This window comes from Lissotriton vulgaris, chromosome 3_1, assembly GCF_964263255.1.
Source record: "Lissotriton vulgaris chromosome 3_1, aLisVul1.2, whole genome shotgun sequence".
Taxonomy (NCBI): domain Eukaryota; kingdom Metazoa; phylum Chordata; class Amphibia; order Caudata; family Salamandridae; genus Lissotriton; species Lissotriton vulgaris.
Genome location: NC_141689.1, coordinates 884569325 through 884713503, shown reverse-complemented (window position 1 = coordinate 884713503; position 144179 = coordinate 884569325).

Genomic DNA, 144179 nt, shown 5'->3' with positions numbered 1-144179 from the left:
GGCATACTGGTGAGAAGATCTTCCCCCCTTTTGGTGTCCAGTCACGTGGCAGACGACCAGGGTCGCTATGCCGCAATCCACGGCCAATGGGAGGGCAGGGCCCTAAACGTGGTTTCAGTGTATATTCCCCCAGCCCTACACTCGGTGGCCTTACCAGCACTAGGCAAATTCCTTCTTGGTCTCCCTGATGGCGACATGATTGTTGGGGGGGACTTCAACGCGGTCATGGATCCTCTCAGGGACACTTACCCCACCAGGACAAGACCACGAGGTGCTGCACCACTATCAGACTTTGCAGAAGCCCTGGGCCTTGTGGACCTCGGGCGGGAACTACACACAGATGCCACCCACTACACTTACTACTCGGCGGTACATAACAGCTTGTCTCGTATAGACTACTTCATGACACTGGGTTTAGGAATGGATATGGTGGAGAGGGTGGACACACTGCCCAGAGGGGTCTCAGATCACTCACCGATCGTCTTATCGCTGACCACCGGAGGGAAACGGAATGCACGACTATACCCAATCTACCCCAATTTTCTGAAAATCCCCAAGATTCGAAAGAAACTCAAACTGGCAACCTCACTATACTTCACTGAGAACACGGGCACAGTGGAATCGCCCTCCATCCTTTGGGAGGCGTACAAAACTGTCCTCAGGGGGGCGGCCATTGCGGCGATCACGGGACACAAAAGGGACTCACGGAAAGAACTCACAGACCTGGAACTTGCACTAGATACGGCCAATAATGCTCATATGTCTGACCCCTCCCCAACCGCGACACACACACTCGTGCTCCGGCAACAAAAATACCTAGCCCACCTCAGGACAACAGAGAAGGGATACATCGCGAACACTCGACATAGGGTCTATGAAGTGGGCGACAAAGCGGGGCGTATGCTAGCGTGGCTGGACAAGAGAGGGAATGGAACGAAGGGTATCCATAGGCTCAACACGAGGGACGGGCGGACACTGGTACACCCGGAGGCCATAGTAGGCGAACTAGCTAGGCACTATCAGGAAATCTATACGCCGGAAAGGAGGGTCACAAGGCAAATGGCAATGGCGACACTCGCAGACATTACCATCCCCAGCATTACACAAGAAGATAGTAACGCCCTAGAACTAGACCCGACGGGGGAGGAAATCCAGCTAGCGATCATGGCGCTGCAGTCAGGTAAAGCACTGGGCCCTAATGGGATACCGGTGGAGTGGTATAAGACCGTGGCCACAGACCTTAGTGCCCCGTTGCTGGACATGTATTTGGAGAGCAGAGACAGACTAGAGCTGCCGCTAGATCAACGCACAGCAACGATTGTTGCAATACCCAAGCCCGGAAAACCACCGACAGAATGCACCTCATACCGCCCGATTTCTCTATTGAACATCGAGGCCAAAATACTAGCTAAGCTTCTGGCCACCCGCCTGCTGCCCCATCTCAGTACTCTGATCCACCCTGATCAGTCGGGCTTCATGCCCCACCGGAGCACGGCGCTAAATCTTAGACGAGTCCACGGAGTGTTGGCCCGTGCACACCTCCTCACAGAGCAGACGGTGATCCTCTCCCTCGACGCCAAAATGGCGTTCGACTTAGTAGAATGGGAATACCTGTTCTCGGTGCTGGAGCGCATGGGTTTTGGGCCAAAATACATACGGTGGATACGGCTACTGTACACAAACCCCGTAGCACAAGTGGTGGCCAACGGTCACTCGTCGCCGAGATTCCCACTGGGCAGGGGTACCAGACAAGGCTGCCCCCTGTCCCCCCTACTCTTCGCGCTAGTTCTTGAACCCTTGGCCATCCAGATTAGAGCGACACCTCTATTCGCGGGCATCAAGTGGGAGGAGGGGTGGGAGGACAAAGTCTCGCTATACGCGGACGATATGCTCATATATATGACCTCGCCCGAAACCGGCATCCCAGCCCTACTCGATCTTTGTGACACACATGGGCGCACATCAGGTTACACACTTAACTGGTCGAAATCCACAGTATACACTCTGAAAGGCCCAGAGCCACGACTACAGGGAAACTGTCCAATGCTTACGACGTCAACCTCTTTCAAGTACCTAGGCATTGTTATTGCGAGCGAAGATACAGAGTTCTTCGTGAACAACCTGAAACCACCCATAGATCGCCTACGAGCGGACGTCAGACACTGGGCAGCCCTCCCCCTGACCCTATTGGGCAGGGCGGCGTTATACAAGATGATGGCCCTCCCAAGACTTCTTTACGTACTAGAGAACACTCCTCACATGGTACCACAGCGCTACTTCCAACAGATTGTGGCGCTGGTCACAACCCTGCTATGGGGCACAGGCCCGGCGCGCATAGCATATGACAAGCTGGTGAAGAGCTGGTACGAAGGTGGCATAGCACTCCCCAACATCCAGTTATATTACTGGGCGGCCCAACTCAAGATTATAAACTACTGGATCCATGCCCCGAGGAACGACCCGGCCTACCGGGCAGACTGGTCACAACTTGGGACGGACTGTATGCTGTCCGTGCTGTACAACAAGTCACAACTAAAGGAATTGATCGGTCCGACCAAGCACACGGCAGCGCTGTGGCACTTGGCGCAGGCCCGTCTGGGATGGGCAGGCCGACTCACTAAAATGACGCCCCTATGGGACACAAAAGCGTTGGGGAACCTGAGAGACTGTAAGGGGTTCGAGCGGTGGGACGCAATAGGCATCTCCACGATAGGAGACCTATGGGACAATGACTCGGTATTACCATTTCCACACCTGCAACAGCAGTACAACCTCGGACCCACAGAAACGTTTAGGTACGTTCAGATTAGGCATGCATTACTACAGGCAATCCCTGCCGGCACCACACTACCAGACTCCTCTCCCTTGGAAGATAGACTGCTGACCGAATTCATGCTCCAAAGTGCCACCTCCCTTACATACAAAAAGCTGATCAACAATCTCAAAGACCCGACACTAAAACTCAAAGGGAAGTGGGAGGAGGAACTAGGTGAGGCAGACGAATTTGAATGGAATGAGGCCCTGGCCTCTCCGAAGGAGGTGGGAATCTCTAGTAAGCTCAGACTGGTGCAGCTTAAAATCTTACACCGTGTCTATTACACCAGAACACTGCTACACAAAATACAAAGAGCACCACACCCCTTCTGTTTGCGAGGCTGCGGGGAGGAAGGGACACTGTTCCACACGCTATGGGAATGCCCACACATACGCGAGTTCTGGAGACAAGTGCTCCGATCCATGTCCCAGGCCCTCAAACTCTCCATTCTACCCGAACCACGTAAATGCCTTCTAAACATCTGGGACCCAAATGATCTGGGTAGGTATGAACTGATCTGGGCGTCGCTGGCGTTAACGGTAGCCAAACGGGATATAGCACAGAAATGGGGAGCGCCCGAACTGCCCACCTCCAGTCGGTGGGCTAAAAACATGGACATCCTAATGGTGACAGAGAGAGCGGTTTATGTGCTTCGAGCGGCGCCCCGGAAATGGAACAAGGTATGGGCGGCATGGAACATGTACAGAGGGGAACTTTGTGAGCCCTTGCCAGAGGGTGAGGACTCTGACTCTGAAGGAGAGGAGGAGTGAATGAACAGTTGCGGGGTGAGGGCCTCGGACATGTGGCACGACGGAGTGGGCGGCAAGGCACTGGCCATTAATGCAATATGGTTAACAGCACAGGGTATTACGTACTGTGGAGAACGCTCAGGGGATACGATGACACATGGTTGGGGGGGAATGTTGGGTAGTTAGTGTATATAAGTTATTTGAAAAAGAGATGTACTCATCACTGAAGTTGGGGGAGGGGTTAACAAGGGAACGCACTTTACGACCGAATGTCATATGTTGAATGCTTAAGAGAAACCCATGATACAGCGGACATCATGTCTTATTTGCGAGAATGTAACCCGTCAGTTATTAAGCAGATAAATTGTACAAAATGCAAGGTTACCAACCGAATGTATGCAATTGTTTAACCACTATTCCTTCATAACAATAAAGTTAAAAAAAAAATAAAAAAAAAGTCTGCCTTGAGTTACAACCCTTACTCACACTGTGTCACGGCACGTGTGCACGTGCATCAATCTGATTGAGTGTGCATCAGCTGCCATCTTGGAAGGAGTTTCTTGAATAAAAAATTCACTTTCAGATTCACAGCCATGCGTGTGCATGTGCCTTGATAAATGTATTTGCATGCCATTGACAAAAAGCCTTGGCAAAGTCAATAGCTCAGACTCGTAGCGCTAAGACTCATCACCTTTGCCTCTCCTTGTTACCCTCTGTCATTAGTAGAATGATCATGAACAGGTTTCCCTTATCTGTTCAGTCAGATAAGAGCCAAGTATACTCAAGGTATGTACGCAAGTTCAAAAAGTTTACAAATTTCCTGTGCATCAATTCACATGATGATGCTGCGTAATGCGAGTTTGTACATTTCAATATTTTTTTGCACTCATAAAAGAGATAAAGGAGTAGTTGCTGGATCCTGTTCCGTTTTCTTTTCACCATCAGTGTGACACTGTTTTCTTTACCTCTCACTTTCCTTTTGAGCTTTTTTGCCTTTGTTTTCACCAGCCTGCAGCTGGCTCTTTCATAATTTTATCCTTTACATTTTTAGTCATTTTATTGTGGATATTGTCTTTTTTTCTGGATTGTAATTTGTCTAAGTTCTATTTTCTTTTTACTTTTTGTAAGCAGCATGGCAGAGCATCAAGGACAGAGAGAGGTCAACCTCCACTTAACCAGGCTGCGGTATTTTTTTCTTACAAGGGAAGTAGCAGCATTATTAGTTCTATTGTATCAAAACCGCTTCTGTATGTTAGCAGCAGGCAACAGACCCTCTGTTAATCCCAGTGAGATGTGTCTGCTGCGGGCATGTGTGTGGGTTCATCCACCAATTGACGGGCATTTACCTTCTATGTACTATGTGCAGCACCACTGAGTAGACACCAATACATAGGAGAAGGACCTACCACAGTACTTTGAAGTGTAGATAGATAGACCTTCAGGCTGGCAAGTCACGTTTAATATTTCTTAATAGCTTTAATTAATGATTTACAGCCTGATTCATCAATCATATTTGCGCTCGCAAAGGGCCAGATTCTGAGAATCTGGCCCTTTGCGAGTGCAATTTTTGCATTTGGGATTCATCATCCCAAATGCAAAATTCGCTATTTAGAAACTCGCAAATTTGCGAGGAATAGCATTTAAGGAATCTCTATTAGAGATTCCTTAAATGCTATTCTTGAAACATTTTAAAATTGCGAATTCGCAATTTTCGGCCGCTATTTACCGCGAGGTCAAACCTCGTGGTAAATAGCGAAAACTTAGAAAAATGCTTTTAAAAGCATTTTTCTAAGTTGCATGTTACACACACATGTCCTTTGGACATGTGTGTGCGCAACACCTGTTGAAATGTGCATTTAAGGGGTGCTACAGGGTGTCCTTTGGACACCCCTGGCACCCTTCAAATCGCTATCTTATTTGCGATTAGCAAATTGCTAATCGCAAATAAGGAATACTCCCCATTCATTCCTATGGGCCTTTTGGCCCATAGGAATGAATGGGGAGTTATGTATTATTTGCGATTAGCAATTTGCTAATCGCAAATAAGGAATCTGTAGGAATCGCATTTAATTTTGCGATTCCTACATGAATCCCGTTTTGCGAGTCTGTAATAGTGATTCCTTATGAATCGCTATTTTAGACTCGCAAAACGGGTCTTTCATGAATCTGGCCGATAATTATGTAACCCGTGTCTGTAACCTACCAACGTTTTTCTAGAGTATGCCTCTGCCATTTAGTGGCAGTGCAACGTTGCTAAGAAAGGTGCTTCACCAATTTATGTTTTATGGATCATTCACTAGGTTTGTACACATGCTGGGTTAGAAAAGTTTTAAAATATGTGTTACACGCGTTAAGAGCCAAGGAAGGAATTGTGGTGTAAATGACAGAAATAGTCAAAAAGAATAGGACATTTTCAGAGGAGAGTAACCTTTCTATAGGTGTGAGATATATATGTGTTAATGTGGTGGTGAGAGTGAGACTTTGCACATATGTTGGACTTTGAGGATGTTATGGTTCTGAGCAATATACAGCAGATTTACACGGGGCATATGAAATAAAAAATAGGAACATTTAGGATGGGCAAGTAAGAGTTGTTTGGTTTCTTAAATGTTTTGACCCAGTGGTGTCTGTAGCAAAAAGGACGAAGAAAAAATGGTGGGATGTGTGCATTTAAAAGCTTTTGAACGCACAGTTTACCTGCTTTTTGACAATTTAACACAGTGAGATGAAGAGGATAGCGGATTATCAGAGAAGAAAGTGTAATAGGACAAGAAGAGAAGCATAATAATGGTATTTCATGTAGGAATGTGTCATAATGAAATGAAGGTCAGGTTTCCGGGGTAGCTTATGTAGTATTTATTAAGTTGGTAAGAACAAGAGTAGAAGTACAGAGAGCCCCACCAGGAGCAGCGTACCTGCTGCTCAGCCCATACACCAACTGCCACCCTCACTCACCCAACATTCCACAGCATCACCACACACCAACATTCCAAACCGCACTCACACTGGCTGAGGAGCAAGTTTAACACATCTCCATTCTTTACAGTGAACCAGAACACAATGCACCGGTCCATGGAAAAGTACGCATTCGTAACAGGCACATGCCTAGAAATAAAATAAGGACCAATTGTATAGGCATGAAGATGACTAAAGGGCATACAAGATAAGAACAAAAGTAAAGAAAGCACATGGCAAGGGGGCATACAAGTTAACACCAAAAATGCAAAGAAAGTACAGATGGATGAACAATTTACTTGAATGTTAACATAAGATATGAGATCTTACATGCCAATGCTCACCCATGTACTAGACATTAAATAAAGGCAACGAACTGGGGAAGGTAAAAACATTCTTTAAGAAAGCACAAAGAGTCCACTGGCCCACATCTTCCCCCTTTCAAATAGAAAACAAACATGCACTCTACTACACCACGCACAACCAACCGACATCTTGGTGTATGGGCTAATAAATCCAATATTAGTAAAGTACCGCTCCCTGCTGAAAGACAATTCCTGGCAAACGACCTCTGCCCCACACAAGAAGAAATCCAGATTATTCCTGTGATGAGGGTATACAGGACAATGAAGCACAGGATCAGATACAAGAAAACACAGCTGCCACACAAACCAATCCGCTGGGCAAGTCCAAACATTAGAACCCCCTGAATAAATACGGTGAAGCACAATGCAGGTGGTACGAGATAACAAAGCTGCCACACAATCAAGTCCAAACATTAGAGCCCCTGAAAGTTACTTTCACGGAAGACCAATCTGTAAGGATAACCTTCTCCTTTCTACCTGTCCTTAGTCCTCGTAGAAAACGGAAGTCCCACGAAAAGTAATTGTGAAGAGTTGTACCCGGAGAGAACAAGAAGCGCCGAAAACACAGATGGAAAGCCAAGATGGTGTCACTCTGGCAGCACATACGTCAGAAGCGTCCAGGGTGGCTCCAGGCACGCACATGCAGTATGGCGTAAGGGCCCCTCACCTCACCACAGATTCTAGATGTTGTTGCTCGCGCTGGAGACACGGCATTCCACGACATTCCTCAGCATCACCATGCACCAACATTCCATACTCACAGTGGCTAAGCAGCACGAATAACACCATGCTAGCGATATTTGGGATGGTCAACCATTTTAAAGATCCTAAAATCTACTGATGCCATTTTGTTTACATGTTATGGCATCATAAAGTTGGATAACTTAGTATAAGGTGCTACTTTGCATTTTATTTAGACGTGGTATTGTAATACAGTGAGTAGCTTCCATGATCACGGATCTTAATTTGAACTCATCAGTCACCGCTAATCATTTTTGTTTGCTAATGTACTACCTCACAAGTTTATGGAGTCAATAACCATAATCCAAGGCAGCAATTGAGTAGCAATCAGTACTCTGTGCTGCTGCAACTATTTTGTATGTAATCCATACTCACAGAATCCAGCTCTTCACCTCAGTCCAGGGATATTTTAGCATCCTCAACCTTCTCATAGCGTAGGGTCTGCACATAAAGGGAGGCATTGTATGTGGCAAAATAATACTTCATTTATTTATTTTCTGATAAAGACAATTAGTTCAAAGGTTTTGTCTAAAGAGCAAAGTGTTCCACCTGCTTCAAAATACAAAGATGGAAAGTTCTATGAAGAGCCCCCACTGAAGTTAAATAAGGTATTGACCTTTGTTACTTAGCAGAATATACACGTGAATTTGGATATCAGTTCCCTTATATGTCTCTAGGTGCCTCCATGGGCACATTTTTACCTTATTTCAGTAAGGGAAATAGCTTTCTGGAGAGACTATTTACATCTTGAGTATTCCTAGACTTCAATGCTAGAAAACAAGGCCGGCTCCCTTATTAGCAAAGGTACTCAATACAAATATGGAAGCTAAAATTTCTAGCTTCAACAAACATTTTGTCCAGATTAGTTAGATCTTGCTTTTATTCAGACTTCAAGGCCAAATAATGGGTAATAATTTATGAGACCTGGCATGTTATTCAATTACAGGTTTAGCACAGAAGCATGCAGAGAAAATGTTTTAGCTTTATAAATATGTTGTCTGTTCATTATTCATTGTATCTTAGAACCCCTGCTAATCTTTTACACAGCTTTAAGGCCCACTCAACCTATTAGAACGTCTGTAACAGAACTAAGAAGCTTGATATATATATAATACAGTTCATCACTTCAGAGAGCATGCCTAAACATGACTATTATCACTTCGGTCACATGACACTTTTTAGAATCACATGATTATCATGTGACCAGTCATAAAGTATATAATGTGTAGAATGGCACCAACACATTTGATACTCTTTTCCGTAGGCATTACCGGCAGCAATCCTCAGCCTGGTCCCACCTGAAGCCTTCTTTTATCAGGTACATACTAGTTTGTGGTTATAGGGACCTTGTTTTACTTTAAAGCTGTAGTTATATACGCTCATAGATATATTTTGTTACATTCCTTTTTAGATAAGTCCTTTACTGTGTAAGCCTATTGAATTTGAATTTAAAATACTTATAAAGCGCTACGTTCACTGTGCGGTTTCTTGGCGCTGTGGAGACAATTTTAGCAGAGAGAGGCCATAAATAACTGGTGCAGTGAAATGGGTTGGTCATAATTTACAGAGAGAAGGCCTGTTTGAACAAAAAAGTTTTAAGGTCTTTACGGAAGGAGGAGTAATGTTGAGCAGACCGTAAGTGGTCGGGGAGGGAATTCCAAAAAGTGGGAGCCAAAGTTGAAAAATTGGCTCCTCCCCACTTTTTGCGTTTGTAACGTGGAATTTGCAGAAGTGATTGGGACGATGAGCGAAGCTCTCTGGCAGGGACATACTCCCTAATCAAGGAGGAAATGAAGGCGGGAGCAGAACCCTGGCGGGCCTGAAAAACCATACAGCCAGTTTTGAAAAGGGATCGTTCCCTGACAGGAAGCCAGTGGAGCGCCTTTAATAAAGGTGTTGAATGGTGGGAGCGGGAGAGGCCATACACCAATCGGGCCGCCTGGTTCTGAACCATCTGGAGCTTCCGTAGGCTGTACGCCGGGATGCCGTTGTACAGGGCATTGGCGTAATCCAGCCGGGAAATCACCAAAGCGGACATAATCAGTTTAAGTGCCAGGGGAGAAAAGAAACGGGAAACAGTGCGAATAGTACGAAGAGTGAGAAAACAAGAAGAGACAACAGAACTAATTTGTGAATGTAGAGTGAGATGATTGTTCATTTTGATACCTAGGGTCTTGACTGTGGAGGAAGGAGTGGGAGGGGGACCAAGGGAAGAGGGCCAGAATAAAGAGTTCCAGGGACTGGAAGAACCACCCGTGAGAACCAGCTCGGTTTTGTTCGGGTTCAGCTTCAGATGGTTGTGGTTCATCCAGTCCCTGATAAAAATCATAATAGTCTGAAAGTTAGAAACAGAGTGAGAAGAGGAAGAGAGATTGAAAATGAGCTGGAGGTCATCCGCATAGTTATATACGGTGACCTCCAGCTGCTGGAGTGCAAAAATTAAAGGATAGATATATAGATTAAACAGTAGAGGAGAAAGAGAAGAACCCTGGGGAACACCACAAGTGACCTGAAGTGGGGTGGTCGTGAGATCCCCCAGCCGGACCACCTGGGTGCGGTCCCTCAGGAAGGATGATAGTCAAACCAGGGCTGAGCCCTCGATTCCCGCCGCTCTGACACGTGAAAGCAAGATGGAATGGTCCACCGTGTCAAAAGCGGCGGAGAGATCGAGGAGCACCAGGGCCTGGTGTTTGTTTTGGTCCATGCCCTCCCTGAGGTTGTCCAGGACCGACACCACGACAGATTCAGTAGAGTGCCTAGGACGGAAGCCGGCCTGACGAGACGCCAGGCCACATTTTACTTTACATGGGTGCTGAGTACCGATGTAACATGGCGCTCAAGCACCTTGCCCAGGTAGGGCAGTAGAGAAATGGGGCGATAGTTAGCTGGGACGGAAGGATCAGCACCGGATTTCTTCAAAATAGGCACTATTGTGGCTGATTTAAGTGCAGGGATCACAACCCCCTGGGCAAGGGAACTGTTAAGGAAAGTGATCGGGGGCTGAGTGCAAACAGAATAAATCTGTTGGAGAATACGTGCCGGGCAGATGTCTGCCGGGGTGCCTGATTTTACCTTTGGGAGTATCTCTAAGAATACTTCTTCGGTAAGGGGAGGAATTGAGGAGAGACAGCACTGGACAGTAGGGGGAGAGGGTTCAACAAAAGTAAGAGAGGGGGGAGAGATATTGGCCTTGATAATAGCAATTTTTTCCAAAAAGTACGAATTTAGCGAATCACACAAGGACTGGGTGGGAGGGGGTTTAGGTGTAGCCCTGTCAGAGTAAGCTAGATCGTTAATTATTGTGAAAATCTCCCTAGATTTATTCTCTGCCACCAGAATTTTTGTTGAAAAGTAGGCAGTTTTAGCAACTAGTATAGCTTTTTTATAATCACTTAATAGTATGGAGTAGTGGATTTTTAATGAAGGACAATAGTCCCTTCTCCATTGCCTCTCAGCCTGTCGTAGGGCCAGCTTTTGTTCCTTCAGGTCTTCACTGAACCACCTATTTGATTCCTTAAGTCGTCGTTGAGCTACATATTTGGAACACTGTCGCATATCTAGCGCTTGTTCCAGTTTCTTTGTTGAATCTCTTCTATCGCAAGGTAACTATGGGGTTCACTGTTACTCTGATTATTAATGTATACGTCCTTTTTTCTCTTATAACGTCTCCGTTTTGACAATAGATTGTGTATTGTTTTTTCAGAGGCTTTCCAGAATATCAAATAACTGATTTTAACATTTAGTGGGACCTGGTAACTTTTCAAATATACCTACACGAGGCTTGTTTTATAACCAGGTATTGGTCTTAAAAATTCTCTTTAGATCATAAGATTATGGAAACTCACAGGTATATCTATGTTAGGGATATGTTTATTTCTTTTTAATCAATTTACTATCAAAAATAGTCGTTTTTTATTCTTTTTTGTAGACATCCGACCTTTTCGTGAAACCGTTGATTTTATAATTAATAAGACATCGTTGCACATTTGGTGCACCGCATTTTTATCAGGTAATTTCTTTTCATCATTGTGGTTTATCCTTTTTCAATAAACATGTATAATACCACTGAATCAACACCAATTGGTATAGATTAATGTTAGATACTTTGATTTTTATAACCAGTCTCAGTTTTTCGGTCCGCTAATATCAGTCCAAATTTTGGAGCATGATGATTGCTCACACTGTTACCGAACAGAGTACAGCCCTTATCTCTTTATGATCTTATTGAATTATTCTCAAGTGGTGGAGAGTTGCACAGCTCAAGTATATTCAAAGTTTCATACTGAATAGTTTATGGATGTTGTCAAAGTATGAGGTTGCTGCCTAGGTGGCGTCTCTTGTTATGGACGTCAAATATAACATCAAGAACTGTGATTCCAACGGATGTTGGAAGCATCCCCCGGCGCTCCACTCTTATGTGGTTGGAATACTCCAAATCAATTAGTATAAATAAAAGTTCATGAGCATATTTTATACAGGAATGATCTTATTTATGTTCATAAGTTCATATTTCTTTCATGTAGTTCATTTATCTAATTCGTTACGTTCAATCAGAATAATCACTTAATCAGTCCAATGCATTTTGGGCTGAGTAGCCCTTCATCTGGGACAAAAACTAGAAGCAAGACAAAAAAATATGCTGTTCAAATGTCTGAAAATAATGTGTCATACAAAATCATGTTTATACATTACACAATCAAGTAAAACGAGTGAAAATTCTCTCCTGATTCAATAAGTGACCAATACCACTTTGATATTTCTTTTCTTAATGCTGTGGTTCTTGTCATTTCGTTTTCAAGTGTGTTGTTTCCCGTATTTTTCTCCTGTATCGATTGGGCCCAATTTGACAGCTGGTAATATTTGAATTTTGATATCTTACCGTCTGTAAGTTCATATAGCAAGTTCCATGTGGTTATCTCATTTCCTTTTAGTAATTGTCCCCATAATACTATTCCTGCTACTTTAAGTGGCACTGCTAAAGAGTCTTTTAAACACTCTGGTAACCCTGGGGAATCCCATATTGGTGCTTTTGTACTATAATACAGAATATTTACGGCGCTTCTTATTTGGAACCAGAGTCTAGCAGCGTTATATAAAATCTTCAATTTTATTTTTTTGAAGAATTTTGGGTGTCCGAATTTAAACAGGAAATGGTCTGTTTTTTCAGTCATATTTTGCAGGAAACTTGGATATTCTTGATATTTCCTCAGTAGTGATCTAAAATTCTTGAATTGGAAGGATCTGTAATATTCAAATAAATCAGGACTGGCTATTCCTCCTTGATCTTTCTTTCTCCTGAGTTTACTCCAGGCTATTCTCGTTCCTTTGGAGGCCCAGATAAAACTTGCAATATCGCCCTGAATCTTCTTCATGAATTCTTTTTTAAATTCCAATGGTATGGTATTGAAAAGGTATGTGAATTTTGGGATAATAGACATTTTTAATATGTTGAATCTTCCTAGGAAAGTTAATGGTAGACCTGACCATATTTTAAGTAGTCTTCTCATTTCTTTAGCAATTATCGTTAAGTTTAGTTGCGGGACTTTCTCCATTTCTTTTACCAAGGTGATTCCTAGATATTTTAGTTTGTCCCTACTATACGGTGAAAGTGGGTTACAGTTCCAGCTCATTGCTTCAGTTTTTTCTTTGTTTGTTAAATAGCCCGAGACTTTACCAAAGACACTCATCATTTCATCCAATGCTTGATAGGCACCTTCATAGTTTGTTGTGAACACCATTAAGTCATCAGCATATAATGCTACTTTCTTTACCCAGTTTTGGTATTTAAAAGCAGAGATCTCTGGGTGATCTCTAATCAAAGTGGCCAGTGGTTCGATATAGAGATTAAAAAGTAACGGCGACAATGGGCAACCTTGTCTTGTGCCACGTTCTATATTTATGTTGTTAGTTAGGTTGCCGTTAACTAGTATTTTGGCTCTTGGATTTTTATATATTTGTTTTATCGCATGGGCGATACTTTCCCCCAGATCATATTTCTCTATAGCTTCATTTAGAAAAGCCCAATTTACCCTATCGAACGCTTTTGCGGCGTCATGGGTAATTATAGTGAGGGGGAGTTTTTTAAAGGTGGCAATGTCAATTGCTGCAAACAACTCATGAGTAATTTCATGAATTTGCCGCCCTTTTATAAACCCTTTCTGGTCTAAATTAATCAGTCCGGGCATAACCTTTGTGAGTTGTTTTGCTATAACTTGTGTGAAAATTTTATAATCGCAGTTTAGTAGCGATATTGGTCTGTATGACTCGCATGTTTTTGGATTCTTCCCGGGTTTTAAAATGATACTAATTGTCGCATCGTTCCAGGTATCTGGGATTTTTTCATGATCTGTATATATGCTATTCATTAGGTCTGTTAGTTTATTGACTAGGTGTTCTTTTAATGTTATATAAAATTCATTTGGAAGAGCATCTGGGCCGGCCGCTTTTCCTCTTTTTAGATTGCTTATCACCTCTCTGACTTCCTCAGGTTAGATCCTTTGATTTAACTCTGTTTTTTCTTCATTTGTTAATTTTTGAAGGGGAATAGCTTCCAAATATTTACCAATTTGTTCTTTGGTTGGATTTATATCTTCTTTATACATGCCAGAGTAAAATTTTGAGAACTCCTGTCTTATTATATTATCTTCAGAGGTTTCTAGTGGTTGTTCTGATGTCTGGATGCATGGTATGTTATTTCTAGATTGTTCACTTTTTGTTTTCCATGCCAATAATTTTCCGCACCCTTCCCCATATTCATAATTTGCTAATTTACTGTTTTCCCATTTTTCTCTCACAATATTTTCTAAATAATTTGCTAGGTTTTCTTTTAATCGTCGATGTTTTTTTTCTAAATCTTCCTTTTTTCCTGGGGAAGTTACGTTCTCTAGTTGTAATTCCGCATTTTTAATGTCTAATTCCATCTTATTGATTTCTAGTTTCTTAGCTTTTACTTTATGTGCTCCTAAGCTAAGTAATTTACCCCTTATCACAGCTTTGTAAGTGTCCCAGGTTGTTTGCTTTGAGGTGCCTGTTGCATTATCTTCGAAGTAGTATAATGAAACAGTTTCTAGCTGTCTGATATATTGTTGGTTGTTTAGTAAAGATCGATCTACTGTCCATCTAGAAGGAGTTGTGTCTTTGGGTAGGAGTAAAGTTAATTTTACTGATGAATGGTCGGATAAGTGTGCAGGAAGGTGTTCAATACTGCTAACTATATTTTGTAAGGATCTATTTAAAAGAAAAAAGTCTATCCTTGATTTGTGTCCTAACTTTTTATTTCGGAAAGTGAAAGGATATACTTTATCTCCTTTTTGTGACCACCTGTCTTCCAAGTCTAAGTCTTTTTTATATATGCTTAGCCATTCCCTCATCTTGGGTAGGTTCAGGTGTTTGTTTGGGGGTGATCTATCTTTTTTTGGATCCAGTATTATATTATAGTCTCCTCCTATGATTATGGGGTCAGATGTAGATAGAAGTTCCGAGTATAGGTTTTGGAGAGGTGTAGGGTCATCTATATTTGGGCCATAGTATCCTACTATGTTAAGTATGTTTCCTTCTATTCTTATTTTCGCTATGGCCCATTTTCCTTTATTATCTACTGTCTTACTTATGATTTTTGCCTTTAAAGATTTTTTTAAGATTATTGCTACCCCCTTCACATTACAGTCTTGGGTAGTATATACACAATTCTCTACCCAGTTCAATCTTTTTATTATCTGTTCCCACTCAGTACTAACAAGGTGAGTCTCTTGAATTATAATAATCTCACTCTCTATCTCCTTTATATATTCCATTATTTTCCTCCTTCTATTGGGAGTTCTTAGTCCATTAACATTCCATGAGAGAACACTTACTATTTTTCCTTTCGTCATTTCTTCTTAAAGAGTTTTGTATCGAGAGCTGTGTTGAGGCATTCTTGTGTGTGTTTTGTTTGCCATCTTAACTCCAGTTTTTGATTTATGAGGATATTTTTTCAAATTTTTTTCCCTAATTTGCTCCCCACCCGTGTATTTCTATTAACATTGTAGTGTTTCTGCAAGGTTCGTTTCACCCCCCCCCCCCCCGAGGAAGCCTCCCTTCTTCTTCTGGATGGAATTTTCCACCCAATTCGAGCTCCGGTTCACCAGTTTTTCTTACTTCGATTTGTATTAAGATTTTCCTTCCCTCTTTAGTCTCGGTTTTTCTGGAGGTATATGTTTCATATTTAACTTAATTTGTTTTTTCCCTTTGGATCTGATCTTTTATCTGGATTATGATGTTTCCTACTTCTTGAGGTTCTCTAATATTATGATTTTATTTCGCCACATAATTCTTAATGCTGCTGGGAATTTCATCTGCACAGTTGCCCCATATGTTTTCAGCTCCTGCATAAATTGTCCCAACTCCCATTGTCTATCTTGTGTGGCTTTACATATATCTGAGCGTATTCTGAAGGACCAATTATCTTTGTTTAATGTTCCATTTTTTAACCCCTCACTCAGAATCTTTTCTTTTAGGGTGTAGGTCATAAAATTGACCAAAATTTTCCTTGGATTTTTCTTTTCTTTACTTTTCCTGAAAGGATCCCTATGGACCCTCTGAACATCCTCCATCAAGTTGCAGCTTTTAGTCCACGGGAAAAATTCTTCCAGGAGAGAGACAATATAAGATTTAATATCTGATCCTTCCATATTTTCCGGTACATTTAAGATCCTAAGGTTGTTTTTTCTCCCTTGATTTTCCAGTGATTCCAGCTTTTCTTTGACTGTTCTCTCACCGTCTTTTAATCTCCGAATTTCTTTTTGATTCGTGCTAACCTTTTTACTTAGGGATTCCACTGCAGATTCTACTGCAGTGATTCTCTCTCCCAACACATTTAATTTTGGTCCAATCCTTCACATACTTCACGTATCTTGTTTTGATTCTCCTCAGAGACTGAGAATTTTTCTGTCATTGCTGCCATTATTTTTTTGGCGAATACCTCCATACCTTTTTGGGTTATTATTACTTCTTGCTCCGTTGTTGTTGCTGTTGTTTCTTGATCTGTAGGTCTCTCTGTGGATTTAGTTTGTGATATTGTTGTCTCCATTAAGTGTGCGTTAATCGGAGTTGTGTTAACTTGGGTAGTTGGCCTTTCTCTTTCGATAATCTTTGAAGTCGCCTCACTACTCACATAACTTAAGACTTTATTATGTGTGGGCAAACTTTTTAGGAGTAATCCGGTGCTTACTAATGGTTCAATGGTTTCGCTCTGTATAGAGAAATGGCCATCTCTTACTTGTACAGATTGTTGAACCTTAAAATACGACCGCAAGGAAGGAGTAAGTTTAACTTTTTGATTTGTGGAGAGCTTTGGTCTTGTAGATCTTATTTTAACATTTTCCGACAGTTCTGCTAATTTTGGAAACACTCTCTGTTTTCGTTTAGTTGCTCTTGGAGATACACCCTTTTTTAGCGGTTCAATCTGTGGTACAAGCTTGCGATTCCTTAAGCAATAAGAGGACTTCACTCCTCCTTACAGATCTTGATCTTTTCCTACTGCTGTTATTGCACTGGCTTCAGGGTCTTTCTGGATTTCTTTCTATTATCCTGGCTCTTGTATTATACACCCTCGGTTTGGGTTTTGCTTGGGTGAGGCTTTCCTCTTTGTTTTTTCCAGTGTTCTCTTGATTACAACAGCTTGTGATTAAATCTGGCGTTGCTCTCTCCAATCTATCTGCCCCACCACTGGGTACGTTTTTTAAGTTTTCTGAGCTGGTAGTGTGCTCAGATTTTATTACTTCTGAGGCTCCCTGATCTCCGTTAAGCTGTTGATCAGAGAGCAATGCCCTCCTCTCAGTTATCTGCAGCAAGGTATCCTTTTTCGAGTTCATTAGCCGTGGGTCTTTTAAAGTTACAATCTGCAAATTGATGTTTATAGTGCGCTCTGTAGTCTCCCCTTTCAGTTTCCTTATCGCTTGATTTTGACCCCAGGTATTATTCTGTTCACTCAGCTCGCTCGGCTTGCAGCCTTGTGTGGCTTTCTGTTTACCCGATTCCCCAATTCTCCCCCGCTGACCCTGCCGCTCGAGCCCCGGAACTGGAAGGGGACTCTCTGGAACGCCCTCCGACAGTTCCACGTCGCCTTTCACGCACTCACCCAGGCTCCGGTGTTCGGGGAAGACTGCTGCTGCTGCTGCGGGAGTCCCAGTTTTAACGGTAAGCTCCGATAATGCTCCAAAAATGCTGGTCCTGTATAAAATCAGCACCATTAAGAAGGAACCATCTGTTTCCAGTTCACCGTGCTTATTGGACCCCAAAGAAACTGTCTAAATTCAAGGGATCCAATGTTAAGCTATGCCCCAAGTGCGGAGAAGCAAGAGCGGACGACATCCATATGTTTGAAAAATGTGCCGCAATAACAAACTGCTGGGAGGAGATTGGTAAGACAGTGAATATGATACTACGAACCAACATAACTGTAAGTACTTCTCTCATATTTTTTGGGATACATAGCAACATAGGTGCTGATAGAAATAAATTAAATAAAAAACAGGAAAGTTTACTTTTTGTATTAATACTATTAGCCCGGAGAGAAATCTGCATTAATTGGGTTAAATCGGTCGCCCCAAGTTATACAAATTGGTTAAATTATGCCATTAAAATCAACAACCTCGATAGAAACATGGGATACACGAAGAGAACAATTTTTTGGGAAATTTGGGAGCAGCACTTTCAAAGTAACTAAAATCTTCTAATAGGTCATGAACAATAAATCCAATGATTAACGCGATAATCTATAATACCAGGCAGAAATGATTTTGCCGAGTAGCCAAACTGGCTAGCTCACACCCCACTAACCAATGGTATTATTGGAAACGACAAAGGGTAAGTGGAGAAAAATTGATGAATCAAAACAGTGAAAGGGATACTCCCCAAAAAGACAATTCCGGAAAGCGATGGGGCTGTGAAGGCAAAGTTTCTAAAAAGATCATCAGTTTCTCCAGAAACCTTCTTATCTATACAATCGCAAAATGAGGATAAAAAAAAAAAAAACGAGTGAAAATTTGTGACAAAACCGTAGTGCGACCCCGAGTGTGCTTCGTGACAGAAAATAAACAACCAACATAACTCACGTGTTATTCTACCAAATTCACTTTGTCGTCACGGAGAATGTATTAGTTCCCAAGTTTATCAAGTTGTACTACGGGGAAACGTTAGTCTAAAAGCTTTTGGAACTTACTTAATGGACGTGCAGCGTCTCCTCAAGATTTAAGCCGACCATGAATGCATACTCGTCTAGCGCGAAGCAGCCAGAGTTGGCGGTCAATCGCGGTAGATATTGGAAACGTACGCGGTGGATTTCTCTGTGTTAGATAACGTGATTGGTTGGAGTTCCGATCACGTGATCAGAAGTCCACCAATCGCGAGCTGTTCTGCGCTAAGAAACACACTGTTGTTAAATGTGAATACGACTGGATAAATAAAGTTATCGCTTATGCGGGCAAAAACATGAACAAATGTGAAAGCCATGGGTAACAAACAAATCGAGAATGCAGGTCAAAAAAAGCATTTCAACAGTCTTAAACTTCAATGGCAAAATGAAAAGAAAAGATTCCATGAAATAAAATAAAATAAAGTGTTCAGATCGGCCACCAGTATATCCAAACTGGAAGCAAGGCCATCAGGGCCCGATGACAAGGGGGCCTATTCAGTCCGGTCATTCAGACCATTTGGTTTACTGGAATTCAATAAGTAAATCCAATGATTCTCTCTTTGTAATAGAAAACGGTTATTGTCTCTACCTTCCTGTTTTTCCACTGTCTCAAGTATCACAAATTGCAATTGGGAAACATTATGGTGAGCTTCAACAAAGTGTGCTGCAACGGATGATTTTACATTATCAGTTCCAATGTTCGACTTGTGTTCATTCAGCCTAGTTTTGATCTTTCGTTCCGTTTTTCCGACATATACCTTACCGCACAGACATTTTAGCATGTAAATTAAGTTAGTCGTGTCGCAGGTTGCATTTACTTTCAGTTTGATTTTATGACCCTTCATTGGATGGGTGATATAGTCACCCCTGATTAGGTTATTACAATTGCCACATTGTAGACAAGGACGGGTTCCGCTGTATCTTTTGGTGACTTCCGTCGCATGTTTAAGCAATTCACCAAGGTTTTTGTTTCTTGAGAAGGCAAAAGTAGGAGGATTATCAAAGGAATGTTTGAAGTCTGGTTCTGCCTTTAGAATGTTCCAATGTTTTTCTTGAAGTTCATACTCGCGGTGGAGTATTTAGATACCACTGTCATTCTGTCTTCTTGTTTTTTCTGTTTTATTGTTAACAAGTCAGATCTTTGAATATTATGTACTTTGTTTTCCGCTGCTTTGATCAAGTCATCTGGATAGCCTCTTTCACAAAATCTTTCTTCCATTTCTTTGATTTTTATCTTGGCATTTTGTGCATCCGATGTAATCCTTTTAACTCGCATCATTTGTGATAGCGGCAAGTGTCGTTTCAAAGGTTCTTGATGGAAACTAAGATAATGAAGGGTATTGTTCCTGTCTGTTTTCTTTCTGTACATTTCGGTTTCAATTTTGCCATGCTGTAGGCTTATCCGTACGTCTAAAAAAGTGATGGACTCTGTAGAAATCTCCCAGGTAAACTGGATTCGATCGTCTTTTGTGTTTAGATTCATTAATGCTTGTTCTAGTGATTCCCTTGAGTTTCTCCATAAGATGAATATGTCATCTATGTATCGTACGAACAACTTGAGGTTGTCTGTCCACCTTGGGTCTGTCAGTATATTTTGCGTTTCATTAGATTTCATGAATAAATTAGCGTACACTGGGGCTGCGCAATTGCCCATGCTAGTCCCGATGAGTTGCTGGTACCAGGTGTCATTGTACTTAAAGTAGCTGTGGTACAGGGTAAAAATGATAAGCTCCATCAGAAAGGTCTGCAGCTGTGGATCAAAGTCAGTCGTGAGAATAGCTTCTTCCATGGCTTCAATGCCCATCCCATGAGGGATGGAAGTATAGAGTGACTTTACATCTGCTGTGCAGAGTATAAGTTGTTCATCATTGTCAAGTTCCAAGGAATTCAATTTAGACAAAAAGTCGGTGGTGTCTCGGATATACGTAACCATCTGTTGAACTGTGGGTTGCATTAGTCGGTCAATGAATTGACCTATAGGCTCATGTAGACTATTTTTTGTTGAGACAATCGGACGTAGTGGTGGGTCAAGAACATTTTTATGCACTTTTGGCATCATGTAAAATGATGGACTCTTTGGATGTGATGTGATCAAAAATGTGCTTGTCCTATCGTTAATTACACCATAATTTTAGCTTTGGTGATGAGTTCCCTGAGTTTCGCAATGAATTCATTGGTTGGGTTGTGTTGTAACGGTGCATACGTATTATTGTCGTTGATATGTTCTTGAACTTTTCGGTTATACATGGTAGCATTCATGATGACAAGGCCTCCGCCTTTGTCGGCTTTAGTACAGACAATGTTTTTGTTCCTGGATAGTTTTTTGGATAGTTTTTTTTGGATAGTTTTTTCAAAAAACTATCCAGGAACAAAAACATTGTCTGTTCTTTTTTTAAATGGATACATAATTTCAGCCATTTATTAGAATCAAGAACATCCACCAACTATGGAGTTGCAGATCTTAATCACTAGAAACTAATCACATTGAAACAGGATCTGTGAGTGATTGGCTACTTATTTTCTATCTAATTGTTTCTTGACTATATAATGTTACAGGCCTTCACTATCTAATAGATCTCTTTCATTAAGGTTCATTTTTGAGCACTCAGATATAGCATCGTAGATGAATATAAAATTGTAATGTGTGATACATAGGAAGACCGCCAGATTATGTACATAGATTTTTGCTACTGATACACATTGTGATTTTTAGGATATATGTAAAAAGAGATACAAATTGTTTAAATAGATGTTTTTCTTGAGAAAACATGTCAAGATACGGATAACAATTGGTGAATTCTGAGTATGTTCTCTTTTTTCTTCTTTATTTTTAAATAATTGTGTGGCTTTCCTGAAGAAGGCGTTGTATATGCCGAAACGTGCGTCGAGTTAATAAAGATATTGCCACTTTTTAACCTTTTATTTATACATATTGATTAAATGTGATGTGTTACATATTGTGTTTTATTTTTTAAATGTTTTGGATAAATATAATTTGTTAAGATAATATGAGAAGAAATTATTAAAACGGTAACAACATTGAATATATTTTTTCCATCTTCCTTGGTCTTCTTAATGTCATAGATACTGTATATATTGGTTGCTTTATTGACATTGCCTAGGAGTTTTTGTCACTACCAGGATCTTTTAATGCAGCCCAGATCCTACCAATATCAGACCCACTATAGCGCTTGCCAGTGAGATGAAGTAATGTCATTGTTGGACTTGGCCCTTTTGGCAGGTTCACCCCTAAATTTTTGCCTTTTCTGTGACCTGATATTAGTGGTTTTTGGCCTCTGCGCACTTTAGCACTGTGGCTCATTGTAAAGTGCGTGCACGCTCTGAGTGTGTGTGGTGAGATTGGCCTGCCCTTCCATAGGAATGCATGGGGGATATGTGTGTCCCTGGTAATTCCTGGTATGAGAGGAGCGCAGGGGCGAGTTTGGTATGTGCAAACTCGTGAGAATAAATGCTGCGCAATGATGTGTGCAGATGTATGGTGACTGGTGGAGAAATGCCACTTTTAGAAGTTGGCATTTCTGTGTGTGGTTTGTCTGCCTGCCTGTTGTGAATTGCATGTCTGGCTTGTGATTGACAGGTGCTGGATGGTGTGGTTGGCTCCAGGAGCCAGGATGAGTCTGCCCAGTGGTGAATAGGGAGATCTGCATTTAGATGGGAGGGAGGAGTTGCACCTGGGACCTGAATAGGGCTCTGCCTTCCCTCCCCAATGCTGGCTCCGCCCTCTGTGGTGCATCAGAGCACCTAGCCCCCACCTGACAAAGGAGAGAGAAGCAGAGCACAACAAAGTGCTCCTTAGCTCCCCCAAACCAGTTGCATCTGATTTTTCCCCCAGCCCTGTGGTTTGTCACAAAGGATAAGTGCATAAAGGAAGGGGCTGTGAAGCAATGAAAATGGTCTGTTGTGTTTTTGCTGAATTTAAGGGGGCTCACTGCCAGAAGGAACTGCCGCGGGACCCAGCTGCTGCTTCCTGAGGGTCCCTGCATGCTGGTCTGCCTGGCTGCGCTTTGCTGGGGTCTCCCCAGTACAAAGGACTCTTTCTTTTTGCCTTATTATGAATTTAGCGTATTCTAGCTCCTGTTAGCGCTTCTTTTAAAGAAATTTCCAAGAGGAGTGCACGTGGGCTCTGCAGTACGGAGCTGCCACATATCTCGAAGGAACCCCTGACATGAGGATTCTCCCCTCCTCAGCGTCTTAACGGGAGCCCACCGCGCATTGAGGTGATGAGCGGGAGCTTACCCCGCTTTATGGGAATTTAGAAAGATAGCGGGTGCCCACCTTGCTCCCTGCATACTTAAAGAAAGCGGGTACCCACCCGCACTGGGAATTTAATTATTGGCGAGTGCCCACCCCGCTACAAGCAGAGATCACCGCCGCCGACCCAATTTGCGGGATGGAAAGTGCTGGGCCACTGCAGTCGCGACTCGGAAGCCAGGCAGCCCTGCCTGGTTGTGGGCGGGGCCTCATGATGCAAGACAGAACTGTGAGGGGCATTGAGAAACCCAGGCTGAAGCCTACCCCACGCTGGGAAGTGCTGGCGAGGACGGGAGCCTAACCTGCCTCCATGTGCCCCATTGAGAAGTCCCGGGTCCCAGGAGGGGTCCTAGGTTAAGGGGAAAGGCAGCCGGAGCAGTGAGGCCGCGACACACACAGTCGGGGCCCCTGTAGTGAAAAGGGAGTCCAGCAGGCAGCCACAGCATGACCGTGAGTGGCAGCAGACGCGCCATGTCCGCCCCAGCCCCGCGCCACGAGAGAAGTGCTGCTGGCAGAGGAGAGCTGAGACATTGCAGCAAAGAGCCCAGTGAGTGGGGCTCAGTCTTCGGTGGTTGGGGGGTGCTTAGGCACAGTGCCAGTGCTCGCCCCTTTTGCGAGAGATTATTTGTCCTTCCCAGCTGCCCCATCTGACAGCGGGCAGCTGCATGTGAAGTGTTTCCAGCCCTCACAGTTGCGTCGCCGATGCAGGAAACTGCATTTTGGGGGCATTTGGGTCGCATTCCCTGCATTCCTGGAGGAGTCCCAGCAGGCCGTGGGTGGACTAGGCACATGGACTGCCAGTAGTGGTTTGGTGTCCTCAGCTGCGCCGCCGTAGCGGGCTGCTGCAACTTGGTGGAAACGTTGTTGTCTAGGGCCCCAGGGTGGCCCCCCTGGCACAGTGGTGCTAGCGCTATTGGGGGCAAGTTCAAATTGAAGTTGCACTGCGGGCGAGCCCAGGACAGGGCCCCTGCTGGGGGAACACTGACGTTGGGACAGTAACCCTGTGGGAATTTTGCCATTCGTTTCTGCCGTTCATGGTGCTTGGGCATATTGTGATGTGCTAAGTGTAATGCCCTATTACTGGTTGTTCTCAGCAGCTGTGAGGGTTATGCATAAGAGGACCCTATTGTGATTTAGGTGATGTTTTATACCTAATGTGATGCCTACTATGATTTATGCATAATATGGTTATGCTTGCTAGGCCTATTTCCCCACGATTCTTACATAATGTGCTGTTACGAATGAGGTTTGGGCCTTATGTAGTTTTATGCCTAAATTGATTTATGCATACAATGTTTTTATGCTAATGTGATGCAGACATAAGATGTTTATGTTACAGGTGCTATTACTGAGTACAGTGTCTGACAGTAATTACTGGTTGTGTTCTACGTCTAAGATAAATCTTACCTTTACAATTTCTACTAAGTGATGATTCTGACGGTGGTCCATGTGGCCCTGTCTTGTCTATATAATCCCCTGTAAAGACTGCCCAGTGCCAGTTGGCACAGTAAATATTGTGTGATTACCATCTAATGTGTTTTATGATAATACAAAGGCTATTTCTGAGATAACCTTGTGTGGAGTTCCTTTTGTGGTGTGCCTAGTGTCTCCGGGATAGGCCTGACTACTCGTGCCAAGCTACCAAGGGGGTTAGCAGGGATTATCTTTGCGTCTAACTCCCTTTCCCTGACTAGAGTGGTAGTCTCTGCATGGCTTTGGCGCAAGCCTTAGCCAACCAGAGATCCCATTTCTAACGGTCATCATTAAGACAGATAGGCTTTTTCATTATACAAGCCTGGTGTATCACTGATTTGATCCCTCTGCCCACCACTCTGCAATGCTTCCATTGCAATCCAGGTTGTCAATCATGGAAAACGAAGTTCCGTTATCTTGCAGTTGGCTCTTGACCTCCTTTTCCAAGATTGTGCTTAGATATGGGAGGGTTGAGATTAAATAGTAGGTGAATTTCACATGTGGGTCTCCTGTAGGCTCGTTGATGAGGAGAGGTGACGATCGCATGTTTCAGTTATTGATGAGTGAATCATGATTTAAGCAGAAATTAAGCCTGTCATGTTAGTAGTGAAGATTGGGATCAACTGCATCATGAAAACAGCTAGTCTGGGTACCACTGGGAGTTAATATGCTTTTTGTTTTATGGGCAAATCTTTCTACACTGACCAAAACTGAAAGAAGAAGAATGATCATTGGAGGAGAGAGACAGAGGCTGCAGTGGCGGCTCCTCCACTAAGGCGGAGGAGGGTCACCCACTGCCTTCAAGCAGGAAAAGAAAGGAAAAAATAAAATGATAATAACTTAATGTTATTATCATTTTATTTTGTTTTCCTACTGTGGCAGCGTGTATGAGGGGGTGGGGCTGAAGAGCAGGGGAGGGAGGTAAACACTCCTAAGTGTGCAATGACTATTTGGTCGGCCCTCTCTGGCTGCCCAAAACAGTTGTGCACACTTTCAGTGTTCTCTATGCAGGCTGCATTACAGCCAGAGTGGAGAACATGCCCACCTCTCAAGCCCCTGGCTGAGCGGCTTGTCATGGCACTCAGACCAATCACAATGCTGCATTGCAGCATTGTGATTGGGCTGGGTAGCCTGTGGGCCGGGTGCTTCCTCTTCCTGGAAGACGAGAGCAGTAGCAGAGACGCAGGACCCGGTGGGAAGGTAAGTGTTTTTTTACGTTTCTAAAAAAAATTGGGACCCGCGCGCCACTCGTCCACGCGCCCGCCTCTGCACCCGCAAACCGCGCCGGCCACCACTGAGAGGCTGGTTGATTAAGGAGATTCGGCAGAGTTGCTGATTATTAATTTGCACGTATTGAACATTTCAGCCTGGAAGAAGTCTGCCTGATCTTTGCAATGTTGCTTTGGGGTGAGGTTCTGAATACTTCAGGTTGGACATATCTTGAAAAATCTTAACTACCATCTTTGTTTAGTTTGGGGACACTTTTATATAATTGGAGAGGTAGGCCTGTTTTTCTTGGTTTACTGCCTTGTATCATGTAGATGGAGGCGGTGAACCATTCATGTTCCAGGCTCCAATATTTTCTTTTCCATCAGATCACAACTATACCATTTACTGATGATTTTGATCTGGAGGTGACTGATATTTCTGTTTATTGGGGAGAAAGATAATTAAGGAATAGTCTTACTATGATTGTGCCTTCACAGATAACAAATTCCTTTCAGTAGTGTGAGTGAAAGAAAGGTCCACAGTAAGATCTAAGCGTGAGCGCAAAATCCATTCCGCTTGTGGATTTCGCGGATTTTTGGTAAATCTTCAATCCGCGAACTCCCGCGAATTTACTGTAAATCCGCGAATCCGCGAGTGGCGGTTTCGGGGGGCAAAAGTGCAAGCCTTCAAGCTTGAAGTTGTAACTATTTTAGGATGGCGCCGGCAAGCTGCCAGCGCCATCCTAAAATAGTTACTAAGTTAGCTTCAACAGGAAGCACTAATAGATAAAATAAAGCAGGTGCTCGAGCACCTGCTTTATTTTATCTATTAGTGCTTCCTGATGAAGCTAATTTAGTAACTATTTTAGGATGGCGCTGGCAGCTTGCCGGCGCCATCCTAAAATAGTTACAGGATGATGGATGGACAGCTCACTCAAGGGACCCCTGCGCACATCGGTGTGCATAGTAACACACACATGGCCGCTGGAACTAGTTGAAGCTCAAATTCAGTGACTCATTCATCAGCCCAAAAACAATCGTGAGCGTCGTCGAGGCTGGGCAGGTGTGCCTTCTTCCCATATCTACAGTCGAAAACCAGCTGTGATGCTGGATAGAGGCCTTTGTATCCTTGACTTTCACGAGCGCAATCCTCGTGCTGTTCCTGTGACCAGGATCTTCTTTCTCTTGATCTGCTGCTCTGATCGGTCTCTGACCATTTATACACACAAGAGGCACTTGAACTCGCACAAAAGACCCCCCATTTAAAAAGCCCGCAAAATCCGCAAATCCGCAAATCCACAAAAGATTTTGCGGATCCGCGAATATGCATATCCGCAAATTCGCGGATCGTGGATCCGCGAAATCCGCCCATGCTTAGTAAGATCCACAACACATCAGTTGAGATACTGACCACTTATGTAAAGCTCAAGGGCTCAGATTTACCACATTTTAATGCTATGCAACACAGTAACTAAAGTTGCTGAACTGTGTTGTATAGCGCCATATCTACTAAGACATAGCACTCCGGCTGTTATCTCCAGCGCTGGTGCACAAACATCCTGCCTAGCGTCACACACTATAGTGAAAAGGTGTTTTATCCCAGCAATACTTAATGGCTACTTCCCAGGGCAGAACACATTTTGCAGTGGAAAGTAAATCCCAATTCTACATTTTGAGCTGCTTTCTCTCACTTTTCTGAATCTGACCCAAAAGTGTTCAAGTTCTCTGCTTATTTTCTGACTGAACTATCTAAAATAAAGTTAAACTCTACCATAATGGTGTTTTGTCTGAGTAATGGATTGTACCCGTATGGCTGGCATGAATATTTCATGAAAGAATTGGTAATTGTAGCTAAGTGATCATTATATTACGGTTACGGTAAACAAACAATTTGAGTTTAACACGCAGATGATGAGAAACTTTGGTTTGGGATTACTGTGCAGCTATCTACAAATAAAAAAAAAACACTGACACCTGCACCCACTCTGGGATTCTCTATTTTTGTGGATGATGTTCTATTCAGGGAAGAATGTTAAGTTATATTGATTTGTATAGCGTACAAAACGCCTGAGAGGGAGTACGGGCGCTTGTATGTAATCCAAAATTGCAGACAATTGATGTCACGGTTAGGTCGATGTAGAATTATGACTCAGAAGGTCATGAACTTCCACGCCATACTTTACAGCAGAGAGCGTATGAATGAGGCCTAGCTAATTGGATAGGTTAGACTCTGGTTTATGAGGAAGAGGATCACAGTGGTAGGATGGACGAGTGCACTCATTGGTTAACACCATCATTTGAAGTAAGAATTCATCACAAATCAAACTGTGGGAGTAAGTTACTCCATTGTGTTTTTTAAACAGAAGAAAGGCCAGATACTTGGTTTACTAGAGAAACCCCTACATTTAATGGTGGTGGCCTCCCTCTCTCGGAGCCCGTCCCGTACCGTCAAATTCCACCCGGAATCTTGGCGTGATCTTTGACACCTCTCTGGACATGTCACTACAGGTCAATAGAACTGTTTCTACCTGTTGGGGAGTGATCAAAGTACTTAGAAAAATCGCCCACTATCTTTCCCCTCAAGCTCGCAAACAGACCGTGGTGGCCTTGGTTACATCACGGCTGGACTATTGTAACGCCCTTTATGCAGGCATCAATAAAGGCCTCATCCAACGCCTCCAGTCCATCCAGAACGCGGCTGCCAGATTTGTTCTGGACCTCCCTAACTCCGCTTCTGTCTCTCTTGCAAGGAAGAGTCTTCACTGGCTCCCGATTCAGTCTAGAGTCTCTTTTAAAATCCTGTGGCTAGTTTTCAGTGCTCTATCCGGCGGCAGTTCGGAGGCCATAAGTTCCCTTCTGAGTCCCTACACCCCTAGCAGAAACCTTCGCTCTGCCAATAAGAACCTTCTCACCGTCCCTCGGACAAACAAGGTCAGATGGGGCGGAAAAGCTTTTTCATTTGTGGCCCCCTAATTTATGGAATGCCCTCCCCTCTGAGATCAAATCCCAACCCACCATGGTTCTCTTTAAGAAGGCTTTGAAGACGTGGTGTTTCATCAAGGCCTATCATTAATCATGCTCTCTGACCGTATCATTTTATTTGGTTAGGCGCCTTGATGCCCTCTGGGGCTAAGTTGCGCGTTATAAATCTCGTTTCATTCAAGTTGTGGCTCTTCGTTGGTCTCTTCACCGGATGTAATAGAAAGCATTTTTTAAAGGTGTGCTTAAATAAACCCAAGCTTATAACACTTTTCCAGACAATCAGTATTATGATGGAGATAGAGCTCGCATAGGTAAGGAAACTGATTAACAGCAAAAGGTTTGCCCATAGGTGTTGGTCACATTCAACATCATTATAGTTCGTCACCTTCAGTTAACAGATAGTGTTATGTTTTGGTTTACATGTCCGTATATAGGTTTTCCCAATACATGTCCTTATATGGGCACAATTCGCTTTGTCCTTATATAGGCACAAGATCCCAGCCCTTATTTAGGTATTAGCCATGCGCTCCAAATATGGCATGGTCACCTACATCCGTCCACCCCAACGTCACAACGAGTTCTTAGAAACCAGACCCTTAAGCCATTGGGACTTCCCCTATGAATAATGAATGAATGAATAAAAACGTATAATGCGCGACTTTACCAAAAGGTATCAAGGCGCCTATAATCAGATCATAAAGGAAAAGGCAATCCAATAACTAAGGATAAGCTTTGACAAAGAGCCAGGTCTTCAAGGCTTTTCTGAAGGACTGCATCGATGGCAGGGTCCTAATGTTGCAGGGTACAGAATTCCACAATCTAGGGGCGATGCTCGAAAAGGCTCTGCCACCCCACTTAGCTCTTTGCACTCGGGGAACCAGAAGGAGAGACTTCTTTGAGGAACGAAGATGTCTGTAAGGAGTATAGGGATTCAGCAGATCTTTTACTCCTCCTGTCTCCTTTCTGGACAGGGCTCCATATACCAGACAAAGGACCTTAGAGGAAATCCTGGCTTCAATTTGGAGCCAATGTAAGGATCTCCTGGCAGCCGTGGCTAAGGACCTCCTAGGCAGATCTAGAACAAACTTAGGCGCAGCATTTTGCACAATTTGCAATCGCTGTAGCAGGCACTTATTTATTCCCGCATATAGGGCGTTACAATAATCAAGCCGAGAGGCTATCAGTGCAACCACCATTTGTTTACGGGCTTGTATGGACAGATAATGTTTAATCTTCCGTAAGATCTTAAGACTGCCCCAACAGGTGGAGATTGTCCTGTTGACTTGACAATCCAACGCAAGGGCTGGGTCAATCATGACCCCCAGGTTTCGTGCTAGGAGGGTAGGCACAGGGCAAGTCCCCAGGGATGTGGGCCACCATTCCGTTGACTATTGATTTCTCTTAGAACTCATCTATTATGCATGAACCACTATTCCTCAAGGGTTCATTCATGACGTCTTCCTCTGCCTGACTTTACATCAATGCAAACATTCCTAAGCACCTTCCAGGTATAAATATACCTCTCCTTAACACGGCACAGCTAGACTTGGCTCACGGTTTGCCACAGCAAGTTCGAAAGAGATTGTATACCAGCCTGACGCACTGACCAGACGCTGTCATCCCTGCTCACAGAGAATCCAGCTTCCAGTGTTCTGACTCCCTTCACAAAGTGTTATAGTTTGAGACCCGGAAAGAAATTCTCACCTCTCTCATTCTAAGGTATGGAGCTGACTAGAACCTAGACGGACTCTTGGCATACCAAACTTTAGCATACCAAACAATAGCATACCAAACTATAGAATACCACACCTACTTCTTACCTTGTACTACACTTAGGTTAGGTACACTGTGGTAGAACTAGTTAGAAGCATCAGACGAGTAGCCACTTTTTAGCCCGTGTTATTTATGTATATGTATATGAATATGTGTTATAGCTAAAGACAATACTATTGCAGTATTATTTCTTTCTACTGCTTACGCTGTACGTAATATATCTCGCATACTGTCTTACGATTGTAACAGCTCATATCTCTTACATGAGAAACAAGACTGTTGAATAAATCCTTTTATTGAAACACCCATCTATCTCTTTCTGTGTAACTCTGAAGAAACTAAGCATGCATGATTGACTGAGTGAAACTGTTATCTATTGTTTCCACGATTCTGAGACATGTTCCGATTCTAAAGGGAAATACAGTTGTCATGTTTATGTGGTTGCCAGAAACTACTCCCTTCTTGTTTTACAAGGAGTTTCTAGTGGCCTCTAAGTTAGCTGGCACACAAAGTAATTAAGTGTAATGTACTCGATAGGGGCATGCTGACCTCAGTCCTATGCCAAAACTATAGTATATATTATTCCAATGGGCAGAGCCTATTAGGGAAATGGGACCTACACTACATGGCGCCCAACGGTTTGGTAAGGCACTAATTTAACACTAGATACTGAAGTAACTCAGTCGTGCTTTTCTCAGAGACCTCTACTCCATAAGACGTCTTGAGTGGGTAGGGTTAATATGCGCCATAGCTGAGTAGGATGAAAGTCCTATGTATTAGCTGTTTGGTTTGTTCAACGTTGAAGGATACAATGTTCCAAAATATTGTGCACCTTATCTTTGTTTCCTTGAAACTTGTTCTACATTTTTCAAAAACAATGTCTCTTAACGGGGATACTAATACCGTGACCGATGACGTTGTGGCTGACCGTGTCGTAACAGCTTTCAATCATACAGGTTTAAATGAAACCAATGAGGGTGTTATAAACATCCATCCAAATTTAAGGAGAGCCATCACTCTAAAACTTATACAATATGGCCTAACACCAAGAGGTGGTAGAGAGGTTTTCCAGATAGGGGCACAGGAATCTTTTCAGACAGAGGTATTCTATTCATGGATAGTATTCCCAGAATCAAATTCAGTAACAAAAGTGTTTCACTTTTTTAAAGAAGATGAACCACCAAAAGAATATATTCCTTTCGAGGATATTGAAATTCCACTCACATACCAGGAGCATAATCTCTGGTTTAAAGGTGCTCTAAAACATTACAATCACATCACCATGCTCGGTCCACCAGGAGTAACATGGCTGATTTTAGCAGGCAACACACCTCATCCTGACATCGAAGAGATGTCAAACAAGGAGTTACTTACTCAACTCAAAGAGTTAATCAAAATTTACAGACAATTAGTTCAATATGTCATGCAGACTGTCACAGTCCAACCACCATTAACCATTCCAAATCAAACCCCTCATCAGGGGAATACACAAAAAATTACTCCACAGACTTTACATGCAGTCATGGGTAAAATACACACAAAACGTGAACAAATTCCTTTCTGAATAGCTCAAAACATTACTCAAATGGAATCAGTATTTCCTAATACTAGCCCTTATAAGAAACACAGAATTATAACAATCTGTGTACCAATGGAGATCACACCACATCTGGAAGACTGCACCACTTGGGGCACAGTCTTTGCTGCCATCTATACTAAAAAACATGGTGTTCCGTCAATGGCGGTAATACCTGATGTCCTGAAACAAATTCAAAATGAATACGGGATAGAGCCTGCTCTGAATTTAGGTATGAAATTACTGAAAAATTCCTACCAGGTCACAACAATAATATTATCTAATATTAAAGGGGAGGCAGCATCAGTGGCAATCCGCCAACGCTTAATGGAATTTGATGTAACAGAACATCAACAAGAACTACTCAAAATAATAGAAAACGTCTATGAAGAATTAGGCACAGACAGTTTGGGTGGAAAACCTTTGAAACCACAACTGTCTGGAGTTCCTGAGAAGGACTCTATTAAACACAATCCTACATTTTCTAAAAAGAAGTGGGAAAATAACAAACAACATTCAAAAGAGAAACATTCTCAATCCCGAGGTAGGTCTCCTCAAAAGGAGCCCTCTGAAAGGAGGTATAACCTCAGGAATAGGGATAATTAGAAAAAAACTGCAGGTATCATAATACTGTTCTACATTTCTCTCGTACCTTTCAGCTATCATCACAGACATCTGAAAGAAGAGGATGGTTAGATCACAAAGAACTTGTGAAGCCCAAAGACAATCAACATGTTCAGAAAAATACATCAAACCCTCAATTTACCAAAACGATGGAAGCTGGTCTGAAGACCAGACATGCCGAGAATTCTGAGAACACAACTCAAGAATGGACAATGGGCTCAGATAATGCTGGACAGTGCAGTAGAAGTAACAATAGCTCGCCAGAACCTGAAGGAACTTCTGGAGATAGTGGACTTGAATGAGTACATCACAGTTGAGACTGTAGACACCAGAGTTAGTTCTCCACAAAGGTTTTATGAAATAACACTCCCGATGGAGGGAGACATACCAAGAAAAGTGTAAGCACTTTTTTGGGAAAACTTTCATGGGGTTATGAAATACTTCTTGCAGTACAGGACTGGCCACCAGAATTTGTAAGGGAGTGCCCACATGGCGAAGACATCATCATGCCAGCTTTCTCCAATCATATTCCAATTCACTTAAAATACACTTATGCCAGGAATTGGGCAGTTGCCCAGGCCCCAGCATTGTACAAAAATCATGTAGGATGGGATGAGGACTCACCTCACCACAAAATACAGTTAAAAAATCAACCTACTGCACACAGGCAGTATCCAATAAAGCAAGAAGCTAAAAAACAGGTCAGGGAGATCTTAGATCAACTTGAATACCAAGGGGTGATTGAAACATGCACCTCCTCGAAGAACAATCTTTTGTTTCCTGTAGCCAAACCAGACAATACAATTCGTCTAGTTTTGAATTACAGACACTTGAACACTTGTTCTAAGACATCTGCAGTGCAAAATGCACGTAGTACAGCATTAATGAATAACATTCTGCGTAAAAAATATAAAACCACATTAGACATTTCAAAAGGTTTCTTTTTCCATAACATAGCACCTGAAAGCAGGTACTTGACAGCTTTCTCAATAATTGAAACACAGAATCAATTTTGTCAGCCCGGGTTATTCTCAGCAAGAGTAACAGAGGTACTATAAATTTATGATGACGAGGCATTGTCATATGTCGATGATATCTATCTGACAGACGATAACCTAGATACGCACTTGAACAGGGTGAATACCATTATACTAAAACTCAATCTCTAGGAGATTGTGCAGCGCAGTGAGCTGAACTACAAGCATTCAAATTGGCACTAGAAAATACGGATTGCAAATTCCCCACACTTATAGGGTGTGATTATTTTTACTGTGTTCAACCATATAATGAATATTTACAGAATTGTCTTCAAAATGGTTTCAAAGATGCAAAAGGTGGGGGGCGTGGCCTAGCTAGCCGTTATGGTGAACATGTGGTAGGCGAACTCGGTCCAGCCCGTTTATTATCCTTAACTTATCCTGGTCCCCTTGACCCACAAATGGGATCCTGATTGACCTGGTGAGGTGCTGACTTACCTCCGTGGACATTTGACTGGGTTTTTGGTGCCCTCACATACCTTTAGTGCAATGACCGCACCGTGGAAGGGACGAGGCCTGACAGCGGAGGAGGATCCGGGGTCACGTGACGATCTCTACTCACCGCTTCGGGATGTGTGCTGATCAGAGCCTCCGCCTGTGATTGATAGCGGCGGACTGGCGGTTTGAGAGCCTGTGGTGGCTGGTGTGGGGGAGCCGCTTGCCCGAGGCCCTGCTGCCCTGGGGTTTCGCGGAAGAAGCCGCCGGCGAGATGACTGGAGCCCAGCCGGGCGGCTGAAGTGAGAGGTACCTGGCTGGTGAATTGCGGTGAGGCCAGGACGAGGACGGAGGACGAGCTCCCGGGGTCTGGAGGCGCTGCTCGGTGGTGGAGGTCCCGTCGAGTTGGTACGGTGCAGGTTGCCCCCCTCCCCTTCCCCCCCATATTGGCCTGAGCAGCGGTGAAGCCTTGGTGCGTGGCGGGCCACGAGGAAGCGATGCACGCTGCTGGAGGGGGACTTAAATCCCACCCAATTGTGGACAGTCTCGCATAAGGGGCAGAGGAGACGTCGATGGCCGGCTGAGGAGGCCTCTGGGGTTGGCTGCTCCACTTGGGCGTTGAGGCTCTGCCTGAGGGGGCCTGCGGAGAACGGTGCGGTGGCCGGACCGGGCCACGGAGGAGAGGAGCGTGATATATACAGCGGACTGAGGCAGAGAAGCCTGCTGCTACAGGGGAGCCCTCACTGTCCAGAGAGTTACTGCTAGGGGTAGGCAGCACGTGTTGGCGGTAGGTGAGCGGCAGCCAGGCCTGCCGCGAGGGAGGTGTGACTGCGTGCCCCTCCCTGCCCTGAGAGACACCTGGTCTTGGGGACTGTTCTGGCAGTTGTGCGGGGTGAGGTTGCATGCTTCCCTTCCCCTGATCTATGACACACTTGCTCTGGGGACTGTGCAGGCAATACATCTCTGGCAGTTGTGGCGTGCTGTGAATGGAGTACGCACCCAGTGGACTGCGTGCATAGGCCTGGCCTCAACCTCAGACATTGGTGATTGTGTGCGAGGCCACCTGGGGGAAGTGGTCCATCGGGACAGCCGTATCGAGCGCAGCGCCCACTCCCCCCATGCCCAGCCCTGACTCATCTGGACCAGCGGAGGGACTCCAGGGGCAGTTATGATGAAGCACAAAGGGAATGACCCTGCCAAGCATGGGCCAATTGATAAGTGCACCGGTACAGGGGCCACAGCAGGTGCTACCAGGAGTCAGCCGGAGGCTATCCCAGACAACGCGACCCTCTTGGCGGCCATCACCCAGTCCCAGGACATGCTGGATGCAAAAATTGGGGCAGTTGGGTTGGATGTTATGTTGCTGCGGCAGGACCTGCGCAACGCAGTTTCTCGCAACACAGAAGCAGAGACCCGCATCTCTGGAGTGGAGGATGATGTTGTGATACTGAAGCGGAAGATGGCGATCATGGAAACGATTCAGGAGGGTCTGGCGCTCCCGGTGGAGGATGCTGAAGGGCGCCCCCAATGCAATAATCTGTGCCTTGTGGGATTTACGGAGGGCTGTGAGGCGGGTAACATGGAACGCTTCCTCATGCAGTAGTTGGAAAGCTGGCTCCCGCAGTACGCTCTGTCAAAATGCTTCATCGTGGAAGAAGCCCACCGGGCTCTCATGTAGAAACCACCACCAGGGGCCGTGGCCAGTGATAGCAAAGCTCTTGAATTATTTAGATTGCGATGTGATACTGAAGCAGGCCCGGGCCAAGAAACCTTTGCTTTACGATAATGTGCGCAAATTAATATTTCCCGACTACACGAGACAAGTGCAGCAGCAACGTCAGTCGTTAACGGCAGCGAAGGCCCATCTGAGGGAACTAAATCTCCCATATGCCCTCCTATATCCTGCTTGTCTGCGGGTGGTCTACCGATCCCGCACCCACTTTTTCGACACCCCGGAGGAAGACTTCCATTGGACGGATAAGACAGTGCGGGTGAGTCCCCATACACCGCCCGGCAAGAATTCGGACTCCTCCAACAGTGAGATGGCCCAGAAGGACCCCAAGGGGCAGCAGCAGAGAGGCGGTCGGCAGATACTCTGTGTCCTGCGGGGCCTCCGCTAGAGGGGCACCACTCCTGGCCGTCAAAATGTGGAACATTGATTTTGGGGTTGGGTTGGTGCAGAAGCAGTTTTTCACTATACATGCTGATGTATGCTTGTCAGGGGGATCTTGGAGAGGGTTGGGTCGCTGCCGGCCTAGGACTGGTTGGGGTCAAGCCCACGGAACATGTGTGGTGAGTTGGGGATCCATTGGATGGGGCGGCGCTTGGTCCCCCGTTGGGGCTTGTGTACCTGCTCCACAACAAAAGATGCTTCAGTGTTTTTGAGGTATGCGTTTGGCGGTTGGTTGGGGGGTGTTGTTTGGCTTGGTTTGGTTTGGTTGGGGGTCGGGGTTGCGCTTTTACACTGGGCACACCACTACATGCATACACACTGCCGGGTCCTCCTGTTCATAATACACCATGCTTGATGCCGGATGGCTAGTGGGGCAGTAGATGTTCGAGGGTCCGTGGGCACCCTCCGAGTGTTGAGCTGGAATGTGTGTGGGGTCCAGGACAAGATCAAATGGGGGACTGTCCTGCGTCAGGCCAAGAGGGCCAGAGCTGATGTCCTTCTGCTGCAGGAGACCCACATGATGGGTTCCAAAGTCCTTTGTCTGCAGCACTATGACTTCCAGCAAGTCTTTCATGCTGGGTTTATGCAAGATTCTAGGGGGTAGCGGTTTTAATTCACTGCAGGGTATGTACAGGGTATGTACATTCGCAACAATGGTTGGACCACAGGGGCGCTACTTGTTCATTCAAGCGTGGAAGGGTATACTCAGACGTGAGTCCCTTGCTCATTGCACCATCAGGATTCAAGCAAGCCGGGCCGAAGACGGCTGTAATGCCAGAAACCGGTCCCCGGAAGCTTGTTTCCTTCCCGGTGAAAGAATTGGCTTGGTAGTTTGGTCTGCCCTGTTCCCATGATGCACTGGGCCAGGGACAGACTAATTTGCATATAGCCAGGTTCTGAGCTAGGATGGTGCAGTGAGCTAAAAAACGGTGTTGGATCAAGCCCTGATCTCTTGACTGGGTGAGAGTATTCTGCTTAATTCAGAAACTCTGTCCATCACCACCCCCTGTTGTTTAATTATTTTGTCCACCATAAGCGTGGAAGGGTATACTCAGACGTGAGTCCCTTGCTCATTGCACCATCAGGATTCAAGCAAGCCGGGCCGAAGACGGCTGTAATGCCAGAAACCGGTCCCCGGAAGCTTGTTTCCTTCCCAGTGAAAGAATTGGCTTGGTAGTTTGGTCTGCCTTGTTCCCATGATGCACTGGGCCAGGGACAGACTAATTTGCATATAGCCAGGTTCTGAGCTGGGATGGTGCAGTGAGCTAAAAAACGGTTTTGGATCAAGCCCTGATCTCTTGACTGGGTAAGAGTATTCTGCTTAATTCAGAAACTCTGTCCATCACCACCCCCTGTTGTTTAATTATTTTGTCCACCGTAAGCGTGGAAGGGTATACTCAGACGTGAGTCCCTTGCTCATTGCACCATCAGGATTCAAGCAAGCCGGGCTGAAGACGGCTGTAATGCCAGAAACCGGTCCCCGGAAGCTTGTTTCCTTCCCAGTGAAAGAATTGGCTTGGTAGTTTGGTCTGCCTTGTTCCCATGATGCACTGGGCCAGGGACAGACTAATTTGCATATAGCCAGGTTCTGAGCTGGGATGGTGCAGTGAGCTAAAAAACAGTGTTGGATCAAGCCCTGATCTCTTGACTGGGTGAGAGTATTCTGCTTAATTCAGAAACTCTGTCCATCACCACCCTCTGTTGTTTAATTATTTTGTCCACCATAAGCGTGGAAGGGTATACTCAGACGTGAGTCCCTTGCTCATTGCACCATCAGGATTCAAGCAAGCCGGGCCGAAAACGGCTGTAATGCCAGAAACATGTCCCCGGAAGCTTGTTTCCTTCCCAGTGAAAGAATTGGCTTGGTAGTTTGGTCTGCCCTGTTCCCATGATGCACTGGGCCAGGGACAGACTAATTTGCATATAGCCAGGTTCTGAGCTGGGATGGTGCAGTGAGCTAAAAAACGGTGTTGGATCAAGCCCTGATCTCTTGACTGGGTGAGAGTATTCTGCTTAATTCAGAAACTCTGTCCATCACCACCCCCTGTTGTTTAATTAACTTGTTCATTCGGGGCATGATTGGGGAAGATCCCCGTGTGTTGGGTTGTGTGTATGCCCCTCCCCCTTAGAGTGAACAGCAAAACACACAAGATGATGGACGGAATGTTGCACAATGGCAAAACATTCACCCCAGTCATAGATCTGGGTTTAATCCATCGGTATTTTGCTCAGCAAGCCACCCCAGATCAGACATGGCCATATGCAAATCAGTCTTGACCCTGTGCCTCATGGGAACAGCCCAGCCCGAACTGCTAAGCCATGTCTTCCCTGGACCGGAATCAAGCATCCTAGGATTGGTTTCTGGCTATCAGCCGTCTTCAGCCAATATAGCTTGACTCCAGTGGCTTAGTGAGCTAGGGACCCACGTCTGGGCATACCCTTCCCAGATAGGGTGAACAGCAAAACACACAAGATGATGGACGGAATGTTGCAAAATGGCAAAACATTCACCCCCAGTCATAGATCGGGGTTTAATCCATCGTTATTGTGCTCACCAAGCCATCCCAGTGCAGACATGGCCATATGCAAATCAGTCTTGACCCTGTGCCTCATGGGAACAGTCCAGCCCGAACTGCTAAGACATGTCTTCCCTGGACCGGAATCAAGCATCCTAGGACCGGTTTCTGGCTATAAGCCGTCTTCAGCCAGGATAGCTTGTCTCCAGTGGTGTAGTGAGCAAGGGACCCACATCTTTGCGTCCCCTTCCCACATAGGTTGAACAGCAAAACACACAAAATGATGGACGGAATGTTGCACAGTGGCAAAACATTCACCCCCAGTCATAGATCTGGGTTTTATCCATCGTTATTTTGCTCACCTAGCCACCCCAGTTCAGACATGGCCATATGCAAATCAGCCTTGATCCTGTCCCTCATGGGAACAGTCCAGCCCGATCTGCTAAGCCATGTCTTCCCTGGACCGGAATCAAGCATCCTAGCTCCGGTTTCTGACTATCAGCCGTCTTCAGCCAGGATAGCTTGACTCCAGTGGCTTCGTGAGCAAGGGACCCACGTCTGGGCATATCCTTCCTACATAGGGTGAACAGCAAAACACACAAGATGATGGACAGAATGTTGCACAATGGCAAAACATTCACCCCCAGTCATACATCTGGGTTTGATCCATCGTTATTTTGCTCACCAAGCCCCCCAAGTTAAGTGGTCCTTAGTTGAACGGCTGCTCTCTCTGTAGGTAAATGTGCCAGACTTAGCCTCTGTGGTGGGTAGAGATTGGAACAATGCTATGGATATGGGTGGAGACAGAAGTAGGATGGGAGGGGGCCTGAGTAGCACGCACCCCACAAAACTGCACTCCCTAGTTACTGGCCTGGATTGGGTGGACACCTGGCGACACATACATGGTGACAAGAGGGAATTCACCTATCTTTTGGTGGTACATAAATTATTCTCTAGGCTGGACTATGTCTTTGTTCCCCCGGGCGGCGGTGACGAATGTGGTGTCTGCTGGGATCCTCCCCAGGGGGCTGTCGGACCACTCTCCGGTGTTTGTGGAATTGCGGCTGGGTACGGAGCGACAGTCCTTTCGCTGGCATATAGTGTATAGCATTTGCAGAATGTTGAATACGAGAGACACATGCGGGAGGTGATCGCAGACTATTTTCTTGTTAATGTGGGATCAGTTTCTAGCGCTGTAACGCTGTCCATCACCACCCCCTTTTGTACCGCTTTTGGCCGCCATAAGTGTGGCAAGGTATGCTCAGACGTGAGTCCCTTGCTCACTTTGCCACTGGATTCAAGCAACCCGGGCTGAAGACGGCTGGAATGCCAGAAACCGGTCCTAGGAACCTTGTTTCCGGTCCAGGGAAGACATGGCTTGGCAGTTCGGGCTGGACTGTTCCCATGAGGCAAAGGGTCAGACTGATTTGCATATAGCCATGTCTGAACTGGGGTGGCCGAGTGGGCTAAAGAACGGTGATGGATTAAACCCAGATCTTTTGACTGGGTTTGAGTGTTTGATTGATTCAGATGCTCCGTCCATCACCACCCCCTTCTGTACCGCTTTTGGCCGCCATAAGTGTGGCAGGGTATGCTCAGACAGGAGACCCTTGCTCACTTTGCCACTGGATTCAAGCAAGCCGGGCTGAAGACGGCTGGAATGCCAGAAACCGGTCCTCGGAAGCTTGTTTCCGGTCCAGGGTAGACATGGCTTGGCAGTTCGGGCCGGACTGTTCCCATGAGGCACAGGGTCAGACTGAATTGCATATAGCCATGTCTGAACTGGGGTGGCAGAGTGGGCAAAAGAACGGTGATGGATTAAACCCAGATCTTTTGACTGGGTTTGAGTGTTTGATTGATTCAGATGCTCCGTCCATCACCACCCTCTTTTGTACCGCTTTTGGCCGCCATAAGTGTGGCAGGGTATGCTCAGACTTGAGTCCCTTGCTCACTTTGCCACTGGATTCAAGCAAGCCGGGCTGAAGACGGCTGGAATGCCAAAAACCGGTCCTCAGAAGCTTGTTTCCGGTCCAGGGAAGACATGGCTTGGCAGTTCAGGCTGGACTGTTCCCATGAGGCACAGGGTCAGACTGATTTGCATATAGCCATGTCTTAACTGGGGTGGCAGAGTGGGCTAAAGAACGGTGATGGATTAAACCCAGATCTTTTGACTGAGTTTGAGTATTTGATTGATTCAGATGCTTCATCCATCACCACCCTCTTTTGTACCATTTTTGGCCGCCATAAGTATGGCAGGGTATGCTCAGACGTGAGTCCCTTGCTCACTTTGCCACTGGATTCAAGCAAGCCGGGCTGAAGACGGCTGAAATGCCAGAAACCGGTCCTCGGAAGCTTGTTTCAGGTCCAGGGAAGACATGGCTTGGAAGTTCAGGCTGGACTGTTCCCATGAGGCACAGGGTCAGACTGATTTGCATATAGCCATGTCTGAACTGGGGTGGCAGAGTGGGCTTAAGAACGGTGATGGATTAATCCCAGATGTTTTGACTGGGTTTGAGTGTTTGATTGATTCAGATGCTCCATCCATCACCAACCCCTTTCGTACCACTTTTGACCGCCATAAGTGTGGCAGGGTATGCTCGGACGTGAGTCCCTTGCTCACTTTGCCACTGGATTCAAGCAAGCCGGGCTGAACACGGCTGGAATGCCAGAAACTGGTCCTCGGAAGCTTGTTTCCGGTCCAGGGAAGACATGGCTTGGCAGTTCGGTCTGGACTGTTCCCATGAGGCACAGGGTCAGACTGATTTGCATATAGCCATGTCTGAACTGGGGTGGCAGAGTGGGCTAAAGAACGGTGCTGGATTAAACCCAGATCTTTTGACTGGGTTTGAGTGTTTGATTGATTCAGATGCTCCGTCCATCACCACCCCCTTTTGTACCGTAACGCTCTGGGAGGCACCGAAGCCCACTCTACGGCGGATGGATATAGCATGGTGTACGGCGGCCTGTAAACAACGTCGGGATGAATTGGTCAGGGCGGAGGCAGAGGTGGAGGCCCTTGAGGGTCTGAGCCGGGGAGCGAGCGATGGTCTGGTGGTACGTCAATTGCTGCAAGCACAGCAGTCATATGCCTCACTCCTACTAGATGAGGCCCGTCAAATCTGGCTTGCTACACGAAGCAGAATCTGCCAATGGTGCGATAAGTCGAGCAAAATGCTACATCAGCTCTGTCAGGGCGTTTTTCACCCACAGGTCCTTCCAGGGGTGCTTGATGAGAGTGAGGCGCCGCTAACAGACCCCAAGGCCATAGCGGAGAGCTTCGCCACTTATTACGCTGATCTATTTACTCCGCGGGAGTGTCTACCCGAGGCGACGGTGGACAAGATCATTGCGGATCTCGCTCACAAGGCGGTGTCCGATGATATATGTCAATGGCTTGAGCTCCCCCATTCTGTGGAAGAACTGAGCAAGGCCCTTTGAGAATTCAATACTGGGAAGGCCTCGGGGCCCAATGCGTTCCCAGCTGAGTTTCATCGTCAGTACAATCTACAGCTGGCATCTTACTATCAGGCAGCGGTGGAGGAGGCCTGGGAGATCAGTCGGCTCCCCCCGGACTGGTGTCATGCGGAGGTGGTGGTGTTTCATAAGCCGGGTCGGCCTCCGGAGCAACATGCCTCTTACTACCCCATTTCTCTCCTCAATGTGGAGGCAAAAGTCTTAGCCAAGGCGCTGGCCAACAACCTTTGACCGTACATCTCTGCTTTGGTCCACCCAGACCAGGCCGGGTTCATGCCCAAGAGGGTGATGCGGCACAACATACGACGGGCCCATGTAGCTCTGGCAGCGGTTCGGCGGACGGGGGTGCAAGCGGCGCTCCTACTGGCAGACATAGACAGGGCGTTCGTCTCCCTGAGTTGGGTCTACTTCTTCGACCTTCGTCTTCAGCTTAACCTGGGCCCATGGTTCTTGTCGTATGTGAGGTTACTATACACTGACCTGACAGCGTCGGACCGTGTGGCAGGTGCGGTATTGCCTAGCTTCCCAATACATCGTGGCACCAGGCAGGGGTGCCCCCTGTTACCTTATTTATTTGCCCTGGCTATGGAGCCGCTTGCGGCCTGGGTGCGCATTGATGCACAGCTGGAGGGGTTTGAGTGGGCTACCGGTCTCTCAGATAGGATTGCGTTATATGCGGACAACGTCCTTTTCTTTTTAACTGCATTGAATAGGTCGGGACAGGGGATCCTGGAGATCATGCGAATATTTGGGGAGGCGTCCGGGCTATACATGAAACCTCGTATGTCTACGTTATGGGTGCTGGGTGCACGGGACGGAGTGGGTATGTGGGCGTCTACACTACAGGTGGCGGTGGGAGGCCTCACATATCTGGGCATTTTTCTCTCAGATGTGCCATCGGTGTCGTGGGAGTGGAATGTGGTGCCAGTTTGGGAGCGCATGCAGGTGGATATCAAAACCTGGACCCGTATGTCATTAACGATCTATGGCAGGTCAGCAATATTCAAAATGGTCGCTCTCCCCGCCTACTATACCAATTGCAACATCACCAGTATCAATTGCGCCCAGATGATTCTGGCTGGTTAACTCCGCACTGGGACAGTTTCTCTTGGGGGGAGGAGCGGTGCGTGTCGCACTGCGTACTTGCTTTCTCTCCACTTACTGTGGGTGCCTGGTGACCTCCGATATCCTTTCATATTATCAGGCCTCATACCTGCTGGTCCTCAACGAGTGGTGGTATGGGGACAGAGGGGACCCGGCCTATGCTGTGGAGTGGTACATGATGGGGCATTCCACTCTTCATACGATACTTTATTTATCTACACTGCGTGGTACATTGCCGCCAGCAACAAAAGTGGTTTTCCAAATTTGGCGGCAATCTCTGAAGCGCATGGGGTGGTGGAACAAACTTATGGAAGAAACCCTCTGTGGCATAATGGGCGTCTGCCTGCCTTGGCGGCCTTGCAGGGCTTTCGGGGTTGGGATGCCATTGGCGTCTCCACCCTGGGTGATGTTGTGCGTGATGGCTCCCTCAAATTGTTTTGTGACCTACAGGTAGAGTTCAGCATGCCCCAGTCACAATTCTTCAGGTACCTCCAGCTTAGGCACGCGCTTACCCCTAGCCTGGATGGTCTTGACTCGATTCCAGAGTTTAACCTTCTGGAAGCAAACGTTTTTATAGGGGACCTGGAGACCAAAAAGATATCGCGCATATACCAGACCCTGGTCACACGTAGTGCGTCCCAATTGAGGAAACTGTGGGGGCGTGGGAAGAGGATGTGGGGGTCTTGGAGGAAGAAGACTGGAGGGAGGTCTTAGCCGCACCTCTGGGGGTAGCCATAGCAATGCGTCTCTGCCTCATCCAATTTAAATATATTCACCGGATTTACGGGTACGATTGTGGCGGGCGGGGCTAGTTACTTCCCCGGAATGCCTCCGTGCGGTGGGATGGAAGGCACATTTCTACATACCATCTGGCAATGCTTATCGCGGACCATTTTTGGAGAGGGATATTTGTCTGCCTCTCCGAAGTCCTGGGGTGGTCGCTACTGCATACACCACAGTTTGCCCTATTGTACATGATGGAAGGGATCGGGAGCAATATCTATAAACGGCACTTGTTACTGATGGGCCTCACATTCGCGAAACACGATATTGCTAGGATGTGGAAAGATGTGCGGGTGCCCTCGGTGGCAGCATGGAAAAACAGCTTGAACTTCTGCATGGGGTTGAAGCGGCCAATCTTTGTGACTCGGGGGTGCCTGCGCAAGCATTATAAAATTTGGAAGCAGTGGGCTGACTATAGGGGCCTGTGGCTGGAGCCTCTGGCTGAAACAGCAGATATCTCAGCGGAATGAGGGCATGGACAGGGTGGTTGGGCCAGGCGCAGGGGGACAAGTCTGGGGTGTATATGTGCTCTGGTGTGTGGGTCTTGGTGGTGGTTGCGCAACCCGAGGGGGTGGGGGGAACAGTTGGGGCACATGGGGATATTATCCCAAGTGATGCTCATTGTCGAATGTGATGGTTGCCTTCTTTTCTTTAAAAACATCAATTGCAGTCATTTAACCATGTAATGTGATATTGCAGTGGACTTTGGAGTGCAGAGCCATGCGCCTATTGTGTAAAATTGACGAATAAAGTTTGTTTAAAAAAAAATATCGCAAACGGTGGCACAATCAAGCATAAAACGCTTTGGGAGCAAGTAGTTCAGTTGCGAAACGGACTACAAAACACTCATGTGATACACACGCTGAGTCATCAACGTGATGATGTTAACGTTTCAGAACATTAATTAGCTGACGAAGCCACAAAGGGGGCTGTGCAAATGGCTTCCATAGCTGCGATCATTCATTGCAGTGGTGTAGCATTACCTAAAAAAGTTCCACTCAAATACTCGTATGTAATTGATGCGAACAACGTTCTGTTTGCTCGAATCCCTGGAGTGGTGGATAGGGTAATTCCAAACATGGAACGCAGATTAGGACTAATCCTAGCAGCGCTTGAAGGGATAGCCTCTGCCCATGCGGGTGTGTCTGCCACAGTATCTTTGCTAAAACAAAGATATTGGTGGCCTGGAATTAGGAAACAGACCAAAAACTATGTTTTGGAATGGGAAATATGGCAACAGATGAAAGTCTCCGCAGTGAAACGTCCTGTGCAGACGCCCCTGTTTATTTCAGATAAACCATTAGCTTGTGTTTATCTGGACCACTGCGGTCCCTTACAAAGGGATGATAACAATAAATATATCATGGTCGTAGTGGATTTGTGCTCAAGGTTCCCATGGATGTGGCCTCAGCGCTCGGCTGACGCACAAACTTTTATAAAACATTTGCGAGTCTTTATCGGCACATACGCAATTGGCACACTACATTCTGACCAGGGCCCTGCGTTTAGCTCTCGAGCCTACAAAGAAGCCATTGCCAGTCTGGGCGTACCATTGCAGTACTCCTCTCCATTCCTTCCTGAAGGAAATTCTGTTGTGGAAAGGAAAAACCAGGACATAAAGCAGTCTACCACAGCTAGAGCATTAGGCCCTGGTGATGGGTGGGTCAAACATCTTTATGGGGTCCAATGCTCATTAAATAATTTGCCAAGAAGTTCTCTGGGGGGGGGGTCACTCCATATGAGGTCCAGATCTCAAATATGGGTTCCAGATCTCAAATGTAAAGGCACAGTGGTGGAAAGCCGTTTGATATCAAAGATTGTTTGGCTATTTTACAGGACTTAACCCTTTTGCTGCGGCGGCTATTCTGCCGCAGCGCTAAGGGGGCGGGGAGGCCGCACGGCGGCCGCATGCTGGTGACAGAACCGCTCCGTCACCAGCCGCGGTTAAGCTGTGCTCATGACGGAGCGGTTCCGTCATGGCCCCGCCCGCCTAATAGAATGCGCCGCGCAGGTGCGAAATCAGCGTCGCGCAGGCGCGGCGGCCGGGCCATGACGGAACCGCTCCATCATCAGCACAGCCCAACCGTAGCTGATGACGGAGCGGTTCCGTCATCAGCAGGGGAGGGGTTAAATGAACTAAGATCAAAACAAAGCAACGTGTTCCTGAAGCCAACCACCAATGGAGAAAAACTAGCCATCCCAGCAAGTCCTGTCTGGATCCCAATGTTTGGGGATCTAGTCAGAGAGAAGATTGCAGACAAGAATGAATTTGGGCCTTCTTACAGACAACCAGTACCTGTCCTGGCCTAGAACAAGAACAGTACTTCTGCTGCTCCTTGCTGGAAAAAAGGAGAAATGATTTGTGTCAATCTACCTCATCAAACCACACTATGTGGCCAATACTAAACAGTAGGCCTTGTGGACTCCGACCTAGTAGCAAACACACTCCTATAGCTACTATACAAGAGGATCAGACTGAAAGACTCATCACCATTGAGAATTCAGCAGTAAGAAATGAAGACCTAAGCAACAATGCTATGGAACTCATTCCTCTTGAAACCCAAATAACAGTTTGTCCTGATACACCGGTCTACACCAATGTAACAAGTGATCAACTGGTTCCAGTGATTTCAAGGAATCCGGATGCAATTCCAACCATTGACAGAACTGCCTCTGGCTATTTCATTAACATTGATACGTTTTCCGAGGATTCAAGCGAACCTGAAACAACGCCAGCAAACAGAACTTTAAAAGATCAAGTACAAGACTTTCTTCAGTTCCTGAAAAAGACTTATCTGGTTTCATCATGGATTGGACTATGGATTATTTCTGGAATATTTTTCTTTCTAGCTTTGGCTAGCTTTAGTAATGACTCGTTGCCTGCTGATAAATGAAGATATATTCACTTGGACACTGAAAGTAAAAATGTGAACGTACTTTTGAAACCACACAAATGATCACATCGTGAAAAAAAGAACTTTTGAAGATTCCACACTTGTTTAAAATTTAATTAAGTGACTTTATTACCTCTAGTACCTATTCTGATGATTGGGACTTTGAGACTGTTAATAACATGATGTCTGAACTAGAAAAATCAGCTGCATTCTTTAACCTTGAATACTTAGAGGGTTCATCAGACTATGAACAGCTTTCTTGTTATAACTACTATGGTCATCATTACTTGCATAAATCTGCAACACCAAGAAATGTATGTATGTATAACCAATGGGAACATTGTCCTACACCACCAAGGGGTAGCTCAAAAATGTCTGCGAACACATTTCCATATTTATCAGGGTATAATACATCCAATCCAGAAATGTTTTACTTTAAAAATGTGAACAAAACAGGAACGAAAAATATGTTAACCAATACAAAACAGATTTATTCTGCAGCCTTTATTGCCTAACTGTCTAGACAAGGGTTCGACTTTTTGAAAGACACAATTGACACAAAATCTGTCTGGGGGTTCATAATAAAATTGGCAAGTGCAGAAGATAGAAGCTTTGTTTAGAGACTGTATCATCCCACAGCAAATCATGTTTTCGAATGACACTGTCCAACAAACGTCTTGCCTTGGATTAACCAAGATCAAAGACATGAACACCCCCTCTCTACAAAAACCTGCATGCAATAGCACTACACAGGAAACGGTCACAGTAGACACAATTTTACAAAACAACACATTAGATCCTGAATGGGAAAAATGGTTGCTCTGGCCCATAGACATAAACATCTGTCAAGAAAGATTACTGAATAGACTACAGAGTTTTACTATCAATAGGCCAGACCCACGATATGTTCATAGACAGCTTCCAGGGGTAGTAACAAAATACAGTGTATGAAAATGATGCCTTGATTGGCTACAGAAATGTACACTCGAGGATGTGAAACAACACTTATCTTTACTTAAAGAATACTCAGACCGTAGGGATTTCTTGCTAGGACCAAGAAAACAGCGTCAGTACCATTTCATATATGCCGGCATCTATGCTGCTTACAATGAAATATGGAAAGTTACACAAGCAGACGCCGCAGAAAGAAAATGAGAAATTGATCGTATTCATTTAGAGAAATCTCTTGCTGTGGTTGACAATGGGTTAACAAATCTGTCATCAAGGATATATTCACTGGGCAAAATTGTATCCTCTGCTATAGACATACTGGAACAAGATTTGGTCATGCTGTGACAAGGCCAGTCTCAATTACTTTCTATTATGTTATTAGGCTGAAAGCTACAAAACTTGCTTGCATGCTATGTACCTTGGCGTTTCATCAACACGTCGTCTTTGTTTACAGAATACAATCTCACTGATAAACAGATTGAACTGGCACAAAGGGAAGCAAAGTATACAGTGCTGAGCATTGAAAAACTGAAAAGAATGTGATTTAGGGTAGCAGAAAAAGCAGCCACAGAATGGATCATTCATGGCAAATAACTCTGCCTGGTACAATTTTCCATTTTCAGTATTTCCTCAAACAAATGCCAGCATGCAGATATGAAATGTTGGGTAAAGAATACATTAAGACAGTCTGGTATTTACCTTAGACACACAGATGTTGGAGTGGGGTGTGTGAAGTGTTTCACACTGTGAAAATGCACTGAGCGGTTCACTCATATGTCAGGATATTAGTTTACAGGGGGCTTGTAACAGTTCTGTGGCAAACCTATCCTGCCACCTGCAAGGTTTACCAGTCTCTGTGATTAATCCAATATTTGGCAAACCTTCGAATGGGAGTTACCTCATGTTGAATGATCAGAGTTGTTGTGGCCTGTTGCCAGCAATCCCATATCTGGTAACAGTTAGTGCCAGGGTCATTTGTTGAATGCAAGTATTTTCCACAAATATACACAGTCAGGGAGTCACCTTTATGGCCTTCATTGAACGTCTCTTCTATAAGATTTGATACTTTAAGCAGAATGAAAGCCATCCTTTTACAACAAACATGCCTTTGACCTCGGCCAAAGAAACCTATAATCTACATATTGCAAGAACTTCGGTTGAGAGGCAGGCTTTAATAAGTACAAACTGCCCTATACATTTCACAGAAATGATGGGACGTATCTTAAACATGTCTGATACGAGCGGTATTGTGCATGTATTTAAGAGCATCTATTCAGGACTGTTAACACCTTTTCAGGCAGTCCTCGGAATCATTCCAAACTTCGTGCGCTTGTGTTTGGTGGTCTGCCACTAATTCCAGCACTCATTGCAGGAATCCTGTTTTTATTCCTACTACTACACTATGGCAAGCCAATCCACCGGCTTCACTCCCAGAAACTTGGAGAAAGCTCTCCTAGAAAGGAAGTGCTGTGAGCGCATAGTACAACTTTTGGGCTTACCTCGTCTACGAGAATTAAATACAACATGGTTTCTGTCATTCAGGCCAATCTGGCAAGACTGCGTCTTACATGTTCTATGCTGCCTGCTTTGCGGTGAAGAATGCGTGCTAGACATCTGTCTAACACTCCCTTCAGTCATGCCAACGTATATCAATACTCTGCTGGACCCGATAACGGCCCATGCTCTGTGTTGTCCCCAGAGGTACCCATCCTGATGACGCCATTAGTTGAGATCTCACAGATGCAAAATGCTACTGCTGAAGTACGAGATGGATCAACAGGCACACAGGTAACATCGAAAAGGAATATTGCTACCGGCGATGCTTCACATCTATGTGCAGTTAATCTTCTAAATGAGGTATTCCAACTGTCACCAACATCTGTAGACGATCTTTTGTCTACAGAAGTAAAGGATTTCATGTTTTCACCAGACCCATACACTGACTTTGATTCGACTCACAGTGTTCCGGGACAGCTACGAATTCGGCATTGATTTTTCAATACAAACCTTGGGACTTTTTCTAAAAATGTATTATTTTTTTTAATTTGCCCTTTTCTTTTTTATGGCAAATTAATCTTCTTACAGTAGAACTGTTCATAGAGAACAGACTTCTTTGAACACTGCCAGGGACACATTGTCACCTTTACTCACCACTATTTCATTTAAGTGCCATGACAGGAAATGGCTTTTTGGAGTTTCCTATGTAATATGTACCATTTCATCGTATGTATATATTTATGTTCATTTATTTAGAATTTTTTGTAAACATATGCTTAGAATGAAACACTGGTTTCATATGTGCGGCACCTTTGCATTTCATGTCTAGCAAAGGATTTTTATAACAAAGACTTATTTTAGTATGCTTTTTACTAATGTTTTTAGCAAGATATGATACTCAATTTTAAATGTTTAGCATTTTATTGTTTAGCATTTAGTACTATCGTTCATTCGTTAGTGGAGTGGGTGTTGTGTTTTGGTTTAGATGTCCGTATATAGGTTTTCCCGATACATGTCCTTATATAGTCACAATTCGCATTGTCCTTATATAGGCACAAAATCCCAGCCCTTATTTAGGCATTAGCCATGCTCTTCAAATATGTCATGGTCATCTACATCCGTCCACCCCAACGTCACAACGAGTTCTTGGAAACCAGACCCTTAATCCATTGGGACTTTCCCTAGCCTACGACTATTGATTTCTCTAAGACCTCATCTATTATGCATGAACTGCTATTCCTTAAGGTTTCTTTCATGATGTCTTCCTCTGCCCGGCTTTCTGTCAATGCAAACATTCCTAAGTACCTTCCAGGTATAAATATACCTCTCCTTACCACGGCACGGCTCAACTTGGCTACATGGTTTGCCACGGCAAGTTCAAAAGAGATCGTATCCCAGCCTGACGCACTGACCAGACGCTGTCATCCCTGCTCGCAGAGAATCTAGCTTCCAGTGTCTGAATCCCTTCGCAGGATGTTAGAGTTTGAGACCCTGAAAGAGATTCCCACCTCTCTCATTCTAAAGTATGGAGCTGACTAAAACCTAGAGGGACTCTTGGCATACCAAATTATAGCATATCAAACTATAGCATACCGAACTATAAAATACCGCACCTACTTCTTACCTTGTAACACACTTAGGTTAGGTACACTAGGGTAGAACTAGTTAGAAGCATCAGATGAGTATCCACATTTTAGCCTGTGTTATTTATGTATATGTATATGAATATGTGTCATAGCTAAAAGGCAATGCTATTGCAGTATTATTTCTTTCTACTGCTTACCCTGTTTGCAATATATCTTGCTTACTGTCTTACGAATGTAACAGCTCATATCTCTTACATGAGAAATAAGACTGTTCAATAAATCCTTCCATTGAAATGCCCGTCTATCTCTCTCTGTGTAACTCTGAAGAAACTAAGCATGCACGATTGACTGAGTGAAACTGTTATCTATTGTTTCCACGATTCAGAGACATGTTCCGATTCTAAAGGGAAACAAAGTTGTCATGTTTATGCGGTTGCCAGAAACGACTCCGTTCTTGTTTTACACAGAGTTTCTAGTGGCCTCTGAGTTAGCTGGCACACAAAGTAATTAAGTTTAATGTACTCGATAGGGGCATACTGACTTCAGTCCTATGCCAAAACTATAGTGTATAGTATTCCAATGCGCAGAGCCTATTAGGGAAATAGAAATAACACTACAATAGGTGAATACCGTAGATGTCATTCAATACTCTAGCATGGACTATCAGGGAGATGACATCTGGGGAAGAACCTCGCTGGTCCAGTGGAGGGCACCATATCAAACTAAAAATCTAACAGACCCTTAAGTGTCAACAGTGGTGGCTATGTTGGAAGCACAAAAGGCAAAGTCCCATCGTCATCACAGTTTTGACTAACTTGGATACATTTTCAAGGAAAACCTGTAAAACATATAATATCTACTAATGAATCAGCCTAGTACAGCTGTGATGGGTACTGCACCTTTGCTGGGACTCCCTTACTGATACTGTGTCCTGAGGTTGAATATATGCGTTTGGAATGACCTGGAGATAGCATGCATCCTTTTCCCTATAGTCTTTAACCTGCAGGACAATACCATGCATACCTTTACCATGAAGGTAGGTAACAGGCAGGATTTGTTTGGTACTTTAATACAACATTATGTCATTTAAAATGAAATGGGGTTTACAGGTTATGTGATAGTAAGAGGTCAGGGTGATAAGTGTACTAAAGGGTTTTTTAGGGTTCTGGGGTGGGTTAAGGTATGGTATGGTAAGGTTTTACAGGATTTTTAGGGTTCAGAAATAGGTAAGCATAAGAGGTAGTAAGGGGGGTTGGGTTCAGGGATGGGTTAGGATACGGGGTAGCATAGGTTTTGCAAGTGTTTTTAGGTTTCAGGGATGGGTAAGCATGAGGGAGAGGTGTGGCTCCACGGCTAGGGCGACTGACTCCGGAATCTGGGGATCATGGTTCGATACCCAGCACCAGCGGCAGATTGGCCCAGCACCATGTGACTCTGGACAATAGCTTGCTTAATCTTTCTGATGGCCCCCGCGCCTAGAGACCCTTACGGGTGATTGTGCACTTTACAAATGTGGATTATTATGAGTAGATGAGTAGCAAGAGGTAAAAGTGTAGCGCATATGACATATTTAGAATATGGAATACAGGCAGTAGAATATTGGGAGAATTTACAGCTTATTTCAACATTAGCCGTCCTACCATCAAATTCACCAGCAGCAATACTAAACAGAAGCATCAGATCCATTTTCTGGATGTGAATCTCACCATTTCTGAACAAAAATGATAACTGATATGTACCACAAGCCTACAGATGCTCATTTGTATCTAAACTGACTTCATGTCACTCACACCACACTAAACTCTGCATAGTCTACAGCTAAGCACTTAGAATAAGAGGTATCTGAAGCACTGAGGACACCGGTAAAGGTCAGCTAGAGATGCTTGCTACATTATTTGAAAAGTGAGGGTATCCTCTGCATATTATACAGCAACAGATCGACAAGTCTTTGCAATTACACTCATTTGGAATATCAACAGAAGAAAAATTGGTGACAGAATCCCAGTTGTGAGCGACTGGCATCCATCAGCTTTTAACTACAGAAATATAATTAAAAAAAATTACCCTTATTATTATTTATAAAAAATTGCAAACGTTTTTTTTTATCAAAACCGCCAGTCATTGCTTAACTACTATTATCTGAATTGAAGATTTTCCCTGTGGAACATGTCTTAAAGGAAGAACTACTGGACTCCAGAGAAAACATCTGGATGTACTGTTTAAAATCACTGCATCCAGATCGACTAAACGTCACTAACAATACAACATGGTTACTGTATATCTCAGTAGATCTCAGGACTGCATTAAGTCCACATTCCAAATGGAATCATGAATGATGATGCTTTTTGAAAATCCAGCAGTGTCAGCTGTGCAGCTACCGAGCAAATCATCTTGTACTACCTGAGGAAGGTGGATCCCAAACGTCGTAGTGGAAATATATTCTTGTTCTTTCTTGAAATAATTATATATATATAAATATATATATATATATATAATTCACTGAAAAAACCATTGGTTATAGACCATATATAGTTAGGGATTAGCATTTACAAAACCTTATTTTACTCGCACAAAACCATTGAAATTCGCATATATAGTTAGTTGCACTAACTATATATCGCGCACCCGCAATCCACTGCTGATCATGTCACATATTACATCATTCATGACATGGTCAGTGACATCACTGATGACATCACTGATGACATCTCTAATGACATCACTGATGACATCATCCAGTGACTGTGTGTTTCTGTAAAGTTTAAATATGTTTTACATATTGAAGAATGAGTAGATGTAGAAGTGTCTGGATGAAGGATTTAGTAGGTGCGTGACTGACTGTATGAGTGAGTGATTAAATGTGTCTCACTGAGTGCATGGGTTAGTGACTAAACTGTCTTAATTTGTGCATCATTATGTCTGTTGTTCTGTAAACTGCTGCATGTGTTGATCAGTAGCTATATGAGTAACTATATGGGTTATTGATTGATTGTCGAAGTATTTGTATGGGAGACTGAGTGTGTGTGTGGCTAGCTGGGAGATGTGTGACTCTGTGCAGATCAATGTGTTCTTGTATCAATGATTGTATAAGAGAGTAAGTATGTGTTAGTATATTTTTGAAAATGCAAGGTACTCTATGTTTAACTGTATTGATTAGAAAATGGAAGTGTGATTGATTCTTTACAGGACTGACTAGGTGTGTGAGTAACTCCATGGATGAGTGGCAGAGTGTGAGTGTCTGTATTGGTGTATGAGTGCATATGATAGTGTTGTAAAGATGAGTGATTGTATGTATGAATGATTGTATGGGTGAATGAGTGAATTTGTGTGCAGACATAGGAATCAGTGAGTGCGTATGTAGTAACTAGTATTGGTGTGTCAATGGTTTAAAAAATTATATTCTGTATTTTACACTGGATGTAACAGAGGTTATATTAATGTTTGAGGAGATGCATTGTATTGTCACATGAATGATATCATCAGTGATGTCATCAGTGATGTCATTTGAGATGTCATCAGTGATGTCATCAGTGATGTCACTGACCATGTCATGAATGATGTAATATGTGACAGCAGTGGATTGCGGGTTCGCGATATATAGTTAGTGCAACTAACTATATATGCGAATTTCAATGGTTTTGTGCGAGTAAAATAAGGTTTTGTAAATGCTAATCCCAAACTATATATGGTCTATAACCAATGGTTTTTTCAGTGAATTTTCAAGGTTTTGTAAATGCTAATTCCTAACTATATATGGTCTATAACCTATGGTTTTTTCAGTGAATTTCAATGGTTTTTTAATAGCAAATATGAAAAGCTTTAAAATGTCAAGTACCTGATAGATAAAAACATTTTTGTGTTTATGCACGCTGATGTGCTTTGAACGCTGCCCCCCCCCCCCCTCCTCTTTTCTTTTAGGAGTATTCTCTCTTTGCAGATAGTGAAGGGTCGGTAACGCAGGCCTTTGCCCCCGTTGTAATCCGTCGTGCCTGTTTCTCTCTCCATTTCATTGATTATTATCCAAGCATTTACTGTTTTAGAATTGGTTCTCTTTGGTTCATTCTCTATTTACAAACAAGCACAGAGTCGCAATACTCTGTTTAGTCTTTGCAGATAGTGAAAAATCGTTTAAAAAAACAAAAGAAATCAAGCAAAATCAGTAGGCCACTAATGGGATCTCTTTTTGACCTCGCTAAAATAGAAACATTAGGAACAACCCCTCATGAGAAATACGAAACTAGTGAGATGAACTGAGCTCGACACCATGATGGCTGCAAGACAGCTCGGCTCCGCCACCCACCCCGCCCAAAATAACGACAAACCCTATGCAAATATTATAAATATATACAACACACCAGCAAAGTAACAGTGTAAAACGTTTTATTAAATAACTATTTACATGGCAGCCTGCTGCAACATCCATCACTATTCCTGTCGAGGTAGCATAGCTGGCGGCCTAGGGGTGGAGAACCGTTGTGCAAATTGCCCGGGGACGACACCATGTGCCAAGACTCGTCCCCAGTACATCCAGAGCTGATGTCCGACAAGTTGTGTGTGAGGATGCCTTGCTGATGCCGCCACCCCCACCACCACCTTTTTGTTGCCTGATCCTGCTAGCTCAATCGATCGAGCATGAGACTCATGCACTCTGATCTCCTTGGCCTCAGTCAAGCATCAATAGTAACATTTTCATACGTGAGTGTAGGTTCATTGTTTTCCATCCACAGACTAAAAGCCTGGAGTGGAAGTGAAAGAACCATAACTAGGTAACAAGGAAGGCAGACGCTGTGGGAAGGACTCTGGATATGTTAAGTTCCTTGGTCCCTGAGTTACTTCGATGTCACTGCCTTGCACAAATGGCATAAGTCCTGGATGTTGGGTGCCATAGTTGAGGGTTCCGAGCAGCGCTTGTAAGACTGTCTGAAGTTTATTTGCACCTGCTGCAGCTTCACTATTCTCAAAGTAAGTGGGGGCTGTTTGTGGACCTGACTGCATTGAGGCCCCCGAGGGGCAGTGTGATGGCGCCGACCCCCTCCCCAAGTCTTGTTGCCCTGGTGTGGCCTGAGATCGCCCCCGACATAGGCGGCCGGCTCCCGGGGTCAAGCAGGACTTTTTGCCTTTTGGTGACTCTTCCATTCTGAACATTGTCCCACAATCCGTTTGACCTGAAGACACGTCCTGCGGTGCCCTAGTCCGACCATCACATATTCCTGCGCCAGGAGACGGCGTGGGATGCACTAGAAGGGAGAGGCAGCGCGAACGAGCCTCCCCCACCTCCCCAGGTGGAGGTTTCTCAGGTACACCCCAGCGCTTCACGCAACCAGCTGAGTTGCGCCCGCTCTTGCGGCGACAGCGTCTCGCTCACCATCTAGTTGAGTTGCACCCACTCTTGCGGTGCAGCGATAGGCGGCTGCCACAGGACTCTCAAAATGGCGGCCGGCTCTTTGGATTTGGGCCTGGTCCACTAAAATGGCCCTGGGACACCTTGGAACTCGGACGCTTGTCTGCTAGGGCTTGGGCCCCATTCTCGAAAGCGTCCCCTCAGCCTTGAAGATTTTACAAAAGTCACCAGGGCCCCCGACTCCCGCAGACTTCCGGTGGCGAGCGACTGCCATGATTGCTTGCGGAATGGCCACGACGTAGCCACGGGGTGCTCTCATGCTGACGCCAGCTTCAATCTGAAACATCCAGAAACACTGTAGAATACCAATTCGATCAGTTCCGGTGGAGCCTCAACGTGACCCGGTAGAGAAGAACTTGCCCTCCCCTCTTTGATTGATAGTTCTTGTTGCCTGTCCCTTCTCTTGTCATTTAACAGAACTTTTTGGTCTGCTGAAAGGGGTTGTGTTCCGACCGCTGGTTGGTGGAGACATTTTGACTATATTCTAGACCTGCGTTGTCGCGTAACGCGTAATGCGTAATGCGAGGGGCAGCTTCCCGGAAACGATCCAGAGTGCGGCGCGCAGCGCGTATCGTAAGCATAACAGGTCATGTGACTTGTTAATAAAACTTTTCATTGGTTCATTTTACTTTTGTTATTCTAATGATGAAAGGCTTGGTAATATGACCTAAAAATAACACTTTTCATTGCTTTCGAACATTTTTTTTTCCCAAATGATGAAAGCCCCACCTTTTTTTTTCTCACTCTGACTTGTAAAGCAAAGGACCCAGATGCATTTACAGTTTATCACTAACAATGTTCCAGGCTAATGTATTTTCCCGGGAAATTTACAACTGTCCTGCAAGTAAAATATTCCTTTTTCGAGAAAAAGGGCGTTTCTTCGTCCCATGAGGGAGCCGTTGAGCAAAAGAGGCTCGGCCTGCTGTCTTAGTCGCTGATAGGCATGAATATCGGATTCTTATCGATCACTTTATGTTGCAGGAGTGGAAAAAACAATAGCCCTTGACCATTTATCTTTACTGCGTTCCTGCTTATTATACCTTTTAATCGTCATGTAATCGGGCTGCTTTATTTCACTTGCCTTTTACTCATTCGAAAACAGTGGCTATTATTCAAAACTATACCAAAAAAGGTAGTACTACCATGTTTTGTTTGAAAAACCTTTATTGTGAAAATGTCAGTATACAAATACGGGCCTATAACCACGTGGGCCGGCCACGGAGCAAACTGGAATCGTATATGATGAGGGGACATTTACACTGTAGAAGAACGTAACGAGCGGGCCATTAGGTTGCAAGAACTAAGGTGTCTAACAGTTGCGGAATCGGTGGACGTACATTTTATAATTAAAATACGACAGGGTCAGTTACAATAAAATTATCTAGATATACATTTGCGGGCAAGTATCATAGGTGACGTTAATTAGAACTTTCAATAGTACAGTAATCAATAACACATCAGAACTTAATATCAATAGGGATGTCCAAATGTTCAATCAATTCTCATCCCCGCCCGCCATGTGCTTCAAAACTGCATACGTATCTCGTGATATCAAGGTTGGGCAACCAGTACACAACAAGGAGTTACGAGTCCCATTTATAACGGCGCCATTTTGTGCGAGGCCGGGCAGGTCCAGGATATAGTCAAAATGTCTCCACCAACCAGCGGTCGGACCAAACACCTTTCGGCAGTCCAAAAAGGTTCCATTAAATGACAACAGAAGAAATAGGCAACAAGAACAATCAGTCAAAAGAGGGGACGCTTTCGTGAATGGGGCCCATGCCCTAGCAGGCAAGCGTCCGAGTTCCAAGGTGTCCCAGGGCCATTTTAGTGGACCAGGCCCAAATCAAAAGAGCTGGCCACCATTTTGAGAGTCCTGTTGCAGCCCGCTATCGCTGCACCACAAGAGTAACCGCAATTTTGCTAGATGGCGGGTGAGTCACTGTACCGCAAGAGTGGGAGGAACTCAGCTGGATGGGGGGTGAGGCACTGTGCCGCAAGAGTGGGCGGAACTCAGCTGGATGGCGGGTGAAACGCTGAGAGGTGCCCCACTGCAGATGAGGTGCCTCCACCTGGGGAGGCGGGAGAGGCCCGTTTAAGCCGCCCCCCCCCCCCGGGCACCCCACGCCGTCTTTCGGCGCAGCATTGTAGGATGACCACACCAGTGAAACTTGCTGGACACCACCTCGGTGCCATCCGGATCTCGACGCGTTGTGCTGCCTTCGGCCTACTGTAGCAGCAAGTGCGGCCACAACTCTGCTGAACGGCGAGTGAAACGGCAAAGGGCACCACACTGCACATGAGGTGCCTCCACCTGGGGAGGCGGGAGAGGGCCGTTTGCGCCGCCTCCCCCCCCGGGCACCCCACGCCGTCTTTCGGCGCAGCATTCTAGGATAGCCACACCAGTGCGGCAACTTGCTGGACACCACCTCGGTGCCACCTGGATCTCGGCGCGTTCGAGTCACTGTACCGCAAGAGTAACCGAAACTCAGGTGGATGGCGGGTGAGTCGCTGTACCGCAAGAGCGGGCGGAACTCAGCTGGATGCCGGGTGAGTCACTGTACCGCAAGAGTTGGAGAAACTCAGCTGGATGGCGGGGGAGTCGCTGTACCGCAAGAGCGGGAGGAACTCTGCTGAACGGCGAGTGAAACGGCAAAGGGCGCCGCACTGCACATGAGGTGCCTCCACCTAGGGAGGGGGGAGAGGCCCATTTGCGCCGCCTCCCCCCCCCCCCCGGGCACCCCACGCCGTGTTTCGGCGCAGCATTGTAGGATAGCCACACCAGTGCAGCATCTTGCTGGACACCACCTCGGTGCCATCCGGATCTCGACGCGTTGTGCTGCCTTCGGCCTATTCGCACATCGGTCCGCTACTGACGCCGCCTCACAGGCCAACGGATTTTGTAGGCTTTTTATAGCCCAAAGCCGCATAACAGGTCATGTGACTTGTTTATAAAACTTTTCATTGGTTCATTTTACTTTTGGTTTCCTAATGATGAAATGCTTGATCATATGACCTAAAAATAACACTTTTCATTGGATTGAAACATTTTTTTTTCCCAAACGATGAAAGCCCCACCTTTTTTTTCTCACTTGGCAATCCAAAAAGGTTCCGTTAGATGACAACAGAGGGGACAGGCAACAAGAAACATCACTCAAAAAAGGGGAGGGCAAGTTCTTCCCTACCGGGCCACGTTGGGGCTCCACCGGAACTCATCTAATTGATAGTCTACAGTGTTTCTGGATGTTTCAGACTGAAGCTGGCGTCAGCATGAGAGCACCACCATCTCATAGCTCCGTCTTGGCCATTCCGCAAGCAATCATGGCAGCCGCTCCCCACCGGAAGCCTGCAGGAGTCAGGGGCCCCGATGACTTTTGTAGAATCTTCAAGGCTGAGGGGACGCTTTCGTGAATGGGGCCCAAGCCCTAGCAGGCAAATGTCCGAGTTCAAATGTGTCCCAGGGCCATTTTAGTGGACCAGGCCCAAATCCGAAGAGCCGGCCGCCATTTTAAGAGTCCTGTAGCAGCCAGCAAGAGTGGGCTCAATTCTACTGGATGGTGGACGAGACACTGTAGCCGCAAGAGCGGGCGGTAAACAGCTGAATGGCGGATGAGGCACAGTGCAGCAAAAGCAGGCGGAAAACTGCTGATTGGTGACTGAAACGGTAAAATGGCGCCCCACTACAGCAGACGAGCCTCCACCTGGGGAGGCCCGTTCACGCCACCTCCCCCCCCCCCCCCCGGGGCGCCCCACGCCGTTTTTCGGTGCAGCATTGTAGGATGCCAAGACCAGTGGGGCAAGTAAAGGACATCACCTGGGTGCCGTCCAGATCTCGGCGCGTTGTGCTGCCTTCGGACTATTCGCACAACAGACCGCTACGAACCATTGTTGCTTTTGTTTAAAAAAAATGTTTTAACGTGTTTACTGTTTTTGATGCGTTGTATATATTTATAAGTTATTAAAGTCTTATAATCCTACTACTTTGTTGGAGTGCTATATATTTTTAATGTGACACATAATTGTGAAGACTTTGATGTACAAAAAGGCATCCCTGGAATCTTCCGCTTCAGGCTCGGTCCCACACACCCTTACAGTGAGAATCCCCTCCCCAATTATAATACAGGATCGTTATCAGATAGTAGGAACGCGTGTGGTGTGACGGATCTCATAAGGTGGGGGCCTTGATCTACTGTAACTCCTTTGAAGAGGGGTGATTCTTTACAGTTGGGGCCATAAACTACATCTGCAGGACTAGGTGATAGCCTGGGACCGGCCTGGACAAACAGACACAAAGGAAGAGGAGTGTCAGAGGGTGCGGTAGTGAATAGGGTGAAAGGGAGGTGTCGGGCGGGCACAGGGTGTGATTCTCAGGGAAGAGCAGCGCAGATGGGGGGAGGTTTATGGCCCATGCATAAGACAGAGAGCGGGGGTGACCAGTGCGTGGGGGAGATGCTTGCGAGGGTGGGGAGCCATGCTGAGGATCGGCGGCGAGCAGAGAGTGGGTCTGGTCAAGGCATCTAAAATGGCTGCCGTGCACGACAAAAGTGTGGCATTGGAAAAAAAGCAAGATTGCGCAGACAATGTTTATCAATACGGATTAAATTATAACAATTATTTTTAACAATATATTTACTCGCAGTGTCAAAATGGCGGTCAACACTTCCTGATTTCCTTCGAATCGAACGTTAACAGACGTCACGATCGGCGGCGTGCAGAGAGTGGGTCTGGTCAAGGCATCTAAAATGGCTGCCGTGCACGACAAAAGTGTGGCATTGGAAAAAAAGCAAGATTGTGCAGACAATGTTTATCAATACGGATTATATTATAACAATTATTTTTAACAATATATTTACTCGCAGTGTCAAAATGGCGGTCAACACTTCCTGATTTCCTTCGAATCGAACGTTAACAGACGTCACGCAGCAAAAAAAAAAAAAAAACGCTCACGCGCAGCCGCTGGAAGACAAGTATCAACATATATGAGCATCCTCAGCCACCCTCAGAAAACATAGGGGGTCAGGATACGTCTCCCGTACCCCCTTATACCCATTTCTCACATTGTTTTTCCTCCATCTTGTAATTTAATTAAAACGAAACACAAAATGGCGAATTCCCGTTTCGCGTCCCGATTCGCTACCCGGTTCGCGAACCGGAAAGCGATTCTACCGCAAAAAAATCTATTTTTTTTTATTTGCCCCACGGGACCCTTTAATAACTCCAACATCATTCCTAGGGGGTCAAGAAGGGTCTACCTTGCCCCCTTTCATTAAATTCCCCCTTCGTTTTTCTCCTCTTCTTGTCTCTCGATCCTACCGAGAGACAAGATGGCGGCTGCTCCGGACTGTTTAGAATGTTGACAGACACCGGAGAGCCAATCAGCTTCGCTTCGCAAAGCTCCATTACGCGAAAAGTTTGCGAACCGGAGCGCTACCCGGGACGCTGTCACAGATATATCTGTTTTTTTAAACGTTAATTCTCAAAATCCACTGGAGCACATATATTGAGACCCAGCAAAGGCACATCGGGCTAACAGTCCCTACAATTTTGCCAAGTTTCGTGCAAATCCATTCAGCCGTTCGAGCTAAAAGTGAGGCCAAACGCCCTATGGAAAACTCAATGTTAAAAACGCGTTTTGGGACCCCCCTTTTTTCTCGGCCCCCCCTTGACGAAACCCCCCCAAATGTTTAGGGGCTGCTCAGAAACAAAATGTGCCATTTTCCTGAAAATTTCAGCCGATTCCGTCCACAAACGCCAAAGTTATTAAACATAGAATTTTCAAAAGTTCCATAGAGAAAAAATCCTAACTATATATACCTACTGGCGACCGCCAGTAGGTAATATATATATATATATATATATATATATATATATATATATATATATATATATATATATATATATATATATATATTCAGTTTCACAGATGCCCACATGCAGGATGCACTCACTGTGAGCAAACTCCAATTTGGGGACGAAACCCACGCTCCCAGCATCAGCAGAGCCTGACGCGTTTCAGGATACCTCCCTTTCTCAAAGGCTTTTCTGCAATTGAATGACTGCCAGCTACACGAACAACAGCGTTTGTCCCTCCTTTATTTCAATGGCACAATCATACTCAGGTGAGTTATTTACCACTGCTGCATTCTGGGGCTGGTAGTTCATCATAATGAAACCCAAGTGGGGTGCAGGCAGTCCATTCAATCCAATAATATAAAAATCATAGGGGCACAGGCAGAGTTCATCCCCGTTCAAATTTCTTGCCCAACAGTCCTTCTCCGCCGATGCGACGCACCAGCAGCGGGACCGCTGACTTCTGCGGCGGTGCTTCCCTCGACCGGGTCGGCCGATTCAGATTCAGTTTCACAGATGCCCACATGCAGGATGCACTCACTGTGAGCAAACTCCAATTTGGGGACGAAACCCACGCTCCCAGCATCAGCAGAGCCTGACGCGTTTCAGGATACCTCCCTTTCTCAAAGGCTTTTCTGCAATTGAATGACTGCCAGCTACACGAACAACAGCGTTTGTCCCTCCTTTATTTCAATGGCACAATCATACTCAGGTGAGTTATTTACCACTGCTGCATTCTGGGGCTGGTAGTTCGTCATAATGAAACCCAAGTGGGGTGCAGGCAGTCCATTCAATCCAATAATATAAAAATCATAGGGGCACAGGCAGAGTTCATCCCCGTTCAAATTTCTTGCCCAACAGTCCTTCTCCGCCGATGCGACGCACCAGCAGCGGGACCGCTGACTTCTGCGGCGGTGCTTCCCTCGACCGGGTCGGCCGATTCAAATTCAGTTTCACAGATGCCCACATGCAGGATGCACTCACTGTGAGCAAACTCCAATTTGGGGACGAAACCCACGCTCCCAGCATCAGCAGAGCCTGACGCGTTTCAGGATACCTCCCTTTCTCAAAGGCTTTTCTGCAATTGAATGACTGCCAGCTACACGAACAACAGCGTTTGTCCCTCCTTTATTTCAATGGCACAATCATACTCAGGTGAGTTATTTACCACTGCTGCATTCTGGAGCTGGTAGTTCGTCATAATGAAACCCAAGTGGGGTGCAGGCAGTCCATTCAATCCAATAATATAAAAATCATAGGGGCACAGGCAGAGTTCATCCCCGTTCAAATTTCTTGCCCAACAGTCCTTCTCCGCCGATGCGACGCACCAGCAGCGGGACCGCTGACTTCTGCGGCGGTGCTTCCCTCGACCGGGTCGGCCGATTCAAATTCAGTTTCACAGATGCCCACATGCAGGATGCACTCACTGTGAGCAAACTCCAATTTGGGGACGAAACCCACGCTCCCAGCATCAGCAGAGCCTGACGCGTTTCAGGATACCTCCCTTTCTCAAAGGCTTTTCTGCAATTGAATGACTGCCAGCTACACGAACAACAGCGTTTGTCCCTCCTTTATTTCAATGGCACAATCATACTCAGGTGAGTTATTTACCACTGCTGCATCCTGCATGTGGGCATCTGTGAAACTGAATTTGAATCGGCCGACCCGGTCGAGGGAAGCACCGCCGCAGAAGTCAGCGGTCCCGCTGCTGGTGCGTCGCATCGGCGGAGAAGGACTGTTGGGCAAGAAATTTGAACGGGGATGAACTCTGCCTGTGCCCCTATGATTTTTATATTATTGGATTGAATGGACTGCCTGCACCCCACTTGGGTTTCATTATGACGAACTACCAGCCCCAGAATGCAGCAGTGGTAAATAACTCACCTGAGTATCATTGTGCCATTGAAATAAAGGAGGGACAAACGCTGTTGTTCGTGTAGCTGGCAGTCATTCAATTGCAGAAAAGCCTTTGAGAAAGGGAGGTATCCTGAAACGCGTCAGGCTCTGCTGATGCTGGGAGCGTGGGTTTCGTCCCAAATTGGAGTTTGCTCACAGTGAGTGCATCCTGCATGTGGGCATCTGTGAAACTGAATTTGAATCGGCCGACCCGGTCGAGGGAAGCACCGCCGCAGAAGTCAGCGGTCCCGCTGCTGGTGCGTCGCATCGGCGGAGAAGGACTGTTGGGCAAGAAATTTGAACGGGGATGAACTCTGCCTGTGCCCCTATGATTTTTATATTATTGGATTGAATGGACTGCCTGCACCCCACTTGGGTTTCATTATGACGAACTACCAGCCCCAGAATGCAGCAGTGGTAAATAACTCACCTGAGTATGATTGTGCCATTGAAATAAAGGAGGGACAAACGCTGTTGTTCGTGTAGCTGGCAGTCATTCAATTGCAGAAAAGCCTTTGAGAAAGGGAGGTATCCTGAAACGCGTCAGGCTCTGCTGATGCTGGGAGCGTGGGTTTCGTCCCCAAATTGGAGTTTGCTCACAGTGAGTGCATCCTGCATGTGGGCATCTGTGAAACTGAATTTGAATCGGCCGACCCGGTCGAGGGAAGCACCGCCGCAGAAGTCAGCGGTCCCGCTGCTGGTGCGTCGCATCGGCGGAGAAGGACTGTTGGGCAAGAAATTTGAACGGGGATGAACTCTGCCTGTGCCCCTATGATTTTTATATTATTGGATTGAATGGACTGCCTGCACCCCACTTGGGTTTCATTATGACGAACTACCAGCCCCAGAATGCAGCAGTGGTAAATAACTCACCTGAGTATGATTGTGCCATTGAAATAAAGGAGGGACAAACGCTGTTGTTCGTGTAGCTGGCAGTCATTCAATTGCAGAAAAGCCTTTGAGAAAGGGAGGTATCCTGAAACGCGTCAGGCTCTGCTGATGCTGGGAGCGTGGGTTTCGTCCCCAAATTGGAGTTTGCTCACAGCGAGTGCATCCTGCATGTGGGCATCTGTGAAACTGAATTTGAATCGGCCGACCCGGTCGAGGGAAGCACCGCCGCAGAAGTCAGCGGTCCTGCTGCTGGTGCGTCGCATCGGCGGAGAAGTACTGTTGGGCAAGAAATTTGAACGGGGATGAACTCTGCCTGTGCCCCTATGATTTTTATATTATTGGATTGAATGGACTGCCTGCACCCCACTTGGGTTTCATTATGACGAACTACCAGCCCCAGAATGCAGCAGTGGTAAATAACTCACCTGAGTATGATTGTGCCATTGAAATAAAAAAGGAGGGACAAACGCTGTTGTTCGTGTAGCTGGCAGTCATTCAATTGCAGAAAAGCCTTTGAGAAAGGGAGGTATCCTGAAACGCGTCAGGCTCTGCTGATGCTGGGAGCGTGGGTTTCGTCCCCAAATTGGAGTTTGCTCACAGTGAGTGCATCCTGCATGTGGGCATCTGTGAAACTGAATATATATATATATATATATATATATATAAAACTGTGCCCAAGTTCTCTCAGCGTTCAATCAATGAACAAGAAACAGCACACACAAGGGGGGGGGTTTACGGTACCAATACTCTTTATTGGCAACCCAGTGCAGACAAGACGTGTTTCAGCGCTTAGCCTTTGTCAATTGTGATTATCGAACGCGCCGCCATTTCCTTTAAACATTTCATTGGTCATTCACAATACAAGAGGTAGCATAGAAAGAGGACTTGTGGTTACAATATCCGTCGCCATTTTGTGCTATGCAATACTTGTACAGACGCAAGAATCAAGAATGTCAATACATCCTTACACTGCTTATGTCATTTCCACATATTATATACAAGTAGTAAGTCTATTCAATACGATAATCGTTATTTGTGTATATCGCCCTGGATAGGCTATACTGCCCTATGTAGTTAATAAAGCCCATAGGATTTTTTTCACCTGTCCTGCATTTTCTGAAAAGGTTGTAATCATCCTAAAAGCCCCCTTGTCTGTTTTATCTTTAGTATTGGCTTTAAGTAGGTCAGCTCATGCACGATTGTTTACTTTAGTGAAAAAAATCCTATGCAAAAACTGGAACATCCTACTTACGGATAATGTCATTAAAGATGATCTTCCATCCAATCCGATGGTGATATTCCGTAAAGCCAGAGCTTTAAAAGACCATTTGGTCCATAGTCATCATATGTCAAAAACTGTAACCCCGAGTCATATACCATTAAATGGATTCTATCCTTGTGGCCGATGTAAGGCGTGTAAAATAAGCAAAAGGACTCTAACATATGATATACCAGGTCTTAAATTTCCTAAAAAAATCAATAAATTTTTGACCTGTACCACCCCTTACGCCATATACTGTCTGGTGTGCCCTTGCGGGCTACGATATATTGGCAGTACGATTAATCCTGTGAAGCTCCGCATATTAGAACATATGCATGCCATTAATAACATAGATGAATCGTACCCTGTCGCAAGACACTTCAATAAAATGCATGGGCATAATAGGGATCTATTAGCCTACTTTTGACTAGACAGTGTCTTAGCACATCCTAGAGGAGGTGATCGATTACAAAAATTAAGACGTCTGGAATCACGTTATATTATAGATTTACAGAGTAAGAACCCCACAGGTTTAAACACCAATGAAGAATTAGCAGTACACCTAACGTGAACATAACAGATAGAATGTAAAATACTTGTTTATCTTGGTTTCTTCTTTCTTAGTCTCCGTCCTGTTATAGATGAATTACTATAGAAATTGATTTTATGATGCTTTGTTTTTGCTTTGAATTAACGAAATTGACTGTACTTTGTTCTAATTGGTCTAGAAATTACTTTTCAGAGGTGCATGCCCATCCATGGGCTTTATTAACTACATAGGGCAGTATAGCCCATCTAGGGCGATATACACAAGTAACAATTATCATATTGAATGGACTTACTACTTGTATATAATATGTGGAAATGACATAAGCAGTGTAAGGATGTATTGACATTCTTGATTCTTGCGTCTGTACAAGTATTGCATAGCACAAAATAGCAACGGATATTGTAACCACAAGTCCTCTTTCTATGCTACCTCTTGTATTGTGAATGACCAATAAAATGTTTAAATGAAATGGCGGCGCATTCGATAATCACAATTGACAAAGACTAAGCTCCGAAACGCGTCTTGTCTGTGCTGGGTTGCCAATAAAGAGTATTGGTACCGTAAACCCCCCCTTGTGAGTGCTGTTTCTTGTTCATGGATTGAACGCGGAGAGAACTTGGGAGCAGTTATTTGGTCGGCGGGCACCCCCCCGTCTAAAGAGCACCCGCTCGTGAGTGCAGCAGGCTGGTGGACTTGGGAGCGAGATTGAAATATATATATATATATATATATATATATATATCCAACAGAGAAGCTTTGCGACGGGAGGCAGCAGATTTACTGTTTGTCCTGTTTGATACTGAATCAGCGCCACTGGGCAGAGTGGGTGATGCCGGAGAAGGTGATAAGGCAACAAAAAAGGAACTCTGAAACAAGTTATGGAAGAGTGCGAAGATGGAACAAACAAAGTGGTGGGAGGCTACCACTTTACAAAAATACGTGGAACACGAACGCGTACCACAGGGTCTACGCATCTTCATAACTCCAACCTTCGCAGACCCAGATCCGGAACTGATAGAGGAATGGGTCCAGAACAAACATGACTGCTCAACAGTAATGTTGAAATTATTGATTAAATATGCCTTAAAAGATACTGAGAGACTGGCTGGTGAAATCGAAAAAATTACTTTACAATTGAGAGATCAACATTCTGAGAGTGATTTTGATATTGAGATGAAAAAATTAACTACCAGATTGCAAAAGGCTGAAGAGGAGATAAAACAAAAGAAACAAAGCAAATTCTACTGCGACCAATTAGATTATGAAAGAGGACAGATTTTTACTTTCGGAAGAAAGTTTGATTATTTAAGGGACTTAAACCAGAAAATTTTGGGGACTCCAAATAAACAATCAGAGGCAAAGCCAGTAACATCCGATGGAGATAACAGTGAAAAGATGGTACCTGGGACCAGTACAAATGGTGATGCACCAGGCTTTAAAACAAAGGAAAGTAATGGAGTAAAAGCCAATATTTTAATGGAGTTCTCACTTATGGCGCAGGGGAGACAAGGGCTTGCCAGCCCAGGGCCCAAAGACTCGCCAAATCGAGGTCGTGAACGAGGCGCCAGAGGCGGAAACAGAAAAGGCGTAAAGAAGCAGGGATTATTGGATGCCTACGTGGGAGTCAAAACAAGAGGCAGAACAGCCAAAAAATGAAGAACTCCCACACAGTGGTAAACTTATCTAATTTAACTCTATCGCTTGACCAAATTGAAGTTCTGTCATTGGGGCTAACCTTTTGTCCTTCTAGCCATTTTAATTATACAGAAGGAAGAATTGATATCTTTCACTTTGTACGAAAATTAAAATTGAAGAAATGGTTTCACAATAGACAGCACAGGAGGCAGAAAACTTGTGTAGATAACACAGGGGTGACCATTGATGATGTTAATCTTTTACAAACAATTAGGCAGTTACAAGACAGTAATGAGGAAGAAATTAGTACCATTGATTGAATAAGGGAGGAGGAATTGAGTTTTGATGCATGTAGTGGTAGTGGATTTAAGCCAAGTCAAGGTTTTTACCGCAAACCTACAGTGAAGTGATTCATGTTTTTGAACGTGGGGTAATCAAAGAGTTCGAGAGATTGGATAAGTGTAATATACCCACTTATGATAACGTAACAGCAGGCCAACCACAGGCCCTATATGAATTGAAATATAACTGTGATGTGGTTATTAAAATGTCTGATAAGGGTGGTAATGTGGTGGTGTGTCCGGTTGAAATGTATTTAAATGAAGGCAAGAGACAACTGGATGACAAAGAAAGTTATTCTACGAGCAACAAAAGGAGTACCAGATACAACTTGCCAATTGAAAATTAGTGGGTTTATTGTCAGAAGATGAATTTAGATTTCTGAGCTGTGAGTACCCCAAACTTGTGGTATTATACTTATTACCCAAGTTGCATAAGAACTATGAGAATCCCCCAGGGCGACCTTTCGTGTCCTCCATGGGGAGTACTTTTGAAAACACTTCCAGTACATAGACCACTTCTTGCGTCCCTATGTCCAGAAGATTTTTTATGAATCATTGATCCAGTTCAGTGGGAGGACGATATGTGGCTGATGACGCTAGACGTCAACAGTCTCTATATGTGTATACCACATAAATTGGGATAGAGGCTAACCAACAAGTTTGGCACAACGAGATGTGAAGTATTTACTCCATACCCAGATGTTGATCTGCGTGATGCAGACTTGCCTTTCCAACAATTATTTTCTGTTCAATCACGTCGTCTATTGCCAAGCCCGGGGGGCCGCGATGGGAACCTGCTTTGCCCCCAGTTACGCTGGGTTATTCCTGGGCTGGTGGGAGGAGCAGGTGGCTAGTAACATCTTGGCCTTCACCCAGAACGTGGTTGTCTGGGCAAGGTATATAGACAACGTGTTCTGTGTGTGGAAAGGGAGTAGGGAGGATGCAATGGAGGTTGTTAATGACCTAAATACAAATGATTGTAATCTAAAATTCACATGCACTATAGACAAACATTGTATTGAATTTCTAGATGTGGAGGTCAATGTTGAGGGAGGAAGATTGAAGAGCAGGTTGTTTAGAAAGCCCACAGGGGGTAACAGCCTGCTTCATGCGGCAAGTTGCCATCCCATAAACGTAATCTGTAGCATACCTTTCGGTGAACTCATGCACGCCAAGAGAAATTGTGGCACGAGCACAGATTTTGATAAAGAAATGATGAACATGAAAGAAAGATTTGAGGAAAGAGGGTATGCCAAGAAAGTGATCGAGCAGGCTTGTGCCAAGGTTAAAAACATCAGTAGGGAAGATCTCTTACACCCACAACCCCTAAATAATGAGAAGGAAGAACCACTTAGGTTCATTACAGCATACTCGGACTAATCCTGGCGGTTAAGAAGGAGTCTTAACAAATATTGGCAAGTGCTTAACTTAGGCCCAATTTTGAAGGAAGTAGTGGGTAATCAACCATAAAATTACTTTTAAGAAATGCCCGTCTCTGAAAAATTTGCTATGCTCCCTTGTTGGATTTGAAAGGATTGCGCTATATTATATATATATATATATGCAGCATTTCACGGACTTCAATTACCAGAATGCATACAAGGTCCAGGAACTGCCATCTTAGATCATGAGCGGCCTCGTGGCCAGCGTGCCCTTTAGTCCGTTGTCCGTGCTATTGACCACTCGAGTTTGCCCAGCAACAGGCTATTTTTAGTAACGGTCAAGCCTGTACATGCGCAGTTCCAACTGACCAGTCACCCCTCAGGAATGTGCCGCCAAACTGACCAGCGGGGTTGAAACCCCTCCAATGAGCTGGCAGTGTTCCAAAAATGACCATATATGTACATAACGCTCTGTAACTCTGTACCGCCTATTGTTTTATTACCTGCAAATTGTATAAAAGAGCGAGTCACACCGATGTTCGGTGTGATACTTCTTGCATTACCGAAGGGTGCTGTAGGAATGTACCACCACCCCATGGGGTCTTAATAAACTTGTTCTTTGAATTTTTCAGTTTCCGTGCCAACAGTTCTTTCAATGTAAGTGGGTTATCTTCGGAGCATGTAGGCCTTGGGAACCCGATACTACATGACAAGTCGGAAGGAAAGCAGCCCGGGTGGAAACTTTTCCATTTACGAAGTAAGCTGCTTCTGAGGGTGACAAAGGCTTGTTTCACGGACTCCTCGCCCTACTGAAGGGTATTATAATGAAGCCACAATGACACCAGGGGGACTGAGCCTACTGAAGGTTTTACGAATATGCAGCATTTCACGGACTTCATTTACCAGAATGCATACAAGGTCCAGGAACTGCCACACCCACTGAGGGCAGGGTTTTCCACACTAATAAATTGTGAAATGAAATGCTGCATGGTCATTTCCCTCTGTGAAGGCATCCATGATTAAGAGGCGTTCCAGCCTCGAAACGCGTCGGATGAGATGGTGTAATTTTTAAATAAAGGGAACCCAGAAGCAAGCGGCAGCGAGGCAATTAAGCCGAATGGACAGAAGCAGCTTGTGTGCGTCTCCGTAGCTCAAGGGCTTTGGTGAAGTAAATTATTGCACGGCTGCCTTGGCCGTGGGAGACTGCACCGGTTTTCATAAGACTGACAAGTCAGAAGGAAAGCAGCCCGGGTGGAAACTTTTCCATCTACGAAGTAAGCTGCTTCTGAGGGTGACAAAGGCTTGTTTCACGGACTCCTCGCCCTACTGAAGGGTATTATAATGAAGCCACAATGACACCAGGGGGACTGAGCCTACTGAAGGTTTTACGAATATGCAGCATTTCACGGACTTCAATTACCAGAATGCATACAAGGTCCAGGAACTGCCACACCCACTGAGGGCAGGGTTTTCCACACTAATAAATTGTGAAATGAAATGCTGCGCGGTCATTTCCCCCTGTGAAGGCATCCATGATTAAGAGGCGTTCCAGCCTCGAAACGCGTCGGATGAGATGGTGTAATTTTTAAATAAAGGGAACCCAGAAGCAAGCGGCAGCGAGGCAATTAAGCTGAATGGACAGAAGCAGCTTGTGTGCGTCTCCGTAACTCAAGGGCTTTGGTGAAGAAAAAAAAAAATACATATATATAAATATATATATATATATATATATATATATATATATAAATATATATATATATATATATATATAGTCGCTCCAACTCCATCAACGCCTGCACACAGAACTCACGGCGGGTGCACAACACACGGGGATGGAACCCGTTTCGTTTCTCGCCAAAACAATGCTCACTTGTGCACTCATAGGTCGCAGTTTCCCTCCGCAGACGCGTTTCTGCTCTCGCTTCATCAGTGCGGTTTAGGACAAGGGCTGTAGACTTCATGAATTGAAAGGCATTTATTGGTGTTTCATCGTCCAATAAGGAGGCGACTTCCTCCATGGGGCAATGTCATTGGATGTTTCTTGCTTTGATGCAAAATTTCCCAAGCCCCTTGCCAATTCAGCCAACTACGTCCTTCGCCTGCCACCTCAATGCCGAGCTGCCTCAGGTGTCCGTTCGATACTCAGACACCTCGGATTTGGATAATCCGTGACCAAGGTCGGCAGCGCTGCTTTTGGTGGCGGTTCACGCAGGCAAACAGATTGTCGCTCCAACTCCATCAACGCCTGCACACAGAACTCACGGCGGGTGCACAACACACGGGGATGGAACCCGTTTCGTTTCTCACCAAAACAATGCTCACTTGTGCACTCATAGATCGCAGTTTCCCTCCGCAGACGCGTTTCTGCTCTTGCTTCATCAGTGCGGTTTAGGACAAGGGCTGTAGACTTCAAGAATTGAAAGGCATTTATTGGTGTTTCATTGTCCAATAAGGAGGCGACTTCTTCCATGGGGCAATGTCATTGGATGTTTCTTGCTTTGATGCAAAATGTCCCAAGCCCCTTGCCAATTCAGCCAACTACGTCTTTCGCCTGCCACCTCAATGCCGAGCTGCCTCAGGTGTCCGTTCGATACTCAGACACCTCGGATTTGGATAATCAGTGACCAAGGTCGGCAGCGCTGCTTTCGGTGGCGGTTCACGCAGGCAAACAGATTGTCGCTCCAACTCCATCAACGCCTGCACACAGAACTCACGGCGGGTGCACAACACACGGGGATGGAACCTGTTTCGTTTCTCGCCAAAACAATGCTCACTTGTGCACTCATAGGTCGCAGTTTTCCTCCGCAGACGCATTTCTGCTCTCGCTTCATCAGTGCGGTTTAGGACAAGGGCTGTAGACTTCATGAATTGAAAGGCATTTATTGGTGTTTCATTGTCCAATAAGGAGGCGGCTTCCTCCATGGGGCAATGTCATTGGATGTTTCTTGCTTTGATGCAAAATGTCCCAAGCCCCTTGCCAATTCAGCCAACTACGTCCTTCGCCTGCCACCTCAATGCCGAGCTGCCTCAGGTGTCCGTTCGATACTCAGACACCTCGGATTTGGATAATCCGTGACCAAGGTCGGCAGCGCTGCTTTCGGTGGCGGTTCACGCAGGCAAACAGATTGTCGCTCCAACTCCATCAACGCCTGCACACAGAACTCACGGCGGGTGCACAACACATGGGGATGGAACCTGTTTCGTTTCTCGCCAAAACAATGCTCACTTGTGCACTCATAGGTCGCAGTTTCCCTCAGCAGACGCGTTTCTGCTCTCGCTTCATCAGTGCGGTTTAGGACAAGGGCTGTAGACTTCATGAATTGAAAGGCATTTATTGGTGTTTCATCATCCAATAAGGAGGCGACTTCCTCCATGGGGCAATGTCATTGGATGTTTCTTGCTTTGATGCAAAATGTCCCAAGCCCCTTGCCAATTCAGCCAACTACGTCCTTCGCCTGCCACCTCAATGCCGAGCTGCCTCAGGTGTCCGTTCGATACTCAGACACCTCGGATTTGGATAATCCGTGACCAAGGTCGGCAGCGCTGCTTTTGGTGGCGGTTCACGCAGGCAAACAGATTGTCGCTCCAACTCCATCAACGCCTGCACACAGAACTCACGGCGGGTGCACAACACACGGGGATGGAACCCGTTTCATTTCTCGCCAAAACAATGCTCACTTGTGCACTCATAGGTCGCAGTTTCCCTCCGCAGACGCGATTCTGCTCTCGCTTCATCAGTGCGGTTTAGGACAAGGGCTGTAGACTTCATGAATTGAAAGGCATTTATTGGTGTTTCATTGTCCAATAAGGAGGCGACTCCCTCCATGGGGCAATGTCATTGGATGTTTCTTGCTTTGATGCAAAATGTCCCATGCCCCTTGCCAATTCAGCCAACTACGTCCTTCGCCTGCCACCTCAATGCCGAGCTGCCTCAGGTGTCCGTTCGATACTCAGACACCTCGGATTTGGATAATCCGTGACCAAGGTCGGCAGCGCTGCCTTTGGTGGCGGTTCACGCAGGCAAACAGATTGTCGCTCCAACTCCATCAAAGCCTGCACACAGAACTCACGGCGGGTGCACAAAACACGGGGATGGAACCCGTTTCGTTTCTCGCCAAAACAATGCTCACTTGTGCACTCATAGGTCGCAGTTTCCCTCCGCAGACGCGTTATAAATATATAATTTTTTTTAACATTTTTTTTATTTTTTTCTGTAGTGTGTCTTTTGTACATAATGTAAATCTACTCACCTGAGTCCCCTGCAAGAACTTGCTTTTATTCATTTAGTAATTGATTTATTCTTTTTCACATGCTTAATTCATTTTGGGAAATAATAAGGCACTGTCAGAAAGTCAATTTAAGTCATAAGTATAGGTATCATGAATGGATATTAGCATTGACAGGCAAATTTTGCTTTGTTTTTTCCCCTTTCCTGCAGAGGGCTGCGGAGGAGTTTGAATGCTGAGAGACATTCTTAAGACTTTTGTAATTTGGACATTGGCCATTGGCCGTGATACATTCCCACTGGGGTAGCAGAATGTTCTCTCCTTTACTTCTTCTGCTTAGCTTACTGAGTTTTTTCTCCTTTCTCTAAATCTACAAATTTAGAGTTGATGATTTGCTTTGTTACCTTAATCCACTTGGAATTTAATTGATCTACAAATATTCTATGCACTAGCGCTATGTATATTGATTCTAAATGTTGGGCATTCCATGGATAAATTAATCTACAATGAATTTATTTTTGAACACTGTGAGCAACCCGTCAACTTCATGTATTAATGACGTGAACTTTCCAATTTATATTGATATTGTCTCCCATGAATTACAGGTCCTGCATCAAATAGGATGTAAATACTTAAAATATTTGAAACATTATATCATTTTGATTAGCAAACACAGTACGGTTGATAGTTTCTTCTATAAGTGTTGCATTGGTTAAGTTTATTTATTTTGCGCGATTGTCCCATGCCCTTCTTGCAGCGTACTACAAGTGTGCTAGTTTAGAGGCACGGGCATTCAGGTTTTGACACAAAGACACAAAGAAAGAAAAACACACGATCAGAAAGGTGTACATGAAAAATGGAAATCCATTTGAATGAATAGAGACATTAATTCTCTACGCACAGTAACATGGACGATGACACGGAATATCGCAGGAGCCTCAGGGCACAGACAATGTTTGTGCAAGCAGTAGGACAACAAACCAGCAAGAGCCACACGCAATGCCCACAACGGTACATAACAAGTACCAGAAGTTGGAAAAATTGATTCGCATGGAGGTTTCCAAGTGGTGGGATGCCATCACCTTGGAAAAATACCAGGAAGAAAAAAGAGTCCTGAGGGGGACTGAGAATTCTGATTGCTCCCTTATATGAGGAACCAGATATGGAGTTGGCGGAGGAGTGGGCGGAAAATCTCATGGATTGCTCAAACAGGATGTTATCAATTCTGATAAAACATGCGTGGAAGGACAGACTGGCTTTGTTGAAGGCAATATCTGACTTGAAAGATGAGATAGGCAAGGATGAAACCACTGAATACTTCTGTAAAAAAAATGGAGGAGATCAATAAGAGGATAAGCAAACATGAGGACGAAATTGTGGCCAAAAAGGAACGCAAGTTCCTACGAGATAAAATAGACTACCAATCAAGGAGAGTCTTTACCTTCAGCAGAAAATACGATAATATGACCAGGAAGGGAGTACAGGCCACTCTTGATGAGGTACATGCAGGCGCAGAGTCAGAGGAAGAAGTTGCTGAGAGTGACGTCTCTGAGGATGGCCAAACACCATTGACAAACAATCCTGGCAAACCGACAAATTTTTGGCAGGAATTCAAACTAATTAACCAAACTGCGCAACAACAGAATTGGAAAATAGACAGAGGTCATGGAAAGGGCAAAGGATTCAGAGGAAGAGGCAGAGGCAGATGGTGCAAAAGGAAACACAACCCCAATGGGAGTGGAAACACGGGGTCAGAAAAGAAGAGGAAAATTAATATCAAGAACGTGGTAAATTTATCTTCACGCACTCTTTCTAAAAGTGAATATGATGTGTTACAATTTGGTCTGTCGTTCTGCCCCATCTCTAACTTTGTTTATTCACAGGAACGTATAGACCTTTTTAAATTCACCAGAAAACTCGGTTTACACAAATGGAACAAACTTAAGGTGAAAAATATTGAAAAAAATATTGACAAAAATATTGAACATAGTACATCAAATGTCAAACTTGCGGACATAAGCATCAATGAAGTTGAATCCTTAATAGCCCTTATCAGTTTGGAGCATGGTACTCCGGAGGGTGGATCAGACAATGCGACATCCCTGGGTTATATCACTAATTTGAACTGTCCTAACCCTTTTAAACCCAAATCTACATTCAATCCTTCCCTACCCACATGTAGCATTGACACATTTGAGTCTTTGGTCATTGCTGACTTCAAGGATTTGGCCAAACAGAGCTATTGGCCTAATGACAACTTGCTGAAATCCGAAAGACTTGCTATCAAATCTTTGGAGGATGATCACTCCATTGTTGTAAGACAGTCGGACAAAGGGGCCAAGTTGTTTTAATGAATGTACATGACTATTTAGAGGAGGGCATGTGCCAATTGAACTGTACAGAATGTTATGAAGTATCCTCATTACCTGTTATTGAGAGAACTAATGAAATGTATTTTGAGCTCCTCAAAGAATGGAGGAGTAGGGGAATCATTGAGTGGAATGAATATGCTTATCTACTCAACAGAAATCCGAAGGTAGCGGCATTATACCTCCTGCCGAAACTGCACAAAAATGCTACCTCCCCACCAGGACGACCCATTGTGTCTTCTATGGGTTCTCTACTCGAGAACACATCGAAGTATATTGGCTTCTTTTTACGTCCTTTTGTGGAAGGAGCTCCCTCCTATCTTAAGGACAGTAGGGATTTCATTAACAAAATACAGAAGTTTGTTTGGTTGGAGAGCTATTTGCTGATTACTCTTGACGTGTGTTGCTTATATACGTCAATAATGGAATCGACGCATGTAGCAGGTTCCTTAAGACCAGATCCATCTCCTATTTAGAACACACAGAAATGATCATCCAGATGATGACCTTCTGCCTAGAAAAAAACTTTTTTGTTTTCAACGATATCTATTATCGTCAGAAACAGGGGACGTCGATGGGAATTTGTTTTGCTCCCAGCTTTGCTAATTTGTTCATGGCTAGCTGGGAGCAACAAGTAGCAAGGACCCACAACCTATACCGTAGCCATGTGAAAATATGGCTGCGGTATATAGATGATTTATTCATTGTGTGGGATGGCCCTAGAGAACAAGCTGAATCATTTATACAAGACCTGAATGATAATACTCTCAATTTGAAGCTAGAAAGAAAAATCAGTAGCTCTGAAGCCATTTTTCTAGATTTATCCGTCGAGGTGTCCAACAAAAACTTGACGACAAAACTTTTCTGCAAAGAGACAGCCGGGAATACTCTGCTTCATGCAGATAGCGGACACCCTAAAGCACTGATACGCAGTATTCCATACGGCGAGTTCCTCCGGGCTCGGAGGAACTGTAGTCAGGATCAAGATTTTGCCAATGAGAGTAAATGTATGAAGGAAAGATTCGAAGAGAGAGGTTACCATCCTAGAGTCATTGAAGAGGCATTTCAGAAGGCTAATAAGATCTGCCATGAATCACTATTGAACCCTGAAAGGAAAGATCAAGGGCAGGATAAAGAAATCATCAGGTTTATATCAACTTACCATTCTAAATCATGGAAAGTTCAGAAAAGTCTAATCAGACACTGGAAAGTGCTCAAAACAGAATCAGCTTTGACTGACGTTTTGGGTGACAATCCCAGTATGACATACCGGAGGGCAGACTCATTGAGAACCAAAGTGAGTCATAATGAAATTAGCACGATAAGATCCAAAACCAGCAACATCCAAGGTTTCTTTACATGTATGAAGTGTAAAGCGTGCAAATATAGTTCTAACGTGAAAAAGGTATTCTTCCCAGTAGAGGAGAAAGAAAAGAACATTGGGAAACATCTGACATGTCTCTCTGAATATTGTGTATACATTCTGGTATGCCCTTGTCCTAAAAAATACGTTGGGAGCACAATGTTCCGGGCCAAAATACGGGTCCTTCAACATATGAGGGCTATCCAGAATAAAGATCAGACCTCACCTGTGGCTCGTCATTTTGAGGAGTATCACAAAAGTAATCGTGATCTCCTCAAATTTTTTGTCATTGACAAACTACCATCAATGCCAAGGGGAGGGGGCAAAATCCGTAAATTGAGACAGTTGGAAAACAGGTATATCGTCAATTTAGATACCCTGATCCCTGGAGGCCTCAATTCCGAAGAGGAAATGATATGGCATCTGGGTGACACGTAGACTATGTATGACCATGCAGGGTATGTTTAGTATCTGTTTGTATATATTTCTTTTCTGTAGTGTGTCTTTTGTACATAATGTAAATCTACTCACCTGAGTCTCCTGCAAGAACTTGTTTTTAATCATTTAGTAATTGATTTCTTGTTTTTCACATGCTTAATTCATTTTGGGAAATAATAGGGCACTGTCAGAAAGTCAATCTAAGTCATCAGTATAGGTGTCGTGAATGGATATTAGCATTGACAGGCACATTTTGCTTTGTCTTTTCCCCTTTCCTGCAGAGAGTTGTGGAGGAGTTTGATTGCTGAGAGACATTCTTAAGACTTTTGTAATTTGGACATTGGCCGTGATACCTTCCCACTGGGGTATCAGGATGTTCTCTCCTTTACTTCTTCTGGTTTGCTTACGTGTTTTTTCTCCTTTCTCTAAATCTACAAATTTAGAGTTGATGATTTGCTTTGTTACCTTAATCCACTTGGAATTTAATTGATCTACAAATATTCTACGCACTGGCGCTATGTATATTGATTCTAAATGTTGGGCATTCCATGGATAAATTAATCTTACAATGAATTTATTTTTGAACACATTATATCATTTTGATTAGCTAACACAGTATGGTTGATAGTTTCTTCTATATGTGTTTTACAATGTTTTGCTATGCCCAAACACCACTATAAGATGGCCACCTCACTTTGACTTTTTTGTCCTTTGTTTATGTTTTCACTGAGGCAATCACGTGTGCATTTGTGTTTTTTGAAACTTTATTTATATATGTTTAGGAACATTACTCAACTACCCGTGATCAAGGCGACTGGTTCGCTGAAACGCGTTGGGCTGTTCCATGTATCTGTGTTTTATATATATATATATATATATATATATATATATATATATATATATATATATATATATATATATATATATATTGTATGAAGATCCTCTGTGAAATTGAGTCCCCCAGGTTGTTTAGTGTCTAATTGTAGAATATATTTGGTCTCTAATTTGCGCAGTTTTTTCTCCCTATTGCCACCCCGCCTACTGGCACTCACCATATCTATAACATAATATTTGAGCCCTTTGTTGTTGCTTTTCTGGTATTCTTTAAAGTGCCTAGCTATCGGGTAGGTATTATCCTGGTTAGCTATTGCCCTCAGGTGTTGTAATATACGTTTATGTACTGGGTGCTTCGTGCTCCCTGCATATCTGAGAGAGCAGGGACATTCAAGGATGTAGACCGCATACTCAGTCTTGCAGGTAAGGACCTTACTTATCTGATGCTCTCTATTGCTAAATCCATCCCTGAACATCTTCCTGTTAGTCCCATGGTGCATGATTTACAAGTTTTGCACTTGTAAAAACCTCTGTTGGTTTGCAACAAAGATGTTTTTTCTAGGACTTCCGGGCTCGTATCCACCAGTCTGTCCCGCATAGAGGGTGCTCGACTGTAAGTAATGGATTCTTTCTTCGGGAGTGAGTTGCCAATAACTAACCGAATCCTTAAGTATGATTAGCCAGCTAATATTGATAATTTTACATGGGTCCTTATGTTGATTAGAGTATCCAACTATGATCCTAAATGGGACAGGGGATTTTACATCTTGTACATTGCCTTCTGGCACACTAGTGGTACTATGAATGACTGTCTCATCCAAGACATCATATTTGCTCAGTAATTGAGTGCGGCTTACAAGCATGGATTTCGATCTAGCTTTTTAAATAGTTTTATTAGAGTATCCTCTTTCCAGGAACCTCCTTTTACTGGCTGCCTGATGCAACTCAGAGTCGTTGCTACACAATCTCCTTTGGCGAATCATTTCGCCATAAGCAATACTCATTATTAGGTGAGCTGGATGTGCGCTGCCTGCATGGAGGATGGCTTTCCCAGCGGTACTCTTTCTGTATAATCGTGTCTCAAGTTTATTCCCGCTGGCACATATCTCTGTATCTAAGAAGGGCACCTGTGTTAGACTCAAGGTGGCTGTGATGTTAAGATTGTATTCATTCTCATTGATTTTCTCCACAAAATACAAAGCCTCCTCTTGACTACCACTCCACACCTCAAAGAAATCATCAATGAAGCGGTACCATGCTACCACATTGCTCTCCATTACTTCTCGGAATTCTGCCATGAGGACCAGTTCCTCCCAAGCTCGGATATGCAAATAAGCATAGCTTGGAGAGAAACTGGCCCCCATTGCTTCTCCCTGCAGTTGCCTGCACAATAGATTGTTGTACATGAATGTGTTGTGCTCAAGGCAGAATTCAAGCATTTGCACCAACATTGCATTGTGGTTATCAAAGAGTGCATCCCTGCGTTGCAGATAGTATTTCACAGCAGCTATACTGTCTGAGTGCCTAATACTTGTATTCAATGCTGTTAAATCCAGTGCAATTATCCAATAATTGTCATGCCATTCAACATTTTGCAATTTAAACAAGAAATCCCCAGTGTCCTGTATATAAGAGTCTAGGGATTTGACGTAACCTTGCCAAAAATAATCAATATGTACCGAAGTATTTTCTAGTAATCCCCCTCTGGCTGATATAATAGGTCTACCGGGGGAATTTTCCCGATCTTTGTGTATTTTGGGTATATAATAAATTGATGGCGTCACCGGATTGTCTGTTCTCAAGTATCTATATTCAGCCTCAGACAGGAGTTTTTTGCTTTTCCATTTGGACAAATGTTGATGAATAGTTTTAATATGGGCCATATTCATTCTCTCATAGTGTTGCCGGTTGTTCAATTGGCTGTAAGCTTCCTTATCATAGTTATACTTAGTCTACAATACCACATTCCCTCCTTTGTCACTGGGTCGCACAATAATGTTCTTATATTTCAACAAAAGAAGAGAGGTCTGGTCAGTCATCAGACTGCCATGGATCTGGAGCAAATGATAGAAGGGTAACACAATCACTCTATTTGAGTAGGAAGGCCCTCACACACCGACCTAGTCAGTGTCATGCTTCATCATCGGGCCCCACCGAAGAGACCGAGTGCCTCTTCGGTGTGCTGCGACGCCAGAAAGACTGCGGAGCTGGTCGTGTGGGGAGGGCGTGATGTGAGTGAAAAATAATTAAAAGTGCCTACCCGGCGGTATGGACACTCTAATAGTCCACCCTGACCTGGGGACGTGAAAGTGAAAAAGAAAAGGTGAAAAAAGTGCTTAAAAATAGAAGTGCTTGATGCTCATTCTAAGAAAAAGCCCCAAATTCAGGGGTGTCTCAGCACTTTAAAACAGGGCGCTACTAGCACCATGGGTCTCGGGAGGAGGATTGGAGCGCGCCTGGCACATCGCCCTCAGCGCTCACAACCCGCGTCTTAACCTTCAAGAATCCTCAGAACCGGACCCCGACCTTTTCTTTTTCACTTTCACGTCCCCAGGTCAGGGTGGACTATTAGAGTGTCCATACCGCCGGGGTATAGTCCTGAAGAATGCCTTGGTGAATCTATACCACTAGTACGGCAGAAACATGTTGACTGATTAAATTAACCCTGTGGTATTTAGCTGAATTTAACCAAATCCTAACAACCTTGGCACGTAAATTCAGACACATATACCACTTACCTGTGTCTTAGGGATCACTCATTAAAAAACCTTTTTGATACCCTCTTAGGCACTTTTAATTATCACTTTGGGAAAGACATGCAATGCACTACAACACCCAGGAGGCCGTAGGTTCGGTCACGCCCACATGGACAGGTGTTGTAGATTAAAGGTGCGACAAGCAGCAGCGCTGTTCATTCTTTCAAAGACATCACGCCATTGAAGAAGGGATTTTCTACCCCGAAACGCGTCTGGCGTTTGGATATCTGTGAAGCACGGGCCCCGTGCTGCCATTTGCCGGCATGCTGACATTAAAAGCTGAATTTTAACTTGCTCTCTCTGTGGCCTCAATTTCCGAAGGATTCCTGTCAGTGTGTTTAATTTAATTACGGCTTTTTCCGGCCGTGGAAGGAGGCTCACCGCTGGTCCAGGCGGGTCCTGCAAGTGCGTATTCGGCGCTTGTGTATATGGAAGAGAGACCGGCTGGTATCTTTGCAGGGAAGTGCCAGCCCATTCACAATGCCAGCAGCAAAGCGGGGCAAATGACAGCGGATGCCCGCCTCCACCCACTTGGGACTGTACTTGTTTTATTTTAAGGTGATCAGCGCGCCCACTTTGGGAAAGACATGCAATGCACTACAACACCCAGGAGGCCGTAGGTTCGGTCACGCCCACATGGACAGGTGTTGTAGATTAAAGGTGCGACAAGCAGCAGCGCTGTTCATTCTTTCAAAGACATCACGCCATTGAAGAAGGGATTTTCTACCCCGAAACGCGTCTGGCGTTTGGATATCTGTGAAGCACGGGCCCCGTGCTGCCATTTGCCGGCATGCTGACATTAAAAGCTGAATTTTAACTTGCTCTCTCTGTGGCCTCAATTTCCGAAGGATTCCTGTCAGTGTGTTTAATATATATATATATATATATATATATATATATATATATATATATATATATATATAATCTACTGGTGGTCGCCAGTAGGTAGTTATAGTTAGGACCTAGTTACCATAGGAAAATCATAACATTCTATTCCCAATAACTTTGGCGCCAGATGACGAATCTTTACGATATTTTCAAAACTCGTGGGGCGCTCCGGTCTGCTCCTATCCCGAAAGTTTCAGGGGCATTCAGCAAGCAGGGCTAGAGAAAAAAAGGGGGTCCAAGAACGTGTTTTCTCCATGTTATTTTCCATAGGAAACTTTAGACACGGCTAAAGCCCGAACTGCTTAATGGAACTACACCAAATTTGGCAAAAAGGTAGTGCTTGGTTCAGAAAGTGACCTTTTTTTAAATGGTGTAAATTCGTTCAGTGGTTATTTAAATATTAATTGAAAAAAGAAATATATATATTTGAGCGGAGCCTAATCACAAATGTCATCGTGAGATCTGATTGGCTGTCAGCACTTCATCTAAGAAGTGTTAGCAGCCATCCTGGGACCAATATACAAGATAGTCCCTCATTAAAATGCATTGCAGTTAATAGAAGGTTTTAAGACTTTAGTTACATTATAAATCATTTGTTGATGGTACCATACTCATTTTAGGAATTGTGGTGTGTTCTAAGGTGATTTTACTATGTGAAAAAGCCTTCTGCTGGGATATCATGAATCATGTTTGAGAGAAAACTTTTTTCTCATGCTTTTCCTACAGAGTTTTGGAAGGTGCTCCAGAAGCTAAAATGAGAGCATATTTTCTGTAAATTCACATTATCTTTTTCAGTCATGTGAGAATGAAGTCTGACATTCTCAGTAATTCATGAATATCCAACAAAGGCAGAGACTGTCAGTTGATTCCTTTGTGTTCTACTGCAGCTTCCCAGAGTGTTCTAAAGAACAGCAAGAGCGCTAACAGCCTTACTTATGACAAAAGTATGGCCCACCGGAAGCCATCTTAATTGGTATAACGTGGTAACACTTAAAACATTTAATTTGCAAAGGAACAAAATGAGGGGGTTCATTTTGCCATAGACATTATGATTAGTGCTGCAGAAAGAAAAATGAGGGCACATTTTGAGTTACTTCTTAAATCCTCTTCTATTGCATTACAAAATTCTGACATACTGACTGAAACATGCACGTTCAATACCAGCAGCAGACTACCGTGGTGAGCAGTAGCTTTACTACAGTGATCTAATGAGCAACTACAGTGCTAACATTCAGAATTTGAAAATGGGTGACACATCTTAATGCCTTCTTGATGGAACCAAAGTAAAAAACTGAAAGTATTTCCTACTGAGGAGACTGCAGTGAATGAGGAAATTAGAAAACTTCATAACAAATAAGTCTCCCAAGATGGCCATCAGAGACAAAAGAGCACAAATGTAGCACAAATATCAACCAGATGTAGCCCAATGGCAGAAGTGTGCAAAACACTTTTTATTTTTTGTGTTTTTGCAGTTTTATATAGTGCAGACTTGTCAGGTATTGGATTGCTTTACATGAGCATTGTCAATCAATCAATCAATCAATCAAAGCATTTATATAGCGCACTACTCACCCGGAGGGTCTCAAGGCGCTAGGGGGGGGGGGGGTCCGCTATTGCTCGAACAGCCAGGTCTTGAGCTGCTTCCTGAAGGCAAGGTGGTCCTGGGTCAGGCGGAGGTGGGTCGGGAGGGAGTTCCAAGACTTGGCGGCCAGGTAGGAGAAGGACCTTCCTCCTGTGGTGGCTCTTCTGATGCGGGGGATGGCGGCGAGGGCGTGGCCGGTCGATCGAAGCTGGCGTGTGGGAGCGTAGAAGTTGAGGCGGCTGTTGAGGTATCCTGGGCCTTGGTTGTGAAGGGCTTTGTGTGCGTGGGTGAGGAGACGGAAGGTGATTCTCTTGTTGACCGGGAGCCAGTGCAGATCTCTCAGGTGTCCGGAGATGTGGCTGCGACGGGGGATGTCCAGGATGAGTCGTGCTGAGGCATTTTGAATCCGCTGGAGTCTCTTCTGGAGTTTGGCGCTGGTTCCGGCGTAGAGGGAGTTTCCGTAGTCCAGACGGCTGGTGACGATGGCCTGGGTGACCGTCTTCCTGGTCTCGGTGGGGATCCACCGGAAGATCTTACGTAGCATGCGCAGGATGTTGAAGCACGACGAGGAGGCGGCGTTGACTTGTCTGGTCATGGAGAGGGAGGAGTCCAGGATGAAGCCCAGGTTGCGTGTGTGGTCTGTTGGTTTGGGTGCGCTGCCCAGGGCGGGGGGCCACCAGGCGGAGGGTGAAGATCCCAGGATGAGGACTTCCGTCTTGTCCGAGTTCAGTTTCAGGCAGCTGTTCATCATCCACTTGGCTACGTCTGTCATTCCTTCGTGTAGGTTGGCTCTGGCGGTGGCGGGGTCATTGGTGAGGGAGAGGATCAGCTGGGTGTCGTCGGCGTAGGAGATGATGTTGAGGTTGTGCTGGCATGCGATGGCTGCGAGGGGGCTCATGTAGACGTTGAAGAGGGTTGGGCTGAGCGAGGAGCCTTGAGGAACGCCGCAGATGACTTCGGTGACTTCTGATCTGAACGGGGGAGGCGGACTCTCTGTGTCCTTCCGGTGAGGAACGAGATGATCCATTCCAGTGCCTTCTCCTGGATTACGACGTTGCTGAGGCGCTGTACTAGGGTACGGTGGCAGACAGTGTCGAAGGCTGCGGAGAGGTCTAGGAGGATGAGGGCCGCTGTTTCTCCGTTGTCGAGCAGGGCTCAGATGTCGTCGGTGGCTGCGATCAGGGCGGTCTCGGTGCTGTGGTTGGCCCGGAAGCCAGACTGCGAGAGGTCCAGGGATCCGTTCGTCTCGAGGAAGGCGGCCAGCTGCTTGTTGACGGTCTTCTTGATGGCTTTTGCAGGAAACGGGAGCAGCGAGATGGGGCGGTAGTTCTTGAGGTCGGTGGGGTCGGCTGATGGCTTCTTTAGAAGAGCGCTGAGTTCGGCATGCTTCCAGCTCTCCGGGAAGGTAGCGGTGTCGAAGGAGGTGTTGATGATGTCCCACAGGTGGGGTGCGATGACAGCGTCGGCCTTGTTGAAGACGTGGTGGGGGCAGGGGTCGGTCGGAGATCCGGAGTGGATGGAGTTCATCGTGCGGACGGTGTCTTCGGTGCTGATCTGGGTCCAGGCGCAGAAGGTGGGGGTGGGGGCGGTGGTTCAGTCATGGCGTGCGTCGGTTGAGTGCTGAAGCTGTTGTGTATGTCCGCGATCTTGTTGTGGAAGTAGGAGGCGAGGGAGTTGCAGAGGTCTTGTGAAGGGGTGATGTTGTTGTTTCCGGCATTGGGGTTGGAGAGCTTTTTAACAATGTTGAAGAGTTCCTTGCTGTTGTGGGCGTTGTTGTCCAGTCGTTCCTTGAATGCAGTTTTCTTGGTGGCGTGGATCAGTTAGTGGTGTTTTCGGGTGGCGAGTTTGAGGGCAGTCATGTTGTTCGGTGTTGGGTCTCTGCGCCAGGCTTTCTCGAGGGCTCAGCAGTTCTTCTTGGAGCTCTTGAGTTCGTCGGTGAACCATGGGGCTTTCTTGCTGCCGGGTCTGCTAGGCGGGGTCTTCAGAGGGGCGAGGTCGTCTGCGCAGTTGTTGATCCACTTCGCGAGGTTGGTGGCCGCCTGGCTTGGGTTTGTTGCGCTGGTGGGAGGGTTCATGCTCAGGGAAGTGGCGAGCTGGTCTGCTGTGATCTTGTTCCAGCTTCTGCGTGCAACCTGTTGCTGGTGGTGGTGGATCGTGGTCCTTCTGAAGCTGAAGTGGACGCAGCTGTGGTCCGTCCATTGGAGTCTGGTGGCGTGGCTGAAGGAGATGTCCTTGCTGGAGGAGAAGACAGGGTCAAGCGTGTGGCCGGCGTAGTGGGTGGGGGTAGTCACCAGTTGCTTGAGTCCGAGGTTGGCGAGGTTGTCCTACATCACACAAGAAAAAATTCATTTTGGTTGTAAACATGGGGAGATTAAGTGAATTGACCAGAATCACAGAATGTCGAGCTGAAGCAGAAACTCCAACCTGGTTCCCCAGCTGCAAAGTCTGCAGCTCTAGAAGTAACACCATATCCTCTCCCCTAAGTGCAACATTTAATCAACTGGTCAACTGGATAAAAAAACATAAAGATAACAAATAATTTAAAAGTGCTTTGTCTCTATTTAAAAAGAAAATAAGTCCTCATTTTTGATTTTTAGAGCACTAACCATAATTTTGATGCAAATAAGACCCTCTCATATATGTAATTTCTAAAGGAAATGCTCTAGGTATTACAGTTTTGATTACATCAAGATGATGTCAGGCATGCCAATCTTTTGTAATAAATATAGAATGTTAGCAATCGAGGTGTTCATTAGGATACTGTTGAGAGGCCAGGAGCACAGACTCTAAAAATTGAAGGCAGGTAGGAGGGTGCAGAGGCAACAATTTGACCACACAGGGCAGGCAGGAAGGGCAGTGGCAGCACAAAAGACTATGGAGGGCAGTGGAAAGGGGGGCAGGGGCAACAAACCAACAATTCAGGACTGGTTAGAGAGACTGCAGCAATATAATAGATCATTGTGTGCAGAAGGAAGAGGCATTGGTAGTACAACCATACATGCCAACAGACCCAATTTAGCCAGGAAACGCACAATGTTTTTAAGCCCAAATGGGCTTTATTTGATCTGTCTCCTGTCTACAATCTCCTCTTTTTCAATGTAAGTCAAAGGGGAAAATCAATACCCTAGTTTTATGTTATCAGGGAAGGCAGGAGGAATTGGGGTAGGGACATGGACTCGGATAACAGAGGACAGGAGGGACATAGAGAGGTGTACCAAACTGACCCTACAGGTCAGGCATCAGGTTTGCAGCAGCACAATACACCACACAGGGCATGCGGGAGGGGAGTGCAGCACAACAATCCATAGAAAGCAATAGGGAGGGGACAGGACCATGCACATGGACAACAGAGGACAGAGGGGAATGAGGCAATGGTAGCTAGCTAACCATAATGGACAGACAGGAGAGAAATCTGCAGCATAACAGACCATGGAAACAGGGGGCTGGAGGCAAGGGGGCAGGGCAAGAGTAGCAAGATGACCATGGAGGTCAGGTTGGATGGCCACTAGAAGCAAGACACACCATGGAGAACACCAGTGAGACTATAATGGCATACACACAGACCATGGAGGGAAGGTGGGAGGGGGCAAGGGGAGCTAGCTGACCACACAGGAAAGGTGGGGGGCCATGGCAGCACAGACGACCATGCATGGCAAGCAGGAGTGTTAGTGGCAGCAAAATGGCTATGATAGGTAAGAAGGAGGGTGCAGGGGCATGCAAAAAGGACCATGGAGGATAGAAGTGAGGGTCAGGGCCTGGGCACAGACAAGAGAGTTCAGGGGAAGGGGCAGCACAACAGACCATGCGGGCAGGCAGGAGGAGCAGTTGCAGCACAACAGACCAGGGAGGGCAGAAGGGTGTGGCAGTAAAAAGGACCATTGAGGACAGGAGGAAGAGTATAGGGGCATGGAATGTGGACAGGCAGGGTGGAGGTGGCATAGACAGGTTACAGGCATCTGACAATGCTAGGCAGATGGGAGGGGAGTGGCAGCTCAACAGAACACTCAGAGTAGATAGGAGTGGCAGGTCCATGGAACATGGTGGGCAAAAAGGATGGATCAGGGGCATGCACACAGACAACAGAGGGCAAGGAGAAGGAGAATAGGGACAGAAAGCTAAGCATAGAGGCTAAGCATGAGGTCAATGATGGGGAATAGAATTGGGCAATGGAGGGCAGGAGGAGTGGACTGGTACATCATGCTAAATTGAGGGCAGTGACGGCACATCAGACCATGCATGACAGGAGGGAGGAGGCTAGTCCATGGATTCATACAACAGAGGATAGGGAGGATGTGGATGGGGCAGCAAGCTAACTTTTCAGAGAAGGTGGGAAGGCCAGTGGCAGAACAACGGCCACACAGGGCTGCAATAAAGGAGCAGGGACATGGACTTGGACAATGGATGGCTAAGAGGAGGGAAGGCAGGAGCAGCAAGCTTGGGTGGGGGCAGCACAATGCCAGGCTTTGCTTCCAACCCCCCACTATCCATTATGGTATGCATCTTACTTAACGTTAAAAAAACTAGAAATTCGCTGAAAAAAAACAAAGATTACAGGGACGGTATAGTTAGACTCAGATGTCACTCATACACAACCACTGAAATTCAGCAGTTATAGTTATCTGAGCTAACTATAACTTAGGTCCCCGCAATGTACTGCTAATGACCTCACACAATACATCATTCATGACATGGTGAGTTACATCACTCATGACATCACTCATGACATCGCAAATGAGCTGTGAATGGAATGGTACTATAATCACTAGAACTTTATTTAGGGATAGTGTGTGTATATTAACACTCCTTTTTTATCTTTTCTTTCATGTAAGAACCATTATAATACTCAACATGCCCAGATTAATATGGCCTCTAACCTTTCACTTTAAAGTAATGTGTAGTCCATTGTTTATATTGATGTTTCCAATCCTAAGTATGTTTATTACGAATAAGGCACGTTGACAAACATACAGGTATGGCGGTCACGGGGCAAGATATGCTGAAATGACATTGTGTGCATATTAACACTTGTTTTCTTTTCTTTATTGTATCAATTCCTGAATTTTCACATCGTGACCAGGCCAATATGCCCGCCAGCTTTTTGGATTAAAGTAATATGTAGTCCTTTGTTAATGTTGGCAACTGGAGGCATTTGTACATTTAAATAAGAATGCTACAATGACATATTGTGTTGTTATCAAGGTTTAGACGATCCGAAACGCGTGGATCACGTCCTTTGCAGAATAAATACTTCCAAACTACAACCTGAGTGCTGATTCCTTCCTTGGAAGAGTGAGAGGAGAGTAAATACGTATACATAAAATTCACTGAAAAAACCACAAGGGACATTATAGTTAGAAATTTGCATTTAAAATACCTCAGAAATTCACCGAAAAAAACACAGGTTTCATGGACGTCATAGTTAGTTGGACATTTCGATCTTACAAAACAAGAGAAATGTGGCCCTTATAGTTAGTTGTTCTGAATATAACTCACGCCCCCACAATGCACTGCTGATGACGTCACATATTACATCACTCATGACATGGTCATTGACATCACTGAGGACATCTCAAATGACATCACTGATGACATCATCCACGTGATCATCTGATGCACCTCCTCACACCCTAAAATAAAGACTATCATTCTCGAAACCATAGACACACCAATACTAGTACAGCTACAATATTCAGTGCACTATGCATGCAGACCTCTAATCAGCTATATAGCATTGATACAGTCTTTTAAATACTCAGTTAGTACCTATGCAGTCTAGGAATCCTTCTGTCTGTCCCATACACTTGTCCATTCACCCATTCAGCATTATGTACGTATCCTATTACTCTGCCAATACCTAAGCACTTATAAATTTAGCATGCACTCTCTTTGCAGCACTGAAATTACTCCTGTTATTAGTCATATACTTAAGGAATGGTCTAGCAAGCTACATACTAGTAATACGCTCTTCTAAATACCAAGTTAATACCTATGCAGTGTTGGAATCCTTCTGTCTGTGCCATGTATTTCTCCAATCACCCATCCTGCACTATCTACGTATCCTATCACTCCGCCAAATACCTAAGCACTTATAAATTCAACATGTACTCTCTTTGCACCACTGAAATTATTCTAGTTACTAGTCATGTACCTCCAGCACTCTTTAGGTATCCTTTCACTCCGCAATACCTAAGCACTTATAAATTCAACATGTACGCTCTTTGCAGCACTGAAATTATTCTAGTTACGAGTCATGTACCTAAGGAATGGCTTAGCCAGTAAAACTAGTACAGCTACAATATTCTGTGCACTATGCATGCAGACCTCTAATCAGCTACATAGCATTGATACAGTCTTTTAAATACTCAGTTAGTACCTATGCAGTCTAGGAATCCTTCTGTCTGTCCCATGCACTTCTGCATTCAACCATCCAGCACTATCTATGTATCCTATCACTCTGCCAATACGTAAGCACTAATAAATTTAGCATGTACTCTCTTTGCAGCACTGAAATTACTCCAGTTACTAGTCATATACTTAAAGAATGGCCTAGCCACTAACACAAGTGCAGGTACAATATTTTGTACACTTTGCATGCAGACCTCTTACCAGCTACATACTATTGATACACTCTTCTAAATACCCAGTTAGTACCTATGCAGTATAGGAATCCTCCTGTCTGTCCCATGCATTTCTCCAATCACCCATCCAGCATTATCTACTTATCCTATTACTCCACCAATACCTAAGCACTTATAAATTCACTATACACTCTGTTTGTAATACTGTAATTATTCTAGTTACTGGTCATGAACTTATGGAATGGCCTAGCTACTAACACAAGTACAGCTATAACATTGTGTGCACTACCCAAGAAGACCTCTAACTAGCTACATACTATTGATACAATCTTCTAAATACCCAGTTAGCACTCATGCAGTGTAGGAATCATCCAGTCTGTCTCATGCACGTCTTTAATCACTTATCTGCCATTATCTACTTATCCTATCACTCCACCAATAGGCAAGCACTTATAAATTAAGTGTGCACTCTGTTTGCAGCACTGTCATCATTCCAGTTAGTAGTTCATATAAAATGACTTAGGCACAAACACACGTACACATAAAATATTCAGTGCATAATCCCTACAAATCTCTAAGCAGATACATACTATTGGTCCACTCCATTAAATACTGAAGTAGTACCCATGCAGCATAGGATACCTCCGGTCAGTCTCATGCAATTCTTCAATCACCCATCCAGCACTATGTTCTTATTGTATCAGTCTGTCAATACCTAAGCACTTATGGGGCAGATTTACATGCACTCTGCGCCACCAGTACATCACTTTTTGTAACGTAGTGATGGCACCAGGCACTCCTTGATATTTACAAGCAGAAGAAAAGCCACCCTGCGTGGTTTTTCCTCTCCTTGTAAATACGACCCCTTCATATACAGAACTTTGTGTTGAAGGGGTGCTCCATAGGTGTTGCTGTGGGTGTTCCCACGCAACACCCACAGAACTAGAGACATCTCAAGATTTATGAAAAATCATAAATCTGGAGAGTGTGTGAATGCTGCGCCATCCTATAGTTGGGTGTAGCAAGATGCAACAAGGAGAATTGTTTTCATTTCTCCTCATTTTTCTTCTTTCAATGCATGCTGCATTCCACAGCATACATTGAAAGAGGAAAATGACTTTACTGATTGTTTTTGTGCAGGAAGGTGTCCCTTCTTGATCAAAAACAATCTCAGCACAACACAGACATCCTTGCACCATAGTGCAAGGGTGCCTGTGTCACCGCATGGCTGCAGTTTGTACAGAAGTGCAGAGGGAAGCACAGAGTTGCAACATATTCAAGTACATATGTCACATCCCTGTGCTTCGGAATTGCCACAGTGCAGTGCAGCTAAAGAGCTTGCAGTGTCACGTTTCAGTACTTCCTCATAAATCTTTACTTATAAATTCACCATACACTACTAATGCATTCTTTCAGTCAATCATGCTGTATACATATATTCAACCAAACTTTCACACATTACCTTGCAATTATAGTTCTTTCTGTAACTCTATAAGGTAGTTCTGATAAGAACTTTTTTTATTCTTTTTTCTTTTGTATTTTTTTGAACAATTTTGTATTTTTTTGGTGTTTTTTGAAAAAATTAACAAAAAAAGAACAAATAAAACAGGAAACTTTTGGAATTACTTATCATTTCAAAAACAAAACAAAAAAATTAACAATGATAGTTGGGTTGCGCAGCACAAACTGCATCCACCGACTGCTCACCGAAGCACATGTTTCTTACACTTCACGCAGTATTATATGGTATGTTATGTTATGTTATAATAGTTTTATATTACGTACAAATACTCAAGAGTGTTGCTCGAGAAAGGCGGATTCTGGCCTAATGTCCATTGCAGGTGTTCCTGAGGACGCTCCAGACGTACTTGACACAGCAGGTGAGGGGTTCAAAGCATCTCGCCTCATTTCCTCCCAAGCAAGATTGAGAGGATGTGTGGTCCGGAGATGCTTGTACATAGAAGCAGTGCCACAAGAGTATTTTTTTTCACTGCCTCTTGACAGGATTCGGTCACAAATTTTGCATGTAACCTTTCTCGCATTTACTTTTTTCTCTCCAGGTGGAAAAGTGAAGAATTTCTGCACAACAGATTCCGGCCTCTGTGGACGTGGTGCCTCCTGCAAGAACTCTTCTTCAGGAGATATTTCCTCCTGCTGCTGCTGATGTCCAGATGCTATTTTGTTTGATATTTTTTGAAAAACACAAAAAAAACAAGCAAAAAGGGTTCTTGTAGCAAAAGATACAGTGAAACAAGAAAAATCCCTTTGGGTAATTTTCTATGCAGATCTTAAAGACCATACACTACTTTACACTCCCACCTGATACACTCTTTCCACTTTCTCTTTACATACCTAAAGATTGAACCATATATAACGGGAAAACCACTATAGAAAGTAAAATATGCACATAATTTTATTGATTACATAAACACAAACTTCATTAGATTAAAAAACCTCACAGTGCGCTCGATGTTTCAAAATTAAAAAACACAATGCATAACAATTTGAGTACAACACAATTAAAAAATGTGCTAGAGAGTAGAAAAGCCAGACAGGTATATTAAGTCTTGACAGGCTACACATCCATTGCTATACGATGTCACTATCATTGAAAAATACAGTTATTAATTCGCTTTTTGAAACAATGCTAGGAAATTGGATTGTGTATTGATTTGGCATTGACGTGTTTCGATGGCTCAATAAATCATTCCATCTTTTTCAAGACCAGTTTATAGACTCTCTGTGCTTGTTATATTTTTTCATACATTCACCGACATAAAAACATAATCATAATTAAAACTACATAACAGAGATATTTTACAACATCTGAGCTATCAAAGATACAAAGCTGTATGAACACCTATGTAGGATGTAAGGCATGTAGGCATCTTTATAAGGCCCCATTCTAAACCAAGCTTTCTTTATCATTTTTTCTTGCTTTTTTTACACACGCCCAAGTGTTTGGTCCCCCCAACATCATTTATTTCACCCCCTATTTTAAAACTATATTCTCGGGGTCGTACATATCCTATAAAAACAAACCTATTATATATCGCCCAGTCTTAAACTTTCTGTGAGGCATCATTCAAGTAAGGTCAAACTCCAGAGATTTCCTTACACACCACATTCTTATCAGTCATTCTTTATCATTTATACCTATAGTGCAATACAAGCTATTATTCGCTCACTACCATGATAATTGTATATCACACCTCACCTTCAATGAGATGGTAGACTCCCTTGTATTCTTTGAACTCATCTATCCCTTGGATGTATGGACAGTGGCCCACAATCAATTAAAATATCTCAATGCTAAAAACTGCGGGCAGAAACAAAAAAAATTCAAACTGAATAATAAATGACTAATAACTAATCATAACGGTCTGCCTACAAGTAAAAAGACCTTCAGATAAAATGTCTCTAAAGATGCTGCAACAAGAATGATTAAAATGGGTGGGGTCCTTCAATAGTTATAGAGGGAAATGTTATGAACCAATGACATTTTTTTTTAGGTCACATAGGTCACTCTGCACTCACAAAGCAAGGACCCAACGCGACTTCGCGAACATATTTTTAAAAATAATATATGTTTCTTATAAGTACAAATATATTTTATGAATATCCTAGATACTCTCTTGCCCTAATATGTATATTAAAGATGCATACACATAATGTTAGATATTTAACAACAAGGGGTGGTGATGGACAGAGTTTCTGAATTAAGCAGAATACTCTCACCCAGTCAAGAGATCAGGGCTAGATCCAACACCGTTTTTTAGCTCACTGCACCATCCCAGCTCAGAACCTGGCTATATGCAAATTAGTCTGTACCTATAGGTGTGGCAGGGTATACTCAGACATGAGTTCCTTTCTCACTGCACCATCAGGATTCAAGCAAGCCGGGCCGACGATGGCTGAAATGCCAGAAACCGGTCCCCGGTAGCTTGTCTCCTTTCTGGTGAAGAATTGGCTTGGTTGTTTAGTCTGCCCTGTTCCCAAGATGCACTGGGCCAGGGACAGACTGATTTGCATATAGCCAGGTTCTGAACTGGTATGGTGCAGTGAGATAAATAACGGTGATGGATCAAGCCCTGATCTTTGGACTGGGTAAGAGTGGTCTGCTTAATTCAGACACTCTGTTCATCACCACCCCCTTTTCTGAATCGGTTTTGGCCACTATAGGTGTGGCAGGGTATACTCAGACATGAGTCCCTTTCTCACTGCACCATCAGGATTCAAGCAAGCCGGGCCGACGACGGCTGAAATGCCAGAAACCGGTCCCCCGTAGCTTGTCTCCTTTCTGGTGAAGAATTGGCTTGGTAGTTTAGTCTGCCCTGTTCCCATGATGCACTGGGCCAGGGACAGACTGATTTGCATATAGCCAGGTTCTGAACTGGGATGGTGCAGTGAGATAAATAACGGTGATGGATCAAGACCTGATCTTTGGACTGGGTAAGAGTGGTCTGCTTAATTCAGACACTCTGTTCATCACCACCCCCTTTTCTGAATCGTTTTTGGCCACTAGAGGTGTGGCAGGGTATACTCAGACATGAGTCCCTTTCTCACTGCACCATCAGGATTCAAGCAAGCCGGGCCGACGACGGCTGAAATGCCAGAAACCGGTCCCCGGTAGCTTGTCTCCTTTCTGGTGAAGAATTGGCTTGGTAGTTTAGTCTGCCCTGTTCCCATGATGCACTGGGCCAGGGACATACTGATTTGCATATAGCCAGGTTCTGAACTGGGATGGTGCAGTGAGATAAATAACGGTGATGGATCAAGCCCTGATCTTTGGACTGGGTATATGGCTGAGATACCCGCCACCCCCTCTCGACACAATCCCCAAGGATGGGAAACCGGAAACGGTTCTGAACTTTTGGAAGGCGGGAGGGAGTGACCCTCCCGGCCGTATTTATTAAAATATGAAACAAAATCAAAACATTAAAATAACAGTTTCATATTATGTACAATTTCATTTCCACATTACGATGTTTGGCTAACCTTAACATATTTCTAATACAAAGGTTCTCCTAGCCGAACTAACATCCTACAAAACATTTAACTTGAAATTGTACATCCTAACTTTTAAGGGCCAACGGCAAGGTCGTAACCGGTGTCAGATCCCTAAACCAGAAATACCCCCCCCCACTTGGGAGGGGCGACCGCACAGAGGCGTACCTCAAGTGCATCTACCAATTTCCCTTGACTTGACGGGGGCCCCAATGAACTCGACGCCATTTAAAGGTCGTCCGAGGACTCGTGTGAGGTATCTAGAAGGTAGCGTAAACCCCCTCCCCACCCCACACAACTTACCACATCTGCCGTCGCAGGTGTCCTGGCCCCGGGAAATTCCCCAGGAGGGGCCCGTAGCCCCTCCTATCCAGGAAGGGGCCTTGACCGCCTTTCCTTTCCTTTCGGCGGCCCATCCTTAGAAGGGACCGCCTCCCCGTTGAGGGGCCAATGGCCACCTCCCCCGAGCGCTCCCATCCGTAATGGGTGACGCCCCCCCATAGGGATCTTCCAATTACTGCTCACCGATCATGACCTTACCGCCCGACCAAAATAAATACGACAATTTAACTAAAAATTACTAAATTACAAAACAACCATAACTATTTCACGTATGATTACTGATCAACACTAGTGCAGAATTACTTTATTTGAAAAAACATACTGTAAATGACCATTCTTTATTGCATATTCAAAATAATACGACAATCATCACAACCTGTAAGAAATAAAGTTACCACATCAAAACTTTATTTAAAACAACTGGCTGTCCTCAGGGGCTGGTGGGTGGGTCAAAATTGGCTCTTCGTTCCGTCTCGAGCTCACGTGCAGCGGGGAGGTGCAGCTTCAGAGCACAGGAACAAGAGGATGCTTTCTTGGCTTGTTGCTCCTTTTATCCGTCTTCGGGCGGGCGTAAACCCGCCTCCGCCTGCCTCCGGGGGCGTGGCCGGCCACGTCAGTGTCTAGGACAACCCACTCCAGGGCGGGAAAAGGCGCGCCCCGGCTACGCCGCTTCGGGCATACCAGCCGAGACTCGCCTCCCGCCCAAGATGGCCTCCCGGGGGGATCGGGGTACTCCACCATACGTTCGGGGGGACCGAATGGTCGCCCCTTTCCATATGGCTGAGATACCCGCCACCCCCTCTCGACACAATCCCCAAGGATGGGAAACCGGAAACGGTTCTGAACTTTTGGAAGGCGGGAGGGAGTGACCCTCCCGGACGTATTTATTAAAATATGAAACAAAATCAAAACATTAAAATAACAGTTTCATATTATGTACAATTTCATTTCCACATTACGATGTTTGGCTAACCTTAACATATTTCTAATACAAAGGTTCTCCTAGCCGAACTAACATCCTACAAAACATTTAACTTGAAATTGTACATCCTAACTTTTAAGGGCCAACGGCAAGGTCGTAACCGGTGTCAGATCCCTAAACCAGAAATACCCCCCCACTTGGGAGGGGCGACCGCACAGAGGCGTACCTCAAGTGCATCTACCAATTTCCCTTGACTTGACGGGGGCCCCAATGAACTCGACGCCATTTAAAGGTCGTCCGAGGACTCGTGTGAGGTGTCTAGAAGGTAGCGTAAACCCCCTCCCCACCCCACACAACTTACCACATCTGCCGTCGCAGGTGTCCTGGCCCCGGGAAAATCCCCAGGAGGGGCCCGTAGCCCCTCCTATCCAGGAAGGGGCCTTGACCGCCTTTCCTTTCCTTTCGGCGGCCCATCCTTAGAAGGGACCGCCTCCCCGTTGAGGGGCCAATGGCCACCTCCCCCGAGCGCTCCCATCCGTAATGGGTGACGCCCCCCCATAGGGATCTTCCAATTACTGCTCACCGATCATGACCTTACCGCCACAGGCCGGATAGTTGACCGGCTATCCGGACCCCCCACAACAACTCCTGCCTAAAGGTCATGTTTTAAACTCTTTATCCAGGCTATGAGGTCTCCTATGAGTAACTCATTCCCCACCCGGGACAAATGGACCCCATCTCCCAGATACATACTGTCCCCCTTGATACAACCATGCGGAATAGAATGCAGTGTACTTGAACGAAACAATCTACCCAATTTGTTATTTACTTTCTTCACTGAGTGATTCAGAGCAGAAACCGAATTCGCCCCCCGCCACACTTTCCGTGGAATCATATGGGACCATGCAATTGTGCACCCTGGAACTCTTCTCGCCAACCAACTTACTGTGGAGAGCATTGCCTCGAGAAGAAGTCGTCTACCAGTGGCCACCAAATCGTTGCCCCCAAGATGGACTATGATTATAGACGGCGGTGACCTTGTCCGCCCTAACAAACCCTCGAAAAAGGATTGAAACTGGTCAATACAGAGCCCGCCCCTTCCGTAGAAGGTCACCCTGTACCCGTATTCCCCAGCCATGTGAATAATGTCACCTGCTTTGAATACGTCCGCGGCGCGCCTCACGTATGAGTGGCCCACGACCCACACCTCTTTTTCCGCAGCCGGTGATGTCTGACCGCTGGTTCCCAGGTGTCGGGTCGACTGCACAGTCCGCCCCGCCTCGTAAGCTTGCGAAACTGTAAACCAAACAAAACCAAGAAGCGTGAGTACATCATTACAGCTTCACAACATGTGCAACCGCACATACCTTTTGTAACAATTCGAGGACCAACGCCCCAAACGTTTCACTTTTTCCACACTCAGACCCCTGGCTGTAGCCTCGGTAGCAGCCCCTATCCGAAAGGAATGGGTCCCGAACTCGCCGGGGTTCAAGCCCGCGGCCGAAATTGACATCGCAAGCACCCGCTGGAACTGAAACCTCGTCAGTGGGGTGGCGTCAGCGTGTCTCAACAAGGTCCCCCCCCCATGATGCCACCCTCTGCGCCAAATATTCCTCTACGCAAACAACAGGGCACATGGGAGACCCGGGAATCCTATGTATCACTATGCAGTCCCCAATCGCACCCTGATCGGTCTTGGACCTGACAAACGAGATAGTCATCGTTTCCACCTTAACCTGAATGTGCTCTCGGCACAGTCCCCCCTCCGTATCCTGCTTGTTCTTCGCCACCAGTTCGCTTACCCGCATAGCCCCATGGAATGCTAGCGCAAAAGCGGCTCGGAATAACACTGTTTCATACTGGGATGAACATGTGGCAGGGAGTACAGAAAATAACAGGGCCAACCTATCCAGACCTATCGGGTGCCTCTCATCTACTCTGCGACCCTCCAGGCGTTGCCACCCACGTAGCGCTTTCTGAACCACGAAAGACGCTGTCGGGTCCTGGATCCCATGAGCCCTTGCCATAAAGGAAATGGCGGCCCGATGCCTCTGGGCCGTAGCTACTGATTTGCCTGCCTGATGTAGCGACAGCAAAAATTTTACGACAAGCTCTTCCTGGCCCCAAAGCTCCCCCCTAGCAGAACCCAAAAAGGACCAATAGGAACGAAACGCCCCTTCATATGCCTTCCTTGTCCTGAGTGCTAAACTCTCTCCCACGAGGTTTTGTAGTTCGGGGCACCGAGAGACCAGAGAGCTTCGGGAAAGGGTGCCGCCACCGGGTCCGCTGTGGGCAGAAAACCCCAGAAGGCCTGCATACGGAAACGAGAAAGCGCATCAGCCGCTTGATTCAACACCCCCGGGACATGTTGCGCCCTAAAGAGCACATTCAACTGCATACACAATAACACAATTTCCTTGAGCAGTCTCAGAATCCATTTGCAACGTGCTGCCTGACTATTGATACACTCAACCACGGTCATGTTATCAGACCAGAACACCACAGAGTGATCCCGGAGCCCCTCAGGCCATGTTTTCAGGGCCACCAAAACAGGGAAGAGTTCGAGAAAAGCAATGTTACTCGTCAGCCCGCACTCGTGCCACCATGACGGCCATTTTTGAGCCACCCATTGCGTACCGAATATGGCGCCAAAACCTATACTCCCCGCCGAATCTGTCCACAGCCCCAGCTCCTCGGAGGACACCGCCGGTTTGTTCCAGACAATTCGACCATTGAAATCCGCCAAGAATGGCAGCCAAATGTGCATGTCCTGGCGAATCTCTGCCGAGAGCCTTGTGCGGTGGTGTCCCTCCTTAAGGCCGACCATGGCTTGTGCAATCGAGCGGGAAAAGGGGCGGGCCATTGGCATTACTCTGAGGGCAAAATTCAACTGGCCCACCGTTTGTTGCAATTGATGCAGGTTTACCTTAGACTCTCGAATACATGTTTCAAGGGATGCCCTGAATTTTAACACTTTTTCTTTGGGTAACCGAAAACAACCTTCCTCCGAGTCGAGCTCGATCCCCAGAAACTCGAGTGAAGTCGAGGGACCCACAGTCTTACCTGGTGCCAATGGCACACCAAAATGATTCATTAAGACACAAAATTCTTTTACAGCCTGTCCACATTCTGGATCCCCGGCTGCCCCCAGGAACAGAAAGTCATCGAGATAATGCATGACATGCTGAAAACCCGTCTTTCTTGTGAATACCCATTGTAGAAAACAACTGAACTTTTCAAAATAAGCACAAGATATAGAGCATCCCATTGGCATACATCTATCCATGTAATAGCGACCCTGAAACATGAAACCAAGAAGACGCTGATCGTCTGGGTGTACCGGGAGCAACCGGAACGCTGACTCGATGTCTGATTTTGCCATCAGCGCCCCGGGCCCCAGGCGATTCAACATGGCGACGGCCTCATCGAAAGATGCGTACCGCACCGAACACACTTCCGGGTCTATCGCATCATTCACGGAAAGACCTCGTGGGGCTGACAAGTTATGTATTAGCCTAAACTCACCCGGGTCCTTCTTGGGGACCACCCCTAATGGGGAACAAACAAAGTTAGCAACCGGTGGAAAATCGAATGGACCGGCAACACGCCCTCGAGTCACCTCTTTCCCAATCTTTACCTGTACCACCGCCGTATGCTGCAGGACCGACAGTTGGTTCTTACAACTCGTTTCACCCCGAAAATCCCCCACTGGAATGCGGAAACCATATGAAAAACCGTCTCGCCACACCCCGGCGGAGACATGATCCGGGTATTCGTTGAGCCAAGGAATCATTGCCATGGTATCAATCGGGGTAGGTAAAGGCGCCCCTCGGACTATTTCAGACCTGTTTGGCGCTTCCCCTACCACCGTTATCACCCGTTTTGGCTCTGCACATGGTCTCAGGATGGGAGGACTGTCCACACCCCCCACATTCATGTCTAAACTTGCATGACCCCTGGGGCCTCGTACATTTTCCCCTGTTAAAATTCCAACAAATCCCCTTTTTACCTGTGTTGCCACTCGACTTCGAGTGGTGTTCGTTACCTGCACCCGTCCGAAAGGGTGTCCCAGAGGATTGGCGGGAAGACTCACCCCCGTTACTCCCCGACAATGGTACTTTCAACATACCTGAATTCTCCATTTTTTGCCAAGAAATGGAGTCATAACAATCCCATGTTAGAGCTGGGTCGTGCTCCTTAGCCTTCCTAAAAATATTGTCATAACAAAACCACTGATTGCCCTCGTATGCTAGAGAATACTCCATGATACGTGTCTGATAAATAGGCAACTCCGTCAACAACTCAGGCCTTCGCTCACCCATAATGGAGGTAAAAATGCCAAACGCTCTGCCCCAAGTACCTATGTTTTCGTCGACCTTAAAGGCGGCCATTTTTGCGCGCCAAACACTCGGATGCATAAGCTCTTTTTGGCCCTTCACATGCTCCATCTCGTAATGGTCAGTAAGCAAAGAAAACATGTTCACATACTTATCGGCCCAAATCTTTTCCTTAATTTCAAGTGGAACATGCTGGGCCACTTTCTCCCTTCGTGAGGGTACAGACCCCTCCCCCGCAATCGGCAGTAGCCGCTTACCTGAACTAGGAGCTGTACTTGCTGCCGAACTCGTGCCTGCTGCAGTCTCAGCCACCGGAACCTGTGGGGGAACAGAAGATGGTGCCTTCGCAGCCTCTCTAGATTCCCGCAGTTGTCTCATTACAGCCCTGGCGTCGTCAGCCGTGGTGCCCTCACTATCTTTTCCCAACCACGCTGCCAGTTGTGCCGCCAACTCGGGAGGCATATCTTCCCCGTTCACGGGGGTGACTACCACGGGGATCGGATGCCCCTCCTTCGGAACCGGGATTGGCTCCTCTATCGGAGTATCGGGAACCGGGGCCTCCCCCCCAGGTGCCCCCCTCCTGGACCTCTTGCCTCTCCCGCTAGGGACTACTCCCGGCAATGCAGGTCCGACGATTCGCTTCGGTCCTCCCTCCCCGTTCTTTACCGCCATCTGCTTCTTCAACTCGGCTACCTCCTTTATGAGCATGCGGAGCATCTGATCGGTCCCGACCCGCTTTCCGACCTTCTTGCCCGGCATTCTCAAACGAAGATATCTGTAAAACAAAACCAAAATTACAACGCTCAAAATTGGCTCTTCGTTCCGCCTCGAGCTCACGTGCAGCGGGGAGGTGCAGCTTCAGAGCACAGGAACAAGAGGATGCTTTCTTGGCTTGTTGCTCCTTTTATCCGTCTTCGGGCGGGCGTAAACCCGCCTCCGCCTGCCTCCGGGGGCGTGGCCGGCCGCGTCAGTGTCTAGGACAACCCACTCCAGGGCGGGAAAAGGCGCGCCCCGGCTACGCCGCTTCGGGCATACCAGCCGAGACTCGCCTCCCGCCCAAGATGGCCTCCCGGGGGGATCGGGGTACTCCACCATACGTTCGGGGGGACCGAATGGTCGCCCCTTTCCAAGAGTGGTCTGATTAATTCAGACACTCTGTTCATCACCACCCCCTTTTCTGAATCGTTTTTGGCCACTATAGGTGTGGCAGGGTATACTCAGACATGAGTCCCTTTATCACTGCACCATCAGGATTCAAGCAAGCCGGGCCGACGACGGCTGAAATGCCAGAAACCGGTCCCCGGTAGCTTGTCTCCTTTCTGGTGAAGAATTGGCTTGGTAGTTTAGTCTGCCCTGTTCCCATGATGCACTGGGCCAGGGACAGACTGATTTGCATATAGCCAGGTTCTGAACTGGTATGGTGCAGTGAGATAAATAACGGTGATGGATCAAGCCCTGATCTTTGGACTGGGTAAGAGTGGTCTGCTTAATTCAGACACTCTGTTCATCACCACCCCCTTTTCTGAATCGTTTTTGGCCACTATAGGTGTGGCAGGGTATACTCAGACATGAGTCCCTTTCTCACTGCACCATCAGGATTCAAGCAAGCTGGGCCGACGACGGCTGAAATGCCATAAACCGGTCCCCGGTAGCTTGTCTCCTTTCTGGTGAAGAATTGGCTTGGTAGTTTAGTCTGCCCTGTTCCCTTGATGATGGATCAAGCCCTGATCTTTGGACTGGGTAAGAGTGGTCTGCTTAATTCAGACACTCTGTTCATCACCACCATCCCCTATTCTGAATCGTACACATAATTTTAGAACATATTTTTTTTTGCCGTACATGCCCCAGCATGTATATAAAGTCACACGGGTGCCTGCCACAGCGCAAGCGTCGCGTACCGTAATGCGCATGTGTCGCAAATGCGCAGGAGTCGCAGACTGGTCTCATACCAATCGCGCACATCACGTAATATTAAATGTATATGATGTAACTGAAAAACACGCAGCCGTCGCACACTGTACGCGGATCCTTCACGACTTTTCTTAAATGACGGCTTGAATCCGCGCATCCACCGTGATGTGTACACTTTGGGTGTGCAACTCCAAAAAAATATTAATAATAATATATGTTCAAATATAAAAAATAAAAATAATTAAACAATATTTTAGTTTGAATTTAAAAAAATATATATGTTATTTAATTAATAAAATATTTATAAATAAACAGTTAAAAAAGTATAGAAAATCAGTACAAAAAATAGGGATAACTACTATTACACTTAAAAATTTGCATTTAAAAAACCTTTGAAATTCACTGAAAAACCATAGGTTTCAGAGACGTTATAGTTAGAAAATAGTATTTAAAAAAGCTTTCAAATTCACTGAAAAAATATAGGTTTCAGAGACATTATAGGTAGAAATTAGACTTTAAAAACCTTAGAAATTTACAGACAAAACCATAGGTTTCAGGTGTGTTATAGTTAGCTGGACATTTCACTCGTACAAAACCATAGAAATTCCTCTGTTATAAATAGTTCTGCTAGCTATAACTCGTATGCTGATGATGTCACATATTACTACTGAGGAAGCCGTTTCACGGCGAAACACGTTTGTCTTTGTATGGGGTAAGGGGGTCTGTCATTAAATCAAGAAATCATCACCAGCTTGGAGTGCCGTCTGCTTTCTTTAACACAAGCGAGCGTGTAGCAATATATATATATATATATATATATATATAGTGAATTTCAAAGCTTTTTCAAATGGTAATTTCTAACTATAACGTCTCTGAAATGTATGTTTTTTTCAGTGGATATATATATATATATATATATATATATATGTATATATATATATTCATTGGAAAAAACATACATTTCAGAGACGTTATAGTTAGAAATTACCATTTAAAAAAGCTTTGAAATTCACTGACAAAAACAGGTTTCTGAGACGTTATACTTAGAAATTAGCATTTAAAAAACCTTGGAAATTCACAGAAAAAATCATCGGTTTCAGGTGTGTTATAGTTAGCTGGACATTTCACTCGTACAAAACCATAGAAATTCCTCCGTTATAGTTAGTTCTGCTAACTTTAACTCGTGCACCCGCAATACACTGCTGTTAATGTCACATATTACATCATTAATGACATGGTCAGTGACATCACTGATGACATCACTGATGACATCTCAAATGACATCACAGATGACATCACTGATGACATCATCCTGTGAATGTGGTTTAGTTTGAAATTTAAATATGTATTATAGATATACCAATCTGTATTAAAGATTGAGTGGATATATAACTGTCTGGATGGAGGATTTAGTAGCTGTCTGACTGTCTGTTTAAGTGAGTAATTGAAAGTGTCTCACTTAATACATGGATTAGTAACTAAACGATGTGAATGTGTGCATCACTGTCTCTGTTATTGTATAACATGCTGCATCAGTTGATCACTAACTACATGAGTTTGTATATTAGTTATCGATTAGTTGAATGAGTGTTTGTATGGGACACTGAGTGTGTGTATGGCTGGATGGGGTGTGTGCAACTCTATGCATAGATGTGTGAATGGTTGATTGACCAGGTGTATAGGTTTTATAATGCATGTGGAAACAGTTGTTTGGGTGACTGAGTGTTATTTATTTGTGTGTTGGTGAGCGAATATATGTTTTAGTTGTACATTTTCAACAAAGTATATATATATATATATATATATATATATATATATATATATATATATATGTGTGTGTGTGTGTGTATATATATATATATATATATATATATATATATATATATATATATATTTTGTACAAATCCCTTTCCTCAAGGGAATGAGTCAGCACTCACGGACCAGTATTTCCCAAGTTCTTTATTTCTTTGTCAATTCTCCAACATTAGCACAAACCAACGCGTTTCGCAACAACAGTCGCTTGTTCACGGTCAATTGGCAATGTGTATACTCCTCCTATATCTCGAGGAACCCGCCTTCGGATTCTGATCTCACTTCCTGTCTATAGACAGGAAATGAGCTGGGAAGTGTAGTTTTTACAATTCATGGGTCGTCATTGTACAAATGGTGAGGTTATCCGATACAAATTAAACAGACATTAAGGTGATAGTTATTTTTGTGAAAAACATATATATACTTATTGCTTCCCTTCATATTGGATATTACAATTTCACCAGTTAAACCGCTTATTTTAGACAAAGAAAACCTCGGCTTGAAATATAGCCCTCTAGTGGGCAAATTAATATGTGCATTCTTCGTACACATGTTAAAGATATGTGATCTATAATACGGCCCTCCAGTGGGCTTGTATTACACCTCGTTCTTCCATGATACTCAATTTAGATTTTTGAAATTATGAGTACATTCTGAATATCCTGTTAGTCTATTAATTTCATTTATAACTCATCACACTTGTTCCTATCACCCACTAAACATATCATTTTAACTGTTTAACATGAATTCATTGTCTGTCTCATGCCATTGTAAATCGTATTATTTCATTTCAGTTTTCCACTACAAATTTAAAAAAGTTTTTGGTTGATGTTAGTTGCTTTCTCTATTTTGGACAGAGGACAAATTTATATTAGACACAACACTCCATTTGTCTCTTATAAATGCACATATAGTTCTTCGCTCTGATTTAAACCCCAAGGGGTCATTGTTCGGAAATTCAGGATTTGTCTTGATTCCCTGCATCTTAATTGTCTTTCCTGATCTCCACCCCTTTCGTGTGGCAATATGCATTCATGGGCATAGGTTTTTAGTAATTTCCAATCACTATTGTGTGCCATTTCCATATGTTTCGCGATTGCATTGCTCCGATCTTTGTTTATAGTCGCTCTTATGTGTTCTAGGATGCGTTTTTTAAATTCCTTTTTAGTGCTTCCGATATATTTGAGCGAACACAGGCACTCAATTACGTACACCACATGTGTACTCATGCAATCGATCAATTGTTTTATTTGCCACATCTTTTTGGTTGGTAACATCACTTCCTTTGTATTTACTGCGATCTGGCAAACCTTACAATGTTGACATTTTATAAATCCTTCAGTGTTCAGCCATTGGATTCCTTTTTTTCTTTTTGTATGATCTTTATGATGACTCTGAATCAATCTATCCTTTAGGCTCCTTGCTCTTCTGAACGTGACTAATGGGTGTTTGCCCATTATTTTTCCAGTTGTCTGGTCAAGATGTAATAGTTTCCAGTTTTTTCTTATGATGTTTATGATTTGTTTGGATTCCCTGCTGTAGTTTAGGATTAGTCTTATTTCTCTTTCAGAATTTGAATCCTCCCCAATGTTTTTGATTTCTTTTTTGGATATTAAGGCATCCCTTCTCTTCTTCATATTTGCTCTTTGCCATGCTTTCATTATGATTTTATTGTTGTATCCTCTGTTTTTGAACCTCTGGGCCATAGCTTTGATGTTTTTTTCCCATTCTTCTTCCTCTGAACAGATTCTCCTCAATCTGAGGAATTCCCCATATGGAATGTTTTCCTTCACAGATGGTTTATGAAAACTTTCGAAATGCAAGGTGGAATTAGTAGCAGTATCTTTTCTATGTAATGTAGTTTAAATTTTGTTGTTCCGGATATAAATCTTGGTATCAAGGAAAATAGCTTTGTTACTGCTGATGTTATATGTGAATCTGATGTTGGAAGTAGAAGAGTTGAGTATTTGAAAGTAACTTTCGAATTCTTGGCTTGTTCCTTCCCATATGATTAGAAGGTCATCTACATACCTTGTCCATTTGGCGATTTTATTTACATAGAAGTCATTATCTGGGTGCCATGCCACCTGTTGTTCCCACCACCCCATTGTGAGGCAGGCGTAGCAGGGCTAAAGGAAAAACCCATGGCGCATCCATGGATTTGTTGATAAATTTCCTCACCAAATAGGAAAACATTTTGGGTCAAACACATCTCCACCATGTCAATCAACATTTGGTTATGTCTATTAAACTGGATGCCTCGTTCTTTTAGGAAAAATGCTACTGCATTTAGGCCGATGTCGCTGTCAATATTTGTATACAAAGATACAACGTCCATTGTCACCAATCGGTAAGTAGGTTGCCATGATAAATCTTCAAGATGTTTCAGGAGATCTGTTGTGTATCTTAGATAAGAACTCAAGTTGGTCACAAACGGCATAAGGAAGAAGTCTATATAGTTGGCCACTGGTTCCATCAGAGATCCCTTTGATGACACTATTGGTCTCCCCGGTGGTCTAAGTGGGTTTTTATGCACCTTCGGTGGGAAATAGATAGTAGCTGTTACCGGGTGTTCTGTGCTAAGGAATTTAATTTCATCTAGATCAATCAGATTTTGATCATTCCAAAGTTTGAGTTTTTGATCCAGTTTGTCCTTAAACAATTTGGTGGGATTGTTTAGCAATTTGTTGTAATATTTTTTGTTATTCAGCTGTGAATGTGCCTCTGTTACATAGTCTTTTGTATCTAAGATGACGATGTTTCCACCTTTGTCTGCTGTTTTTATTGTAATATTTTTATCATCCATCAGATTTTTTAAGGCATTTCTCTCATCCTTAGTTAGATTGTCTCTGTAATTGGTTCTTTTAATTTTATAGATGTCTTTTATGATTGCCTCTTGGAATATGTCAATTTTATTCCCTTGGGGTAATTGTGGGTAGTATTTCGATGGTGCTTTCATTCCGCTTAAGCCTGCTCCTTTTTGAGAAATCACTCCTGAGGCAGAAATGGTTTCCTCCTCATTGTTTGTGTCTAGGTTTGTCAAAGGTACCAAGGCTGGTAGATCCGCTGATGTTAATCCTTCTTCTACTATGGTCATATCCATACGTGTCTTCTTTTTATTTTTTGCATAATTTGCCATTTTCTCATTTTCTTCAAAGGTTTTTGCTAATTTTATTTTTCTGATATATTTGTATATATCAATTCGAGTTTGTGCCATATACATGCACTCTGTGGGGCAGAAATGTATTCCTTTTTTCAATAGGGATATTTCATTTGTGTTAATGTCTCGGTTGGACAGATTTATGACTACCAGTTCCCCTTCCATCGATCCATTTATTTCTGTCTCTTCTGGCGCATGGATCTCGTTTCTGTTCCCACTTTTTCTGAACCATCCTTTTCTTTGTCCTCTCCTTGTTGTTTTTTTGAAGGTATTCCTGATCTGGGCACCCATCTGCGCCCTCGTCCTCTTCCTCTTGTTGCCTGATTTTGATTGAATTCCCATGATCGTTGTTGGAGGACTAGCCTCATATCTCCTAAAAAATCCTTGCTGGTCTGATTTATGGTTTCTACTCCATCCTCACTTGTTCCAGTCGATGTTAATGATGTGACACTCGATGCACTTTGATAATTTAAACCTTTTGTTCCTTTATTTTTGAAAATGTCGTACTTTCTGGCATATGTGAAGATACACCCCTGTGTATAATCTTCCTCATCTCGTTGGAATTTTGATTGCTTGCGGTTTCTTACCACCTCCTCATGTTTACTCACATATTTCTCTAGGTCCTCCTTTAATTTAATTTGTTCTGGGGTTAATTCCAAAGTTTCGAGTTCTTTTTCCAACTCTCCCATTCTATTTATATATATATTACCTACTGGCGGTCGCCCGTAGGTAGTTATAGTTAGGATCTACTTTCATAGGAAAACCACAACATTCTATTTGGAATAACTTTGGCGTTGGTGGACGAATCTCCGCAAATTTCTCCAAGAAAATGGCCTGTCTGCTCCGCTCCTTACCTAAAAGTTTGGGGGTGATTCGTCAAGTGGGAGCCGAGAAAAAAGGGGGGTCCCAAAACGTGTTTTCACCATGCAATTTTCCATAGGGTCCTTTAGCCTGGGCTACAGCTCGAACGGCTGAACAGAATTACACCACATTTGGCAGAGTGGTAGAGTTTGTTTCACAGATTGTACTTTTTGTTAAATGGTGTAAATCCATTCAGTAGTTCCTGAAGTAAAAAGTAAAAAGTAAATTCATAGTGATATCTATAGACGAAGTACTGTTCGCGTACGGAAATCCTTTCAATTACGAGCACGAGCTGCATGCTGATTGGATGTCAACTGTCTGTCAACACTCGAAACCAGGAAGTGTTGGTGGCCATCTTGTGCCTCAGAAGAACCGAGTCACAAGAAAACAGTAAAACAAAGTTGAAAAATAAGGAAAGGGAGCAGGATAGAAACATCCTGACCCTCTAGGCCTGCTCAGGGGGTCCCACATGGATCTTTAGGCCCAAAATATATATTTTTTTAAAATAAGAAATCGCGGGGTACGTGTATCGTATGCGTACGCGGTGAAAAAGGAAAAAACTAGACCTATATTTCTATGATACTATGTAAAACTTTCTGGTTTTTTTTTTTGCACCAGTTGTATTCTCTACGCATGGCAGCCTCGTTTCCAAGCCCACGTTTCTTTCTTTTTCTTCAAGTTCGCCAAGTAAACCTCTTCTCGTTTCAGGTATTAAATTTGCCGCTTTCTTTTCCTGGGCTCTGTGTGTCATCCGCTGCTATACTTTTGTAATATATTAATAATTATATTCTAGCTATATTTATTTGAAACGTATTGCAGAGGCGCCAAATGTTGATTACATACTCCGGCCACCGCCATTTTAGTAGTTTTCACCTGTTATTTTTATTGTACCTGTTACTTTCATTTTACCTTCCGCCTATCTTCTCTGTGATGGATGACATTTTCTACCACAGACACCACAGTGTTTTTCCTTGGCCTCTAATGTTATGATACTTGGTCACACGCATACCTAAAAACTAATTTGAAGCACGTAAGCCACAGCCATTATAACGCATGTCCGTCACCACAAAGCCATTATCATGCTTAGGGCTTTATGATACGTGGTAAATGTATACTAGTTGTTAAAGCATGCATGGTAAAGCCAGGCGTGGTAAAGCCATATGCGTGCTTATGAATTTGTGGTGACAATCACGTGTGGTTATGACCGCATTGTAATGGCTGTTTTCCCCCAGGACACTGCAGGAACCGGGTCTGGGTGTGGCGGACTCCAGGGCATTATGCAGTGGGCCACGCAGCCTCCCTCACACTCTTTAGAAATCTCCGGGGGGTGGTTGTTTTCGTGTTTTGAGGGGCATCATTGAGGCCCACATAGTTAATTTTGTAGGGGGGTAGGTTTGCACACGAAAATGTCGCAAGAGGTTTGTAAATGTGGTACACATTGTTTTACTTTGATTTCCTTTGTATGTTGTAGTAAATTCAGAGAAAATATAAGTTATTGTACAGCTAGTACTTTTCAACCCTACTGTCAAACATCTTACTATAGTATTTCAAATTATAAATATTTTTGTTGTGGACCGTCCCCCCCCCAAAAAAAACAAGTGTACAGTTTTTTTAATTAACTTTTGTTAAAACCACAATAACTGTAAGTTAAAGATAATGTAATAAACAACTAGAAAAATAACTTTAATAAAACAGTATTATAAACAAATTGTGATGTGGACTCCAAAAGACGTTGGGTGAGTAATCTGCAAAACAAAAAAGAAAAAAAGAGTTTAAAGTTATTTAGATGTGATGGTGAAGGTGATAAGGTGAAGAATTACAACTGAAGGTAACACTATGATTTTAGGTGTGCAGTATGTCTAGTACATTGCACTTCTGTCATAGTCCCGCGTTCAAGTGGTGTCTATATGGAAGTGCCTACTGCATTACTGACACAAAAGTGGTACAATGGGATTGTAAATACGCCAACTTATTTCTAATGCATTGCAATGGAGGAATTGTATATCTAGGCCACTGTGCTTACCTTGTATATTCACTGCGGCCAAAAACTACGGCCTCCGGAGTTCACAACCTCAATACACCTCTGCTTCTACACGTCAAAGTAGACAGCAGTGTCTATAACTTTAAAAGAGAAAGCGAAATGATGTAACAGAGAGTGAGAGAGAGAAGGAGAGAGAAAACAACATTAAAACTGTCCCGCAGAGTCTGGAGTTGAGATTTTTTCTTGAAAAGTCAGTCACAGATTTACAAGCTCCTTGCGCCACTTTTCCCATGTTAAAAGTGGCACAAAAGTGGTGCAATAAGCTTGTGGATCTGTTTCACAGACTGTTGTAACCTATCTGTTGTCACTGCTGGGAGGTAATTATATATTTCTACACAGTGAAGCTGCTGCACAGTATTCAGTCTCTCTTTTCACAAATAATTTGTTGTTGTTTCGGAAACAAAATTCTTTGCTCACCTAGTGCCATTGGCGTGTTTGAAAGAGGGTGCTCTATGTGTTAAAAAAGCCTTCACAGTAATCAAGAGAGTTCACCACTTCAACTCAGATAAGGTTGTATAGAGTAGACTGGAGATAGCAGTGTACAAACTTTAAAAAAGAAAGAGAAACGATGTGAGAGAGTAAGAAAGAGAAAGAGAGAAAAAAGGACATTAAAAAAAATTTGGGGTGGGGACTTAACTTCTAGCAAAAAGAAGAGTGGAGCTTCAGGGGCTGTAAGCGGGCGGGATGGGGGACATAAAAGTTTCATTAACAAGCAAAATGTGGGCACAGGAAGGTATCTGATCTTAGCTGAAGGCCCGTTAGCCCAATGTGTGTGTTGTACGCCTGCTGCATACTACACATTCTCTCGTTTCACAGATAACTTGTCGTTCTTTCGGAAACAAGCTGGTTTGCTCACCTTGTGCCATTGCTGTTGTCCTTGTTACATAATGCATCATGAAGCACTACATCTAAAAGATATTAAAAGAAAGATGTTATGATTGGTAATTGTTACTATATTAATTTGGAGTTAGATAACATTGCGCTTTTATACACGCTCCTTTTCACATTTTTGTGAACGTTTCTATTGGTAATATTCCGGACATTTCAGCGATTATAAAAACGTTCCTGCTATTGAGAAAAAAAATTATACATGTAAATTAATACACTATGTGCGTTCGTCTAAAACGGTAAGTTGTGTTTTTGTATCTAGTCTACTACAACCGTGACTTTCTCCGATGAGTACTCAAGCCTCACTGCTCACCTTTTCATGGAAAAAACACCTTTTGCATGATGTAGTCCCGATCTCCAACAAAGAAGTCTCATATATGGTGCCGAGTCTTGATATCTCTATGGCTAACGACATACTCCTGCTCACATCATCATCATCGCAGGTTCCTCATCCGCTCAGTGCTTCGGCACCACTAACTCAGTGACCAAAGAGGCCACGCATGTAGTAGTGGGCCCCTTGTTCGATACTTTGGGAACAACTCTAAAATGGTGTACAATACATGCGCTCCGTCTTCTTTATACATAGGGTCACGCATGTAGTGACAAATTTGCTGGATGGGTGTGATGTGGGTGTGTACCAGCCATGAGGGATTGTGTGTGCCTATTTGACAACTAGGCCTGTAACTAAGAAATTAGTACAATGGAAATCTGGGCCTGATACTGTTGTTGTGTTTTCATGGTAGCGTAAGAGTGGCCTGTACTAACGTATTCAGTCTCGATTAATTTACCATCTCCCCCGGGGTTTTCAAATGTTGGGAGAGGGGCCGCATGGCTCTGGGACACTACAGGAGCTGATCCTGATGTGTGGCAGTCTCCAGAACCTTCGACGGCTCTGGGCATAGGGTCACGCACTCTAACTCATACAATACAGTAAAAAAGAAGACAAAGTGATGAGAGGGGATATGTGACGTGTTTAGGTTGAGAACCCGGATAATCTTTAAATGGGTGAGAGTAGCATGTAAATTAGTGATAAAGGCTACTTTTTTTTAGGTCGATTTAGTGTACGCGTACGATGCACGTACGTACGACGTACCGTGCGAAGTCTGTAAGTCGTCCCATAAGTGTACGTAAGCTAGAAAAATAAAAATATTTTTCAGAGATTTATCAAGTATATGTGTTTACATGTTGTGTGGCTCTAAAAAGAGCCCTTGTGTTTATTGGGAGATTGTAGTAAGTACCGATGTAGAGTCTTAAGTTTATGAAGAAGACTCTGTTCCCTTCATCTGTAAAATGTACACCGTCTCTCCTATAGATGTCATGCATATTGAAACGCAGATTGTTGTGGTAGATGGACCCCATTCTCTAGTCTCTGAGAAAGGCAGAAAGATTTATTCACATGTTTCCTAGCTTTCTCAATCTGTGGACAATGGTGGTTGGACCAGTTCCATTTGTGCCTTTGGCATATATTAGAATAGACAAAGGCAGTTTAGGGGAAAAGTGTCATCAGTTGTCGAAAGGTGTCCTTTATAAGCATTTCCAGACCTACCCCTTTCAAAGTGCCTAGGTCATTGCCACCACAGTGCACAATTATGAGGTCAGGGTGTTGGATATGCAAAAAGGATTTCACCAATGGCATCAATTGGTGCCACTTTAACCCTCTTTGTCCAATCCATTTAATGTCTATGTTTGGTAAACCTAGGTCTTTGTGATGTCCTTTCTGTTCTGCGTACTTTTGGCTCCAGAAAATATAGCTGTGTCCCACAATCCACACTCTAAAGATCTTGAAGAGAGGTTTGGATGCACTCAGGGTTGAAAGTTTTGTCAGTTGGAAAAGGGTTAAAAATTTCAAGCAATATAAAAGTGTTTCATTTTGATTTAATGTGAGAATAAATATGATTTGTTATTTATTTGTATTTGTGTGTAGATTGAGTGTGTAGATTGAGAGGAAAAGTTTGCTATTTGCTATAGGACTTCCTGATCCCCTAGGGCTGTTCTGTCTTTCAAGTATGAAAGCAGATTGATTTTTGTGAGAGAGAGCAGCATGTAAGCTGCTCTCTCTGACCAAAAGCAATGCCGACTCCTGAAGGACGCACAGAGCTGGCTGGGATTGTGGGGGCTTTGGGGCTCCCCCCATGGTGCAAAACATTATATTTGAGCCCAGGGGGATGGGGTTCCCAGGGATTATAAAAAATTAGTGATAGAGGCTATTTTATTTTTTTAAGGTAGATTTATCGTACGCATGTCATGCACGTACGGACGACGTACAGTGCGAATTCTCTAAGTCGTTCCATAACCGTACGTAAGCAAGAAAAAATCAATTAAAAATATATATTTTTTTAATGTGTTTATATGTTGGTTGGTTGTAATGAGACCTTTTTTCTTTATTGGTACTTATAAGTAAATGCTTATGCATAGTGTATATTTGTTAAGGAGCAGTGTTTTATAGAGTGCTGAACTTTTGACCTTTGTTGACTTTTGCATGTCAGTTGGAAATGTTTGAAATGTTGAACCAATAGAAAATTGTGTTTGGTTTTGAATTAATGTGTGAAGGATTTAGATTTGTTATTTACAGGTATAGAACTGTAAATTGAGAGGGAAAATGTACCATTTCTTGGTTCTGCTGCAGACACCGAACTAGAGACATTCTGTATAAGAATATCTAAGGTGAGATGATAAATTGTAAGGGAATATAAGTGGTATGTTTTGGGGCTCATTAGGATGACTGCCACGTTGTACTTTGAAATGCTAGGGGTACCATAGGTACCCACCATGTGCACCCCCCACCTCCCCCGGAGTCCCTGGGGGCCTGCAACGGCCCTCCGTAGGGTGTCTCTGCATGCCTTTCCGTGGTGGGGCATTGGAAAATGCCCATGCTAATATGGCTGGCGGTGTCTGTAAGACACTGCCACCATATTAAACCTTTTCTACCCCGGTCGCAAGGCGACCGGGGCGGAAAAGCGGCGGACGGTCTTTCCATCCTCCGCGGACCCCCCAGCCATCTTAATATGGCGGTGGGTCATTCCAGAGCGGATGGCGGGTGGATTGCCCCCACCATGCCTGCGGTGGCTACCGCCAGCTTGGCGGGGCAATCTGCCCGCCATCCTAATGAGGGCCTTTGTTTTTAGTAAGAGTAATGTATTCTCTGCATTTGGATAACTATTATGATAAAATCATTTGCTAAGTTAATTTGTTTTGTGAGTCACCTTTGTACAATAAAGTGCAGTACTAAAAAATTTAGAATGTGTGCAGTCACTTTTTTAGTTGTTGAGTAGTTAATAGTGTTGGTTGTTTAGAATTAGGTTTGTGTTCTAAATCTTCAATTTTGCAGTCAGTATACATACATGATAAAATGCATGGTGTCATATTTTTTCTGTGATATCATACTGTGCATGTGTGTACATTAAGGAAATACATTTGCCCCTTTTGAAACATTTTACAGTAGTAAATGTGTTTTGATAAAACGTATGGTCTCATATTTTTTATGTAATATCACACTGTGCATCTGTGTACATTAAGGAATTATATTTGCCCCTTTTGAAACGTTTTACAGTAGTGAATGTGTTTTGATAAAATGCATGGTCTCATTTTTTTCTGTAATATCACACTGTGCATTTGTGTACATTAAGGAATTATATTTGGCCCTTTTGAAACGTTTTACAGTAGTAAATGTGTTTTGGTGTAATACATGGTATTATATTTCTTTGTTGAATGTCACACTGTGCATTTGTGTACATTAAGGATTTATATTTGCCCCTTTTTCCATATTTTCTACCCTCTCTAGCGATACTCCCCCTTCTCTCCTCCTACTCCTTCCTTTCTCATGGTACTACCCTCTTTTTGTTATGTTCTCCTCTGTCTTCATAATGCCCTTCTTTGTGTTATTTCCCTGTGTCTCCTCATATTCTTTCTGTCTCCTTATTTTCTTCCCTGTCTCTTCATATTTCATTTTTCTCTTCATACTTCTTGATCTGTCTTCTTACTGTTTCCTTTCTCCCTTCATACATTCTGGGGCAGATATACAAGCCCCCTGTGCGTGTTTGTTGTTCTATTGTGTCACTTTTTTTGATGTAATGTTGGCAAAGGTAATGTAGTAAATTGCATATGTATTTGCAAAATGAGTCAGAGTTGTTCACTGAAATGTAGTAGTTATATACATGGGATGTGTATACTTAAACGTTTTTCATTCATAAATATGTTTTGGTATAGTGCATGGTTTCAAATTGTTTTGTCTAATATCACACTGTGCGTCTGTGTACATTAAGGAATTATATTTGCCCCTTTTTCAATATTTTCTAAAGTCTCATGTCATACTTCCTCCTCTCTACTCTTATTTCTTCCTCTTCCCTGGTACTACCCTCTTTTTCTTATATTCTTCTCTGTCTTCATATTTGCCTTCCTTGTGTTTATTTTTCCCCATCTCTCCTCATATTCCAGCTGTCTTCTCATTTTCTTCCCTCTCTTTTTATACTTCATTTTTCTGTTCATAATCTCTGTTCTTTCCTCTTTTTCCTTTCTCTCCCTCTGTATTTACTCTGGGCAGATGTACAAGCCCCTTGTGCATTTTTGTTGTTATATTGTGTCACTTTTTTTTGAGCTAATGTTGGCGAAAATAATGTAAATTGCATATGTTTTTGCAAAATGAGTCTGGGTTGTTTACTGAAGTGTAGTAATTCTATACATGGAATGTGTATAGTAAGTTAAACTTTTTTCAGTAGTAAATAGTAAAATGCATGGTCTGATATTTTTTTTGTCTAGTATCACATCTGTGTTCATTTAGGAATTATATTTGCCTCTTTTTAAATGCTTTACAGTAGTAAATGTGTTGTGGTATAATGCATGGTGTTATATTTTTTTGTTTAATATCACACTGTGCGTCTGTGTACTTTAAGGAATTATATTTGACCCTTTTTACATATTTTCTACCCTCTCTCCTCTTACTTCTTCCTCTCCTGGTAGTACCCTCTTTTTCTTATATTCTCCTCTGTTCTCACACTGCCCTTGTTTGTGTTTATATTTCCCTGTCTCTGCTCATATTCCTTCTGTCTTCTCATTTTTTTCCCTTTCTCCTTATATTTCATTTTTCTGTTGATACTCCCTGTTCTGTCCTTTTTTTCCTTTATCTCCCTCTGTATACACTCTGGGTGGATTTACAAGCCCCTTGTGTGTCTTTGTTGTTTTATTGTGTCGGTTTTTTCTATGAAATATTGGCAGAAATATTGTAGTAAATTGCATATGTATTTGCAAAATGAGTCAGGATTGTTCACTGAAATATAGTAATTATATATATTAAATGTATATAGTAGCTTAAACATTTTTCAGTAGTAAATAGTAATATGCATGGTCTCATATTTTTTGTCTAATATCACACTGTGCGTCTGTGTACATTAAGGAAATATATTCACCCTTTTTTCATATTTTCTACACTCTCTTGTCATACTCCCTCCTCTCTCCTCTTACTCCTTCCTCTCTCATCATAGTATCTCCTTTTTCTTATATTATCCTCTCTTCTTATACATTTCTTTTCTCTTCATATGTGCTCCTCTTTTTGCATACTTCCCCATCTCTTTATATTCTTTCTTATCTTTATATTCACCCCTGTCCTCATAGTTCTTACTGTCTCCTCATAGTGCTCCCTCTCTCCTTATACACTAAGGGCCAGATGTAGGTAAAATAGATTTACCGATTTTTAATTACCGAATTTTACCGATTCGGTAATTAAAAATCGGTAAATCTAAGGGGTGGATATGTAGGTATTCCAGATGTGCTGGAATACCGAATCGGAAGAATTCGGTATTTACTGATTCGGTAAATACCGAATCGGTAATGCCCATTCATTCCTACGGGCTTTGAAGCCCTTAGGAATGAATGGGCATTACCGATTCGGTATTTCCCGAATCGGTAAATACCGATTTTCACAAGGGTGCAGGGGGTGTCACTTTGACACCCTCTGGCACCCACAAAACAGGCTCGGGAGCCATGTGGCAGGCATACATGCCCTAAGGGCAGGTCTGCCTGTCACATGGCATAGGTGTGCATGCACACATGTGCATGCACACCGGAATCGGTATTTTACCATCAAATTGGATTTGATGGTAAAATACCGATTCGGTAAGGCCTCTGGGACTCTGAAGATTCCCATCTACATCTGGGTGCCTCAGAATCGGTAAAATTACCGAATTTTTTATTTTACCGAATCGGTAAAATTACCGATTCGGTAATTTTACCGATTCGGTAAAATAATGCCCCCTACATACCTGTAACCCATTTACCGATCGGTAACGGCCAAAATCGGCCGTTACCGCTCGGTAAATGGCCTCAAACGGCCACCTACATCTGGCCCCTAGTCTTTTCTTATATTTGTCTTTTCTCTACATTTTTGTCTCTCTCTCTCTTCATATTCTTTCCTCTTTCTTCATATATACTCTGCTCTTCTTATATTCTCTTTTTCCTTTTATTCTCGCTCTTCTTTGCACATACTCCCTATTCTTTTCTCATACCTTTCTTTTTCTTCTCATACTCCCCTCTCTCTGCTCACACTTTTTCTCTCTTTTCTTATACTTCCCACTCTCTACTGATATTGCCCTCTTTTCTTATTGTGACATTCCTCTCTTCATTGTCCCCCCTGTCCTTATACTCCCTCCTGTTTTTATATTCTCTTCTCTTAGTTCTCCATGTCTCTTCATACTACTGCCTTTTTATTTCTTTCCCTTTTGTCCTATACTTCTTCTCTCTGTGTTCATATTTTCCTGTTTCTCTTTATATTCCTTTTATATTTTCATTTTCTGTTCTCTCTGTTTATACTTCTTCTTTCTGTTGATAGTGCTTGCTCTCTTGTCTTACTCCTCCTTGACTCCCTTCATACGCTCTGCAGCACTTTCCTCATACTTTCCATCTTTTCATACTGACCTCTCTCTTTACATTTTTTTCTCTTGTCATACTCCTGCCTCTTTCGTTATACACATTTCACTCATCATATTACTTCTTTTCTCTTTATAGTACTTCTCTCTCTTTTTATACTGCCCCCTCTCTGCTCACACTCTATTTCTTTCTTCTTATACTCTTACTTCTCTTCTTATACTTCCATCTTTCTCGTCATACTCCCTCTTACCTCTTCATACTTTCCAGTCTGTTAAAACTCCCTTTATCTCTTTATATTGCAGTGTCTGCTTATACTCCCCTTTCTCCTCATATTTTCCCTTGTGTCATACTCCTTCTTCTTTTGTTGTAAGTCCTTCTATTTTCATAGTCCCACCTTTGTCCTTATAATTCTCCTTCTCTTCTTAGAAGTAATATAGTAGTATATTTCATATATTTATTTTTGTAATTTTATATATATTTTTCATAATAGATTCTATTTATCAACACTGAAAAAAATTCATCATGCCTACAAAAGCTCAAAAGAGGAAACGACAAAAGAAAGGTGTTTATTTAAAGGGAAGTCATCCACAAAATTTACATGAAGAACAATGTGTTAAGAATAAGGAAAAAAGTCCTGGTAAGAGAATGAAGACTTTTCTCAGGAAAATATCAAACGCTAAGAGTAGTGTGCACAATGTGAAAAACATAAATTGTGTATCTGCAAATAAAAAGAAAAGCAAGAAGAATGAGAACAGTCATGGATATTCACCTTGTAGAAAAGAAGAGTATAGTAAAAAGAGGAAGAATCAATTTCAGGAAATTAGAAAAAGAATGTTTTATAATAGAGTTTTGTCGAACTTGTTTAAAGAAGTCAAGAAATGTAAAAAAAACTGCTTTTTATAAGAAAAGAAAACATATAGAAAATGTAGTTGAGAAAGCTTTCGAATTGAAAAAGAAATTATTTATTTTAGTAATCAATAGAATTCAATCTCTAGATAAGCCAATCCATTTAATGAAGGCCAAAAGTAAGTGGAGAAGTGTAACTAACAGAAGTAATTTTTCAGAGTTTTTTGGGGTGAATGGAAACAAAGTTCAAGTTCTGAGCCTTTTTTAATGAAGAGAGTTATCTTCAAAGTAATGATTTGTTGCATGCAGTTGACCCTAGTGGTCGTGCTTATGAGGTTAGAAATGGTTGTGCTATTCAGAAAGAGAAAATTGTTCCTAGAAATGCAGAAGAGGTGTTAGCTGATGAAGTTTTAGGGAGACGTCCTAAAGCTCCAGTGTACACTTGGAATTGTAGTAGTATTTGTAGTGTACGGCAAGAATCTATAGATTTTTTATGCAATTTCATACGTAACTATAGTAAGACTAGTGTTAAACAAAAGATTAAAATGTTAGAAGGACTAGACCTTTGCAAAGTGAGAGAAAAAACTGGTTTGTAAGGTCATTCTCTGGCTTGTCTTTCTAAAAAAGTATGTCGAAGTGTTTTTCACCATTTCAGGATGTTAGCAGTTCATCATACTCAAATGAGGAAATTAGTCAGAACATTGTATTACGCAAAAAGTCCAGCACTAATGTTAAAAAAGTTGAACAGTGCTCTTTTGGGTGGATTTGTTTTAGATGTAACTAATGTTTGTGATGAAATTCAGCTTATTTACTTTGGTCCTCAGGAAGACAGTGCCGAAACTGAAATAGTAATAGAAGGAAAATGTCGGAGAGAATGTACAATGTTGTACTGTAGAAAATTTTGAGAAAGAAATTACAAAGTTTAAGGTGATTTCAGGTGAAAGGCCAAATTATTCTTGTATTTGTTGTCGACAAACTCATTATAAAAATCAGACCAGGACTGTTGATCTGTATTTAAAAAGTGAAAAGGAAAATCATAATGAGTGCAAGGATTTTTCAACTTATTTGTTGGTAGAGAATTGTTTTGATTTGGGTTCTGATCAGCCTATTTGTAAATATTGTTATAACAAATTAGATGAGAACAAAATCCCTGCTAGAGCTGTGCATAATAATCTTGAGTTGGTAAGTATTCCTTCGGAACTGATGGATTTAAATACCTATGAGTCTATTCTTATTCAATGTGTACATCCATTTCAGGCTATAGTTCGTATGGAGCCTAAGACAGGGTAATTGCCTCCTTTAGATTTACAGAGAGGATTAAAGGGAAGAAATTTATATTTGCCTCTAGATTTAAAGAAAAATATTGAAACAATTGATGTAGAAAATGTAGAAGATGAACCTCTAGTTCTTCTTGTTAATGGCGTTCCTACAAAGAGTAAAAAATCTGGCAAGAATTAGTTGATGTTATGAAAGTGAAAAAGGCAACGTTGTATCTGGTAAAAAATAATCAATATTATAAAAATGTGTATGTTAGAGAAGAAGAAATAACTGTAGAAGAAGATAGTGAGTCGCCATCTGGACAAATTGAAAAAGTGGATGTGTCCAGAACTGAAGAAATCTACGAACATTACAGTGTTCATCCACTTCATTCTAAAGAAGTGATGGGGAATACTATAGAGTTATTCCAAATGAAAGAAGCAAAAGGAAGTCCCCTTAGTGTATGGGAAAAAAGCATGGAAGCTCATTGTTTCCCTCAGTTGTTTCCCACAAGAAAAGGAGGACGATATGATGACCGACTTGTGCAGATTCCTGCATCTGAATACCAGACATCAAGATTATATGCAGAAGATCCAAGATTTCGACAATGTATTCCATTTTTGTTTCATCTTTTGTTTGAGAGGGATTTTTCTGGACTTTCGTATGCAATAAACCATATATTGAAAACAGGTGTTCATCTGCAAAATGTTTCGGCAAAAGAATTTATGGATAAAGTACTGCAGAAAGATAATGTTTTGGAATCTCAGCTGATTAATCTCATGGCATATCAGCGTGGTACTAATGAGTACAGGTACCGTCGTCATGGAGAACTGAAATGTATGCTGGTGAACTTAGGAACTCCTACATGGTTCCTTACTCTAAGCTGTGCTGAGTACGCTTGGGATGATTTACTTCAATTTCTTCGAGAGGCAAATCCAAATATACTAAATATTGAATACAAGACACCTGGAGAATTGTGCTCTTTGGATCCAGTTAATGTATGCAGGTATCTCAATCATAGATTCGAAGCTATGATCTCTTTTATCACCAATTAAAAAAAACCTTCTCTTGGAGAGGTTCTGGATTTCTTCTGGAGAAAGGAGTATCAAGCGAGAGGTGCTCCTCACATACATATGCTAATATAGATCAAAGATGCTCCCAAATTTGAAACAGACTCAGATGATACTGTGTTGTCTTTTATTGAACAATATGCTTCATGTGATTTGCCCAAAAGTACACAAGATAAGGACTTAAGACAACAAGTCTTACGATTCCAAAGCCATTGTTGTGGGAAATACTGTCGTAGAAAGTACAAATCGAAGGACAAGTTCTAGACCAAATGTCGTTTTGGATTTCCACGTCCTGTAATATTGAAAGGAAGAGTGAACAGTTTTGTGTCATCTTTGGGACATACTATCACAAGAAAGTCTCCTAAAAATACCTACAACTTAAGAAGAAATGAAGAGTCAAAAAATTCATAAATGACTACAACCCAGTCATTGTGTCCATGTGGAATGCTAACATGGATATTCAATATGTTGCAGACAATTCAATTGCTGTTGCTCGATATGTAACGTCCTATATATCAAAATTAGAAAAGACAGAATTGAAGGAGATGTGGGAAGAGATTTCCCACGAGAAGAGTCTAAGTAAGAAATTATATAGTTACAGTTTGAAGATGTTATCTCATCGCGAAATTAGAGCGTATGAATGGTCAGATCGCTTATCATCTGCAAGTCTTTACTCCAAATCTAGAAGAATCATTTGGGTGAGTCTAGGTCTTGCTGCAACATGAAATTGAGTACTTAAATCTGTACAAGAAATTGAATATTTAGCTGAAAAAGAGCCAGAAAGTACAGATATTGTGAAAACAAATATGTTGGATACATATTATCCAAATAGAAGTCATCATCTTGAGAACATGTGTCTCTATGAAGTGTTTCAAAACTATATTTTTAAACAGCATGTTACAGAAAACATCAATAATGATATATATGCCAGGGTTGGTTCTGAAGGAAGTTTGGTGTAACAAAGAAAAGGACATTTGATTAATCACCGTAAACTGAGTTGTGAAACTCCTGACAAAAGCGAATTTTACTACTTAGCTCTTTTGCATCTTTTTAAACCGTGGAGTTCAGAATTGGAATTACTTGGAGATTTTGAGAGCTATGAAGATTCCTTCAACGCAAGTAAAGATACTATAGAATGTCCTGTTTTTGCTAATTATGTGAAAATGTTGAACGACGAAATTGGGCAAGAAGCTGCAATTGCAGCTGAGATTGCTAGAGATAGTTCTCAAGATAGTCAAACTTCTACTCCATTGAGTCAGGACCCACTAGGAGAACTCATTGTTCAAAATGAAGCAGCAACTGCTATGAAAGAGGTGGAAACAGCAATGTGTCAAGCTCAAGGAGATGTAACAAACTTAGGAAACTTGGAAGAACAACTAAATGTTGAGCAGAAACAAATATATGAGCAAGTGAGAGAACAGATTCACCATGGATTACTTCATGAGAAAAAAGAGGGCTCTTGCTCATCATTTGAACCTATCCGAATGTACGTGAGTGGACAAGCTGGAACAGGGAAAAGTTTTTTAATTAAAGTAATCACAACTTTTCTACAGAAAACAACTGAGTCGTATTTGTCTTGTGTTGTCACTGCTCCAACTGGATTAGCAGCCCACAATATTAAAGGAATTACTTTACATCGTTTATTGATGCTACCAGTAGAGCATGAAAACAAATTCGAATACCACAAGCTATCTGGAGAAGGTTGTTGTGAAGTTTCAAGAGTCTTGAGGAAAATGAAACTTCTCATTATTGCTGAGGTTAGCATGGGATCAAACTTAATGCTTGCTTTTGTGCATTTGAGAATGCAGCAAATTCTTAAAACAGAGTATGACGTATTATTTGAAAGAAAACACGTCATAGTTTTTGGAGATCCACTACAACTTACTCCTGTAAAAGGACAACGAGTGTTTAAAATACTGACACATGAAGATACCAGAAAGTTTTTGGGGAGCATTGGAAATGTAAACATTTGGTCATATTTTGAATATAAGGAACTTATTACAAATATGCGACAGGCAAATGATGTTGATTATGGAACTATTCTTCAAGATATAAGAATTGGGAAAGTGGCCACACATGGCAAAGAAGCTTTACAGAGAAGATTACTTTCTAATTTGTTTCCAAATGAAAATATTGTCCCAGAGAAAATATATATGAGAATTGCAGAAAAGAAATCTGTAATCTGCTTAATGCCAACACTGCGTGAATGTTCTCTATTCAATGAAGAAATGTTAAAGTTGGAAAAGGAAGAAATTATAAAATTGGAAGCTATTGATAAAATAGAAAATGAAGCACTATTATTTTGACTGAAAAGTTGAAGAGGAAATTGGATTCTTTAGAGAAATCGATAAGTAAATCTGCTGGTTTAGAAAAGAATTTATATGCATGTGTAAACTGTAGGGTAATTTTACGACGTAATTTGCACGTGGAAAAAGGTTTAGTAAATGAAGCAATGGGTAAAATTGTTGATTTTGTTAATTATGTAAATAGTGGTATAGAATTTTTGAAAATCAAATTTGATGAAATTGAAGAAGTACAACAATTTAGTTGTTGTTCAGCTCGTTTTTTGCTTGTAAAAGATGTATGTTCGTAGAAAACAGTTTCCTATTAATTTGGCGTATGCGGTGACCGTTCATAAATCTCAAGGTTTAAGTGTAGATAGTGCTTTAGTGAATATTGGAAGTACTGTGTTTAAAGAGGGTATGGCATATGTTGCTTTGTCTCGAGTGAGAACTTGATCTGGATTGTATTTGATTGATTTTGATGAGACAAAGCATTAGTGCAGATGCAAGTTGTGTGAAAAAGTATAATAGGTTAAGGAGAGAATATGCACCCAATCGAGGCCAATATCCAATATTTGAAAAGCGTGTGGTAGGTAGAAAAAGAAGATTTGAGAATATCTGTAGTGAAGCTGTAGAGAAAGAAAAAAAACAAGATGAAGTGGTGATTGGAGGCAAAAAGAAAAAGGACAGTGTTGAAGAAAATGTTGGTTATCAGTTTGAAAATAGTTCTGCTGTCAACTGCTATGCTAATGTAGTTGTTAATGTTGTTTTTTTCTTGAAAGTTTGCAACAACAAATTGTTGAAAATCGGAAAGAAAGATTCTGTTCGTTGTTGTATTCTGTTTATGAGCAATGTAGTAGTGATAAAAGTTTAAAAAAAAGTGTTTCTGATATTCAAAATGTTTTGGACATATGTTCTAGTTCTACTCAATTTACGCAGAATAATAATAATAATAATAATAATAATACAGATGCTTGTAGACCGCGAACAGCTACCTCTTAAGGAGGTGTCCCGGCGCTAAGAGAGTGCTTTCATCTGGGAGGAAGCTAGGTGAGATGGTATAAGTTTATTGCACAAAAAGCCAGGTCTTTAAGAGCTTCTTAAAACTTGCTTCTGTTGAGGCAGACTGAATAGCCAGAGGCAGGGCGTTCCAAAGTTTTGCCGTGCCAGCGGAGAAAGATCTGCCCCAAAGTCTGGCCTTCCTAACTCGTGGAATGGTTAGCTGAAGCCGAGAATTAGAGCGTAGATGTCTCTCCTGATGGTAGCGGGGGAGTCTAAGTTTTAAGTAAGTAGGGCAGGTACCTTTCAGAGCTCTAAAAGCCAAGGTAAGAACTTTGAATTTAACTCGGCTTGCTATTGGAAGCCAGTGCAGTTCGCGCAGGTGCGGAGAGATATGATGTCTGAAAGGGATTGGTTTTATTAATCTCGCAGCCGCATTCTGCACGATCTGTAAGCGCTGCACCAAATATTTGGGCAGGCCAAGGTAAAGGCCATTTGCATAGTCCAGTCTGGACGTGATCGTCGCATGTACCACCATCTTGCGGCATTCAGCAGGTAGGAGAGTAAGAAATTTCCGGAGGTTCCTGAGTTTGTGAAAACATCCAGTAGTAACATGCTGAACGTGCGAAGAGAAAGAGAGATTCACGTCCCATCTTACTCCCAGATTCTTCGCATTGGTACCGGGGGCTGGGGCAGGACCCATTTCGGAGGGCCACCATAGGTCTGAAGGAGGATGCGTATTTTTCCCCAAAAATAAAACCTCTGTTTTGGATGCATTCAGCTTAAGTTTGTTGGTATTCATCCACTTGGCCACATCTTGAAGGCAGCCAGGAATTTCTATTGTATATGCTTGTTGTGTTGGAAGATGAAGGTATAGATATTGAAAATCTGTTTGGCCTTCCTTATAAATGTGAGCATAACTGTGAAAATTGTTTGTTTCCATGTAGCAGTAACATTGACAGTAAAAGGTTCATATATTTGACTTTACCTGACTGTGAATCAGTGTCTTTTAACAATCTAACTAGAGGAGCAAGTCAAAACATGGAATGTAGACAATGTAAATCATAAATGTCATCAACATTATTTATACAAAGATATGGACAGTATGTTATTTTAATGCTTCAACGTTGTAGAGCTGATGGAAGAAAATTAGAAACTTTAATTAAAAATGTTGTAGCTGGTCAAGTATCAATATCAGGAAGAACTTTTGTAGCTGTTGCAATTATTTTTCATGATGGACCTTTTACATCTTGTGGACATTACGCTGTTTATTTGAAATGTCTGAAAGGTTGGATACATTGTAATGATAGTCAATTGGTTTTTAAACCACATTTGCCTAAAGAGATACCAAATTCTTACCTAATATTTTTAAAGCCAAAATATTAAGAACAAAAGTTGGCCTTTCAGGATTACTGCTGTTAAGATTGGTTGGACTGGTGTTGTAGAGTACTTTGTAAGTGAGGGTGAGCAGCTTGAACATTATGCTCTTGTTGATGTACAGCCAGTGTAGGTCTCTCAGGTGGTGGGAGATGTGCCTGAGGCAGGGGACTTTGATGATCAGTCGGGCGGAGGTGTTTTGGATTCGTTGAACTCGTTGTAGGTGTTTGTTCGAGTTGAGATTTAGAGAGTTGATACTTATACATTTGGTTTAATCTTTCAGTGGTGTGTGGCTCCTTGGTGAGGGAGAACATGAGTTGGGTATTGTTGTCTTTGCAGATAATTTTGAGGTTGTGATGGTGGGCCATTTGTGTAAGGGTGCCATGTAGATGTTGAATAGCGACAAGTTGAAGAATGATCCCTGGGGGATGTTGCAAATGATGTCTGAGGTTTTGCATTAGAAAGGTGGGAGACGGATTGTGAGAATTACTATTGAGGAAGTTCTTTACTAAGAATTTGAGATACACTATTTGGCCATGAAGAAAAGTGTATAAAACTATTAAGGACTATTTGTTGTCTATTTTCTCAGCATATATTTAAAAGTAACTTTCTTTACAGTGTTTGAAAATTAATGATAGTGTTTTGGTATTTGAAGATTCTTTGAGATATTTCATAGTTATGTAAGAAATTGCTGTTTGAAAAAAACATTTAACATATGTTTTATTTCAATGTTTTCTATTGTTATTGAGAATGTTGATTGTTTTTTTTAAGAAAATCTTATTGATTGTCTATTTTTTGCCCGCTGTTATGTGATGAGTACTTTTGAATTCACTATTTCTAGTGAAATTCAATGTATTCTGAGAACAGCAAAAAAGGCAAATGAAATGTTTTACAAATTATTTGGTGTTTTAAAGGATATATTGTTACTGTATTTTTTTGTTTTCCACAGATGCTAAATTTATAATATAAAAAGTTATTATTATTTATTATGTTTAATGTAAGTATAAATAACTGTTAAGAATGGCCAATGGAGTGTGCTTCTACAGAGGTGAAATAACAAAACATGGATGGACTACATAAGTCTTCACAAATTGTTTGTATCTTTTATATACATTTGAAAATTTTTAAATATAAATATACTGAGTGTTCCAGTATTGTTTGTAGTTTACTACAACACATCTACTAGTGTGGACCAGGTAAGGTGATTAGACATATTGTACTTTTTTTAGTACTGCATTTTATAATAACAGCCTGGATTTTTCCGATAGTGATAAGGAGTGACTGGTTTGTTAATTTAAGAAGTTTTAAAACTGAACATTCATATAAATTATTATAATTATATAATGTTATAAAGTAGTTGAGAATGGCATTGATGTCATATTTTTTTAAGGTCAAATTAGTTGTTAAACCTAGTTTTGTGTTCTGTATTAGGAAAAATGATAAAATAAAGTGTTTATGTTTTTGTAGAAGGACCTCAGAATAACAAATTTACAATGGAAAATAAAGAAAACAATATGGAACATGATTTTGAAAATACTAACACTGTCGTAGAAGAGATGAACATATCTTTTATGAGCAATGTTAATGAGGTGAAGAAATTAATGCTGGAGATATCAGCTGTGATTTTCTTGATGAAACCTTGGATGATGCTTTTATGGAAGCATTAGATGAGATTGAGATTCATCAGATGACTTTTGAAATGAATAACCAGGAAAATGAAATTCCTGATGAAATTATTTTAGAAGCTGTATTAAATTATGAAATGTTCCAAGAATACATTTATTATTTATTATTACTATATAATAATAATGTTTTGAGACACTGTTTTTCTGTCATTTTAGTTTCCATTTTTTTTTTTTTCAACAAGTTTTTCTTTAAAAACGAAAAAAATGGAACTGGAAACAAAAACATTGTGGAATAGGAACAAAAAAGTTTTTTTAAAAATTATGTTTTGGACAACTGTGCTCTTCTTTCTTCTTCACAATGAAATCAATAGACTGCTCACTGTAACAAAGTAATTTGTTGCAATATTTACAAAGAAATTTCAGATGCACAAACTGCGGCACAATAATAGGACGAGAACTGCTCGGAAGAGGTGGTGGTGCAGTTGAGGTACTAGGAACTGCAGGTTGAGAATTCTCCTGCAACCTTTGTGTTGCCATCTTTGCATAGGTATTTGGATGCAAATTTTTGACATGGCAAACCATGCTGGCTGTACCAAAGAGTACTTTTTAGTGGGATTACCCCTCTAAAGAGTAACCTCACAGATCTTGCAATTTACTTTCGGCGCATTCACCTTCTTCTGTCCTTTGAAATTCACTGAAAAAAACATAAGTTTCACACACGTTATAGTTAGGAATTAGCATTTAAAAAATATTGCAAATTCACTGAAAAAACCATAGGTTTCACACACGTTACAGTTAGGAATCAGCATTTAAAAAACGTTGCAAATTTATTAAAAAAACATAGGTTTCAAACATGTTATAGTTAGCTGGACATGTCACTCATACAAAACCTTTGAAATTCCTCCGTTATAGTTATTTCAGCTAACTATAACTTGCGCGCCCGCAATGCACTGCTGATGACGTCACATATTACATCACTCATGACGTGGTCAGTGACATCACTCATGACATCACTGATGACATCTCAAATGACATCACTGATGACATCATCCAGTGAATGTGTGCCTTTCTGAAAAATAAATAAAATAAATATTTTTTATATATGTATATCTAAAGGTCAATGGAAGAATAAAGTGTATCTTAGTGAATACATGTATTAGCGAGTAATGTTTAAATATTTAAATATCTGTATTAGTGTCTCAGTTTGTGTATAAGTGGCTGCATGGGTGGTATGAGTGAAATGTCCATCTAACTATAACATGCGTAAATCCTATGGTTTTTTCAATGAATTTGCAAGGTTTTTTAAATGCTACTATGGTTTTTTCAGTGAATATATATATATATATATATATATATATATATATATATATATATATATATATATATATATATATATATATATATATATATATATATATATATATATATATAGCAGAAGCCAACAAACAATTGGGTAATGAGCTATGCTATAAAAAAACACAACTAAAGAATATGAAAATGCTAGAGAAATTCTGTAGAATAATGTTGGCACAATGGAAAAGAGAGGGCCTAATATCAAATGATGAAAGCAAATTTCTATACAAAGAACACCCGGTGTTGCCCATTTTGTATCTCATTCCAAAGATACACAAGGGAGTAACTCCGGTTCCAGGTAAACCAATTATTTCTGCCATTGACAGTGCCAGTGAGAATATTGTTCAGTACATCAACAACTGTTTACAAGATCTAGTGATATCACTCCCCAGTTTTGTAAAGGATACAGGCGACTTTTTGGCAAAAATGGAAGATGTAGTGTGGTCAGACGATCTATGTCTAATAACATTAGACAAAGAATCGCTTTACACAAGCATAGACCATACACAGGGCCTAAAATCGATCAAACATTTTCTGGAAAGCAGGCCTATTGAATTTTATGGTCACAACAAAGTCATTGTGGAATTGATCAGTTGGTGTCTAAATAACATTTTTTTTCTTTTTATCAATGTATTGTTCAAGCAGTTGAGAAGTGTTGCCATGGGGGCCTGTTTTTCCCCCAGCTACGCGTGTTTACACGTTGGCTGGTGGGAAGAACAGGTCCTCAGGCGCAAACATAAGACACTATTTTATGAACATGTGGTCACGTATTTTAGATACATCGATGATGTTTTTATAAAATGGCGTGGCAATATCTTATCTGCACATAAGTTTATTGAGGACATTAACGACAACTCCTTGAACCTGACATTTACTTCACACATCCATAAAACGCAGATAGAGTTTTTAGATGTTAGACTCCGCGTTGAAAATGGCAGGCTTGAAAGTACTATGTTTAGGAAGCCCACGGCAGGAAACATCACACTTCACGCCAACAGTTCCCATCCTAGGCACCTAATCGCAAGTATCCCCTACGAAGAAGTCCTCAGACTTATGCGCATTTGCAGCAATGAAAGAGATTTTAACAACTGCTTAAAAGAAATGCGAGTAAGACTAAATATGAGGGGGTACAATGACACTCATCAACAATGCTATTAGTAAATCAAGTGAACGGCCAAGAGCTAGTCTTTTCAAAAAAGAAGCTACTAAAGTATCAGATGAGAAGAATAGAATAGAGAACCCCAGACTCATTACCACTTACTCGCGACAAGAGAGAAAGATCAGAGCAATTGTCCAGAAACATTGGCCCATTGTTTTAACAGACAGCATCTTGCATGACCGTTTGACTTCTTCCCCTGTTGTAACTTTTAGAAAAGGTAGATCCATGGGCAATGATTTGGATAAGATCTCCCCTGAAACGAGAAAGGTAAAACCATGGCTACAGCCGTCCAGGGGATTTAAAAGATGCACGGTATGTCATGCTTGCAAATTTGGGTGCAATAAAACATCTTATCAGACACCATTTGATGCATCCCCAGTTCCCATTAAGGGTAGCTATAGCTGTAAAACAGATTTCGCTGTGTATGTTCTGACGTGTACCTGTCTAAATTATGTGGGAAGCACAAAACTACAGGTACACGTCAGAATACTACAACACCTGAGAGCTATCCTCCATAATGATGCAGCCTATCCCGTGGCACGAAATTTCTATACATGCCACAACAAGGATATAAATTGTCTTTCTTATTTTGTCATCAGTGCTGTCGCCAATAACAAAAGAGGAGGAAACAGAGAGAGGCAATTAAGGCGATTAGAGACAAAGTTTATCCTTGAACTAGATAGCAAATGGCCCCGTGGTTTGAATAATGCGGAGGATTTGCATACTTATTTGTAAATACGGTTATTCTGTATATCTCTGGGATGAGTAAAAGTATAAGCGTCACATAATATGAGTGAAGACCATTGATGCTATACCTAGTTGCCCATATATATATATGCTTCGCCGTAATTGGAACTATACACTCTCTCATTCAATAAGAAAATAGTTTTTAGCAACTATTGTTGATATTGTATTTTTTAGCATCTTTTCTTTAAATCCTGTGTATACTTTTAATGGTGGTTTTAATCCGGATGGAGGAAACTTTGAACTATGAGGAATATAGGGAATGAATTTGCTATGAAATATAACTTTATCGACTTTGTTTGTTAATGTACATAATGCACTTTATGTTTATTATCTGCTGTTTGTTGCACATATAGAATGGCACTTTATTACAGTATTTGCACTAGTTTGAAAAAAAAGGCACTTATGCACTTTTTTTGTATAATGGAAAAATTGAGATCTATTGGGAATGATCATTACTGTTAAATAGAATACATATGTGTATATGAGAAGAATATAGCCACAATGGACGATACAATCGCATATCAAAACACTATAACAATTGGGATTTATCCAGTTTATCAATATGAAATGAGGATAGTTTCTTTCGTTTCTATGTTTGGTATTGATACCGTTATATTTGCTTTAGATGATTTACCATTTAAAGTGATAAATAATGTGGCTAACTAAGATGTAACACATAACTGCATTCATGCAGATATACTGGTTAAATAATACAACATGCACAATAGTCTGTTGTTTCTATCTATGATCACGTGACCAGAGATCCATTTGTGAGGGTGCGTGCACGGTAGTAAAAATATATATAAAAAGTGAACTAGACGTGTACAAAGCTGAATGTGATCAAGGGCTCGTGAAGCCCGAAACGCATCGTTGCAGGCTGTGGAAAGAACGTAAATAAAAATATACCTTGCCTGAGTCGCTGTGGTGGTCTGAGTTCCTGCTTCGCCGTAATTGGAAGTGGTCGGAATTTTTTGGTTCATATATATATATTTTCACGCTCCCCCTCCACAGTTGTTTAGGAAGCACTCTCGGGCGGGTGTGGATGTGCGGTTGTGGAAACCGCCTTAAATTATCGCTCCACTTTTCCGACCTCCGAAGGAAAAGTCCGCACTCACGGGGCGCTTGATACACCTTTATTTCAAGCGAACAACAAACAGACGCGTTTCAGAAAACAGCCTTCCACGGTGTTAGCATCACACCGGAAACAACATGTTTAAATTAATTTCTGCAAGTGTTTTCACATTAGAGAAGGGACTAGCGCCATGGCGAGAATACGGGCGACATTTTGTAACATATATACATACATATGCACAGGGAACTTCTGCGTATAAAAAAAATCGCACTAGGAACGTGGACTTCGAAACAGCTGCGAAAGAATGCCTTGTTAGATTTGAACTTAGAGGTTATACCAGCCAAACTCTAGAAAGTGCATATAATAAGGTGAAAAATATTCCAAGAAAAGAGCTGTTAATACAAAAGAATAAAAGCAAAAATGATCTGTCAAATGAGGGAAAATTTAGAATGATAGCTTATTCAGCAGAAGCAAATTTTTTTAAACGCATGCTTCATAAAAACTGGCATATTCTTATAACGGATAGTGTCATGTGTGAGGATCTTCCGCCTCATCCGATGGTCACTTTAAAAAAAGCCAGATCGATAGGCAACATGTTGGTTAAAAGTCATCTAAATCCTATACCCAAACAAATCAGCACCCTGAGAGAAATGAAAGGGTTCTATCCTTGCAGCAAATGCAAGGCATGTTCTAACAGTACGAGAGTACTGACATACAATATACCGGATATAAGCATAAATCGAAAAATCCGTAAATTCATCACTTGCAGCACACCCTATACAGTATATTGTCTGATCTGCCCATGTGGACTGCGCTATATAGGCAGTACAATTAATCCCTTAAAAATGTGAATATTGGAACATCTAAGGGCGATAGATAAAAAGGATACAGCATATCCAGTTGCGCGCCATTTTTTAGAAGAACATTCGAGTGATCGCAATGAATTAGAGTTTTTTGATTTGGACTGTGTACATGCAAATGTAAGAGGAGGTGACAGAACCCGCAAGATACGCAGACTAGAGTCGCGGTATATAATAGATCTACAAACTAAATACCCGAAGGGATTGAACTGCGGGAAGGAACTGGCCTCACATTTGGGAGTATAGACATTCAATGTTTCTTGAATGACTTCTAATGATTTGTAAAGGTTGATAGCATAATATAATTGAAAATGCCCCAAGAGAAAAACATGATAAAAGTATGATATGATAAAATGAGAAAGAAAGAGAGAAAAATATTGTGTAAAAGAAATGTTAAACTGCATCTCAAATGTTAGTGCCCTATTAGTGTTTCACAGGTTGTGGATAATTGAAGGGACCATTGCCGATCCTTGGCTAGATCATGATGAACATCGCATATTGCCCATTATACATAATGTAATAATGAGCAAATAGAAACATGAATGAGATCCATTAATTATTTAGTACATAAAAGTAATGCGATGCAATGTCTAGTAGTTAAAACTAATAAAATAACGGGTATACAATGTAAATATGTACATATGTATATACACTATAAAATGGTACCCGTAACTGCGCTACGGCGCTAGTCCCTTCTCTTTTACGAAACACTATTATAGTAATATTAGCACTTTTTCAAGTGTCTCACATGTGGCTGATAACTGAGGGGACCATTGCTGATCCACGGCTAGATTATGAAGTACACCGCACATTGCTTATTATATATACATGAAAGCAAGAATGAAATATCAGATGAAATTTGTGAGATAAATTGTAATGTGATGCACCGTGTAATATACAAAAATAACAAATAATGGGTAAGCAATGTAAATATGTATATATATGTATATATGTTACAAAATGGCGCCCGTATTCACGCCATGGCTCTAGTCCCTTCTCTAATGTGAAAACACTTGCATGAATAAATGTAAACATGTTGGGGCAGATTCATGTTAACTGGCGCATCCCCAGGGATGCGCCAGTTAACATGCGCCACAGTGCGACACAGCTCCGCCAGCCATGGTGCGCCGCATTTATAATGCAGCGCACCATGGTGCAAAAATGGCACAGATGCGTGACGCATTTGTGCCGGAAATGTGTCGCATTGCTGGAGTTGCGTCGCAAGCGCGACGCAGCTCCAGCAAGGCGCGGGGGTGCCCCATTTTAACAATGCTGCGTGAAGACCTACGCCTGCTTCAAGCAGGCGCAAGCTTTTGACGCAGCATTGGCTTAAAAGTGACTGAGTGAAATCTCATAGATTTCACTCAGCCACTTTTGCGAGGCGCACCTGCCCCGGAACGCCCACCCTGCGCCGGAACGCCCATAAGCGGCGCAGGGCTTTACAACGTGACACATCTGCCTAGATGCGTCACGTTGTAAATCGTTCGTAGGGATGCGCCACGTTTACGCCGCCTTGCGTGACGCAACAGCGGCGTAAACGTGGCGCAAGGGCCTCATAAATCTGCCCCTTTGTTTCCGGTGTGATGCTAACACCGAGGAATTAGCATTTAAAAAACCTTAGAAATTCACTGAAAAAACCATAGGTGTCAGGGAAGTTATAGTTAGTTGGACATTTGACTCATAAAACCAGAGAAATTGGCCTGTTATAGTTAGTTGAGCTCACTATAACTCACGCGCCAGCAATGCACTGCTGATGACGCCACATATTACATCACTCATGACATGGTCAGTGATATCACTGATGACATCTCAAGTGACATCACTGATTACATCATCCAGTGAATGCGTGTTTATGTAAAATTTAAATATTTCTCATATATATCTATGCCAAGGTGTATTGAAAAATGAGTGGGTTTACAAGTGCCTGAATGGATTATTTAGTAGGTGTGTGACGGACTGCATAAGTGAGGGATTGAACGTGTCTTACTGAATGCATGGGTTAGTGACTAAACTGTGTGAAAGTCTGTATTAGTCTCTCATTTGGTGTGTAAGCGGCTGCATGGGGTGGTGAGGAGCTACATGAGTGTCTATATAGGTTATTGATTTTTTGTCTGAGTATCTGTATGGGTGCCTGAGTGTCTGTGTGGGTGGGTGGGGGTGTGTGTGACTCTGTGCATAGATGTCTGAGTGGGTGATTTACTAGTTGTATGGATTCAAATGTGTGACTGTAAAGGGCTGTATGGATGAGTTAGTGTGTGTGTGTGAATGAATTAATGTCTCAGTGGAATATGTGTAAGTTACTACATATGTTTTAAGGCAGTATATGTTAGTGTTGGAGTATATAAATGAGTATACATGAGAGTAAGTTATTTGAAGAGTGGGTGTATAAATGACTGTCTGCTTCTATCAGTGATTTTTAAGACACTAAGTATGTCTTAGTATCTGCATAAATAAGTGATGTGGTGTGTGTATAAATAACTCAGTTGGTGTATATAACTGTATACATGAGTAAATGAGTATGTAATTCATTCTTTGCATGACTGACTAGGTGTGTGAGTAACTTTATGGATGAGTGGTAGAGCGTGATTGTATGCATAGGTATCAGTACATATTATAGTACTGTATTGATGAGTAACTGTATGTATAAGACACTGGATGTGTGTATAGACCTAGGAAATAGTCGGTGGTATCTGGTATCTGGCATTGTTGTGTGTATGGTTTCAAAAATAGTAGTCTGTCTTTTAGAGTGGGTGTATCAAAGTTTATATTAGAGCATCAGTATGTGCATCAGATTATCACGTGGATGATGCCATCAGAGATGTCATTTGAGATGTCATCAGTGATGTCACTGACCATGTCATGAGTGATGCAATATGTGACATCATCAGCAGTGCATTGCGGGTGCGCGAGCTTTAGTTAGCTCAACTAACTATAACTTGCGAATTTCTCTGGTTTTATATGAGTCAAATGTCCAACTAACTATAACGTCCCTGAAACATATGGCTTTTTCTGTGAATTTCTAAGGTTTTTTAAATGCTAATTCCTAACTATAACATCTGTAAAACCTATGGTTTTTTTCAGTGAATTTCATATTTTAATATTTATAAAACCTATATTTTTTTTAATTGTCTTTTAATATTTTGCAACTCTATTATCTTTTTTTCACTTTAAAAATTATGTAATGTTTTATATCTTCCCCAAAAAATATGTATATATTTTTTATGTATTTTTTTAAAAACTACAGTCCCATACAGGTAGTCTACCAAGCTCGATCAGCACCTGAATCCTATCCACCACATTTAAATGATGCACATTTCGTATCCAACGGGTTTGTGGCACCGCATCGCGTGTAACAACATATACATATGAGGTTGCTTCAGCTGCTACTTTGATATGCGACGGGTACGCACTACCAAGCCGCGTGTTACGTCATCACGTATAGGGTCGTGCCTGCTGAGCGTTGCTTATGCGACAAGTGCACGCTGCCACGACCTGTGTTATGTCATGGACGTACAGTGTCATGCCGCGTATGCCATTCCCTCACTTTTTTTGTCTCAAAACTTTATCTAAATAACTTTAAAGGTAATATGCGAACAAGCGATAATCAGAAATATTTTAAACATTTATATATTTCTAACTGTAATAATCTTATAGTAAATTTATTTTCTCAAAATCACGTCGGGTGCGGTCTCCTTATGCGCTGGATGCGCAATTGCCATGTGACCATAAAAAACCATTTAATTAGTTTATAACATTTCCCATTGTAACAGTTGGAAAGCGCCACTCATTTTAGTCAATCTCTGTACTGCATTTGATGAGACACATCTCTTCTGCTTAGAGAGCTTTTTTCTGAACTTTTTGCTACGCACACATATCTTACACTACACACAACATGCAACCATCATCTTCATCAATATTCATACTTTGTAAAGTAGCCTTCCACCTGTGATAGCCATACACCTAAAAGTTACATAACCAAAGTTTTCTCCACTACCAGAGGTAACATGGTTGCATACGCTGTCCACACAGAACAATGAAATGTGGTACGGTCCCGGGGCAGTATCATGCATAGATAATGAACACACAGACACAGATCGATAGTGGAAGTGGGTACGGACATGTGCACTCGACTCCTTTTTATTACCAGGGTCACATATCAAGTGACGTGTGTGGTGGATGCGTGTGGAGTGAGTGTAAACCAGCCTTCAGGGAATGGTTGCTGCTATCATCAACAGTAATCATTGGATCACACACAGACATTCAATAATAAAAGAATCAATAGTTTATGCTGCAGTAAGGTAGGGACAGAAGATGTGAAATTATACAGAATAAATTCTATCGTAAAAGAACCACAACTTGTGGTATACTGAGACACAATCAATAGATCTGAAATAATACACAAAAAGACTATATCATAACGCTCCATCAGTTCTAGTGCACTCAGCTAGCCACATCAAAAGCATTCAGCATGTGCACAGCCAGCGATGATGCGTGCTGGGGGCGGGCTGTACTAGGAGCAATATCTGTTGCCATCAACACTACATCATCTGCAAAGGCAACTCGATCTAAATTGTGAACAATGCTGTCTGCAGTGTAGGTCAGACAGAACAGTCAGCAAGGGCCCACAGCCACGTGGCATTGACTTGAGCTGCCCTGTTTGTCATAAACGAAGCAAAAAAAAGTGTTTGCAGAGCCTGCAATGATGCGTATGCGAGGTGCGGACAGAGAGCACTGGAGCAATGTCTTTTCCTGCAGGACTGCGTCATCTACAATACCGACTCAATCTCAAATGTGAACACTGCTGTCTGCAGTGTTGGCTAGAGACAGCATTCAGCAAGGGCCCACAGCCACGTGGCATTGACTTGAGCTCCACAGTTTACAATTCGCAAAGCCACAAAGACCGTGTGCCGAGACTGCAATGATGTGTATGATTGGTGCAGACAGAGCGGACTAGAGCAATGTCTTTTCCTACAGAACTGCGTCATCTACAATAGAGACTCGATCTGAATTGTGAACACTGCTATCTGCAGTTTTAATTGAAGGCAGTACTCACACACACAGCCATGAATACTTTTTCTCACTGCCTCTTCACAAAATACTACAACATAAATTACAGAAAACTCTGCAATAAATAAATCAAAACAATTTGAATTGCGATTTCATCTATCCACAGTCTACACTATTCACAGTTACTTTTGACTTACAAGATGAATTTGGCCACTTTACTAAACCTATAACTCATCTAAACAAAGTTCTTCAAGCAAGTATACTAAAACAATATTGTATATATTTCAATAGACGTTGGAATTACTTGACTACTGGATTCTGTAATTTAACAATCACCACTCGTCCTAAATTGTGAACCCTGCTAACCGGAGTGTAGGCCAGAGGCAGTGGTCATTAACCCCTCACAGCCACGTACCATTCGATTAGAAAGCACGGACTTGGTTGCACCTGATCAGAGAGGGTACACAGAAATCAACACAGACCTTAACTTATAACATCCTCAATCATAGAATCAAGACCGCGTTTCCCCTGTACCCCGGTATACTCCACTGACTGGAGTCAACCAAGCACAATAATCATGTGCAGCAGTTAGCTACGCAAGCACAGAGTTTGATGCACCTCAAAGGAGGGAGTTCTGTGAAAACCAAGTAGAAGGTAATATCGGACATCTTCCATTGTGAGATCAAGACACCGTTCCACTGTTGGGACCTAGAGTTGGTTGCACCTGGTCGAAGGGAGTACCTTCATCTCCACTCTCAGATGCAGTTCTAACATCGTCCATTGTGGGATCAAGACACCGTTCCACTGTTCGGACCTGCTGTACCATGGTGTAGTCCAGTGACTACAGTCAACAAATCCCAATAATCCTGTACAACAGTAAGCAATTGGATCACAGAGTGTGATGCACCTCAACGGAGAGAGTTCTATCAAAACTAAGCTGCAGATAATATCGGAAATCGTCCATTGTGGGATCAAGACACCGTTCCACTGTTGGGGCCTAGAGTTGGTTGCACCTGGTCGAAGGGAGAACCTTCATCTCCACTCTCAGATGCAGTTCTAGCATCGTCCACTATGGTATCAAAACACCGTTCCACTGTTGATACCTGTTGTACTACTGTGTTAGTAGTATACAAAGCACTTCACGCTGCTGGGCCTCAGGCTGGGCGCTGTGTGCCTGGTTCGCGGTAGCCAGCGTTAATCTCAGGAGCCTTCCGAGCTCGCAGACCTTGGCCCTGGAGCTGCCGCTGGCACCTGGTGGGCCCTCTTTCAAATACGGCGGTGTTGAAAGGTGAACTGTGGGGCATATATGCCTTGCAGCGGCCAAGACAGTTTTTGGATACCAGCACACTGAGAGCATCATTCACGCAGCCACCTTCGCTGACGGCATCAATCTCGTGGCGGTGTAAGCTGAGCAGACCTGGCAGACACGTTTGCCATTCTGGAAAAAAACCACACCCAGAGAAACGTGCCTCTTCTTTATACCTTAACGCTACCCTTGCGTACGCTGAGCCGGCCCACTACGCTAAAGATTTTGGGGGGGGAGACACGTATGCGTACCTTTCCATAATCTTCCCTACTGACTGTACTATCATTGTTGCGTCCACAGTCTACTTCACTCAATAGACCATCAATGTATGTTGACATGTACGTCTGTGCTCTGCATACTCAAGTCTGTCCGGCACATCCCCTCAACACTTTGCATTGTAAACTTTTGTAATCGAGAATCACTTGCCACCTTCGCACATACTTTGCTCCCAACTCTCCCTGCATTCTGCATCATGTGGCAGAGGTGCCATGCCATGTTTACCTTGTGTACATGGCTAGCCACAGTTCCCACAGTACGTAGTGTCATTATGTCTGCTAGGGGTACAAGTTGTTTGTCATGTTGTATGTGATTATATAAGGTACCGCGTTTATTCACGAGCAGTGGTTTCTCCCATTTACATATCACTGTCTTAAAGAGCATACTGAGGTTTTTTTCACAGGTGAAAAGTGCGACCACAATGGCAGACATTCATTACTATCCAAGAATGTCCAACTACACAGCGCTTCTGAGCTTACAGCCCCTAATCTTGCGTGCTTTTTTAAAAGTACGCCAACTACCACAATCAGACCAACATTCACACACCTTTCTAAAGGCAGTTATCTGCTGCTCAATAACATGCACACCTTCGGAAAGTGAGCTTGCATACCGCATGTCCTTACTGTTTCAAACTGAGTAACTTCCTGTGGCAATGTCTATTCCCACCCATACAAACTAACTCCCAAACTTCAACTTGGCCTTCAATCCCTGCTTTGAAAACAGATTTCATTAAACAAACCTAACTGAAAGCGCTTTTGCTCACAACAGACGTCTCCCCCACTTCTCACACTCAAGGTCTGGCACACTTGTTTAACACGGTCTCCTATGACCTTTTAACACGCTTTCAAACTGTTTTTATTTTAATGCCGGACTTAATTCGTTTGATCATCTCTGAAATAACAGAACCAGTGCCCATAATTCTCGCTCTCTCTGCCCATCCTGCTACTAATTCTGCTTGTAAAAAATGGCTAGGCTCTCTGTGGTAACAACTATGTCTGACAGAATACGCCTCTAGGCCAAGCTACATCAATACTGTAAAAAATGGGAAAACTTTTCCGCTACCTGCCTCTATCTATTATCGGAGCGAGCTACAACATAACATTTATTTACACATATGCAATCTGCGTACAACCATCTTTTGATTGCAAAACTTGCCCATTCAACTGGCGAATGGATCTATGCCTTGCCAACATCCCAACAATCGCTCCCGATATCCAGCAGGTAATGCAGTATCTTGAAAACCATGAACGTGATTGTTCTGCAGTGGAGCAATGGCAAATGCAATGCAAAAAGGTATTGTGGCGGAATGGGATTTCTGCGCAGCTACGAAAAATCTCCTGCAACGTGCGACCTTTCACAACATCGCAGATTGCCTGCCAATTAAAATTGTCGCTCCAACATTCGAGGAACATTACTGTCCCTTCGAGGATATGAATTGGATCACTTCGGTTTTCTCACACAATGGCAACAATAGCATCTTGGAACATTACGCATCTCAAGCCGCTGAAGAACTTCTAGACTGCAATCTACAAGACTTGTAAGAAACTCACGTTATCCTTGGATGGATATTTTCCATATTTTTTTACTTTTTCCTTTAAATTTTTTATAATACACTTCAATTCTACTACTTTGATATATTAACTTTCTAAGTATACTCAGACATTTGAACTCTGTCTTCATTATTGCCACTTACCTCTCCACTCTAACCAGAGATCGGTAATGTATGGCCTATGCAAATACGCTATTTACTTGCTTAATTAGCCTAAACCTGACAACCATTTAGAAACCACGTCTATTCTTTGTGCACACGTCTCTCTGCCTGCCTGCCTGTTATCTGCGAAGCCCTATCGCACAAATTTACTCATACTCAGACTCTGCTCACAACCTGGCGATAAAACTGAAAAAAGACTATTTTGTTTGTGAACTGGATAGCACAGTGTGGTAATTGGATCCTACCTTTATTTTCATTATACAATTTAGTCATTCATGTCTAATAGCTATTATTTATGTCACATAGAACTGTAACCTATGTGTGGAATTCACTGATGCAGGAGCTTCGGTTTGAATAAAGCAGAAGTGGTTGGAGTTTGTCTCAACTCGATGCCTTAGCTCTCTACACAAGCATGTTTTTTTGAAACAGCTGAAGACTATAATGTATGGTCTGACTAGAAAGGTACCGAATGTGCCTCTCAGAAGCGCAATGTTTGTATTCCTCCTCAAAGTTCCAATGTGGGTAGAACAAGTACCAATTCTGACACGCACCACATTGAATCTACAGTACAACAAATTGCTGACTGTTCTACTGTTGAGAATTTTGTGTTACCAAAAAGCAGTACCTGGGTACCTAAAAAGTTTGATGATCACATTTTGCAATTTCTATTTTTTTCTTTCTTTTCTTAAAGGATACATGTGGTAATCATATCCTACCTTTATTTTCTTTTTAGAATTTAGAGTCATTCAAGTCTAATAGGTATTGTCTATGTCACATGGAACTGTAACATGTAATATGGAATTCACTGATGCAGGAGCTTACGTTTGAATACAGCAGAAGCGATTCAAGTTTGCATCAGCTGGATGCCTTAGCTCTTGCACCAGTGGGTCCAATTATGGCACTTAAATAAAGACACTTTCTATATAATTTTCAAACTCCATCCCTTTATTACACACAGCCACTTTCTTAGACACACCTCATTTCACCATTTGTCTTCTGTGGCATTGCAACATTCTGCAATATATTCTTCACAATTATTTCTTTATTCCTGCTTGCTAAAACACGAGTCTTCAGGCCGATTGGGATGAGTAGTTCGCTTCCCACTCCCTGTATAGTATAAACACATACTAACACTACTTACACAGGTATGCTACAGCAGCCAGTATCCTACAGCGCCCACAGCACATCACTTTACAGCAATCAGCTCACGACTTAAACTCACAGTTTCATCCCTGACTCTTCAGACCGGTGCCAGTGAGTTTTTTGCTTCCCACTCCCACTATACTCTAAACGCATACTAAAACCACCTGCACAGCTATGCTACAACAGCCACTATGCTACAGCGCCCACAGCACATCAGTTTACAGCACTCAGCTCACAGTTTAGGTGCACGGTTTCATCCACAAGTTTAGCGGTACCTTACCTCAGCACCATCTCACTCTAGGCAAAACAGCACTTTCACACCTGTAAGGGTAAATACTTCGCTTCTGACAGTAAACTACAGTGCCCACAGCACATCAGTTTACAGCACTCAGCTCACAGTTTAGGCACACGCTTTCATCCCTGAGTGTACTGGCACCTCACCTTAGCACCATCTCACAGTGGGTAAAACAGCACTTTCACACCGGTAAGGGTAAATACTTCACTTCACCTTTGTATGATACAGTGCCCAGAGCACATCAGTTTACAGCACTCA